The sequence below is a fragment of the Malania oleifera genome, chromosome 12 (assembly GCF_029873635.1).
Source record: "Malania oleifera isolate guangnan ecotype guangnan chromosome 12, ASM2987363v1, whole genome shotgun sequence".
Lineage (NCBI taxonomy): Eukaryota > Viridiplantae > Streptophyta > Magnoliopsida > Santalales > Ximeniaceae > Malania > Malania oleifera.
The window spans coordinates 76,109,145-76,253,323 of NC_080428.1; the positions used below are offsets into that span (position 1 = coordinate 76,109,145).

Consider the following 144,179-nt stretch of genomic DNA (forward strand, 5'->3'; position numbering starts at 1 on the left):
GAATGCTTTTTTTACTCACTACATCGTCATGGTGACATCTGACATGAATATATGCAAGTTTGGCAGAGAAGACCCAAGTGAGAGATTTCGGCAAGTTTTATCTTTTTCCTCTCATGGAAAGGATTTCTGCTGCCGAAGTAGGAGTTTTTTTCTTCTGATTTTTTAAAAAAAAAATATATATATATTAAATAATATTTTTTGTGAAAAAATAATTTACGGAAAAGTTCATTACTTGGTCCAATGAGATTTAAACAAAACTCAATAGACCAAGTATCAAAATTTGCCACGTGTCACACCCAAGATAAATATAGACAAATCTCGCTGCTTAATCTAACAAGATTTGTCTTGACACGCGTCTAGATCAATTAAATTTTTTGTATTCTCCTTATTTATTTATTTTTATTATAATAATGATTAATTAAATAATTGGAGGGAAGAATCATTCATTAATTTACATTTCACATAGAATAAATTACAACTTATAATTTAGTTAATAATATTTTTTTATCATAAATTAATATAACAGTCATACATTACAATTGTACACTAATAGCAGGATTATATTTATTTAAATAGGGAAATCCATCTATCATTTTATTGAGTAGAAAATATTTAAATATTAATTAAAAATAATTATTATTGAAATTGTTAACTAATAATCTTAATAATTTGATGAGGTATGAAAAATTAATCGATGGAGAAATTAAGGCTCACGGGTTTTTCATAAAAGTGGAACAAGGAGGGGCTGAGATAGTCCTTGCGCTTTCTGCGAATTTCGAAGGCGGAAGGGCCGGTGTAGGGAGGTGGAGAGTAGTTGAAGGGCCAGGAAAAGGCCAATGCGGATAGCTTATATAGCAGCGCAATTCATGCTTATTATGGTGTATCACTTCCCAAAATCTCTCCTTCTGTGATCGCATTTTCCCTCACTAACCATCTTGCTTTGCTCATTTCTTAGTTTTCCCATCTCAGTTCACCCTCAAAATTTCCCTTCCTCTCTTAATTTTGCTATATCTCAGTTGACACAATCCCTCAATTTGTGTCTTTTTTCTTATTTTCATTTTGTCAAACTTTCCCTTATTGATAAATTCATCAACCTTTCCCTTAAAGTTGAAGTTTGCTTTGCAAAGCCCTTCTTCTCTCTGCTGCTGGTTCGTCGACGAGCAAAGGAAGGAAGAAAGTCCATATGCAAGCAAAGATGGATGAAAGAGCAAATTCCAATTCCGAAGCAAATCTTACTGGATGTCATTCGTTTAACGCCGCACCATTTTTTTCAAATAAATTTCGTTACTTGATCTAACGAGATTTAAATAGTCATTTTGAAATTTAAAAAAAAAAATATATATATATATTATTTAATGTATATATTTTTTAAAAAAGAGGCAAATGGGGAAAAAACTCGCAGAAGTAGTGTGTACTGGGCAACTTGGCAAAATCTAGTTAGAGATCATACATTAATAACAATCATCATCATCATCATCATGGGATTAGCAGAAATCCATTAGATTTTTCAGCACACGATATTGTCCAAGATCCTCGTACCTTGAAAAAGTCTTAAACACCTTTAGTCAGTGTTTGCTGTTTTTTTTTTTGTTTTTGTTCTTGTTGGTTAACAAAAAAAGAAAAAAATGAAAGAAGAAGGCAGCGACTGCTGCCTCATTTTTCACAATGTGAGACTGAGCTAGGAGATTAATTGATTTGTTCATTTTTTGTACTGATCACTACTGCTCTTTATCATCTGCTTTTGTATGTTCACATTCAGAAGATAGGAGACCTCGGGGGCCCATTCTTGGCCGCCCCGCACCGCACGAGCTACGTCCATTGACCCCATAGAGAGAGAGAGAGAGAGAGAGAGAGAAGAGATGCATTGATGCTGATTACAGAGTGACGACGACTACGACCACGATGACGTTGATGGAGAATTAATTCGGCCTAGGTTGGACTCGGCCAAGGCTGCACCGTGTGGCCTTCTGGGGCGGAAGCGGCCTTCTGGGTTTCCAAAAGCCACACGGCACATCTGTTTTCATCCGCCCTACCTCTTGAGTTGTAGCGACATCCTCTTTATTTCGGTTTGCCCCTCCTAATTTAATTTCCTGCCTCCATCTGTATTCTATTGTTTTTTAGCTTTTATTTGGCCGAGAAGCTTTGGTGGATGATAGTGAATTGACACAAATTGCTTAAGAATCTATTTGGATGGGAAAAGAAAGAAAAGGAAAATAATGAGAAAATTTATTTTTCTTCGATATGAAATATTATAAAGAAAAAGAAAGTTTGTTTTAATATGATTTAAAATTAGGAAAAACTAAATATCAATGATGCGTAAAATTAAAATTTTGTTCATAAATTTGGTATATTTTTTATTTTATTTTTCTAACTTTCTTAGATAATCAAATATGAAAATGTGGATTCTTTCATATTTTTGCTTCATTTCCCTAATATTTTTTGAGTTTCAAATGAGGCATAAAGCTGTTTTTGTCTCCTTTCCACTTCTTCTCAAAATTTTCCTCTTTTCTTAACTTTACAAAAAATTACAATAATGTCATCTTATTTTTTAATCTCTAAGCAGAAAAGTTATAAAATGACTTTTTTTTTAATTTAATTTTTTTTCTATAAAAATATTAGAAAACTAACAAATAAAGTGCCATTTTAGAAAAAATTAAAAATAAATTAAAAAATATATTTTTCACAATCAAACAAGTGGAAGTTACTCCATTTTATTTATTTATTTCCCTTTTCTCTTATCCTCTTTATAATTAAACTAAATCTACAGTCTGGACTTAGAAATTTAACAATCTTTGACACTCTTTGTGCCATTATTTCTTCCAATTAGTACTAGTATCATTATAACTATAGTGTAAAACAATGCATTAAAGAGATTGGGAATGGTGGGAAGGAGTATAAAATAAAAGATAAATTATTTTTCTTTGTGTAGCTCCAAGACTGAGCCAAATGAGTCAAGGGTGTCTCATAGAACTTTTTAAGAACCGTGTGATATTAAAACTTGTCAACCTTAATGAACAACTCATGAAACTATATCCTTACTGACCTTGCTCTATACATATTGCTCTCTCTAGGAGGTTGGCTACCTAGATCTTCATTTTCAAGATCTCGAGCTCGATCCACTTTAGGCTTGACATGAACTTCCAATACTCAAATAAATAAGTAAATAATATCATATTAAATAGCTAATGATTGTTGAGAAAGATATCAACAAACAATCATAACAGAATAATTCTTCTCCTTATATGCAAGCAAATATAATGTATCTGCAGTGATCCGAATATTATAATAATTAAATAATAGAGAGAAGGAAAATTTAAAAAAGGGTTAAAACATGGTTTGTCGACGAATGTCTTGGTTTCGTCGACGAACTCCTTGTAGGATTCGTGGACGAGTCTCAATGTTCATCGACAAAGAGATACATTTACCAAGAGGGGGTAAATCAGACCCAAAGGTTCGTTGACGAGCTTTATATATATATATATGTAAAAATCATGTTTCTGGGATAATTCTTTTCCCTCTTTCATTTTCTCTCACTAGATTTTGGTCCCTCCGCCTTCTTTCTAGATTTCTGACTCTGTTTTTTCCCGATTCGACGATCAGAAGCTACCACGATGATCTTGGGGAGATTCTCTACAGCTTAACCGGAACAAAATTTCGATTTGAGAAGTTTGAGAACCATCCCAAAATCAGGATAAGTAGGTTATTTAAGGGTTATTTGTCTTGTAGGTTTTTCTAAACCAGATTTGATTGTAGATGTTATTATACTGGTGTTTGGGATGATTAAATTTGGGTGTTGTGAATTCAGGGTTTTGGGGCTTATATTGCAGGTAGGTTAGGGAACCTTCTGTGTGTGTTCAGAAACCCAAGTAAATGATAAATAATTTATAAATTTAGGAGATGTGAGTATGAAAATTATTCTAAAAATTCATTTGATTAATAGGGAAATATGTATGTGTATAATTTCAGGATTGTGAAATTATGAACACCGTGGGCGTAAGTTAGAAATCAGTAAACGAGCCTAAATTGTTAGGTAAGGGAAATATGTTATGCTAAGACTTTTAGAAATTTTATCAGTAATATATATATATATATATATATATATATATATGTGTGTGTGTGTGTGTGTGTGTGTGTGTGTGTGTGTGTGTGTGTGTGTGTGTTTCGGGGTAAATTCTACAGAGTATAAATTATCTTCATTATCAGAAAATACAGATTTCAGTGCAGATGTTTTTATTTATTTAGTTGTGTGACATGAGTTAATATCATAACATTTTAGAATTTATACAGTTTTTCAGAATATCATGATTTACAGTATTTTGCATAGAAATATGCTTTATTAGATTTTACAAAATTATGAATTACAGTGCATATACAGACAGATATTTTACAGTGTTTACAGAATACCACGATTTTCAAAATTTCAAAACCATAACACTTAGATATTTCAGATTTTATAGATAAGATATTTCAGCTTATTCAGTTAGATATTACAGATCAGATATTACAGTTATTTCAGTCAGATATTACAGTATTTTCAAATTAGTTTTACAGTGTTATGGTTATTTTGGAATCATGATGAAACAGTAAGATAATTATATATATTAGTATTATATAGTATTGAACCTTGATGAATTATTTTAGTCAGATTCAGTCAGTAGAGCACGGTACTGTTGCTATTTCATATTAGAATACAACCACATATCTTAGATAATATGTGGATTTTCGTCAACCGTGCCTTTGGAGGGATTGCAGACTCCCAGAAATTTGGGTTAAGGTGGCCGGTTTGACAAGGGAGAGATCAGTTACCGAGCCTTTGGAGGGATTGCAGTATGGTCGGCCTGATGATTGATAGAGTTTTAGTTGACTTATCTTGGTGGGCCAATCAGAGTTAAGTCCCGCCTACAGGCCGCACAACCTTATGATGAGGGGTTAAATCATGACATACAGTTTTTCAAGGTAGCTTTTACAAATATATATATATATACACAAAAATTTACAAGATAATAACAGATATATTATAATACTAGAAGTATGATTAAATAGAAAGCACAGACATTACAGATATATTTTTAAACCACATAGGTGTGAGTTATACCGTGTATTATTTTACAGGCTATCTCAGTTTTAGTTATTTATTAGTAAATTATTAACTCAATTGTCACACTCTGATAATAGCATATTTCTTCTTACTGATAGTTGTCTCATTCCAGTAAATTAACATTTTTTAGGTGATCCAGTTAGACGAACAGATCAGGCTTGAAGATAGGGAGGTCGATTGCACTACCCTGTTTGTAGGATAAGTGTTTTCAAGGAGAAGTATTTTTGGGTAGACTCTAAGAATTTTGATAGATGAGACTAGAAAGATATGTATTTATGTACATATAATTTAGAGAAATACTGAATTCTAGTATTGTGTATATGATTGTATAGTATTATGTTTTCTGCTACATAAGTTTTCCCAATAGTCGTTATAGGGGTATCAGAGTAAATGATTATCAGTATATTTATATTTTATTTTAAAAAAATGGTATGAAATTTTAGATCGTTATATTTTGGTATTAGAGCCTAGATTGTTAGGTTCTGTAGACTCTATAATATAGCGAAAAATAATACCAGAATATAGGAATGAAATTTTGGAAAAGGATAGAACAGAATATCAGTGAGTTAATGTTAGGAAACTAGGGTGAAAATTTAGGGTTTTGTTTTGCAGTCTGAAAGCAGGAACTTCATGGTGGTTTCAATGTTTTTCCTAGGGTGACGATTTCAGGAAAATCATAGTAAACTATTGTCGGTTTCTATTTCCATATGGTAGGACTAGACTTTAAATTAGTAATAGGTAGTAAGAGGGCATTTTAGTTTGACTAAAGTTAGAATAATATTTTGAAGTTTGGATTCTCAAAATAATTTGTTATTATTACAGGATGGACCCTGGAGGTAATAGTGTTCACGCTAGCAGCAACGATGGAGCAAGGCCCTTTAATATGGGCAGCGAAGACTCAGATGTTGTTTTACGCAGCATAGCTCAGCAAGTCATGGTTGAGATTGCATGAAGCTCCCGGGAGTAGGGAGGTCCATCTGCAGCCCAGGATTGTACGACAGAGAAGTTTACTAAGATGAACCCTTCAGCGTTTTCAGGAGTAGCTGATCCTGCAGTTGCTGAGAATTAGATGCAGGAGATAAAGCAAGTACTGACGGTGCTTCACTGCACCAACGAGTAGAGGGTTCTCAATGCCACGTATAAGTTGACAAGAAAGGCCGAGAGATGGTGGGCGGCCATGAAGTTATTGGAAGAGCAGAGACCCATACTAGAGCCTATGACCTAGAGCCAGTTCAGAGAGATATTCTTTGATAGATATTTTCTTGCTACTATTAGAGAGGCTAAAGTGGAGGAGTTTTTAAGTTTGACTCAAGGACCGTTGAAAGTTTAGCAATATGCGGCAAAATTCATCGAGCTGTCACGATTTGCTCCATACATAGTGCCAGATGAAGCTAGGAAGGTCAGGGTTTGAGGCGAGATATATACAATCAGGTAGAGGTTCTAAAGATGCAGGACTTCTTTGAATTGGTAGACAGAGCCATAGTATCAGAGGAGAGTGAATAGATAGATGTGGGAGTACCGAGCTAGAGGAAGAGGTCGGCACCTCTGGGATTTCAAGCCGGTTCTAGCCAAAGCCCATGGAGAGGAGACTAGTTCAGAGGAGGCCAGAGATAGATTACAAAACACCGAGGGTTTCAGGGTGAGCAGGTTTACCCCATTTGTCCCAAATGTGGCCGGAGGCATCTAGGTGAATGTAGGATAGGTGAGAACGTCTATTATCATTGTGGGAGACCTGGTCATAGGGTTTGATCATTTCAGGGACCGTCGGCCCAGGAACCAGTTCGTAGATCGTCCTGCGGTGGTTACCAAGCACCTCGTGGAGGCTAGCAGAGAAATACAGCACCAGCGAGGGTCTATGCATTGACGCCGGGAGACACTGAGGTTGTTGGAGACGTCCTGATAGGTATTCTTACTGCTTTACCATATAAAATTGTTATTTTGTTTGACACAGGTGCCACTCATTCTTTCGTGTCATCGGGATATGCAAAGTTATCTGGGGTTGAGGCACAATTGTTAGATGTTGAATTGTTAGTAGTCACGCCGACTAGATTAGTAATGAGGTGTAGGAGAGTGCTTAAAAATTTTCCAGTAGGCATTCATAAGAAAGTTCTATCAGCCGATATTGTGGTATTAGATATGCAGAAGTTCGATGTGATATTGGGTATAGACTTGCTAACTGCTAACCATGCCAGCATAGATTGTCATCACAAAGAAGTGATTTTCAGACTCCCAGGTGAGCAAGAATTCAGCTTATGGGATCACAGGTGCACGCCTCACCATAGTTAGTATCGGCAATTCAGGCGAGGAGCTTGCTTTAGGGTGGTTGCTAGAGATATATTGCATATAGAAAGGAGATTTCAAAATAAGAGTTGAAATAGACTAACATTCCAGTAGTCAAAGAATTTTTAGATGTATTTCCAAAAGAATTACCTGGCTTACCACTAGACCGAGAGATTGAATTTACCGTGGATCTACTACCAGGGTCGGCACCGATATCTAAAGCACCGTACAGAATGGCTCCAGTCGAACTGGAAGAATTGAAAGATCAATTGCAGGAATTGATGGATAAAAGGTTTATTAGGCCTAGTGTGTCACCTTGGGGAGCACCAATTTTGTTCATGAAAAAGAAAGATGGGACTATGGGGATGTGCATTGATTATAAAGAGATAAACAAACTGAGAGTTAAGAATAAATATCCTCTTCCCAGAATTGATGATTTATTTGATCAACTCCAAGGGACCCCAGTATACTCTATGATTGATCTTCGATCAGGTTACCACCAAGTGAGAGTTAAAGTAGAATACATCTCGAAGACAACTTTCCGAACTAGATATGAGCACTATGAGTTCCTAGTAATGTCGTTCAGATTGACTAATGCACTAGTAGTATTTATGGATTTAGTGAATCGAGTGTTCCATCAGTATTTGGATCAGTTTGTTATAGTATTTATTGATAATATACTGGTCTACTCGAAGAGTTTTGAGGAGCACAAGAATTATCTAAGGTTGGTCTTGTGAGGTACTGAGAGAAAAGAAATTGTAATGACCCAGGAATTTAAATAATTAGAAAATATGATAAATGAAATGGACTAATGGATAATGAAGGAAAAAGGAAAGAAATTAGAAGAAAATAACAGGCCTCGTCGACGAATGTCCTGTATTCGTCAACGAGTGTCCTTCTAAGCTCGTCGATGAAGTTTGCTTCTCGTCAACGAAGAAATCTCGAGAGAGAATTTTGGAAGCCCTGAATTTCGTCCACGAAGGTATCTTCTCGTCGACGAATCGACATGTCTCGTTGACGAAGCCCTACCTATAAATTGAAATTCTTTCATTTTTCAGCGTGAAAACTCAGCAAATTCCTCTTCTCTCTAGAAAATGATCTCCCAGCCTTCTCTCTTCGATTTTGGGCCAATTTTGACCCAGTTTGACGATCCGGAACCACCACGAGGTTCTTGGAATCATTCTCTTCAAGGTTGTAGGAGCTGATCGTTGGGTTGTGAGGTTTGGGAAACATCCCAAAATCAGGGTAAGTTAGTTATTTTGAGATTTTCTTAAGGAATATTGTTATTTGGAACTTAGGAAATAGTAAATAAGTATTTTTCTTAAGATTTAATGTTAATTGAAATTTATTTTCATTAAGTTAAGATTTTTGGATTCAGGGTCCAAGTGAACTCTGTGGGTATCGGTTCAGGGATCCTGCTAGCGTAGTTTGAAGTCAGGTAATGGGAAAATTTATATATTAAATAAGGTTTTTCATGAATTAAAATGAATCATGTGTTATTTATGTATATATGTTTATATGTGGGTCTAAAATGCCAGCCATGAAATTTATATTTTCTGAACTTATGATTGTTTATATAGTAATGTATATGTGAAAATAAATAAATGAAAGTGAAAAAGTATTTTTCTAAGGAAGTAAGTAAGGAACGAAATATATTTTCAGTATATCAATGTTAATTATGGGTTTACTTATTTTGTAAGAAATGTATATGAAATTTTATTGCTAAAACTGTGTGGCATGAGATTTTGTGCGAATATATGTTAGATATACGAGATGCAGGTTAAGTAAGCAAAGCTTATGAATAAAATATGATATGGACAATGTTGCTTGTGTATGTTAAATGCAATCATGTAAATGTAAGAAAGCTAAAAGACAGTCATGTTAGTAGATTCTAGTGCATTTCTATGTGGACTAACTGTAGCAAATTCTAGCGCATTTCTATGTGAAAACTAACGGATGATGGCTAAAGACCAGTTGTAATATAAAGTAATGAAATGAAATGTTATGCAATGAAATGACAATGCAATGAAATGAAATGTGAAACGTGAATGATACAAATGGGAAAGAGTCACTTAAAGTGAAATGAAATGCAAAGTCAAGTAATGAACATGAATGAATGTGTATGAATGTATAATGGCAAAAAGGAATGATGTATTATGATATTAGAAGTATGTATGTATGTAGAAAATGTTGTGATTGGGCAAGGCGAACTCTTCACCTGAAGGCTTACTGAGAAAGGCGAGTGCACTAGTAGCTTCAAATGTGGCAGTAGCTGCATAACGTACTAGGGCAGAGGGAACCTATTTGTATGGGCGGGTAGATTTCCTTATCCTTAGGGCCTTTGCCGGTGAACTATTGTTGAATGAGTGAGTACGAGAATAATCTAATACTTGAGGGCTTACTGAGTAAGGTAAGTGTCTTGGTATGCTTTAGTTGTGACCTTAGGATTACCTATGTATCAGAGCAAAGGGGTGCTACTTGTGTGGGTGGATAATCACCCCTATCCTTAAGTAATCTCGTGGATTAAATTTCTGCATGTGTTTGATTAGGTTCATAAAATGATTTCAAAGTTATGTTAATGATTTGCAAATTTAATTAAAATGATGTCTATTTACCTCATGTTGGCCACACGCTATTTTAATATGTATGTTTCTTCCCTTACTGAGATGTGTCTCACCCGAATATGAATGTTTCTTTTTAAGGACATCCTCGAGGTCAGGCTTAGGAGCTCAAGGGTATTTTTAGCATTTTTAGGACTATATAAGAAATAGGGTATATATTGATACTATTTTGGATATGTAAATATTTATGTTTTATGTTTTATGTCATTATGTTTTAAGTCAGTTATGAAAGGAATGATTGTGAAAATACTGAAATGTTTTAGAGATGAATATAATATATGGAAATGCAAGTGATGGATGATTTTTATGGATTTATAAATAGTAAATAGAAAACTCTGGTATAATACGATTTTATGGTATTATGTTATATAGAGATTATATTTATGTTTTCTGCTGCGTATGTATGTAAGGATTTATGGAATGTCAAGATTTTATTAGGTATAACGCGTCGGACCTGAGTTCAGGGGTTCGGGGCGTTACATTTTGGTATCAGAGCAATGATTTTGAGGATTTTGAGGATGTAAGAAATGATTCATGTCAAAGTATAGGAAATAGTTAGGATAAGAATACTAGATGAATAGGTTAGATATTGAGAAATAGGTTTGGTGTAAGGAAGTATAGGATGGTGTTTTGTGATTTAGAGGCAAAATTACTTCGATGATTTCCTGTGATTTTTCTAAAGCTGTCAACGGCCTCAGAAAAGTCACGGTAAACCTTAGATGTTTTTGTTTCTGAATTGTGAGACTAGTCCTTATATAGAGATATTGGATTTAATTTAATGATTATGTTATTTAGAGTTTTAATATAAAATTCTTATCTCTTCTCTATCCTATTTTTCAGGATGGATTCTGGAGATGAGAATATAGAGGCTAAAGGAAAGGAGGATTCAGTGACCTTTAGTGAAAAGGAAATAGATACCTTTAAGGTATTGCGGGGTATTGTTCCTTAAGTTAAAACAAAAATGAAGAAGAATCCAAAGGAATAGAATTGTCTACCTGCAAGACAAGGCTGCAGTATAAAAGAGTTTATGAGGATGAACCCTTCAACCTTTACAGGAGGACCTGATCCAGTGGCAGCAGAGAACTGGGTACAGGATATAGAAAAGATCATGGTTGTACTTGATTGTACGGACGAGCAGAAGGTCCGCTATGCCGCTTTTAAGATGACAGGAGAGGCGAAGCGCTAGTGGCATTCAATGAAGCTGCTAGAGGATCATAGGGTCGTAAAGATAGCTCTTACCTGGGAGAGATTCAAGGAGTTGTTCTTTGACAGGTATTTTTCTTCATCTATCAAAGAGGAAAAGATAGAGGAGTTCACTAATCTGACCCAGGGAGACATGACAGTTGCGGAATATGCGGCTAAATTTGTGGATTTGTCGTCTTTCGCTCCATTTCTGGTCCCAAATGAAGTAAGAAATGCCATGAAATTTGAGAAAGGCCTGAGGCGCAAGATCTACCAGCTGGTGCTCGGGTTTCAGGTCCAAAGTTTTTCAGAAATAGTTGACAAGGCCTCAGTATTAGAGAAGAGTATCCAGGGTAGCACTGAACCAGAAGAAGAACCCTGCACCATTTGGTTTTTAGTCTAAGGCCAGTCAAGGATCAGCGAAGAAAGGGAAAGAAGCAATGAGCTCTGTATGCCCGAAATATGATAAGAGCCATAGGGGCGAATGCTGGTATGGCACTCCGAATTGTTATAAGTGTGGTAAGCCAAAGCACCACAGGAAAGATTGTCAAGAACCCTTGCCTATGGTAGCTGCTCAGAATCAGGACAAGGGAAAGCACTAGATGCCACTTGGAAGAGGTGGTCTGCCTCGACTGTACACACTCCGAGCTGAGGAGGATGCCATCAAAGAAGCAGGTATGAGATAATTTAGTCTAATGAATGATGATTAAATGACTTATGTGATTATATGCATGTTAAGTTCTTATGATGGTATTTAGTAAATGAGTTTAGGTCATGTAAAAGGATGATTAGATAGTAAAATTTCGAGGATGAAATTTCTCAAGGAGGGGAGAATGTAATGACCCAGGAATTTAAATAATTAGAAAATATGATAAATGAAATGGATTATTAGATAATGAAGGAAAAAGGAAAGAAATTAAAAGAAAATAACAGGCCTCATCAACGAATGTCCTGTATTCGTCGACGAGTTTCCTTCTAAGCTCGTCAACGAAGTTTGCTTCTTGTCGACGAAGAAATCCCGAAAGAGAATTTTGGAAACCTTGAATTTCGTTAACGAAGGTATCTTCTTGTCGACGAAGTTTCTATAGCACCTCATCGACGAATCGACATGTCTCGTCGATGAAGCCCTGCCTAAAAATTGAAATTCTTTCATTTTTCAGCGTGAAAATTCGGCAAATTCTTCTTCTCTCTCTAGAAAACGATCTCCCAGCCATCTTTCTTTGATTTTGGGCCAATTTTGACCCGATTTGACGATCCGAAATCACCACGAGGTTCGTGGGATCATTCTCTTCGAGGTTGTAGGAGCTGATCGTTGGGTTATGAGGTTTGGAAAACATCCCAAAATCAGGGTAAGTTAGTTATTTTGGGATTTTCTTAAGGAATATTATTATTTGGAGCCTAGGAAGTAGTAAATAAGTATTTTTCTTAAGATTTAAGTTATTTGGAATTTATTTTAATTAAGTTAGAATTTTTGGATTCAGGGTCCAAGTGAACGCTGTGGGTATCGGTTCGGGGATCCTGCTAGCATAGTTTGAAGTCAGGTAAGGGGAAAATTTATATATTAAATCAAGTTTTTCATGAATTAAAATGAATTATGTGCTATTTATGTATATATGTTTATATGTGGGTTTAAAATGCCAACCATGAAATTTATGTTTTCTGAGTTTAGGATTGTTTATATAGTTATGTATATGTGAAAATAAATAAATGAAAGTGAAAAAGTATTTTTCTAAGGAAGTAAGTAAGGAATGAAATGTATTTTCAGTATATCAATGTTAATCATGGGTTGACTTATTTTGTAAGAAATGTATAAAATTGTGTGGCATAAGATTCTGTGCGGATATATGTTAGATATACGAGATGCAGTTTAAGTAAGTAAAGCTTATGAATAAAATATGATATGGACAATGTTACTTGTGTATGTTAAATGCAACATTGTAAATGTAAGACAACTGAAAGACAGTCATGTTAGCAGATTTTAGCGCATTTTTATGTGAAAACTAACTAATGATGGCTTAAGATCAGCTGTAATATGAAGTAATAAAATGAAATATTATGCAATGAAATTACAATGGAATGACAATGTAATGAAATAAAATGTGAAACGTGGATGATACAAATGGAAAAGAGTCACTTAAAGTGAAACAAAATGTAAAGTCAAGTTATGAACATGAATGAATGTGTATGAATGTATAATGACAGAAAAGAATGATATATTATGATATTAGAAATATGTATGTATGTAGAACATGTTGTGATTGGGCAAGGCGAACTTTTCACCTGAGGGCTTGTTGAGAAAGGCGAGTGCACTAGTAGCTTCAGATGTGGCAGTAGCTGCATAATGTACTAGGGCAAAGGGAACCTATTTGTATGGACGGGTAGATTTCCCTATCCTTAGGGCCTTTACTGGTAAACTATTGTTGAATGCGTGAGTACGAGAATAATCTAACACTTGAGGGCATACCGAGTAAGGTAAGTGTCCTGGTATGCTTTAGTTGTGACCTTAGGGTTGCCTATGTATCAGAGCAGAGGGGTGCTACTTGTATAGGTGGGTAATCACCTCTATCCTTAAATAATCTCGTGGGTTAAATTTCTGTATATGTTTGATTAAGTTCAGAAAATGATTTTAGAGTTAAGTTAATGATTTGCAAATGTAATTAAAATGATGTCTATTTACCTTATGTTGGTCACACGTTGTTTTAATATGTATGTTTCTTCCCTTACTGAGATGTGTCTCACCCAAATATGAATGTTTCTTTTTCAGGACATCCTCGAGGTTGGGCTTAGGAGCTTGAGGGTATTTTAGCATTTTTGAGGACTATATAAGAGACAAGGTATATATTGATACTATTTTGGAAATGTAAATATTTATGTTTTATATTTTATGTCGTTATGTTTTAAGTCAGGTATGAAAGGAATGATTGTGAAAATACTGGAATGTTTTGGATATATATATATATATATATATATATATATATATATATATATATATATATATATATATATATATATATATATATATAGATGGAAATGCAGGTGATGGATGGTTTTTATGGATTCATAAATAGAAAATAGAAACCTCTGGTATAATACGGTTTTATGGTATTATGTTATATGGAGATTATATTTATGTTTTCCGCTGCGAATGTATGTAAAGATTTATGGAATGTCAAGATTTTATTAGGTATAACGCGCTAGACCCGGGTTTAAGGGTTCGGGGCGTTATAGAAATTGTATGTTAAATTCAAGAAATGTGAATTCTGGCTGAGGTAGGTCACTTTCCTCAGACATGTGATCTCCAGGGATGGCCTATCAGTTGATCCAAGTAAGATAGAAGCAGTGGTGAATTGGGTGAGACAGCAAAATGTTCAGGAGGCTAGGAGCTTTCTAGGTCTAGCAAGGTACTACCGACGCTTTGTAGATGCTTTTTCCAGATTATCAGGTCCACTGACACAACTCACAAGGAAGAATGTGAGCTTTGAATGGACTAATGATTGTGAGCAAAGCTTCCAAGAGTTAAAGCGGTGGCTGATCACTACACCGGTACTGTCTATTCCATAAGGAAAGGATGGATTTGTGATATATAGTGATGTATCCCAGAAGGGACTTGGGTGCGTGTTGATGCAACATAGGAAAGTTATTGCCTACACTTCTTGGTAGCTTAAAGAATATGGAAAGAACTATCCAGTGCATGATTTAGAGTTAACTGTTGTAGTGTACGCTCTAAAGATCTAGAGGCATTACTTTATGGTGGGAAATGTGAGATCTTCACTGACCATAAAAGTTTAAAATATTTCTTCACTAAAAAAGAATTGAATATGAGGTAAATAAGATGGTTAGAACTTATTAAATATTATGATTGTACGATCAGCTACCATCTAGGGAAAGCAAACGTGATAGCTGATGCGCTGAGCCGAAAGTCAGTGAGAACTACTTTGTCAGCAAAGGAGATTCAGTATCCAATTCGGATGGATTTGGAGAGGCTAGGCATGGAGTTAATAGAGGATGGTCACCAGGAATTTATTGTCAACCTGGTGATACAACCTACCTTGCAAGAAAGAATTAAAGCTGCCCAGAGGAATGACGCAGAATTGGTTGAGCTAATAGAGAAAGTGCAAGACAGATGGGGGAGGAGTTCAATATATCAGATGATGGAGCCCTATGATTCAATACCAAACTGTGTGTGCCTGCAAATTCTGAGATTAGGAGGGTTATCTTAGAGAAGGCACACAGATCCCTATGCACAGTTTATCCTAACAATTCTAAAATGTATCGGGATCTTCAAGAATCCTTCTGGTGGAGTGGCATGAAGAGAGAGATAGCGGAATTCGTAGAGCAATGTTAGACGTGCGAGCGGCTAAAGGCTGAGCACTAGAGGCCAGTAGGACAGTTGCAGCCACTCCACATCCCCGAGTGGAAGTAAGACCATATGTCTATGGACTTCGCTACAGGGTTACTGTAGGCACTACACAGACAGAACACCGTTTGGGTGATTGTGGACCGAATGACCAAGACTGTCCACTTCCTACCTATTAAAGTTAGCTATACTATATATAAACTGGCAAAGATATACATCTAGGAGATAATATGACCCCATGGAGTGCCAGTATCCATAGTTTCAGACCGTGAACCACGTTTCATATCACAGTTTTGGAGGAGCTTACATGAGATTTTAGGGGACTCAGTTATCATTCAGTACAACTTTTCATCCTCAAACCGATGGGCAAAAAGAGAGGACGATTCAGATTCTTGAGGATATGCTATGAGCGTGTGTGCTAGATTTTGGGGGTAGTTAGACCCAATATATACCGCTAGTTGAGTTCGCATATAATAATAGCTATCAGGCCAGCATTGGGATGACACCTTACGAGGCATTGTATGGTAGGAGGTGTCGTTCTCCACTATACTGGGATGAAATGGGTAAGAGGCGAGTTTTGGGACTAGAATTAGTGCAGCAGGCGTATTGTTGGCCTTTTGAGTCTGATCCCTAGTTTTGATAATGACAAATTGCAAGTTTCTTATGTGTGTGTTTTAGTGCGTGAACAAGTATTATTTAGGTCACACATAAGATCAAGAGAACATGGAAGCCAAGGCAGGTCTTAAAGCACAAATCTGGTGTATTCCATGGAGTCAAAGAGTAAAGAAGGAAGAAGAAGACATAATGTTTCAGTTGTATATGCATTTATTTTTCTATATGGTCTGTAATATATTGCATCTACATGCATGATATGAATGTATGCTCAGATAGAACCGTAGATAGAGCTTAGAGCTGACTTCGATTCGGTCCACCGACACTAAATTTTTAGGGTATATGCTCAAAGGACTTAGACTAACCTGAAGACCCTCATTTCTGCATAAAAATGTGTCATGTTGTCTTAAAATTAATCATCATATGATTAGGGACATTGCATAAGAGGAAAATGACCAAAATTCCCAAAATTGGCATGTTCGGTCGACCGAACCCTAGTACTCAGGGCCCTTCGGTCGACTGAACCTCCCTGGGGTCAACAGTTTGACCCTTTGGTCAACCGACCAAAAATGTAAAGTAACGCCCTAGTCCACCGAACAAACACGTGGGAAGTCTCAACGTCCTGATTGATCGAACCACCAAGTTCAAAAGGACTTGGTCGACTGAAGTTCATAAATTTCGGTCAACCGAACTCAATTTGGTCGACTGAACCTTGAAGGGTTTAGAATTGCCTTTGGATGGTCGACCGAACCTATAGTTCGACCGAATTTAGTGAGATGGTCGATCGGACCTTAATAATGGTCGACTAATCCTTTCGGGTTGGAAATATTTTGAAGCTCTAAACGTCATTAAAATTTAATTAATTTTTTCCAAAATACCGAGCGTGTCCCTCAATGGTCAGATTTCTTGAAAATCTATAAATATCCCATCGATAACTCAAATTAGCAACTTTGATTAGCCAATCTTTTCTTTCTAATTTTATCTTAATCAAAGTTCCCCCAAAATATATTTTTACTGCAAAATCTCTTTAATGTTATATTTTATACTCTCCATTCTTTTCCATTAATTATTTTGAAAATCTCTTTGACGAGAATATTTATTTGGGCATTTATATTCAAGTGTTTTACTCTCTCTTGCTTGCATATTTAAAAAACTTTTTGAGAGTTAAGCTTTGAGATTTCCTCACATATTTCCATGGTAAATATGTTGTTGGAGAAATACATTCTTAGTTTGATTTGCACATTGAATATCAAATGTTTGTATTTTTGTTCTGTGTAAAATCATTTTTAGAAAAGCACTCATTGCTCTACTAAGCATTATTTCATATCTTTAGAGAGTGCATTTATTTGAACTTAAACGTGTACATCTTAGCTTGTATTTTTAGAAGATTTACTTTGTACAAAATTTGTTTTTATTGTACTGGTTGGGTTCATCCCGTTAATTGAACGGGGAGTCTCAGCCTCGTAAGTGAGACCGGTTTGGTTCAACCCGAAAATTGAATAGGGGAGTCTCAGCCCCGTAAGTGAGACTAGTTTGGCTCAACCTATTAATCGAGCTGGAGTTTTCCTTGCCCCATAAGAAGAGGATGTAAACGGTTTCTGTTCTGTCCGTTTAAGTGAGCAGGTATAGTGTAATCCTTGAGGGATATACTCAAGGCGGGGACGTAGGCTAGTTTAGCCAAATCTTGATAACAAATATTGGGTGTCACTCTCTCTCTCTCCCTCTATTTCATTTAATTACTGCACTTTAATTTCCGTATGTGTATGCTTTCTTGCCCACTACTATAATTATTCGCATGCACACATTTAATTTAAATGAGATATGTTGCACACGTGTATGTCTGCACTGATAACTTAATCATTTTACACATATGTTTGCATTATAAATAGGATACGAAGTGTGGTGAATCGGTGTATATGTTTAAATTAGCCGAAATGTTTTAAAACCCAATTCAACACCCCCTCTTGGGATCACACCAAATTCAACACGTATGATAAAGTCTGACTAATTAAAGACAAGATCGGTACTGTTCAGAGTCGGTAGAAAAGCTACGTAGATACTCGCTGTTGGAAGTTAGAGTTTGATGTGGGAGATTAGGTGTTTTTGAAAGTGGCACCACTGAAAGGAATTATGAGGTTTGGGAGGAAGGGTAAGCTGAGCCCTAAGTTTATTGGTCCATTCAAGATACTCGAGAGAGTGGGTTTAGTTGCCTATAGGCTAGCGTTACCACCAGCACTATCCAAGATACACGACGTATTTCATGTTTCCATGTTGAGAAAATATGTTTCAGATCTCTCCTATATAATCAGTTAAGAGGAGATAAAGCTCAAAGATGCACTAGCATATGAGGAAACACCAATACAACTTCTAGACATAAAATAACAAGAGTTATGTACTAAAAGAATTCCATTAGTAAAAATCTGGTGGAGGAATCACGTAGTGGAAAAGGCCTCGTGGGAGTAAGAGGAGGAGATATGATAGAAACACCCACAACTGTTTGGTGGGGATAAGTAGTAGTTAGGGGTAAAAATTTAGAGAAAATCAGTATTACTTATTTCAATGCAGAGTAATTAAAGTATGAATGTATATTAGATTATAGGATATATAGTGTTTTTGGTTTTGGGATAATCTTCCTTTTATGTATATATTTTTAATCTCCCAAAGCCCTAGTTGTAATTACGGTATTCCTTTGCCATAAGTGAGGGTAATTAATAAAATAAGTAGTAAGTTTTTCTCAAGGGATGGTGTATAGTACAGATAGTAAATTTCGAGGACGAAATTTTATAAGGAGGAGAGAATGTAGCGACCCGAAAATTATAATAATTAAATAATAGAGAGAAGGAAAATTTTATAAAGGGTTAAAACAGGGTTTGTCGACGAATGCCCTGATTTCGTCGATGAACTCCTTGTAGGATTCGTGGACAAATCTCAGTGTTTGTCGACGAAGAGATACCGAGAGGGGGTAAATCAGACTGATAGGTTCGTCGATGAGCTTTTCACCTTTGTCAACGAACTCCTTTCTTCGGTTCGTCGACGAGTACACGTGGCTCATCGACAAAGCCATGTGGCAGTAGTCTATATGTATATATATATATATATGCAAAAATCACGTTTCAACGAGAATTCTTTTCTCTCTTTCATTTTCTCTCACTAGATTTTGGTCCCTCTACCTTCTCTCTAGATTTATGACTTCGTTTCTCTCTAGTTCGACGATTAGAAACTACCACGATGATCCTGAGGAGATTCTCTATAACTTAACTAGAGTAGAATTTCGATTTGAGAAGTTTGGAAACCATCCCATAATCAAGGTAAGTAGGTTATTTAAGGGTTATTTGGCTTGTAGGTTTTTCTAAACTAGATTTGGTTGTAGATTTTATTATACTGGTATTTGGGATGATTAAATTTGGGTGTTGTGAATTTAGGGTTTTGGGGCTTATACTGCAGGCAGGTTGGGGAACCTACTGGGTGTGCTCAGGAATCCAGGTAAATGATAAATAATGTGAGTATGGAAATTATTCTGAAAATTTAGTTGATTAATAGAAAAATATGTATGTGTATAATTTTAGGATTGTGAAATTATGAACGTCATGGGTGTAAGTTAGAAATCAGTAAACAAGCCTAATTTGTCAAGTAAGGGAAATATGAAATGCTAGGAATTTTAGAAATTTTATAAGTTATATATACATATGGGTGTGTGTGTGTGCGTGCGCGCGCGTGTGTGTTTCGGGGTAAATTCTACAGAGTATAAATTATCTTCATTATTAGAAAATACAGATTTCAGTGTAAAAGTTTTTATTTATTTAGTTGTGTAGCATGAGTTAATATCAGAACAGTTCAGAATTTATACAATTTTTCAGAATATCATGATTTATAGTATTTTGCATAGAAATATGTTTTATTAGATGTAAGAACCCGAACCGTGATAATGGGTTTATATTTATAAAGAGAGGGTCATTTCGGTAAAAGAGCAGAATCGTCGACGAAGCCGGATTTCGTTGACGAAGCCTGTGTTCTTCTCATCGACAAAATTCAGAAATTCGTCGACGAGGAGAAGCTGAGGGGTCCCAGAAAAATTGGCGATCTCAGATTCGTTGACGAGGCCACCGATTCGTCAATGAAGCTAGTGAAAGATTCGTCGACGAAGGCAGCATTTCGTCGACGAATTCCCCCAGGTCAAGGGGCTATAAAAGGAAATTCTCTTTTCTTCTTCATTAAGTTTCTCAAATATATATATATCTCTCTCTCTAAACCTCTCCCTACTCTCTCTCTCTCTAGATTTCTTCGCCGATCGTCTATGGAATCGAAAATCTGAAGTTATCACGAGGATCGTGGAAGGATTCTCTACAATTTCTATGGATCGGAATCTCGTTTTAGAGATTTTTGGGTTTTGGTAAAAAATCGAGGTAAGGTTCGGTTTTCAATTCTGATCGGTAGTTTTGTAGGTATCAGTCTTATGAATATATTCTGTATTGTGATTTGTAGGTTTTAGAACTCGGTTCGCTGTTTAGGGACCTTGGAGTTTGGGATTTGTTATCTAGGGAAAAGGTAAGGGGGAACTATGTTTATATTGGTTATTTTTGAAATGGGACTCAGTGAAATTGTGGTTCACGGTCCTATGTGTTTTGGCTACTCATTTGGGGGAATCTAACGGGGAAAACTATGGGTTTTTCGTTATTACAGTTTTGGGAAAAAGGGGGCAACGAGCTGCATCCCTAGTTTTGATGAAAACCTATGTATATGTTGAGTTATACTTTGTTATTGGGATGGTCGTGCCTTAACTTTGTTTAAACTGTATTTGTTTGGAAAACCATAATTTAGATTACCAAATGGGTATGGTTTGTTTGGTTATATGAGCATGCATGTGTGTATGATATGTTGAAATGCTAGTAGGAACTGGGTTCCGAATTGTTCCAGGTACTGAGAGTATCCGGCTCTATATCCAAGGGCGTGTGTTTATCGCCTGCCACATAGGCAAGAGTGTTCGGCTCTATATGAGCCTATACCGACAGATCAAGCCGAAGGGTGTGGATCCACCAGTTAGCGCCAGTACGATGCCATGGGAGTCGGGGACTAGCCATGTGCCAGTGGCGCTGTGCTTCATGGGTTGACCGGGCCAACACCAGATTGTCGCGGACCGGCTTCGGGCTGAAGGGTGTGATGACACCGGGTTCCTGATCATGTGTGTGTGTGTGCGTGTATGCATTGTGTGCATTAGTATTGAATTGCATTCAACTGCATGTATGTTGTATCATGATAACACTCAAATGTCTCATCCCTGCTGTACGTACATTTTTACAGGTCCTTCAGGTAACCGAAACTAGCGTCCTGGTGTAGGGAGCGTAGTAGCTGGTGTACCGCGTTTAGCTCTAGGTAAGTGCTAGGACTGTAATTTTGGTGGGTTGCCATTTTGGGATGTGTTAGACACCAGTTTGTACGTTTTGATAGAACATTGTATCTACTCTTGTATAGACTCTGGTATGGTACTGCATATGTATGTATGGTTTTTATGCTGCATATATGAGTGTGTTTGGATGTGTTTAGGGTGCCAGGGAACCCTATGGGGTCGGACCCTCATCCTTTGTACTGTATCTGTGATGATTTGTATGATACAAGGACAGGTTAGATTACATTCTCACCCCTGGGTCCCATTTCGGGGTTCGAGGCATGACAGCTTAGTATCAGAGTTATCCAAGTTACTAGATCTTATAGACTTGGTTAGGCTTAGTTATGAGTACATACCAAAGTATAGGATGTGGATATGGGTAGAGCTGGTTGAGGGTTGTTCGGTTGCTAGACCAGGATTTGTTGACGGTATTCCGTGTTTTTCCTAAGATGACGATTCCAGTAAAAGTAGGGCAGATCATTGATGACTTTCGTGTCAGTGTGATAGAACAAATCTAGACCTGGCAGGGAGTAGTTAACACGATTAGTGTAGATCATTGTGTTAACTGTATGTGTTGTAGGGATACTGATAGATTCCTATTGTGTTGTAGAATGGAGCACAAGGATAATAACCTAAGAAATGGCTCCGAGAAGACTGCGAGTGATGAGTCTCCTTCTGAGCCTTGAGGTTTGACGAGGCAAGTATTACGGGAGATCGGGCAGAGTGTGAGGAGACACGAGCATTCTCCTACTGCTGCAGGGTGCACCATTGAGAGGTTCACCTGTATGCATCCTCTGACGTTCTCTGGAGGACCTGACTCGACGACAGCAAAGGATTCGGTGGAGAAGACTGAGAGGATCTTAGAGGTCCTGCACTGTACGGATAGGCAGCGAGTTCTTTATGCCACCTTCCAACTGTCTGGGGAGGTGGGTTAATGGTGGACTGCGATGAGTCTGCTGGAGAAGCAGAGAGTCAGTCCTGAGGAGATGACGTGGAGCTGTTTCAAGTAGGTGTTCTTTGACAGATACTTCCCGACTTCAGTATGTGATGCGAAGGCAAATGGGTTTTCTGCGCTGACTCGAGGGAGTTTGACGGTGTAGGGGTATGCGGCTCGATACATAGAGTTGTCTCACTTTGCACCATGTATGATCTCGAGCGAGTATGAGAAGACTTGGAGGTTCGAGAAGGGTTTAAGGAAGGATATCCGTAGACTAGTGGGTATGCTTCAGATCTGTGAGTTCTCGGTGTTGGTGGATAAAGCCACGGTGATTGAGACTGGTATCCGAGAGGATGAGGCGGATCAGGAATCGAGGAAGAGGACAGTACCTTCTGGTTCTCAAACAGGATCTCGTTAGGGATCATGGAAGAAGAGGAGTAAGGGCTCGGGTTACTGTCAGAATACCGAGCGCCAAGATTCTCAGATGAGCCAGACTTGTGGTCGTTGTACCAGGTGCCACAGACGACACGAGGATGAGTGCTGGTCATTTAAGGGTAACTATTACAACTGTGGCCAGTTAGGTCACATGGCTTGTGATTGTCGAGCATCGAGGCGGGATGTGCCTGCATCTAGTGTGAATCGAGGGAGCAATCAGATACATCAGGGGACCATTCAGGCAGATACAGCTCCGACTAGAGTATACTCTCTTACTCCAGCGGACGTTGAGCATGCAGGTAACGTGGTGACATGTACCTTATTATTGCTTTCGAACAAAGCTTCTGTTTTGTTTGATTCCGATGCAACACATTCCTTTGTGTCTGTGAATTTTGTAGAACCATGTGGGGTTGAGACCCAAGACATGAATGAGATGTTATCTGTTACTACGCTATCTGGGAGTGTATCTTTCTGTAGGAAGTGTTGGTAAACTGTCCAGTGGAAATTTAGGGAAAGCCACTACAGGTGAATCTTGTGGTATATGACATGTTGGGGTTCGATGTCATTCTGGGGATGGATTGGTTGTTCTCCAATTATGCTGTGATCGACTGTCGTAGGAAGGTGGTAGTTTTCAGACCTCCTGGGGAGCAGTAATATGAATTCGTGGGATCATGTGTGCGACCAGCGCCACAGATTCTGTCGGCACTACAAGCGAGGAGGCTACTCTTTGACGAGGTGCAGTGTGAGAGAGGGACATTTTGGTAAAAGAGCAAATTCGTCGACAAAGCCGGATTTCGTCGACAAAGCCTGTGTTCTTCTCGTCAACGAAATTCAGAGATTCATCGACGAGGAGAAGCCGAGGGGTCTCGGAAAAACTGGCGATCTCAGATTCGTCGACGAGGCCACCGATTCGTCGACGAAGCTAGTAAAAGATTCGTCGATGAAGGCAACATTTCGTCAACGAATTCCCCCGGGTCAAGGGTCTATAAAAGGAAATTCTCTTTTCTTCTTCATTAAGTTTCTCAAATATCTCTCTCTCTCTCTCTCTCTCTCTCTCTCTCTCTCTCTAAGCCTCTCCCTACTCTCTCTCTCTCTCTCTCTCTCTCTAGATTTCTTCGCCGATCATCGATGGAATTAGAAATCTGAAGTTACCATGAGGATCATGGAAGGATTCTCTACAATTTCTACGGATCAGAATCTTGTTTCGAAGATTTTTGGGTTTTGGCGAAAAATCGAGGTAAGGCTCGATTTTCAATTCTGATCCGGTAGTTTTGTAGGTATCAGTCTTATGAGTATATTCTGTACTGTGATTTGTAGGTTTTAGAACTCGGTTTGCTGTTTAAGGACCTTGGAGTTCGGGATTTGTTATCCGGGGAAAAGGTAAGGGGAACTATGTTTATATTGGTTATTTTTGAAATCAAACTCGGTGAAACTGTGGTTCACGGTCCTGTGTGTGTTTTGGCTACTCATTTGGGGGAATCTAATGGGGAAAACTATGGGTTTTTCATTATTACAGTTTTGGGAAAAAGGGAGCGACAGGCTATATCCCTGGTTTTGATGAAAACCTATGTATATGTTGATTTATACTTTGTTATTGGGATGACCGTGCCTTGACTTTGTTTAAAATGTATTTGTTTGGAAAACCATGATTTAGATTACCAAATGGGTGTAGTTTGTTTGGTTATATGAGCATGCATGTGTGTGTGTGATATGTTGAAATGCTAGTAGGAACTGGGTTCCGAATTGTTCCAGGTACTGAGAGTGTCCGGCTCTATATCTGAGGACGTGTGTTTATCGCCTGTCACGTAGGCAAGAGTGTCCGGCTCTATATCCGAGGGCGTGAGCCTATACCAGCAGATCAAGTCGAAGGGTGTGGATCCACCAATTAGCGTCGGTACGATGCCATAGGAGTCGGGGACTAGCCATGTGCTGGTGGCGCCGTGTTTTGCGGATTGGCCGGTTCAACACCGGATTGTCGCGAACCGGCTTCGGGCCGAAGGGTGTGACGACACCGGGTTGCTCATCATGTGTGTGTGCGTGTATGCATTGTATGAATTAGTACTGGATTGCATTCAACTACGTGTATGTTGTATCATGATAACACTCAAATGCTACATATGATATAACATGTGTTCTTCCTTACTGAGAGGTGTCTCACCCCTGCTGTACATACATTTTTACAGGTCCTTCAAGTAACCGAAACTAGCGTCCTGGTGTAGGGAGCGTAGTGGCCGGTGTACTACGTTTAGCCCTCTGTAAGTGTTAGGACTGTAATTTTGGTGGGTTGCCATTTTGGGATGTGTTAGACACCCGTTTGTACGTTTTGATAGAGCATTGTTTTTGCTCTTATATAGACTCTGGTATGGTACTGCATATGTATGTATGGTTTTTTCGCTGCGTATATGATTGTGTTTGGATGTGTTTAGGGTGCTTGGGAACCCCACGGGATCGGACACTCATCCTTTGTACTGTATCTGTGATGATTTGCATGATGCAGGGACAAGTTAGATTACATTCTCACCCCTGGGTCCCATTTCAGGGTTTGGGGCGTGACATTAGATTTTATAGAATTATGAATTACAGTGCATATACAGACAGAAATTTTATGGACAGATATTTTACAGTGTTTACAAAATACCATGATTTCCAAAATTTCAAAATGATAACACTCAAATATTTCAGTTATTCAGTCCAAATATTACAGATCATATATTACAGTTATTTCAGTCAGATATTACAGTATTTTCAGATTAGTTTTACAGTGTTATGGTTATTTTTGAATCATGATGAAATAGTAAGATAATTATATATATTAGTATTATATAGTATCTGACCCTGATGAATTATTTCAGTTATATTCATTCAGCAGAGCACGGTACCATTGCTATTTTAGATCAAAGTGCAACCACATATCTCAGATAGTGTGTGGATTTCCATCAACCGTGCCTTTGGAGGGATTGCAGGCTCCCCATAAATTTAGGTTGAGGTGGCCAGTTTGATGAGGGAGAGATCAGTTACCGAACCTTTGGAGAGATTGTAGTATGGCTGGCCTGATGATTGATAGAGTTTCAGTTGACTTATCCTAGTGGGCCAACCGGAGTTAAGTCCCGCCTACGGGCTGTACAAGCCTATCATGAGGGGTTAAATCATTACATACAGTTATCCATGATAGTTTTCACAAATATATATATATATATATATATATATATATATATATATATATATACACACAGATTTACAGGATAACAGCAAATATATTATAATACTAGAAGTATGATTAAATAGAAAGCACAGACATTAGAGATATATTTTTAAACCACATAGGTGTGAATTATACTGTGTATTATTTTACAGGCTATCTCAGTTTGAGTTATTTATCAATAAATTATTTATGTAAACTCAGCTGCCACACACTGGTAATAGCATATTTCTTCTTACTGAGAGTTGTCTCATCTTAGTAAATTAACATTTTTCAGGTGACCTAACTAGACAAGTAGATTAGGCTCGAAGATCGGGAGGTCGGTTGCACTGCCCTGTTTGTAGGGTAAGTGTTTTCAGGGAGAAGTATTTTTGGGTAGACTCCAGGAGTTTTGATAGATGAGATTGGAAAGATATGTATTTATGTACGTATAATTTGGAGAAGTACTAAATTCTAGTATTGTGTATATGGTTGTACAGTATTATGTTTTCCGCTATATAGGTTTTCCCAATAGTCATTACAGGGGTATCAGAGTAGATGATTATTAGTCTATTTATATTTTATTTTTAAAAAATGGTATGGAATTTTGGGTCGTTACAATATCTCTATATAGGTACTGAAAATAATAAGAAAAATAATCAATCGCACTAAGCTACAAGAAAACAAGCAATTTTTTATGTGGAAATCTTCTCCGGTGTGTGGAAGAAAAATCACGAGACTTAGTCCAGTTGAAACCTCCACTATCAACCAAATAATGGGTACACCAAGTCTTCTCTAATCACAATTAGAGGCTACAAATATATCTCATTAAGATATCATCAATCCTGGTAAATACAAAGAGAATTGGAGAGAATATACCAAAATTGCGGTTACTGTTCACAGGCAAAAATCCCAACTCCCAGGCTCAAAATTCGATCTTCACTGTTCAAATTGTAGCTCCTTGAATCATGAACCTCTCCTCCAAATTTCAACTCGATTGGACCACAGAAGAAGCGAGATTATGATTAAATAGAAAGCACAGACATTATAGATATATTTTTAAGCCACATAGGTGTGAGTTATACTGTGTATTATTTTACAAGCTATCTCAGTTTCAGTTATTTATCAATAAATTATTTATATAAACTCAGTTGCCACACACTGGTAATAGCATATTTTTTTCTTACTGAAAGTTGTCACATCCTAATAAATTAACATTTTTCAAGTGATCCAACTAGACGAGTAGATTAGGCTCGAAAATAGGGAGGTTGGTTGCACTGCCCCATTTGTAGGGTAAGTGTTTTCAGGGAGAAGTATTCTTGGGTAGACTTCAGGAGTTTTGATAGATGAGAGTGGAAAGATATGTATTTATATACGTATAATTTGGAGAAATACTAAATTATGGTATTGTGTATATGGTTGTACAGTATTATGTTTTCCACTGCATAGGTTTTCCCAGTAGTCGTTACAGGGGTATCAAAGTAAATGATTATCAGTGTATTTATATTTTATTTAAAAAAATGGTATGAAATTTTGGGTCGTTACAGTATCTCTACTTTTATAGGTTCTGAAAATAATAAGAAAAACAATCAATCACACCAAACCACAAGAACACAAGCAATTTTTTATGTGGAAAACTTCCCTAATGTGAGGAAGGACCTAGTCCAATTGAAACCTCCACTATAAAGCAAATAATGGATACATCAAGTCTTCTCTAATCGCAATTAGAGGCTACAAATATATCTCATTAAGATATCATCAATCTTGGTAAATACAAAAAAAATCAGAGAGAATATACCAAAATCGTGGTTAATGTTTAAGGGCAAAAATCCCAAATCTTGAGCTCAAAATCCGATCTCCACCGTTTAAATTGTAGATCCTTGAGTCGTGAACCTCTCCTCCAAATTTAAGCTCGATCAGACCACAAACAAACTAGGATCGGAGTCTTGATGAAATCTGGGCAGCATGAGAAAAATCACGTTTTTCTTCCTTTCTTTTGAGAAGTGACGGCTCCTCCTTTTTCCCCTCTTTTTTTATAATGTCCTTTAGGTTATCACACTAAAGGGCTGGGCTTTGGGCTTTTAATAAAGCCCCCCTTGGGCTTTCCTCCACATGGAAGGAAATAACCCAACAAATCTCCCCCTTTCTGACTATGTGGAGGGAATTGCCATCTCTCCCTTGGTAGTGTCTTTGTCAACAAATCAGAACCATTATCATCAGTGTGAACCTTCTCAAGTTCTAGTAACTTATCATTTAACGCATCTTTGATCCAATGGTATCGTATATCAATGTGCTTTGATCTTGCATGAAAACTAGAATTCTTAGCAAGATGAATAGCACTCTCGCTATCACAAAACAACACATGCAATTGCTACTTGAAACCAAGTTCTCTCAAGAACTTCTTTGCCCATAGCAACTCTTTAGTCACTTCCGTTGCTGCAATTAACTCTGCCTCTATAATAGAAAGAGCTATACACTTCTGAAGTCTCGATTGTCAAGCTATAGCCCCACCTGCAAAAGTTATCAAATAGCTCAAAGTAGACTTATGAGTATCCACATCCCCAGTCATATCTGCATCTATGTAGCAAACTAACAATGGTTGTTCATTTCCCAAACCAAGTCTCAAACTAGAAGTGCCTCGAAGATACCTCATAATCCACCTCAATGCATTCTAGTGCTCTTTTCCTGGATTTGACAAGAATCGACTAACTACACCAACTGCATAGGTTATATCTGATTTTTTGCAAACCATTGCATACATCAAACTTCCTACTGCTAAGGCATAAGAAACTCTTTCCATGTCTTCCTTTTCTTTATCTGTAGAAGGACATTCCTTTGTACTTGGTCTGAAGTGGGTAGCAAAAGGAGAGCTAACCACTTTAGATTTGTCCATATTAAACCTCTGAAGCACTTTCTCAATGTACTTCTCCTTTGACAAATATAACTTATTGGTACTCCTATCACGACTGATTCTTATGCCAAGAATTTTCTTTACTAATCTCAAATCCTTCATAGCAAATGACTTATTCAATTGCTTCTTTGACTGGTCAATCCTTGAAGCATTCCTACCAACAATCAGCATGTCATCCACATAAAGTAGTAAGAAAATAAAATCATCATCAGAGAATTTCTGAACAAATACGCAGTGATCTAAAGTTGTCTTCTTGTAGTCTTGCTCCCTCATAACAGACTCAAACTTCTTATACCACTGTCTCAGTGCTTGTTTCAAACTATATAGGCTTTTCTTCAGCTTGCACACATAATCCCTTTCCCTTTCACTCTAAAACCCTATGGCTACTTCATATAAATCTCTTCCTCCATATCACCATGAAGGAAGACAGTTTTCACATCCATTTGCTCAACTTCCAAGTCAAGATTTGCTGCTAAGCCGAGTACTGTACATATCGATGACATCTTTACAATTGGAGAGAAGATCTCATCAAAGTCAATACATTTTCTCTGACCAAACCCTTTTACAACCAATTTAGCTTTGTACCGTAGCCGTGAAGAGAACTCATTTGGCGGCTTCTTGTAAATCCACTTGTTCTCCAAAGCTCATTTTCTTTTAGGTAGCTTCACTAACTCAAAGGTATGATTATCATGCAATGATTGCATCTCATCTTGCATGGCCTCAACCCACTTTGTCTTGTGTTCATCTTCCATGGCTTTTGCAAAACATTGGAGTTCTCCCCTATCTTCCAGGATGGAATCTCTGGTGGAATCTCTGGTACTGTCAACTGCTCATCAATCTTAACATCTCCTAAACATGTAAAGGAACTTCCACATCACTTCTACCCTGGTGGTCATCCTGAACATCATTCTCAACTTGAGATAGAAAAATCTTCAAAGGAACTTGATCCACATCAGTCAAACTGTCACCTTGTTGAGACATAGATTTCTCTGCCTTTTCAATATCCTGAATCGTTTGATCTTCTACAAACACAACATCTCTGCTTCGCATAATTTTCTTCTCAACTAGATCATAAAGCTTGTATCCAAACTCATCTTGATTGTAGCCAAGGAATATAAACTTTCGCGTTTTCTCATCAAGTTTGAACCTTTCATCTTTTGGAATATGCACAAATGCTTTGCACCCAAAAACATGCAGATGATTATAGGAAGCATCCTTACTTGTCCAAACTTGGTCTGGCACATCAAACTATAGAGGAACACAGAGTGTAAGATTTAACACATGAACAACAGTTCTCAATGTATCCCCTTAAAAGGATTTTGGCAACCGAGCTTGTGAAAGCAAACATCACACTCTCTCAACTAGTGTTCTATTCGTTCTTTCTGCTATGCCATTCAATTGAGGAGTTTTCGAAGAGTCTTTTGATGTCAAATGCCCTGTTGTCTGTAATACTCATCAAAAGGACCAGAATACTCTCCATCGTTATCAATCCGGATGCACCTCAGTTTCTTCCCAATCTGTCTCTCAACTAGGGCTTGAAATTGCTTGAACTCAGCCAACACTTGGTCTTTTGACTTCAAGGTATATACCCACAACTTCCTTGAATGATCATTTGTGAAAATCACAAAGTATTTGGAGCCACCAAGTGTTCTCGTCTTCATAGGGCCCCACACATCTGAATGTACCAAATCAAGTATCTCTGACTTTCTCGAATGAGGGGAATTTTTGAAGGAAACTCTACTCTGATTCCATGACAAACAATGAGGACACCTTTTCAGAAGTGTACTTTTTAGTCCACATAGCAGACTTTTCTTCCCTAGTAGAGCTAATCCTTTCTCACTTATGTGAGTTAGTCTCTTGTGCCACAGCTTTGTTGTACCATTATCTTCCATCACATTAACAATTTCGTTAGAGATCTTTGCTTGCAGAACGTACAATGCAGAGTGCTTCATGCGTTGAGCCACAACCATAGCACCCCTGGTGAGCTTCCACTAGTCATCACTGAAAGTGTTGCAGTACCCTTTTTCATCAAGTTTACTTGCAAAAATCAAATTCAAACGAATGTCAGGAATATGTTTCACATCTCTAAGAATGAAACTCGTGACATTATTTGTCTTCAGATACACATCTCCAATTCCAATGACTTTAACCAAGCCATCATTGCCCATCTTTACAGTTCCAAAGTCACCGAATCTATAGGATGTAAAGAGATCCTTCCAAGATGTAGCATGAATGGAGGCACCACTGTCAATCACCCAAATGGTCTCATGGTATGCAACATTTATCATCTTATCATCATAAACAATGAGGAAGTTTGCAAGAGTGGTGGTAGCAACTCTATTATCGCCATCTTTTTCATCTCCATTTTTCATTCCCTTCCCTTCCTCATTCTTGTTTTCTTTCTTTAATTGCCTGTAATATTTCTTGATGTGTCTTTTTCTCCCGCAATGATAACACTCAATATTTGCAAACTTGTTGTACTTACTTCTGCTATTGTCTCTATTCTTCGGACCTCTACTCTTACTTCTCCTCCTATTTCTGTAACCAAGATCTTTAACTGCGAAGAGGATTCCTATGTTTTTCTTCTCATCTATTCATTTAGCAAACTCTTGGTCATATCCATTGAGATTACACCTTCTGGAGCAGAGTTAAACAATGAAGTTCTGAGCGTTTCCCACAAGTCCGATAATGAACCAAGCAACTATAACCCTTGTATCTCATCATCAAACTTAATACCCATTCCAGCCAACTGATTTAAAATTCCTTGGAATGTATTTAGGTGATCAAATAAAGGAGTTCCATCTTGGTACCTCAAAGTCATCATTTGTTTAATCAGAAACAACTTATTATTTTCAATATTTCTAACATCTAACTGTTCAAGCTTACTCCATAGAGAGCATGCATTTGTCTCTCCATTAATATGGTTCAAAACATTATCATCTACCCATTTCCTGATATACCCACACACCTGTCGCTGTAACAAAGTCCATTCCATATCAGACTTTTTTTTTTCTAGTTTTTCAGCACTAAACACTGGTAGGTAATAATCTTTCACATAAAGAAGATCCTCCATTTTTCCTTTTCATATGCGATAATTTGAACCATTGAGATTAATCATTCTACTAGTATTTGCTTTCATAACTCAAACTGCCAACCTGACAATTTGTCAACCAGACTCTGATACCACTTTGTTGGGAGAGATATCAACAAACAACCACAGCGAGATAATTATTCTCCCTATATGCAAGCAAATATAGTGTATCTCTACTTTTATAGGTGCTAAAAATAATTAAAAAAATAATCAATCACACCAAACCATAAGAACACAAGAAATTTTTTATGTGGAAAACTTCCCTAATGTGAGGAAGAAAAATCACGGGACCTAATCCAATTGAAACCTCAACTATCAAACAAATAATGGGTACATCAAGTCTTCTCTAATCGCAATTAGAGGTTATAAATATATCTCATTAAGATATCATCAATCTTGGTAAATACAAAGAGAATTGGAGAGAATATACCAAAATCGCGATTACTGGTCATGGGAAAAAATCCCAACTCCCGAGCTCAAAATCCGATCTCCACTGTTCAGATTGTAACTCCTTGAGTCATGAACCTCTCCTCCAAATTTCAGCTCAATCAGACTATAGACGAAACGGGATCGGAGTCTTTACGAAATCTAGGTAGCATAAGAAAAATTACATTTTTCTCTCTTTCTTTTGAAAGTGATGGTTCCTCCCTTCTCCCCTCTCTTTTTATAACTTCCTTTAGGTTATTATACTAAAGAGTTGGGCTTGGACTTTTAATAAAGCTCACTTGGGCTTTCCTCCATATGAAAGAAAATAACTCATTAATGATAGCATTATTACAACAAAAACAAAAAAAAAACAAAAAAACAAAAAAAAAAAAACAAATTAGAGAAAACAAGTTTATTGTCAACAATCATAATTCATTATGTTCCAACAAACATATTATCCTTTTAGAAGCCCAAAAGCCAATATATATATATATATATATATATATATATATATATATATATATATATATATATAACCCAAATGTCAACAAAAGTTTATGGAGGCCTCTTGACTTGCAAAATATAATCCAATATAATAAAAAAAAATTAAGCAATAAGTTTCATTAGCCTCCAACTTCATTCAATTTTTATGTACCGATCCAACTTTTGATATGTTGAAGAACAAAGTGAGGTTAAATGAAATGTGAAATTATATAACAAATATGTAGGATTATAAAGACTAAATTTTATTTTTGTTCTTTTTTTACATATCAAATAAATCAAATGTATAGGTTCAAGTGTTTAACTTAAGCCTTAACTAGGCTTCTTTAGATAGACCGTGACTAGGTACTTTTACATCATAAATAATATTGGTCTCCTAATCCTTTGTTTTAATCAGATATGTTTAGACATTAAGCCTCGCGTACAAGCGTGGTGCATTTAGACTAATATGCATAAGCTTAATTAGAAGTAGTAAGTATAATCCATATCTATTATCCTATCATTAAATAAATGGATTAGGGATATAAATGAGTGATTCAAATATATGTAAAAATTAAATGAATGAAAATAAATGTACCAATCAAACCATTTAATTTTCTTAAATGGTCAATTGTATGTGCATGTAATTATTGTACTAACTATGCCTCTCAATTGAAAGCAAGCTATAACTGCCTAATTAATTTTATAATTTAGATATCTATATGCGTAATCATTTAATTATGCACTATTTAATTTGAATATATATAAGCACATAATTATGTTTGTCTTTAATTTATTTGGCTCAGTTATTCGAACTAACTAATATTTATGTACATAATTCGATTCAGTTCGTATATGTACACAATTATTCATATATGTAATTACGTTATTGGCTGCACCTTTTATTTGAAATTAAACTAAGTATATAGTTTAATATGTTATTAATGTTGGGTTATTCCTTCCATGTGAAGGAAAGCCCAAAGTCTAGCCCTTTAGTGTGATGACCTAAAGGAAGTTATAAAAAGATAGAGGAGAATGGAGGACCTGTCACATCTCAAAAGAAATAGAAAAAAATGTGATTTTTCTCATACTGCCCAGATTCATCAAGACTCTGATCCCGCTTCGTCTGTGGTTCAACTCAAGGAGTTACAATCTGAACGGTGGAAATCGGATTTTGAGCTCAAGAGTTGGGATTTTTGCCGTGAACAGTAACCGCAATTTTGGTATATTCTCTTCAATTCTCTTTATATTTACCAAGATTGTTGATATCTTGATGAGATATATTTGTAACCTCTAATTGCGATTAGAGAAGACTTGGTGTACCCCTTATTTGATTGATAATGGAGGTTTCAACTGGATTAGATCTCGTGGTTTTTCTTCCTCATACCGGGGAAGTTTTCCACGTAAAAAATTGCTTATGTTCTTGTGGTTTGGTGTGATTGGTTATTTTTCTTATTATTTTCAGCACGTATAAAAGTAGAGATACACTATATTTTCTTGCATATAGGGAGAAGAATTATTCTACTATGGTTGTTTGTTGATATCTCTCCCAACAAAGTGGTATCAGAGTTAGGTTGACAGATTGTCAGGTTGGCAATTTGAGTTATGAAAGCAAATACTAGTAGAATGATTAATCTCAATGGTTCAAATTATCACATTTGGAAATGAAAAATGAAGGATCTTCTTTATGTGAAAGATTATTACCTACCGGTGTTTAGTGCTAAAAAACCAAAAAAAAAAAAAAAAGTCTGCTGTGGAATGGACTTTGTTATATCGACAGGTGTGTGTGTATACCAGATAGTAGGTAGATGATAATGTTTTGAACCATATTAGTGGAGAGACAAATGCACATTCTCCTTGGAGTAAGTTTGAACAACTATATGCTAGAAAGACTGAAAATAATAAGTTGTTTCTAATTAAACAAATGATAACTTTGAGGTACCAAGATGAGACTCCTTTATCTAATCACCTGAATACATTCCAAGGAATTATTAATCTTTTTTATTTTTTATTTTTATTTTTTATTTTTTATTTTTGATAAAAGAGGGCGACACCTCCTAACTTTATTAGAAAATCCCTCACTTATGGCGGAAGAATACCATGGTTCCAAACTTGAGAATTTGGGACAACAAAAGCAAACTCCAAGACCCTAAAATTAACTTAACCAACATAAACCAAACCAAAAAACCAAAGACTAGCAACCAAACAAAAAAACTAAGAACTAAACCACTAAAAGTGGAAAACAAACAAAACTCTAGAAGATAACACAAAACATCATGAGCACAAAGAAGGAAAACCCAACAAATCCAATCAAATCATTCCCCTGACTTGCTGAGGAAGATCATCCTGACAACTATATGATCGAGAAATACCAGATTCACCCTGTTTGGTAAAGAAATCTACACTTTTATTCGCCTCCCTGTAAACACGTTCCACTTTGAACTGTATGCATTTCAATGTTAGCATAAGCTTTTCCCATAATTCCCATAAGTTCCAAACCGAGCACTTCCCAGAATTTATCCACTGAACCAACAAAGCAGAGTCACAAGCAATCTCCACTTGATCAAATCTGAGATCTTTGCATAGATTAATCCCTAAAATAATTGCCTTCAATTCAGCCATGTTATTTGTTCCATAACCCAATAATGAGGAAAAAGTTGCTTTAAATAGACATTTTTCATCTCTTATCATGCCTCCACCACCACAATTATTGGAGTCGAGGGAGACGCATAGAACTTCATTGTCCAAATCCGCTCCAGAAGGTGTAATTAAAATGGATATGGCCAAGAGTGTTTTGCTAAACGAAGAGATGAGAAAAAAAAAGCGCAAGGATCCTCTTCACAGTCAAAGATCTTGGTTATAGAAAAGAGGAGGAGAAGTAAGAGTAAAGGTCCGAAGAACAGAGATAATAGCATAAGCAAGTCCAACAAGTTTGCAAATGTTGAGTATCATCATTGCAGGAAAAAAGGACACATCAAGAAATACTATAGGCAATTGAAGAAAGAAAACAAGAATGAGAAAAGGAAGGGAACGAAGAATGGAGGTTACAAAGATGGTGATGATAGAGTTGTTACCACCACTCCTGCAGAATTCCTCATTGTTTATGATAATGAGATGATACATGTTGCATACCATGAGACCAACTGGGTGATTGACAATGGTGCCTCCATTCATGCTACATCTCGGAAGGATCTCTTTACATCCTATAGATCTGGTGACTTTGGAACTGTAAAGATGGGCAATGATAGTTTGGTTAAAGTCATTGGAATTGGGGATGTGCATTTGAAGACTAATAATGGCACGAGTTTAGTTCTTAGAGATGTGAAGCATATTCCTGACATTCGTTTGAATTTAATTTCTGCAGGTAAACTTGTGAAGCACTTTTAATGATGGCCAGTGGAAGCTCACCAGGGGTGCTATGGTTGTGGCTCGAGGTATGAAACACTCTGCATTGTACATTATGCAAGCAAAGACCTCCAACGACATTGTTAATGCGATGGAGGATAATGGTACAACAAAGTTGTGGAACAAGAGACTGGCTCACATGAGTGAGAAAGGATTAACTCTATTGGAGAAGAAAAGTCTGTTATGTGGACTAAAAAGTACACTTCTGAAAAGGTGTCCTTATTGTTTGTCAGGGAAGTAAAGCAGAGTTTCCTTCAAAAATTCCCCTCATTCGAGAAAGTCAGAGATACTGGATTTGGTACATTCGGATGTGTGTGGCCCTACGAAGACGAGAACAGTTGGTGGCTCCAGATACTTTGTGACCTTCATAGATGATCATTCAAGGAAGTTGTAGGTATATACCTTGAAGTCAAAAGACCAAGTGTTGGCTGAGTTCAAGCAATTTCAAGCCCTAGTTGAGAGACAGACTGGAAAGAAAATGAGATGCATCCGGACTGATAACGATGGAGAGTATTCTGGTCCATTTGATGAGTATTGCAAACAGCAGGGTATTCGACATCAAAAGACTCCTCCTAAAACTCCTCAATTGAATGGCAGAGCAGAAAGGACGAACATAACACTCGTTGAGAGAGTGAGATGTTTGCTTTCATAAGCCAGATTCCCAAAATCTTTTTCGAGGGAGGCATTGAGCACTATTGTTCATGTGTTAAATCTTACATCCTATCTTCCTCTACGGTTTGATGTGTCTGGCCGAGTTTGGACAGGTAAGGATGTTTCTTATAATCATCTGCGTGTTTTTGGGTGCAAAGCATTTACGCATATTCCAAAAGATGAAAGGTCCAAACTTTATGAGAAAACGCGACAGTGTATATTCCATGGCTACGGTCAAGATTAGTTTGGATACAAGCTTTATGATCCAATTGAGAAGAAAATTGTGAGAAGTAGAGATATCGTCTTTTTAGAAGATCAGACGATTCAGGATATTGAGCAGGTAGAGAAATCTATGTCTCAGCAGGGTGACAGTTTGACTGATGTGGATCCAGTTCCTTTGAAGAATTTTCCATCTCAAGTTGAGAATGATGTTCAGGATGACCACCAGGGTAGAGGTGATGTGGATGTTCCCTTACAGGTTCTGGGAGATGTTGAGATTAATGAGCAATTGACAGTGCCAGACATTCCACCAGAGATTTCATCCAGGAGGTCAGCTAGAGACCGACATCCGTCCACTCGGTATTCAGCAGAATAGTATGTGTTATTGATTGACGAGGGAGAGCCCCAGTGTTTTGCAAAAGCCATGGAAGATGAACACAAGGCAGAGAGGATTGAGGTCATGTAAGATGAGATGCAGTCATTGCATGATAACCACACCTTTGAATAAGTGAAGCTACCTAAAGGAAAAAGACCTTTGGAGGACAAGTGGATTTACAAAAAGAAACCAAATAAGTTCTCTTCACGGCCACGGTACAAACTTAGACTGGTTGTAAAAGGGTTCGATCAGAGAAAAGGTATTGACTTTGATGAGATCTTCTCTCCAATTGTAAAGATATCATCGATCCGTACAGTACTCGGTTTAACAGCTAGTCTTAACCTAGAAGTTGAGCAGATGGATGTGAAAACTGTCTTCCTTCATGGTGATTTGGAGGAAGAGATTTATATGAAACAGCCAGAGAGTTTCAAAGTGAAAGGGAAAGAGGATTATGAGTGCAAGTTGAAGAAAAGCCTATAGGGTTTGAAACAAGCACCAAGACAGTGGTATAAGAAGTTTGAGTCTGTTATGGGGGAGTAATGCTACAAGAAGACAACTTCATATCACTGCATATTTGTTCAGAAATTCTCTGATGATGATTTTATTTTCTTATTACTTTATATAGATAACATGCTGATTATTGGCAGGAATGCTTCAAGGATTGATCAGTTGAAGAAGCAATTGAGTAAGTCATTTGCTATGAAGGTTTTGGGGCCAGCAAAGAAAATTCTTGGCATAAGAATTAGTCGTGATAGGAGTGCCAAGAAGTTATATTTGTCACAGGAGGAGTACATTGAGAAAGTGCTTCAGAGGTTCAATATGGACAAAGCTAAAGTGATTAGTTCTCCTCTTACTACCCACTTCAAACTAAGTACAAAGGAATGTCCTTTTACAGATAAGGAAAATGAAGACATGGAAAGAGTTCCTTACGCCTTAGTAGTAGGAAGCTTGATGTATGCAATGGTTTGCACAATACCAGATATAGCCTATGCAGTTGGTATAGTTAGCCGATTCTTTTCAAATCCGGGAAGAGAGCACTGGAATGTAGTGAAATAGATCATGAGGTATCTTCGAGGCACTCCTAGTTTGAGACTTGGTTTGGAAAATGGACAACCATTGTTAGTTGGCTACATATATGCAGATATGGCTGGGGATGTGGATACTCGTAAGTCTACTTTGGGTTATTTGATAACTTTTGCAGGTGAGGCTATAGCTTGGAAATCGAGACTTAAGAAGTGTATTGCTCTTTCTACGACAGAGGCAGAGTTCATTGCAGCAACGAAAGAGACTTAAGAGTTGCTATGGGTAAAGAAGTTCTTGAGAGAACTCGGTTTCAAGCAGCAAAGGTATGTGTTGTTTTGTGATAGCCAAGATTAAAGCATATTGATGTATGATGTCATCGGATTAGAAATGCATTGAACGATAAGTTACTTTAACTTGAGAAGGTTCACACTGATGATAATGGTTCTAATATGTTGACAAAGACACTACCAAAGGAGAAGTTTGAAATTTGTTGTTTGATGGCTGGGATGACGATTCTCTCCCCATAACCGGAAAGGGGGAGATTTGTTGGGTTCTTTCCTTCCATGTGGAGGAAAGCCCAAAGCCTATCCCTTTAGTGTGATAACCTAAAGGAAGTTATAAAAAGAGAGGGGAGAAGGGAGGAGCCTTCACTTCTCAAAAGAAAGAGAGAAAAACATTATTTTTCTCATATTGCCCAGATTTCATCAAGACTCCGATCCCGCTTTGTTTGTGGTCCAATCGAGCTAAAATTTGAAGGAGAGGTTCACGACTCAAGGAGCTACAATCTGAATGGTGGAGATCGGATTTTGAGCTCGAGAGTTGGGATTTTTGCTCGTGAACAGTAACTGCTATTTTGGTATATTCTCTCCAATTCTCTTTGTATTTGTCAAGATTGTTGATATCTTGATGAGATATATTTGTAGTCTCTATTGCGATTAGAGAAGACTTGGTGTACCCATTATTTGATTGATAGTGGAGGTTTCAATTGGATTAGGTCCCGTGATTTTTCTTTCTCACACTGGAGAAGTTTTCCACGTAAAAAATTGCTTGTGTTCTTGTGGTTTGGTGTGATTGATTATTTTTCTTATTATTTTCAGTACGTATAAAAGTAGAAATACACTATATTTGCTTGCATATAGGGAGAAGAATTATTCCACTGTGATTGTTTGTTGATATCTCTCCCAACAATTAATACTATAATTAGGACATTTACGTTTATGTGTGCGACTATATAATGACAAAATTAAGGACAATTTGAATTTAGTAAGTAATTATAGATGCATATAATGGGGCTTGACTAAAATGTTAGGATTTGAATCATGATGGTTACACTTTTTCTTTGAGAAAACACCTTACTAGTTGCTACTTACCTTGAGAAGAATAGAGGGATAGGAGTACTATTCTAGTGAAATAGTCTAGTGTTCGAAGAAGCTTATCGATCGTTTTAGAAAAAATTATTATTATTATTATCATTATTATTGTTATTATTATTATTAACTGCAGGTTTAGACACATGTCTCGTTCGAAACGTAATAGAGGAATAGGTCAATTCATGTTAAAATGGACCAAATGATAGATTAGATATTTTTTTTTTTTGTAAATAAGCTATAGAAAAAATAAACAAGTCATTGATGACCCGACCAATCTTAATTCATACCCACCCGTTTAGCATGTTTAAGCTCAATAGATTTATCCCGAGGTGTAGAAGAAAGAAGGCCTCACTCCTTTCAATAGTTTTGAGAAAATATTTTCAATTTTTTTTTAAAAAAAATTTGTACTTTTTAGCACAATCCACTTGTCATTGTTAGATTGCGCTGCGACTGGATCAAAGCTGCGTTTTTGTACATTTGAAGAAGAGTTGGGTTTCATAAATAAGGAACGCGTGATTAACATTCGGCGGGCGTTTGACCATTTGAGCGTGGGACGAGGGGCCACTGGGCAAGCAGCCATTTAACATTGAATGGGTTGACTCAACTCTCTACAGTACTCATTACTGTAATAAAATTCATGGTCTTTTGAATTGCAATACGGTCTGGTCCGATCTGGTTTTACCGAAACCCCATTTTGGTCCGGTTCGACTCCAACCTGACTCAACATAATTACAGTAAATAATAATAATAATAATAATAGCTTTTGAAATCTAAAAATTCTTAATTTAGGTTTTAAGTGAAACTGTAACACAAGAAAGATACATTTCCCATGTCAACTAAGACTATAATGAACATTCTAAAATAAATATAATTTACTGCAGTGCAATAGCATAAATATTGAATATTCGAGCTCCACCACTAATCAACTACGTCTCTTTCAAAACACATTTTTAGGAATGTACCTCTGCCTTCATTCTTTATGCCATGCTTTTTATTAAATTTGTGACACCTAGGCTGAGGAAAAACAGTTAGTTCATTGCCCAACTCCTAAATAAGAGGTCCGGGTGCCATCCCCAACATCGAGGGGCAAAATTTTGGATGGACTTGGAAATTAAGTTCCAAAACCTAACATAACAACGATTTACTACTCCCTGCGTGTATAGTACATAGAAAAGATGAAGAATTAAGAGAAACGGAATAGAACTTATTGATTGTGGCATATTTTTCGTTTCAATTTTTAGTTTATTCCTATCTTACCGAGAGGCCAACATCATCATCACATTCGTGGGGTTCATGATTAGGGTGTTCATGGGCCAGTGCTGCATTACACATCTCCTTAACTCACTCTGAAGCAGACCCAAAAATTGAAAAATGAGAAGACAACTTGATGGGTTTGGCCCCTCGCTGATAGTGATAGGGAGACGATGGGCTTCACACCCAGAAGCTTCTCTCGTGATGCACACAATAATCCTTGGGCGGACGGGCAAGGGCTGGTTTTGATCACCCTGAATGGAAAATACAAGGCACTGCTCCTAAAATAATTTATGTAGTCGTCCGGGAGGGGGCATTTAAGTGAGCCTGCCTTCTAACCATCCATCAATGTCCAGTTGCTTCAGAAAGAGGGCAGCTTGAAAGTCCGGAGAAATGAGGGTAGGGCCTTAAAATTTACGGGTCAAGTGACTTGGGGTGGGGTGCCCTAAATTCTGGAGGCCCAAGTTGTCACAATAAGATTAAACCCCTGCCGCAGTTTTCTCCCTACATTTTCAATTGCTTGTGGCCCGGGACTACGACAACTCAGAGAATCATGTGCCCATCGACCCTTCAATCAGTTTCAGCAGTTGGGCCGCAACAGAAGTGCCTCGGAAGTTACCAATTTAATGAGTTATGAAATAAATAGCCACAAGAAAAAAAAATCTCAGAGGTGATGATCATGTGGATTAGCTTTGTTCTTCTAAGAGAATTAAATGATGACTCTTTGGAAGAGGAAGTATTATTGATCCTGTTCTTTGGAACATGAAACATGGGAGTTGTTAAATTGACCAATGATAAACACTCAACAATTTCAACAGTGAAGAATCATAAGCAGATTGCAGATATGGTTTCACTAGGGACCTCAAATTTCTCTGAATTTGCCCCCTGGGATTGGGTGAATGTTCCCATCACAAAAATTTGATAAGTCATTACAAAACAGAGGGAACGGAGAGAGTGCAGCAGCCATATGTTTTGCTAAAGAGAGAAGAGTAATGGAAAAACTCCTGTCGATGGTAATGCTGGGGGCAGGTACGTACCTAGACGGAGGATCTCATCCCCACAGCTATAGAGGTGTCGCAAACTCTGCCAACTCAAAACAGATTACAAGGTCAGGTATGTCTGACAAAATAAGTAAAAGGCACCAAAACAATTCAAATAGAGTCATTATAACATAAGATGTAGAAAGAAAATAAATAGCATCATTTTGATAAATTCATGACCATGTGAAGATTCAAAATAGCTCTTACCCTTCTGCAATCAATGACAAGTAAATAAGTAATTCCGTCAACATCGGAGCAAAAAGAACAGATGGTCTAATAATTTTAAAGCCTCAACAAGGGTGTTTTCTCTCAAGTGGCCACTTAGGGCCCCCACTTGGAGGCAACCCAAACCCCATGACCTTAAGAGAAGGTGGGTAAGAAATAAGTGGATCCAAAGAGGGTGTACTTCTCGCTCTGGGGTTGACACTCTCATTACCGTTTCCCTATCCAACATTCCTATTCACTTCCTTACCCTTTTTAGATTGCCTACTAAAATTGCAAAGGCTTTACAAAGGCCAATGTGTGACCTTATCGGGCTGGTCATGGGGAGAGCAAGAAGAGCATTTAGTTACTTGGAATGTCATCAGTAAGTCTAAATCTGAAGGGGGACTGGGGCCTAGCAATGTGGTATCCCTAGAACATCTCCCTAATAGGTACATGGTTGGGGAGGTTCCCACTAGAAGTAAACTCTCTGGTACAAGCTAGTCGAAAGCAAATATGGGCTCCATCAAAATGGGTGGAAATAAGAGGAAGTCATAGTAGGGTGCATTTTAGGAAGGATGTGTGGGTGGGTGAGGTCCCTTTGGAGTTGAAGGTGCCCCGTTTAAGACTTATTCTCTCCATAATGTACCTATCAACTCTTTCATTTCTCCTGAAGGAGGCCCTCTTTCATGGAATTTCCATTTTTTTCAAGAATCTCAACTAATGAGAGGTCAACAAGCTTACCACACTGCTTTCTTTGTTGGACCACTTTGTCTCTACCAGCAGGATGGATAAGAGAGAATTGGAATTTCGATAAATTCAAAAAAATATTCAGTAGATTTCAATGGAATTTCAAAAATTTTGATAAATTCAGCACTGGAGCTCTAATTTTTATGGAAGACAAATAGAAAATAAAAATGAGTTTTTGATCCCTAAACTAAACATACCTCATCACTTCACCCTTGTTTTAAAGCACTATAAACTAAACCAGAGTTAATCACCCGAAGGACTTGGGTTCTAGTCTCGTTGCCCGCCTTTATTATGTGTTTAAAAAATCATTGTATTTCCTGTAATGGGTGTTATTTATCATGTATATATCTCTTCATGTGTTATTGGGCTGCACGTGAGTGGAGCGTTAAACTTTTAGGTAAAGTGGTAATGGAACAATTATATAATTAAAATTTCATCCCACCTTGTTTTACCATTTTTCCCTCTCAATTCGCAATTAACCTTTACCCAATGACAACACTTACCTTAACTATGGCCTTATTATTATTATTATTATTATAAAAATTTGTCATGTTATGCATTTTTTAAAATTTATTTTGATTCCAAATTATACATAATAATCTATTTTAACATTTCCCAGAGTTTTATTGTAAATTTTCACCATTTACCATAAATTTTCGTCATTTCTTAAATCAAAATCAAAATTTCTATAAGTTGAGACCATCAAAATCGAATTTTAAGTCCTTCAAGACACCTCTGTAGATCACGTTATCCATGGCTAAAATCCATTCCCAATCTCAAAAACAGACACCATCATCAAATTGCTTTTCCCCCACAATTGAATTTCCAACACATCCTCCATGAGGACTACTCTAATTCCCAGGTTCGCCCCTTAGTGATCAGAAAACAACACAACCAACTGTAAGCTGGCATGAATATTTTGAAACATGGTACAAAACACTAAATCTGGTGAGTTGAAGTTCTAGTTCAAATTTTCAATATGTAACAGTACAAGTAGAGCATTATTTTCGTTAGTCATTGTTAATCTACTTCAGCAATGAAAATCTCTAAACATCCTCTCTTAAATAGACAAGGACCATTAGGCAATCTTCACCTATATATCTACACAAGGATATCTCCTATGTGACACTTTTAAAGCATGTACCACACCTGTCGCCATTCCAGACTGGAGCATTTAATGCTTAAGTTATGGTTTTCCCTACATCTTGCACCAATTAACAATCTCCATGAACTAGTACAAGTAGATGTTAAAATATCAATCCCGAATATCTTTGTAAATAAAATACAAATTAGGAAAGTGGGTAATTAAGGGGGATTTGATATTATTCAAGAGGAAATTGTTTCCTTGTTTAGAATAGGTAATCGTATTATATATTGGATTGTGCAGAAGAACAATATAATGAAGAAAAATATATTTCAATCATTTCCTCTTTCATGGTATCAGAGCTAGGGTTTCTTAAACCCAGCTAAACGATGGCTAACAGCAGAGGCTCTACCTCCTCTACAAACATCACCGGTGACTCAGAGGTTACGTCCGGTGGGGGTACGAATGGACTCGATAACATAGTCTTTCCACTCTCATTGGAAAAACTAAACGGAAAAAATTTCCGTGAATGGGCTCAGTCCATGAAACTGGTGATTGAGGGAAAAGGGAAGCTTGGATATCTTACCGGTGAGCAGAGGAAGCCAAACCCTTCCGACGCTGTAGCCTTGCAAAGATGGAGGTCCGAAAACTCCAGTCACGGCTTGTCTCATCAACTTGATGCAACCATCAATTGGAAAAATTTACTTGTTCTTGTCGACGGCGAAGGAAGTCTAGGAAGCCGTACGTGAGACGTACTCCGATGTCGAAAGCTACTCACAAATCTTCAACATCAAGACCCGATTGTGGTAGATGAGGCAAGGCGAAAGAGGTGTTACCGAGTATTTCATGGAGATGAGTCATCTCTGGCAGGAGCTCGATCTGAGCAACGATGAGGAGTGGGAGTGCTCCAGCGACAGCACTTGATACCGAAGGAGGCTCGAAAACGAGAGGGTCTTCGAGTTTCTTGCCGGCCTGAATCGAGAGCTCAATGACATGAGGGGACGGATCCTTGGCTGGCGACCTCTCCCTTCAACCCGAGAAGTCTTTGCAGAGGTCAGGAGGGAAGAGAACAGGAGGCGGGTGATGCTGCGGCCTCAAAATGAATCTGCTGGGCTGGACCCGGCTGTACCTGTATCCGCCCAAAAATTAGATGGGCTACACACTGGGTCGGATGCCTCAGCTCTTATATTAAAAGGCCCAGGGGGACCTAGTCAACGACCGCAAAGAGGAAAAATATCGTGCGAACATTGCCGAAAAACAGGTCATTCAAAAAATACCTGCTGGGAGATTCATGGAAAACCGGCAGATTGGAAACCGAGACAATACCAAAAAAATCGTGGGTACCAGGCCAGCACTGACGGATCAACTGAAAGATCACAAGGAGAGAACAACAATACCCTGTCCAGCAGTGCATTCAGTCCTGAACAACTGGATCAGTTATATAAGATGATTTCATCAATGCAAACATCGGGTCAATCTTCCTCCGGTTCCCTGGCTCACCGAGGTAATCATCTGTCAGCTTTAAAAACCACATCTTGTTACAAATGTCCTTGGATAATTGATTCGGGTGCATCCGATCATATGACTGGGTCTTATCAATATTTTTCATCCTACTCACCATATGCCGAGAATTTGAGGGTAAAAATTGCAGATAGCTCTTTCTCACCAGTTGTTAGAAAAGGAAGTATTCGCATATCTGCTTCCTTAACTTTACAATCGGTCTTAAATGTCCCCAAGTTATCGTGCAATCTATTATCTATCAGTCAATTAACAAAAGATTTGAATTGTTCCGCTAAATTTGTTTCCTCTCATTGTGTTTTTCAGGACCTATCATCAAGGAAGACGATTGGCACTGCTAAAGCGTATGAGGGACTCTACTACTTTGAGGAGGCAAGTTTGAGTGAACTATGTAATACTGCAATTTGTGATTCTGCATCTACTTCTAGAAATAGTGAACTTTTGTTATGGCATTCACGGATGGGTCATCCCAATTTCCACTATTTAAAACGTTTGTTTCCTTCTCTTTGTTCAAATAAAATGGCTTCTGAGTTTCAATGTGAAGTATATGAGCTTGCTAAATATCGTCATACTTCTTTTCCATCATCCATATACAAACCATCTCGCCCATTTGCTATGTTTCACAGTGATGTATGGGGTCCCTCACGTTCCCTAAATCGCACCAATACAAAATGGTTTGTGACCTTTATCGATGACCATACTCGTCTTTGTTGGGTCTACTTACTGAAAGACAAAACTGAAGTCCGCTCCATTTTCATCAATTTTCATACCATGATTCATACACAGTTCCATTCAAATCCTCCGTACTGATAATGGTACAGAATATTTTAATACCATCCTGGGAACTTATCTTCAAGATAATGGGATTGTTCATCAAAGTTCTTGTGTGGATAGCCCTCAACAAAATGGGGTTGCTGAACGAAAAAATAGACATATACTTGAAGTAGCCCAGGCATTAATGTTTACTACCCACACGAAACATTATTTTTGGGGCGATGTCATCTTAACAGCCACACATCTCATTAATTGAATGCCAAGTCGAGCACTCTCATTTGTCACCCCTCTTCAGAAATTTCAGGAACACTTTCCTACCTCTCGACTCCCTTCCAGTCTCCCACTGAAAATTTTTAGTTGTACTGCCTTTGTTCATGTCCATGCACACCATCGCGATAAATTGGATCCTCGTGCCATTAAATGTGTCTTCCTTGGTTATTCACCTACCCAAAAAGGCTACAAATGCTATGATCCGATCTCAAAACGACTGTTCGTTAGTCTTGATGTCACTTTCTTTGAAACCACTCCTTACTTCCCAAAGCCCTCTCTTCAGGGGGAGAAATGGAGTGAAGATTGGTTCTTTGATCCTTTCACTACTGAATCTACGGTTACTCCAGTTACTCCATTCCCTGACCCATCTATTGAGTCTTCCATTAAGTCCTCCATTACATTACTTTCCGACTTGCCAAACACAACTGAACACTTACCCTCGGGGGGAGATGCAGGAGAGCAAAACAACACAGACATACTGGTTTACTCAAGAAAGCCGAAAACAAAGGAGAGGGAGAATCTCATACCTGAGGCACCAAGAGCGTTGGAACCGGTGATGGCTCCGAATAATCATGAGCCCTCGCCTTATCCTGATCTGGTAATTGAGTCTTCCTCTGATAATTCTGCACCTGATGATATCAATTTACCTATTGCAATCAGAAAACAAACCAGGTCATGTACTCAATACTCTTGGTTGAAATACATGTCTTATAAAAGCTTGTCTACAGGATATCGTATGTTTGTCTCTAATCTTGACAGGATGAAAATGCCAAAAAACATTTAGGAAGCTCTAGAAATACCAGAATGGAGAGAGGCAATCATGGAAGAACTGCGAGCCCTAGAAAAAAATGGAATTTGGTAGTTGACAGATCTACCCAAAGGGAAGAAGCCAGTGGGTTGTAAATGGGTCTTCACAGTGAAATGTAAATCTGATGGAACAGTTGAAAGATATAAAGCCAGACTTGTTGCAAAAGGCTTTACACAGACCTACGACATTGACTATACTGAGACATTTGCACCAGTGGCAAACTTAAATACAGTTCGGGTTCTCTCGTCTCTGGCAGCCAATTTAGATTTGCCACTACAACAACTTGATATTAAAAATGCTTTCTTAAATGGAGAATTAGAAGAGGAAGTTTACATGACTATAATACCAGGATTCAGTAGAACAGGTAAAGAAAACAGAGTGTGTAAATTAAAGAAATCGTTATATGGCCTCAAACAATCTCCTAGAGCGTGGTTCGACAGATTCACAAAGGTACTAAAGAATCAAGAGTATCGACAAGGGCAATCAGACCATACACTATTCTTCCAACAGTCTGAAGGAGGTAAGAGAACAATCCTAATAGTGTATGTCGATATAATTCTTACTGGTGATGATACTGTAGAGATAGAGAGATTGAAGAAGGTTTTGGCTACTGAATTTGAAGTTAAAGACTTGGGACAGATGCGGTATTTTTTGGGCATGGAAGTGGCAAGAACGAAAAAGGGAATTAGTGTTTTTCAGCGAAAGTATGTTACCGACCTCCTAGTTGAAACTGGCATGCTAGGGTGCAAACCCAGCAAAACCCCGATAGAAATAGTAAAGAGGGTTGACGATTGTGGAAAACCAGTAGAAAAGGAGAGGTATCAAAGATTGGTTGGCAAGCTGATCTACCTATCACATACTAGACCAAACATTGCATTTGTAGTCAGTGTAGTAAGTCAACACATGCATTCACCAAAGGAAGTTCACTTAGATGTTGTATACAAGATCCTTAGATATCTCAAGGGATCCCCGTGAAAAGGACTCTTCTTTAAGAAATGTGAAAGCAAGGAAGTAGAGATCTTTACAGATGCAGATTGGGGAGGATCCGTGGAATATAGAAGGTCCACCACAGGATATTGTACATTCGTCTGGGGAAATCTCGTAACTTGGAGAAGCAAAAAACAGAATGTGGTGGCTCGTAGTAGTGCTGAAGCTAAATTCAGGGCAGTCGCTCAAGGGATTTGTGAAGGATTATGGTTACGAAAACTATTGGAGGAATTACGGGTACCGGTGAACCTTCCTATCAAACTCTACAGTGACAATAAGGCAGCTATTAGCATCTCTCTTAATCCAGTCCAACATGACAGGACTAAACATGTGGAGGTAGACAGACACTTCATCAAAGAAAAAATTTACGAAGGAATTATATGTATGACTTATGTGCCAACCAAGGAACAAACTGCAGATATCCTCACTAAAGGGTTGGGACGACAGAGCTTTGATGATCTTATTAGCAAGTTGGAGATGATTAATATTTATGATCCAACTTGAGGGGGAGTGTTAAAATATCAATCCCGAATATCTTTGTAAATAAAATACAAATTAGGAAAGTGGGTAATTATGGGGGATTTGATATTATTCAATAGGAAATTGTTTCCTTGTTTAGAATAGGTAATCGTATTATATATTGGATTGTACAGAAGAACAATATAATGAAGAAAAATATATTTCAATCATTTCTTCTTTCAGTAGAGCATTATTTTCGTTAGTCATTGTTAATCTACTTCAGCAATGAAAGTCTCTAAACATCCTCTCTTAAATAGATAACAACCATTAGGCAATCTTCACCTATATATCTACAAAAGAATATCTCCAATGTGACACTTTTGAAGCATGTACCACACCTGTTGCCATTCCAGACTAGAGCATCTAATGCTTAAGTTATGGTTTTCCCTACATCTTGCACCAATTTACAGTCTCCATGAATTAGTTCTCTTGGGTGTACTCCCAATGCCATTTCCAATAAAAGCCTGGTTAATCAACTATAAATACAAAACTACCAACCCATCCATCTGTCATGGAAGAGCCTATACCCTATCTCACCAAAAGGCATTTGAAGACATCATCCCCACTTTCCCAAAGGACTTCTCTTGGTAAATTTTGAGCCTCCAATTAACTGAGCTAGGAATAGGAAAGATTGAAAGAAATCTACTCTCAAGCCAAAGTGTAAAAGTAGTGGAGTAAACACTGCTACCATATTGAACGTTGTGTAACAGGTAACAAATACCAAGTTTGTGAATCCTTCTATTGCAAAAGAATACTCGTCAAAATTTAAATATTAACCTGTTTTAACTCAAAAGGGTTTGAGTACTAATGTCGTAAATGATTTACAATCAATTTTTAAATCAATTTGCACAAAAACATATACAAAAATGTTGATTTATGTTGCCTTTTTCACTGAAAAGGGAAACACAAAAGGCTTGTGTTTGTCAGTCACTATTTTATGGATCACAAATGTAATCTATATCAAGAAATCATAAAGATAGTGGAATATAAACAATGCAATAAATTTGCATTTCATAATTCATAGCATGATCAAATAAAGGTGCAGGCATTTAATCAAAGGATAAGCATGTTGGAACAGTTCAGATCAAATGACTATAAAATTAAATCTATACTTACACACATCATGGGTAGTGTAAACACACCTCTATTTTTCATCAGGGAATAATTAGAATTAACGCTTTTAATATGATTCTTTCAATAATGGCAAGTAAAGACGTTAGTTCAAGAAACTAGAATTAGATTAGCAACTTAGAATATAGGGACACTTATGGGTAAAAGCATGGAAATTGTGGATACAGTGATTAGAAGAAGAATTAATATAATTTGCCTCCAAGAAACTAAGTGGGTGGGGGAGAAAGGTAGAGAAATCGATAAATCAGGATTTAAACTTTGGTACACTGAAAAAGAAAAACATAAGAATGGAGTAGGCATTATTATAGACAAAAACTTAAAAGATAGCGTTGTGGATGTAACTAGAGTAAGGAATAGAATTATAAAAATCAAGATGGTATTAGGACAAGATGTTAGATTACCACTTTATATAAAAGCTTAAGCTGTTAGGTTGTGGTGGGCCAACAATGTATATCAAGCTCTAACACTCCCCCGCATGTGCAGCCCGACAGCACATGGAGAGATAAACACATGATAATTAGCACCCATAATAAGGAATACAATATTTTTTTTTAAATTGCGAGTAACAAGACTAGAACCCAGGACCTCCTGGTAACCAACTCTAATACCATGTAAGCAGAATTTTATATACATAATTCTTCAATTCAATTTACGTATGTACATCCCAATCTTTTATAATTCAATCAACTAATCTAAATAAGGAAATAATCTCCCTACAGAATAAAATACAATAAAATAAAATCTCCTCTGCTTATCCACCTTCCTAATTTATTCATTATTCACAAAGATACTTGGGATTTTAACAATTGTAAGCAGAATTCAACATGAATAATTCTTCAATTCAATTTGCGTATGTACATCTCAATCTTTTATAATACAATCAACTAATCTAAATAAGGAAATAATCTTCCTACAGAATAAAATACAATAAAATAAAATCTCCTACGTTTATCCACCTTCCTAATTTATTCATTATTCACAAAGATACTTGGAATTTTAACACTCCCCCTCGAGTTGGATCATAGATATTAATCATCTCCAACTTGCTAATGAGATCATCAAAGTTCTGTCGTCCCAACCCTTTAGTGAAGATATCTGCAATTTGTTCCTTGGTAGGTACAAAGTCATACAGATAGTTCCTTCTTCAACTTTTTCTTTGATAAAGTGTTTGTCTACTTCCACATGTTTAGTCCTGTCATGTTGAACTGGATTGAGAAAGATATTGATGGCTGCCTTGTTGTCACAATAGAGTTTGATAGGAAATTCCACCGAGACCTATAGTTCTTCCAAGAGTTTCTGTAACCACGGTCCTTCACATATTCTTTAAGCAACTACCCTGAACTCAGCTTTAGCACTACTACGAGCCACTACATTCTGTTTTTTGCTTCTCCAAGTTACTAGATTTCCCTAGACGAATGTGCAATAACCTGTGGTGGACCTTCTATCTTCCACTGATCCTGCCCAATCTGCATCTGTAAAGATCTCTACTTTCTTGTTTTCACATTTCTTGAAGAAGAGTCCTTTGTCCAGGAAGCCCTTGAGATATCGAAGGATCTTGTACACAGCATCTAAGTGGGCTTCTTTTGGTGAATGCATATGTTGACTTACTACACTGACTGCAAATGCAATATCTAGTCTAGTATGTGATAGGTAGATTAGCTTATCAACCAATTTCTGATATCTCTCCTTTTCAACTGGTATCCCACAGCCTTCAACCCTCTTTATTGCTTCAATCGAGGTTTCACTGGGTTTGCATCCAAGCATGCCGGTTTCAATTAGGAGATCAGTAACATACTTTCGCTGAGAAACACGAATCCCCTTTTTTGTTCTAGCAACTTCCATGCCCAAGAAGTACCACATTTGTCCCAAGTCTTTAACTTCAAATTTAGTAGCTAGAACCCTCTTCAATCTTTCCATCTCTATCGCATCATCCCTAGTTAGGATTATATCATCAACATATACTATCAGAATTGTTTTCTTGCCCTTTTCAGAATGTTGGAAGAACAGGGTGTGATCTGATTGTCTTTGTCGATATCCTTCGTTCTTTATTACTTTTGCAAATCTGTCAAACCATGCTCTAGGAAATTGTTTAAGTCCATACAGGGACTTCTTGAGTTTACACACTCTGTTTTCTTCACCTTTCCTGCTGAATCCTGACAGTATAGTCATGCAAACTTCTTCTTCTAACTCACCATTTAGAAATGCATTCTTAATGTCAAGTTGTTGTAGTGGTCAATCTAAATTGGCTGCTAAGGATAGGAGGACCCGAACTGTATTCAAGTTTGCCACTGGTACAAATTTCTCCGTATAGTCAATGCCATAAGTCTATGTAAAACCTTTTGCAACAACCCTGGCTTTATATCGTTCAACTGTCCCATCAGATCTATGTTTCACTGTGAAGACCCATTTACAACCAACTGGCTTCTTCCCTTTCGGCAAACTCATTAATTCCCAAGTTCCATTTTTTTCTAAAGCCCACATTTCCTCCATGATCGCCTCCCTCCATTTAGGTATTTCCAGGGCTTCCTGAATGTTCTTTGGAATTCTCGTCCTGTCAAGGTTAGACACAAAAGCACGATATCTTGTAGACAAACTTTGTTAAGACATGTATTTAGACCAGGGATATTGAGTAATGACCTGGTTTGTTTTCTGATTGTAATAGGTAAATTGATGTCTTCAAGTACAGGATTATCAGACGGCAGCTCTATTACCGGATCAGGATTGGGTGTGGACTCCTAGTTATTTAGAGCCATCACCGGTTCCAACACTCTTGGTGCCTTAGGTATGAGATTCTCCCCGTTTTTTGTGTTCAGCTTTCTTGAGTAAACGAGTATATCTGCGTTGTATTGTTTTCCTGTATCTCCCCCTGAGATTAAGCGCTCTTTAGTGTTCGGCAGGTCAGGAAGTGAAGCAATGGAAGACTCAATAGATGGGTCAGGGAATAAAGCAATGGGAGGCTCAATAGATGGTACGTGTTCAAATGGTACATATTCAGTAGTAAAGAAGTCAACGAATCGATCTTCACTCCATTTTTCCCCCTAAAGAGAGTTCTTGGGGAAATAGGGAGTGGTTTCAAAGAATGTGACATCCAGACTAACAAACGTCCTTTTTGAGACAGGATCACACCATTTGTATCCTTTCTGGGTAGGGGAGTAACCGATGAAAACACATTTAACAGCACGAGGATCCAATTTATCCCGATGGTGAGCATGAACATAAATAAATGCAATGCAACCAAAGATTTTTAGCGGAAGACTGGAGGGAAGGCGGGATGTAAGAAAAAATTCCTAGAATTTCTGGAGAGTGGCAAAGGAAAGTACTTGACTCGGCATTTGATTAATGAGATGGGTAGCTGTTAAGATGGCATCTCCCTAAAAATAGTTTTTCATGTTTGTAGTGAACATCAAAGCCCGAGCTACTTCAAGTATATGTCTATTTTTTCGTTCGGCAACCCCATTTTGTTGAGTGGTGTCTACACAAGAACTCTGATGAATAATCTCATGTCCTTGAAGATAAGTTCCTAGAATTTCATTAAAATATTCCGTACCATTATCAGTACGTAAAATTTGAATTTGAGTCTGGAATTGTGTTTGAACCATGGAATGAAAATTGACAAAAATGGAGCGGACTTCTATTTTATCTTTCAACAAGTAAACCCAACAAAGATGAGTATGGTCATCAATAAAAATAACAAACCATTTTGTATGGGTGTGATTGGGAGGTAGTGAGGGTCCCCACAAATCACTGTGAATCATAGAAAATGGGCGGGATGGTTTCTATATGGATGATGGGAAAAAGGCACGCCGGTGTTTTGCAAGCCCACACACTTCACATTGAAACTCAGAAGACTTTTTATTTGAACATATAGATGGAAACAAGCGTTTTAAATATTGAAAATTTGGGTGACCCAACCTAGAATGCCATAACTAAAGTTCACTCTCTAGAGATAGATACAAAATCACAAATTGTAGTATTATATTGTTTACTCAAGCTTGCCTCCTCAAAGTAGTTGAGTCCTTCATACGCCTTAGTTGTGCCAATCGTCTTCCTAGATGACACGTCTTGAAAAACACAATGAGATGAAACAAATTTAGCAGAGCAATTAGAGTCTTTCATTAATTGGCTGATAGATAACAAATTGCAAGATAACTTGGGAACATGGAGGACAGATTTTAAGTTACAAAGTCAGATATGCGAATACTTCCTTTACCGACGACTGGTGAAAGAGAACCATCTGCAATTTCAACTCTTAGATTTCCAGTATATGGTGAATAGGATGAAAACAATTGATAAGAACCAGTCATATGATCAGATGCACCCGAGTCAATTATCCATGGTGATTTGTAACAACATATAGTATTTAAGGCTGACAAATAATTACCTCGATGGGCCAAAGAACCAATGGAAGACTGACCCGATGTTTAAATTGAGGAAATCATTTTATACAGTTGATCCAACTACTCAAGGTTGAACGCACTACTAGAAATATTATTGGTTTTTTGTTAGATATGCGAGTACTTCCTTTACCGGCGACTGGTGAGAGAACCATCTGCAATTTTGACTCTCAGATTTCCAGCATATGGTGAATAGGATGAAAAAAAATTGATAAGAACCAGTCATATGATCAGATGCACCCGAGTCAATTATCCATGGTGATTTATAATAGGATATAGTATTTAAGGCTAACAAATAATTACCTCGGTGAGCTAGAGAACCAGTGGGAGACTAACCCGATGTTTGAATTGAGGAAATCATTTTATACAACTGATCCAACTACTCAGGGCTGAACGCAATACTTGACATATTATTGGTTTTTTCAACTTGTGGTTTTTCAGTTGAACAATCAGCAGTAGCCTGATACCCACGATTTTTTTGATATTGTCTCGGCTTCCAAACTGCAGGTTTTCCATGAATCTCTCAGCATGTCTTTTGAATGTCCTGACTTTCGACAATTTTCACACCAATTTTTTCCTTTTTGTGGCCTTTGTCTAGAACCAAAGCCCGAGCCCGCAAGACTTTTTGACATTAGGGCCGAAACTTCAGGCCCCATGTCTTTTCGGGTTAGGGCTGAGATTTCAGGTTCACAGTGCATTTTCAACATCACCTTGCGGCGACTCTCCTCACGCCGCACCTCTGCGAAGACCTTCTGAGTCGAAGGTAGGGGACGCCGGCCAAGGATCCTCCCTCGTACATCATCCAAGTCGCGATTGAGACCTGCCAAAAACTTGAACACCCTCTCATTCTCGAGGCGTCGCTTGTACCATATGCTGTCGCCGGAGCACTCCCACTCTTCATCGACGCTGAGGTCAAGCTCCTGCCAGAGGGTGGTCATTTCCATGAAGTGCTCGGTAACCTCCCTTTCTCCTTGTCGTAGCTGCCACGGTAGGGTCTTAAACTCAAAGATTTGGGAGTAGCTTTCGGCATCAAAGTATGTCTCGTGAGCTGCATCCCAGATATCCTTCGGCGTTGGAAGGAACAAGTATATCTTGCCAATTGAGGTCTTCATCAAATTTATGAGCCACGCTGTCACCATGGAATTCTTGGCTTTCCATTTTTGCAGAGCTGCGATGTCGGTTGTGGCGGGCTTCTTCTGTTCGCCGATAAGGTATCCTAACCTCCCTTTTCCTTCAATCACTAGTTTAATGGACTGAGCCCATTCACGGAAATTTTTTCCGTACGATTTCTCCACCGAGAGTGGAAAGGCCATGTTGTCTCGCCCTTGCGAACTCACGGTTGAGATGAAGTCAAAGATGCCATCGAGAGTTTCAAAGGAACTCGACCCTCTACTGTTGACAGCGTCGTCTGCCATAGTTAGCTAAGGTTTAGAAACCCTAGCTCTGATACCATGTTAGATTACCACTTTACCTAAAATTTTAAGTTGTTAGGTTGTGGGCCAACAATGTATATCAAGTTTTAACACGAGATAATAAATATCATTAGTGTTTATACTCCTCAATTTGGCTTAGCAGAAAATCTTAAGAGACAATTTTAGGAAGATATGGACAGTATTATACAAGACATACCAAGGACTGAGAAAATATTTATAGGAGGAGAACTAAATGGACACATTGGAAGAGATAATAAAAATTATGAGATGATATTTAAAGGATATGGATATGGAGACAAAAATGAGTCTGGGGAGATGATCTTAGACTTTGCTATGTCATATGATTTTAGTATAATGAATACTTGTTTTAAGAAGAGAAAAGAACACTTAATAACCTTTAAAAGTGGACAGAATAGAAGTCAAATAGATTTTTTAACTAAGTGGGTAGATCGTTTGTCATGCAAGGATTGTAAAGTTATTCCAGGTGAAAGTCTAACCACACAACACAGAGTCTTAGTGTTAAATATACGTATTAAAAAATGAAAGAAAAAAGATAAAATAAACCAATGTAGGAGAACTTGATGGTGGAACCTAAAAGGAGAAAATATAATAAAATTTAAAGATAAAATGATCAAAGATGGGGATTGGACCATAGAGGATGAGATCGATACAAATACTCTTTGGAATAAATTAGCTAGTTTTATTAAAAAGATGGCAATAGAGATTTTAGGTGAATCAAGGGGAAGATTCTCGAATAGCAAAGAGAGTTGGTGGTGGGATAAAAATGTACAAAAAATTATAAAGACAAAAAGAATTTGGTATAAAACGTGGCAAAAATGAAGAAACAGAGATAACTTTGAAAAATATAAGGAGACAAGAAAAGATGCAAAAAGGGCCGTTGGTGAAGCTAAATATAGATATTTTAATAGTTTGTATGATAGATTAGGTGCAAAAGAAGGGGAAAGAGATATATTTAAACTTGCTAAAGCTAGAGAAAGGAAGAGCAAGGACTTACGAAATGTAAAATGTATAAAAAGTGAGGATGATATTGTCTTGATTAAGGACGAAGATATTAAAGAAAGATGGCGAAGTTACTTTAGCAAGTTGTTTAACGAAAACCAAATAGAAGGCTTAAACTTAGAATTGTCAAATGAAGAAAAAGACTAAAAATATACAATTTATTAGCAAAATTAGAGTTAACAAATTTAAGTTTGCACTAAAAAAAATGAAAAAATAGGAAAGTTATGGGACCAGATAACAATCCAATTGAAGTTTGGAAATGCTTAGGTGATAACAAAATTATATGGTTAATTAATTTATTGAATACAATTGTAAAAACTAAGAAAATGTCAGATGAATGGAGGAAAAACACTTTAATACCTATGTACAAAAATAAAGGAGATATTCAAAATTGTAATAACTATCGTGGAATTAAACTTATGAGTCATACAATGAAACTATGGGAAAGGGTAGTTGAACAAAGATTAAGGTTACAAACGAAGATCTCAGAAAATCAATTTGATTTTATGCCCGGGAGATTTACCACAAAAGCTATTTATCTTTTAAGAAGATTAATGGAAAAGTTTAGGGAAACGAAGAGCTTGCATATGAAATTTATTGACCTTGAGAAAGCATATGATAGGATACCTAAGGAAGTTCTATGGTGGATTTTAGAAAAAAAAGGTGTATGTTGTAGGTATACAGATGTCATTAAGGATATGTACAATGGAGTAATGACTAGTGTAAGGACTATAGATGGAGAAACTAGAGAATTTTCAATTACCATAGGTGTACATCAAGGATCTACTTCGAGTCCTTATCTTTTTGCTTTAGTGATGGACCAATTGACTAAGAGTATTCAAAAGAAGGTTCCATGGTGTATGTTGTTTGCAGATGATATTGTATTAATTGACGAAATTAGGGACGGAGTAGAGGCTAGGTTAGAATTATGGAGAGAAGCTTGGAATCTAGAGGCTTTAGGATAAGTAGAAATAAAACAGAATATATGAAATGTAATTTTAGTAATGATAGGAAGAATATTGGAGACAAAGTTAAACTTGATGATGAAGCAATAAATAGCACTTGTAGATTTCGATACCTTGGATCTTTTATGCGAGCTGAAGGAGAAATTGAAGATGATGTAATGCATAGAGTTAAAGCAAGTTGGGTAAAATGGAGGACTAAGACTTGGTTTTGTTGTTGTTGTTTGTTGTAGAAAAAAAAAAAATCCAAACTAAGGATTTACCCTTCCATTCTTGTTTATTTGATAGCAAACATGATGAATATGGTTTAGATTTCCATATTTTAGAAGCTTGAAATTTAAAATAAAAATAAAAAACAGCGAAGCAAAACAGTTTTAAACCATCCACAACAAGGCTGGGAGCATAATAGTCACAGACCACAGTGGCCTCAACCATAACAGCCATCACAGTACCATAGATAGCAGATGATATGGATTTGAATTTGAACATTTTCGAGATATTGCCCTGTAAATTTTCAGGAGGTACTGATAGGATTATGTAATGCTGTAAGGTAACTGTCAATTTGACAGGTTTCTTCATCATTTGCAAGTCCTATATAGATTCTGTGAAAACTAAAATGAAGGTGGTGAGATGAGAGATTGATGCAATACCTTCCATATTTAGAATCCTCGCAGAAACTTGCAGGTTGGGAAATTTGGTAGGAATCAACCAACGAAAACTATTTTGGTTTCTTTTGAGGGCATTTTGTTGTCAGGTCTTCAGCAAGATTGGATAGAGGCTCTAACGTTATTGTTTTTGTTTTCTCTGGTATTGTTTGCTTTTAGGGGGACATCTTATCCTCCACCATCTATAATTCTTTATATTATATTGACGAATTTTTTTGTATTTAAAATAATAAAATAAAATAAACAGGGAAGGCAATTTCGAAGAGGTGTAACACAGTGTGATTAACCCAATACTTTCTCAATATTTAAAATGTTTTTGGAACTTGCAGACTGCAAGATTTAGCATTTGACAGGATTCTTGGCCATCAGAGACTCAAAACATGCATTACTCTTCAGTAATCCATGATGAGTGCACCAAATCCTGCGAACTACAAAACTATTAAGGAATCCTATTAGTGAGAAAATTTCATGAGACAGTCACGCCACGTGACTGCCACCATTATTTCTATATTGTTTGTGGATCCGATACAAATTCCACAAAAACTGAAATCATAATGGTGGTGCCAGAGCGACTGACCCAATGCCTTCTCAATATTTAGAATCTTTGCAAGTATGCAAATTGCAATATTTGGCTGGGATCCTTCATGATTAACATAAAGCTTTGTATAACATAGAACCATAAGCCTGGGCATCTATTGTATTTCTAAAGCTCTCCTGTACACAAACCTTCCCTATTTTCATAGGCGCAAAGATACATGAATGGGAAAGCTATCAACAATTATAAAAGCATGCATACTAAGAAGAACATTTGGAGCTTTGGTACTCTCAACATCTCTGATTATGACAACCTTACATGCAGCTATACTAGTTCTCATGTATAAAGCAAGGTTTTAAATAAGTATGAACCATTGCTATAAAGTAGCAATGGCGTAAGGCAGTTGTCAAATCTATGTTGGAGGACTGAACTTTTTCCAAGCCTGCACAACCTTGCCTACATTATTTGCATGTCACATTATCATTCCTAATTTTGCATCCTTTATAGTTCAACCTATTGTCATTTGATTAGATAACAGTTTTACATTGGCTATAAATGCTAGTGGTAGAAGAAAAATATTTCTTTTCACTTCTCATATTACTTCATAGATAATAATACAAGAATAATAAAAATAAGCCTAAAGTCCCGCTAGGTGAGGTCAGCTACATAAATCCTTTTCCGCCAATTCACCCAATCCAGAGCATTTTCCTCTATTAGGTTAAGGGCTATTAAATCTTTCCTCACTACCTCCTTCCAAGTTAATTTAGGCCTACCCCTACCCCTTCTCATGCCAGAAACCATAACTAATTCACTCCTCACCAGTGCTCTACTAGGCCTGCATTTTAAATGTCCACACCATCTTAGTCGCCCCTCTCTTGTTTTCAATTGGTGCAATACCTAAATTATTACGTGTATGTTCATTTCTTACTTTATCTTTTAAAGTTAAACCACATATCCACCTTAACATACCCATCTCAAAACCTTTAATTTTCTTTGCATGTTACTTCTTAGTTTCCCAGCATTCTGAACCATAAAGCATAGCTAGTCTTATAGCTGACTTATAAAACTTTCCTTTTAATTTTAAGGGTATTCTATGATCACACAACACTAACACACTCCTCCATTTTACCCGACCTGTCTTAATTTTATGTACTACATCTTCAATTTCCCCTTCACCTTGCATAATAGATCCAAGATATCTAAATTTATCAGTACTATTAATCTCTTGATTATCAAATTCAATCTTCTCTGTTGCTACTCCTTACATTACTTAAATTACATTTCATATATTTTGTCTTATTGTTACTTATCCTTCACCCTTTAGACTCTAATGTGGCTCTCCAAAGTTCTTAGATTCCACTCCGCTCCTACAATTATCAATCAACACGATATCATCTACAAACAACATACACCAAGGAATCCCATTTTGGATATTCCTAGTAATTTCATCAATTACTAAAATAAAAATATAAGGACTTAAAGTAGAACCTTGATGTACACTTATTGTGATTGGAAACTCTCTAGAATCTCCTCCTATAGTCCTAACGCTAATCACTGCTCCATCATACATATCCTTAATGACCTTTGTATATCTACTGCAAATTCCCTTCTTTTCTAATACCCACCAAAGCACTTCCCAAGGAACTTTATCATAGGATTTCTCTAGGTCAATAAAAATCATATGCAAATCGTACTTCTTTTCCCTAAACTTTTCCATTAAACTTCTTAAAATAAAAAATAGCTTCTATTGTTGATCTCTTAGGCATAAAACCAAATTAATTTTCTAAAATCTTCATTTCTAATATTATTCTATGTTTAATAACCCTTTCCCATAATTTCGTCATCGTATGACTCATACTTAATTCCACGATAGTTATTTTAGTTTTGAATATCACCTTTATTTTTATACAAAGGTACTAACTTACTTTTCCTCGATTTTCTAACATTTTCTTGGTTTTTATAATATTATTGAATAGATTGGCTAACCAAATAATTCCTTTAATCCCCTAAGCATTTCCAAACTTCAATTGATATTTTATCTGGTCCTATAGATTTCCCACTTTTCATCTTTTTTAATGTCATCTTAACTTCAAGGACTCTAATTTTACGAATAAATCTCTTATTTTTAATCATCTCTTCATTTGTCACTTCCAAGTTCAATCTTTCATTTTAGTTTTCATTAAACAACTTATCAAAGTATCTCCGCCACCTCTCTTTCATGTCTTTTTCTCTAAATAAGATATTATCATTCTCGTCCTTTATACATTTTACATCACCTAAATCTTTGCATTTTCTTTCTCTAGCTCTAACAAATCTATAAATGTTTTTTATCCTTCTTTTGTATCTAGTTTAGTATATAAAGTATCATAAGCTCTATGTTTAGCTTCATTGATAGTCTTTTTAGAATTTTTTCTCACTTTTCTATATTTTTCAAGTTTTTCTATATTTCTAAAATTTTGCCATATTTTATACCAAATTCTTTGTCTTAACGACTTCTTGGACTTCTTCATCCCACCACCAACTTTCTTTATTACCCAAGTATGGGCTCACCTAAAACTTCTTTTGCTATCCTTACAATAGAATTTGCCATTTTATTCCAAACAGTATTTGCATTAACTTTATCCCCTATAGTCCAATCACACTCTTTGTTGATTTTATATTTGAATTTTACTATATTATCCCCCTTCAAGTTCCACCATCCAGTCCTCTTGTATTGATTTATGCTACTCATTCTCTTCCATTTTTTAATATGAATATCTAATACTAAGACTTTATGTTGTGTAGCCAAACTTTCACTTAGAATAACTTCACAATCCTTACAAGATAGACAGTCACCATTCTTAGTTAAGAGGAAATCTCTTTAGCTTTTATTGTACCCACTCTTAAAAGTTATTAAGTGTTTTTCTCTTATTATAAAGCAACTATTCAATACAACCAAATCGTAAGTCATGGCAAAATCTAAGATTGTATCACCGGCCTCATTTTTATCTCTATATCCATGGCCTCCATGAATCATCTAATATCCTATATTATCCTTGCCAATGTGACCATTCAAATCAGCTCCTATGAATGTCTTTTCAGACCTTGGTATCCCTTGTAAAATATTATCCATATCTTTCAAAAATTGTTTTTTAAGATTTTGTGCTAAGCCTATTTGGGGAGCATACGCACTAACAACATTCGTGATCTCCAGACCTAAAGCTATCCTGATTTTAATGATTTTATCCCTATTCTTTTAATATCTACTACATTATCTTTTAGATCTCTATCTACAATAATATCCACCCCATTTTTATGTTTCTTTTTTACCAGTGTACCAAAGTTTAAATCCTGATTTTTCAATTTCTCAAGCTTTCTCTCCTACCCATTCGTCTCTTTAAGGCATATTAAGTTAATTTTCCTTCTAAACATTATTTCTACTATTTCAATACTTTTTCCTGTACGAGTCCCTATATTCCAAGTTGCTAATCTTATCTTAGTTTTTATGCTAACTTATGAACCCTCTCCCTTTTATATTGATCCGGTCTAGTCCCTTAATCTAGGTGAATTTGGTAAGAACCCATGATAGTAAGATCTGACATAGTTTTACTTTAACTGTCAGCTACCTAACACAACCCTACTTCTTTATCTAGGCTTGGAACCGGTAGTGTGTACAAAGAATTTGTGTTACACCGGCGAAGTACACTTTTGCTCTTTTTTTTTTTAGCAAATTTATTTCAAATAGACAATTTTCTAAGTCACATCCTACAACTAGCAAAAACTACACACACAACACAATGCATTGAAAAAAATTAAAACATACAATTTTGGGTGTGAATCCGAGATAGACTAACAATTTTGGGTGTGAATCCGAGCTAGACTAAAATCCAAGCAATAGTAGATTTTTGAAAAAAAAAAAAATGTTATATTCCAAGACTTGCAAATAAAACACAAAAAAAAAAAAAAACAAACAAACAAACAAACAAACAAAAAACAAAGAACAAAAAGGCAATACATTAAGCCAACAAAACCTAAACACAAAATCACCACAGCTAACAGACTATTGAAAAAATGTGTAATAATAAAAATAAGAAAAGAAATAACAAGATAGGAAAAGGTCTCACCTATGGCTGAAATTAAAAAGGTAAAGACAACTACCTGAAAAATACCCTATGACACATGAAAATTGATGCTAGTAATGAGAATCAATTGAAGAATATTTAAGCAACGAGAGATTGCAAGAATTCTTCAATCTAAGATAATGAATCAAATCCAAAAACCTTTGTGCAAAATCTTCAAACTCTCCAGTGGCCTAAAACCCCTTCTTTCTTGGCCCCAATGCAAGGTTTAGAATCTTTGAATCTTTCAAAAATGCAAGAGATGCAAAAGAAATAATAGAGACTTCAATATTTCGCAGAAAAGATTTTGCATTGGTTCTTTTGCTAGGTAATATCAATCTTTCTTTGCTGATCAGGCTGCATCTTTATCCACAGAAATAGCATCCGGTGACAGCAAGATCGAATTATCTGAAGAAAACAAAACCACTCGGTTTGAAGCTCAAACTAAACTGAAATCAAAGCCATTTATGAAAACTAAGCATCCAATGTTGGCGGTGGCAGATAACAAGACTTCGTAATTCTAATCACCGGGAGAGAAAAGCCCACAGAAGATTGTTGGATTAGAAGGAAGCTACTCACCAGCCACCACAGCACTGGTGCTGGTGACTCGCAGTGCAGCCATAGAGAGGACCAAGAAGAAGAATAAGTATAGAACGTAAAAATTTATGATGGCCTGCGATGGCGATGTCGTCTCGTGAAGGTGGTAGACAGCTGAATGAAAGTGGAAGCCACCAGTTGAGCGAAGAACCAAATACTTCGACCCTTCAAGAAACAACTCAGAGAAGAGCTTTGATTGAACAAGAACAAGAGAGTGATCAACATGGGAATCTATAAATCTGCAGAGGCAAAAGAACCAGCACAAAAGATTGATCCAAATCCATTCCAAATATACATGAAAATCCAACTCCACGTTAGGATAAGCGAATCCAAAGCCTAGATATTGTTGTCCAAGGAAATGAATGTGAAAATCAGACGGTTGAAAGAAAGTATCGATCAGACCGTAAGGGTTCCTTTGAACTGGCTGGTGGTTCTTGCAAGGGGTGGGGAGTTACAGGACCACCAAACTCTGCGGGATTGTGGGCTCTCCGATGGTTCGGTGATCATGTTGGGGGTCCGAGCCCCCTTGTCCTGGTCTTCAAGCAGCGGTGGCAGCGGGTGGTTGAAAGAAGCTGCAGGTGGCGGTGGTAACAAGACAGATTCCGGTGAATCAGTGTGAGAAAGTTGTTAGACAGGTGATACGCCTTCATAGGTGTTAACGAATCATGGATTAATCATAAATGTGATAAGTAATAATAATAATAATTATATTATTACTATTGTTAAGATAACAGAGGGGTCTGGCTGTAAAAAACAAGTTCCGTCATTTTATTTGCTGGAGTATTAAAAATCTAATAAATCAATACCAAATTTTTCATTAAATTGAGACTGATATATGATCTATTTGAAGCTACCAAGTATGAGAATGGTGCATAATTATTTTTGTATTGGAGGAGTACCATTGATCTACCTCATGGTTGAAATGGATAAATGTTTGGATTTCTGTGGTTATTTTGTTCATGGTTATATTATTTAACTTAAGGTATAAAATTACAGTATTATAATCATAAAACTTAAAATTACTAACAAGTTGAACAGGGTGAAAACTAGAAAAGATATTAATGTTAACATTTAGAAATATAGAAAAGAACTACTGAATTACTAAAATTTATGTAATAAAATATATTACAAAAAATTGTTAATACCAATTTATTGATTAACGTGTCCCTTGTGAATAAAGAAAGGACTTGATTTAGTGGGGAGGGTTCTCTTACCCAAGTGCTTTCTTCATCCTTCCAAAGCCCTTCCAGGAAATAATGTCCATAGTTTTCCTTTTATCTCCAAAAATTATTTTGAATAAAGAGTTCTTGGAGTGCGCTGTGTTTCGATGGAAACAATCCCTATTAAAGAGTAAAGACCAACTGAACCCAATGGGAGTAATTATTGACTTCACATTATTTACTATTTTCCATTATCTTTTAGTGGCTTCATATACATGGACCCTTACCTTAGAGCCCTTAGGGCTTACTAAAATACATTGCTAAAAATATATGCCAGGATATACTTTTAAGATGGCTTATTGCTATCTTGAAGTACTTTATTTTTAAGGGAATAAACACCTCCATGTCAAAAAGTAGCCAATTTTCTTTTCTTCTAACAATTTTCGACTTTACCTAAAACCTAAAGCTATTAGATAGTGGGCCAACAATGTATGATTGCATAAAACGCTTTTTCAAACTCCACCGCACATTCAACCTAACAGCATGTGGAGATACACACATTATAGATAAAACCTACATAATAATTTTTTAAACACCACATAGCAAACGCAAGCAACAAGATTAGAACCCAATACCTCCTGGTAACCAGCTCCGATATCATGTTAGATAACCACTTTACCTAAAAATTTAGGACATGTTATCAAAAATTTTAATATCCAGAAATAGTTCTTTTGGATTAAATCATTCATTTTATACACTTTTAAATAAAAATTAAAATAAAATGATCATATGAATTTAAATATAACTGAAATAAAAATATACATAAATTTCAAAAAATAATAATAAAGTTAATTACAAAATATTCTTACTATTTTTCAATTTTCATGTCCAATAAATTTTTTATTGTAAAGTAAAATTTGAAAGTATAACAATCAGAAGAAGAATTAATATAATTTGCCTTCAAGAAACTAAGTGAGTGGGGGAGGAGCCTAGAGAAATTGATAAATCAGGATTAAAACTTTGGTACACTGGAAAAGAAAAACATAAGAATAGAGTAGGCATTATTATAGACAAAAACTTAAAAGATAGCATTGTGGATGTAACTAGAGTAGGGGATAGATTTATAAAAATCAAGATGGTATTAGGACAAGAGATAATAAATATCATTAGTACTTATGCTCCTCAAGACGGCATAGCAGAAAATCTTAAGAGACAATTTTGGGAAGATATGGATAGTATTGTACAAGGCATACCAAGGACTGAGAAAATATTTATAGGACGAGATCTGAATGGACACATTGGAAAAGATAATAAAAATTATGAGAAGATACATAGAGGATATGGATATGGAGACAAAAATGAGTCCGAGGAGATGATCTTAGACTTCGCTATGTCATATGATTTTAGCATAATGACTACTAGCTTTAAGAAGAAAGAATAACACTTAATAACCTTTAAAAGTGGACAACTAGAAGTCAAATAGATTTTTTTTTTACTAGGAGGGTAGATCGTTTATTATGCAAAGATTGTAAAGTTATTCTAGGTGAAAACCTAACCACACAACATAGAATCTTAGTGTTAGATATATGTTCTAAAAATTGGATAAGAAGGATAAATTAAACCAGCGTAAGAAAACTAGATGGTGGAACCTAAAAGAAGAAATATAATAAAATTTAAAGATAAAATGATCAAAGATGGGGATTGGACCATAGAGGATGGGATAGATACAAATACTCTTTGGAATATACTAGCTAGCTCTATTAAAAAGATAGCAAAAGATATTTTAGGTGAATAAGGGGAAGATTCTTGAATAGCAAAGAGAGTTGGTGGTGGGATAAAGATGTACAAAAAATTATAAAGACAAAGAATTTGGTATAAAATGTGGCAAAAATGTAGAAATAAAGATAACTTTGAAAAATATGAAGCAAGAAAAGATGTAAAAAAGGCTGTTAGTGAAACTAAATATAGATCATTTAATAGTTTGTATGATAGATTAAGTACAAAAGAAGGGGAAAGAGATATATTTAAACTTGCTAAAGCTAGAGAAAGGAAGAGTAAGGACTTAGGAAATGTAAAATGTATAAAAAGTGAGGATGATATTGTCTTGGCTAAGGACGAAGACATTAAAGAAAGATGGCGAAGTTAATTTAGTAAGTTGTTTAATGAAAACCAAATAGAAGGCTTAAACTTAGAATTGTCAAATGAGGAAAAGACTAAAAATATGAGATTTATTCACAAAATTAGAGTTAACGAAATTAAGTTTGCACTAAAAAAGATGAAAAATGGGAAAGCTATGGGACCAGATAACATCCCAATTGAAGTTTGGAAATGCTTAGGTGATAACGGAATTATATGGTTAACGAATTTATTTAATACAATTGTAAAAACTAAGAAAATGCCAGATGAATGGAGGAAAAGCACTTTAATACCCATATACAAAAATAAAGGAGATATTCAAAATTGTAATAACTATACTGGAATTAAACTTATAAGTCATGCGATGAAACTATGGGAAATGGTAGTTAAACAAAGATTAAGATTAGAAACGACGGTCTCAGAAAATCAATTTGGCTTTATTCCTGAGAGATCTACCACAGAACCTATTTATCTTTTAAGAAGATTAATGGAAAAGTTTAGCGAAAAGAAGAGAGACTTGCATATGACATTTATTGACCTTGAGAAAGCATATGATAGGATACCTAGGGAAGTTCAATGGTGGGTTTTAGAAAAAAGTGGTGTATGTAGTAGGTATACCGATGTCATTAAGGATATGTACGATGGAGTAATGACTAGTGTAAGGACTATAGATGGAGAAACTAGAGAATTTCCAATTACCATAGCTGTACATCAAGGATCGACTTTGAGTCCTTATCTTTTTGCTTTAGTGATAAACCAATTGACTAAGAGTATTCAAAAAGAGGTTCCATGGTGTATGTTGTTTGCAGATGATATTGTATTAATTGACGAAACTAGAGACGGAGTAGAGGCTGAGTTAGAATTATGGAGAGAAGCTTTAAAATCTAGAGGCTTTAGGATAAGTAGAAATAAGACAGAATATATGAAATGTAATTTTAGTAATGATAGGAGGAATATTAAAGACAAAGTTAAATTTGATGATGAAGAAATAAATAGCACTTGCAGATTTCGATACCTTGGATCTATTATGCATGCTGCAGGAGAAATTGAAGATGATGTAATGCATAGAGTTAAAGCAGGTTGGGTAAAATGGAGAAGTGCTTCAAGTGTACTCTGCGATCGTAGAATACCCTTAAAATTGAATGGGAAGTTTTATAGGACAGCTATAAGATCAGCTATGCTATATGGATTGGAATGTTGGACGACGAAGAAACATAATATACAAAAAGTAAAAGTTGCCGAGATGAGAATGCTTAGATGGATGAGTGGTATAACATTGAAAGATAAATTAAGGAATGAACAAATTCGTGGTAAGTTAGGTGTAGCTCCTAAGAAGATAAGATAAGAGAGGGACGACTCAGATGGTATGGACACTTGCAACGTAGGCCACATAGTGCACTTGTGATGAAGTGTGACTTAGTTGCTGTGTTGGGGGGGGGGAATAGAAGGGGTAGAGGTAGACCTAAAATAACTTGAGAGGAAATAGTGAGTAAGGATTTAATATCCTTGAATCTATCAATGATCGCATAAGTTGGCGGAAAAGGATTCATATAGCCAACCCCACCTAATGGGACTAAGGCTTGGTTTTGTTGTTGTGTTGTTGTATACCAAACGGCCCCTTAAGCTATTAGATTGTGTGTCAACAACGCATATTAAGCTTTTTAACAAGTATCAATAATCTTTTTTTTGTACAACAAACATACAACTTTTCTGAACAAAAATCAAAGTCACCCATATAACTTTACAAGCTGCTAGAATAAAGGAATAAATTGCAACCTTAAAATCTAAAAACAATTTACATCAGCCAAGAATTCACAATTCACATGAATCCTCTTCTAACATTCCCCTCAATTCAGGGCAATGAATGATTTATTCACTCCCTCCAAATCCAAGTTATTCTAGGTCCACTCCCCCCCTAGCTGTCACCAAAAGCAACTAATCCTTGCTCACTTAGGCGTTATTTGGTACATGCCCAAACCATTTTAGCTGCCCTTGCATTATCTATCTTCTATGTTACACCTAACTTGTCACGAATGTGCTCATTCCTTATTTTGTTTTTTAGGATTATACTACTCATTTCTACAGTCTCAGGCTTTTCTTGGGATAAACAAAGAATTGTACTAGAGAAAGGAAAAAAATGGTACAGCAACAAAAGGAAAATGAAAACTTGAAGAACAAGGTGTCTTCCTGCTACAAAAGGAAAACAGCAAGAGAAAATGGAAAATAATTATGAGGCAACTCTAAAGAAGCAAACCAATCCAATCTCGTAAGCCTTCCAAAGATACATGCTAAAAAATCCATTCGCAGAAACACCAGAGTTATGCAAGAAACATTCTGGCCACACCTTTAAATATTCTGGTATTTCTCTTCAACCAAATACACCAAATAATAGCAAATAACCTTTAATTTTTCATACGTTGTTTCTTATTTATCTATATATATAGCTGGATAACCACCTTATAGAACTTTCCTTTTAATTCTAAAGGTATTCTACAATCATACAAGCACCCAAAGCACTAATCTATTTCAACAAACCTGCTTTAACTATATGTAATATGTCTTCTTTGATTTCTCCTTTTTAACTAACTTAATGGACTCTAGGTACCAAAATCTATTAATATCTTGAATCATCAAGTTCAATACTTCTCTCTGTTTTTCTAACTAGAATGACCAAAATTTCATCTTTTGTATTCTGTCTTACTTCAACTCTTATCTTAAAACATCTACATTCTAAAGCTTCTCTCCATTTTTTCGTAGAAAAATAAATTCATTAAGATAGAAAAAAGTACAAAGAGAATGAAAATTTCTCAAAGAGAAAAGAAAAAGAAAAAAAAAACAAAAGAAAGAACAAAATAAAAGGAGGCTAATACAAAAAGGAAAAACAAGATTAAGCTATTGAAGCCAACCAATCCCACTACAAATCAAAGAAAGTCGTAATACCAAAACATTTTGTTGAGAACACCCCCAATAACCTTGCATTATATTTTTTTCCATAAGAAAAAATTCCATTCATAAGAAAAGAGATAAAAGTACAAGTTGTAGAGGACCAAACCACAATTAATGAAAAGAAATTATGAAATCGCTATCATCTAATCCCTCTGAAGATCAAACAATGAAATTCCACCCCACCCCCACACCCAAAAAAATACACAAAGAATGTTCCCAAAAAAGAAGCGAGAAAAATAACTCTATCCCGTAACAAGTACAAAAAAGTAGCCCTTGCACTGGGTATCTCGCATTTCACATGCCCTTCAAAGTCCTCACATTCTTTTGCCAACCTTAACAAAACTTTCATTTACTAGTTTTACTTTACTTTGGACATGAGACGGGTACATTATGCTAACCCTAACTCACATTAGAGATTTTTTTGAACATATATAAACTTGAGTGCCATTGCAATGTGCCAGCATGGTGGGGCAAGCGATTCTTGCAAGCCATTTTTTTAATTATGCAACAAATGTTCATTTCTTTTTCTTGTCCTCTTGGTGATTCTGTACTAATATGCCTTAATCATATTATCTCAATCTTTTGGCATTGGGGTGACCCAACATCCGTGGCCCCTTTCAGCAGCACAAAGACTAGAAATTTCCATAAATCCCTGTGTACACTGATGCAGTTCAAGAAAATATTGCAACATTGAACGATTGGTGAAATCATCCTCTGCAAATCCCCGTGGCTCATTTGCAAACTACCGTCATCAATATGAAGGAAAATTGGAGACTACCTCGCCCTTGAAGAACGAGTTGAGGAGGCTAAAGACAGCGAAGAGGACAAGGGCTAAGATGGCATTGAACTTGAGCTTAAAGAGGGGAAAGTCTGAGATGGACTCCATAAGGCTAGTCCGCATGGTCCATTTTCTTGATCTTCAAGGACTTTTTGCAAGCTTATAGGTTGCAAAGCGGCCGATGTACATGAGTCTGGAACGGCATTGCATTACCATTGCTGTTGGTACAGCAATCAAGAAGATTTGGCTGTAGTTACCGCAATCTACTATACGCAAGGTTGCTTGCATTTGGAGGAGAACATGCAAAAAGTGGCATAACGATTTTGTGCGAGAAGGATGGTATTTAACACGAAAATGGAGTCATGTACATGAGAGTGAGCAGGAGAGAGAAAATTCATATGCATGGAGAGGGATGGTATGTTTGTGGGAGAGAGAATATAAATTGTGTTTAGTGCTAGTTGACAAAGTGAAAGAGAGAATTAAGTGAAAAAGAGGAGAGAGGAAATGGGCATTAACCAACATTCGCAACGAACAGAGAACGTTATCTTGCGTGAGTGTGTGTGTGTGTGAGAGAGAGAGAGAGAGAGAGAGAAGGAGGGGCAGAGAATTAATTGAGAAAGTGCAGGGGGCTACGAGTATAAAGGAGAGAAAAGGCATTTAATGTAAAGAAAGGTAAAATAGGAGAAAAGGAATGTGTGAATGGATCGGGATGGCATTTCTCCACATCCATGCATGTATATGTACACAAACAACACAATATACACACACACACGCACACAATTTTTTTTTCAAGCACAACCCTCTCTTGTTGTTATTTCCATTATTACTATTATTATTGGCTTGACCCTTTTTATAGGGTTTGATGTGTACACCAAGTTGAACATTTTAGCATCCTTCCACTATTTGCCTTCTCATCGGCTCATCGCTACCATAAGTGTAGTACTAAAATAGGAGAAAAGGAATGTGTGAATGGATGGGAATGGCATTTCTCCACATCCATGCATGTATATGTACACAAACAACACAATATACACACACACACACACACACAATTTTTTTTTCAAGCACAACCCTCTCTTGTTGTTATTTCCATTATTACTATTATTATTGGCTTGACCCTTTTTATAGGGTTTGATGTGTACACCAAGTTGAACATTTTAGCATTCATCGACTATTTGCCTTCTCATCGGCTCATCGCTACCATAAGTGTAGTACTAAAATAGGGGAGAAGGAATGTGTGAATGGATGGGGATGGCATTTCTCCACATCCATGCATGTATATGTACACAAACAACACAATATACACACACACACACACAACTTTTTTTTCAAGCACAACCCTCTCTTGTTGTTATTTCCATTATTACTATTATTATTGGCTTGACCCTTTTTATAGGATTTGATGTGTACACCAAGTTGAACATTTTAGCATCCTTCCACTATTTGCCTTCTCATCGGCTCATCGCTACCATAAGTGTAGTACTAATACATTCTCATTCATTTAAAAAATAAAAATAAAAATAACTACACAATGATGTTTTATTCAAGTTCACTATATATGCCCTCTTATGAATTGATCGGACGCTTTTGTGTTGCCAAATTGTATGCTCATAAGTAATTTTGTAACATCTCCTTTATATCAATGACGTGCTTGAGTGCTATGTGTCTTGCCATTTGAAGTGACACCAACATGCCATTTGCTTTCAAAGTCACGTGCCTTAGCTTGGTCCCTTGCAAAGAGGATTGACCACCCTAAGTCCCAAATAGAAGGCAAACCACCTTGTGTTTGTGCCACAACATGTCGTGGTACAATATAAGCCAACCATCCTAGGTCTCATACAAGAACTAGCCAAGGAATTGCACCACAACATGATTTCTTGCAAGATGAGCTAACCACCTTGGATTCGTGCCACAAACATGTTCTTCTTCAACATAGACAAACGACCCTAGGTCTTGTACAAGAGCTCACCATCCCAAGTTGGGGTATTAGATGCCATACCTAGGCATTTCTTTTTGTTATTTTGCAGCATATTCAGATATTAAGATTGGAAAAATCATGTGCATTTCTTATGACAAATCAAATCATGCATGAAACTAATGTTCATTCCTCATCTATTTTATGTCTTTTTGCCTTTCATGTTTTTCCCTTTTTTTTTTTCTTTTTTTTTTTTTTTTTTTTGGTTTTTACAATGCATTGTTCAAGTTTTGCCCCTTATTTGTTGATCTTTTTTTTTTCCCCGCGCAAAACAGATTTTCTATAGCACAGCTTGTGAAGCAGGCCATTGTTAATCATTGCCAAAGGGCATGTACAGGAATGTCTCCTCTCAAAGAATACCCCTACTTTACAAAGCGTGTGGTTCGCGAGAAAGGTAGATTGTAGAACTTCTGTTGATCTACAACTGCCATGTGAAGCTATTAAGAAGGCAATAGGATGTCCATAACATATGCCAATGATGGGTAGTTGTGCTAAAGACGGAGTATAGATATCGTTTCTATATCACTTGGAATAAGGGGATGATAGAGGAGAATGTGGGCTTAAGACTTCTCAAGACTTTGCTTCTTGCGCTGTCTATTGGGCAGGCAAACGCTATCCTTGTCAGAAGCAAAGAGGCTATTGAGTGTCGAAATTCATTGCGTTACAGTAGCCTCATTTCTGATATATGATCAATGCTGACACATGGTTTGAGCTTTTTGTGAATCATGGTGTCTAAGTACTAATTCTCTCCCAACCTCCCATGGAGAAGTTTCCATTTGTTTGTAAGATTTAAAGGTGCATGGGAGACTTCCTATTATGGTTGAGTTTATGCTGAGGTGACCCCAATTGTGAAGAAATCATAGAGCTTGAAGAGATTTCAAAGCCTGTGTAGGGTGGTCAGCCACCATATGAAATCTACGGTGGTCAATGCATACTGCAAGAGACCATGCCATTGTGCAACATCAAGGTGCTGATGCCCTGTACACGACCTAAGGTGGTCAACCGGCAGCATACACATGCTTGACACCCACTTTTGTCTAGGGTCAATTTGATCAAAATTAGGAAATCTCTCAATTAATGGCGCAATTATTGAACAAAGAATGAGTTGAGATATATTGATTGAGGGCTCCCTATCTCTCTATAAACACTAGCACATTTCAGGTATGAGCTAAGGTAAGGCTTCAATTTTGCATTTTTAGGGCTAAGACCACCTTTTTATTGAAATAGAAGTATATCCTTGCCTAGTTAGGGTCTTCTTATGGGTGATATTTAAGTCCAAACACCCTTTTAGGACAAGGAGGAAAGCTCCTTGCACTTTAAGGATATTCATGGAAAAAGGCTATCAAGGCAAAACCCTAACTCCCAAAGCTTTATCTCCCAAAAACGCAAGTTCAACCTTTGAGGGGAGAAACACATACAAGAAACAAAGGGAGAGAAGGAAGAGGAGAAAATCATGTTCGGTATATAGGAAAAAAGAAGGCTAGGAGTTTTCTTAATATCAGTTTTCTTGGCATTCTTACACTCAAAGAATATGACCAAGGTATGATCTTTAAGTTCACTATATTTTTTTAGGAGCATGAGTCTGTGAACTATCTTTGGATTTGTTTAAACTTCATTATAAGATGGTCAAGTTCTATAAGTGATTTTTAATATGACTTTTTCACAATTACTTGTCCTCTTATTTCTGTCATTATGCTGTATGTTTGTGTTTTGAGGAACTCACTTGAACAAAGAACATAGAAAAAGGGGGAGGGGGTGAGAGAGAGAGAGAGAGAGGAGTGGAAACACAAGCATTGCAGCTCCCTGCTGCTCTCCAATGACCAAGCTCTCCGAAAGTGGTGATATAGATGCTTGGTGCCGGTGCATGGTCAGCGAGTGGTCATGCATGGCCATGGAAGAGGGCTGATAGACCTACGAGTAAGGGGGGTTGGGAGGCCAGTATCCAGGCCCTTTCCAGCAACCAATTGCAGCAGAGGCATTGATGGCAGCAATCGAAGCTTGCAATGGTTAGGTTCCCATCAGGCATCAAGGAGTCGTTGCAAGATGAAGATGACAATGGACTAAATGACGTTTTTAAACAGAACCAATTTGCCTGGTTCTTTTCCTTACTTATTTTTTTATTTTTATTTTATTACTTAAAAAAAAGGTAAAAATTGGCAAAAAGGAAAAAATAAAACAAAATCTTTGTTGGATTTCTAGGGAATAAATTAGGAAATTCTATTTTTTTAAATCTGGAATTACTATTTCAGTTTCTAGTAGTTTCAGTTTCCTGTTTTCTAGCCTAGAGATCTGCTGGTTTGATATGCTGATTTTGTGGTGATTTGATTGGCTGATTTTGTGTCCTTCCTAATTTGGTGGTCTTCCTCTACTATTTATCTAGCAATCGTGTCTCTTGAAATTTAATAAGAATGGTTATACTTCAAAAAAATATTTCATGGTATCAAAGCCTCGTGCTCTTTTCTTCTGATGATGTCATATAAGTCGACGATGACCGGCGCCCAAAGAAATCCTACCAGCTCTTCCGGTACTTCCGAAACCATTCCACCCAATCCTCCCAAGTCTGTATCTGCTGATTACTATTCCCAGAATTCAGCCCTTTATCTCACAATTACAAAACTCAATGGGAGTAAAAAACCATGGTGCGAGCATTGCAAAAAACCATGGCATATGAAGGAGACGTGTTGGAAGCTTCATGGTAAACCAGCAAATTGGAAGCCAAAATCCAAACGTGACAGTCACGCCTACCAAGCCACTGCTGAAGAGACTCAAGAGCCTTCTACCAACTCAGATGCAATCCCTTTTACCAAGAAGCAATTAGAGCACCTGTACAAATTGTTTCAATCTCCAAAACTGTCCTTAACTCCATCTTGTTCTTCGGTACAGAAGGGTAACTCTCTTGCTACTGCGTTTTTAGGTGTTATTCCTAATTCTGTTCATTTTTGGATAATTGATTATGGCGTAACTGATCATATGATTGGTTGCTCCAAACTGTTCTCATCTTATAGTCCGTGTGCAGGCAATAAAAAGGTCAAAATTGCATATGGTTCGCTCTTGGTAATTTCCGGGATAGGAACTATCAAACTCACTTCATTGTTAACAATCCATTATGTGCTCCACGTTCCAAATTTGTCTTGCAATTTGTTGTCCATCAGTAAAATTACCTCTGATCATCAATGTCAAGCTAATTTCTATTCTTCATATTGTGAGTTTCAAGAATTGACCACAGGGAGGATGATTGGCAGTGCTAAGGAAAAAGAGGGACTCTATTATTTTGAGGATGGACCAAACTCGAGTAGTCAATGTCAGTATTTGCTTAAATTCTGTTTTTGTTTTCAAAGAGAATAATATCATGTTATGGCATCATAGGTTAGGCCATCCTAATTTTCAATATTTAAAATACTTGTTCCCAATTTATTTCGGAATAAAAGCCCATCTTCTTTTCAATGTGAAGCTTGTCAGTTTGCTAAACATCATCGTGCATCCTTTTCCAACCAACCCTGTAAATCAACTACACCATTTACTGTGATTCATAGTGATATTTGGGACCCATGTAGAACATCTACGTATTCTGGAAAAAATGGTTTGTGACCTTTATTGATGATCACACGAGATTAAGTTGGGTTTATTTGGTAAAGGAAAAATCTAAAGTGGAAACAATTTTCAAAAATTTTTACACCATGGTACAAACACAATTTCAAAAAAATATTCAAATATTGCGGAGTGATAATGGTCCACAATATTTCAAAAACATTTTGGGCCAATTTTTAGCTCGGGCATTGTTTTTTACCAATCAGGTACCTAAATATCTTTGGGGTCAAGCCGTTCTTACTACTACATATCTCATAAATAGAACGCCTAATAAGGTTTTAAGCTTTGAAACACCTTTTGATGTTTTCCATAAGTTTAATCCAACAAATCGGCTGTCTTCTTCTTTACCATTAAAGATATTTGGTTGTACCGCTTTTGTTCATATTCATAGTCATAATTGAGGAAAACTTGAACCCCAAGCCACAAAATGTATATTTTTTGGCTATGCTCCCACTCAAAAGGGGTATAAACGTTTTGAACCCATTTCCAAAAAAATATTTGTTACCATGGATGTTACATTCTTGAATTACATCCCTATTTTAAGCCTCATCTTCAGGGGGGAATCAAAACAAAGATTCAACTGTGTTTCATGATTTTTTTCCAAACCGAAGACTCGCAAAATGATCCTTCTCCAACTTTGATTATTCAACCTGAAAACCCAAGCTTTATTATACCAAGAAAAAGTGAGTCGAGTTTTTTAGATACTGAAAAGGCAAGTCTTCCTATAGTGCCATCTCATGGTGTTAATGATGAGATAATCATTAACAGAGAAAAATAAAATAAAAAACACCACAGCGTTGGTACAATTTGACATTGTCTACTCGCAACAGAGGACAACTCGAAAGAAAGGGTCTTCCAATCCTTACACTGTCCATAATCCATAAACCCTCCAGGTAATGTCCTCACCGAGCCTTTACCTCATGTTCAGTCCATTTCATCTTCGAGTTCTGAGTCCTCTAGCTTTGAACCCAAGTCTGGTTCCAATCCTGAGTTCTATGATTCTGAACTTCCCATTGTTGTCCAGAAGGGTGTGAGGTCTTGCAACCAACATCCATTGTCCAATTATGTGTCATATGAAAATCTCTCACCTTTTTTTCATGCTTTGACCTCACAATTGTCTTGTATAGAGATTCCTAATACTGTGCAGGATGCTCTAAAAGTTCCTGAGTGGAAGGGAGGTTGTCTTCGAGGAGATGAAAGCTCTTGAAAAAAATGGCATGTGGGAGTTAGTTGATCCATGAAGAGGAAAGACAATTGTAGGGTGCAAATGGGTGTTTACGTGGGAGTCAGTTGAAGAAAAGGGATTGTTGTCTCCCAACAGAAGTATGTCCTTGAACTCCTTAAGGAGAGTGGGATAAGCAGTTGTAGACCAGCAGACACTCAAATAGATCCCAATCAGAAACTTGGAGATGACAAGGAAGGTGATCCAATGAATACAACTCGGTATCAAAAGTTGGTGGGAAAGTTAATTTACTTATCACATACACGGCCCAATATTTGCTTTTATTGTGAGTTTGGTAAGCCAATTTATGCATTCACTCTACAAGAAACATCTTGAAGCAGTATATCGAGTTCTCAGATACCTGAAAAGTACACTAGGCAAGGGTTTACTCTTCCAGAAGACCACATAGCAAAACATAGAGGCATACATTGATGCAGACTGGGCAGGCTCAGTTATTGACAGAAGATCCACGTCAGGATACTGTACTTATGTCTGGGGAAATATGGTCACATGGCGAAGCGAGAAAACAAAATGTGGTTGTAAGGAGCAATGCCAAGGCAAAATATAGGGCTATGGCTAATGAAGTTTGTGAGATGCTATGGCTGAAGAGAATTCTTGAAGAGCTGCGGATGTCGGTGAACATGCTAATGAAGTTGTATTGTGACAACAAAGCTGCCATAAGTATTGCTTAAAATCCAGTACAACATGATTGCACGAAGCATGTAGAGATTGACAAACACTTCATAAAAGAGAAGATTGATAGTGGAGCTATTTGCATGCCTTTTGTTCCTACTACTCAACCAATAGCCGATATCTTCACCAAAGGACTTTTCAAACCCTGTTTTGAGCTCTTTGTATGCCAGTTGGGCATGATAGATATCTACACTCCAACTTGAGGGGGGTGTCAGATTTCTAGGGAATAAATTACGAAATTTTATTTTTTAAAATCTGAAATTACTATTTCAATTTCTAGTAGTTTCAGTTTCCTGTTTTCTAGCCTAAAGATCTGCTGGTTTGATTTGCTGATTTAGTGGTGATTTGATTTGCTGATTTTGTGGTGATTTGATTTGCTGATTTTGTGGCCGACCTAATTTGGTGGCCTTCCTCTACTATTTATCTTGTAATCGTGTCTCTTGAAATTTAAATAAAAATAGTTTTACTTCATCTAAAAAATCCTTCAATCTCCAAAAAAAAAAGGCAAAATAAAATTCTTTTTTGGAACCATTATTATAAGAGTTATTTCCATTCTTAAAATTTTCAAAAAAATAATAATAAACATATTTAAAAAATTAAAAAAAAAGTGAGTACTTTTGATTATCATCATCATCATCATTATGATTTGTTTATTATTATCTTTTTTTTTAAAAAATCCACAAAAAATGAAAAAATATTATAAAATCATAATGTTATTTCAATCTTTATTTCATCATTAATATTATTAATATTAATCTTATTGTTGTTGTTGTTGTTGTTGTTGTTATTATTACTATTATCATTATTACCAGCATTGTCACTATCATATTGTCTTTCAATAATTATATAAAAAATTTAAAAATACATATATTCTCAACGTGTAGGAAAAATTTTAGAATTTGTTTTTGAAATAGGGTTTTAGGGTTTCCTTTTGTGTGCTCTCGTGGATTAGGGTTTTCAAGTTTGTCAAAAAAAGAGAAAAAAATGAAAAGAAACAGGTGTTTCCATCGTAGATAAAATTTGAATTTCAGTTTTTTACTTGTTTTTTAAAAGATTTGAAATCTTATGATTTAATAAAATCATCTATTGGTTTTATTTGGTAGTTTTTCCCTAGCGTTGCACATTTGATATTGAATTTCCTTATTTTAAGAAAAAGAAAGAACTGCACTTACCTTCCTTGACCATAGTTTCTTTAGGATACTATGGACTAAATTACCATTCTTGTGTTTGCTAGATGGATAGATTTTGTTTCTTATCCTAATCCCTTGGGTTGACCCTATGGTTTGTTTGATTATTTTATTGCTTCAATTTGGTGATTCTATGTTGCTTAGTAGGTACCATTTGTGCGACGTGTGTAAGGGACGCTACTAACCTCCCTTCGTATAATCGTACTCTTGAACCCGGCTCTAGTTATGTAGACCTTGACTATTGGGTCATTAGCCCTAGGTGCAATTAGAAGACTAATCAATTGGTAGTAATGAGTTAGGTATTCTAACCACACCTAGGATAAATTAACAGAGTCGTTGCTAACCTATTTTATCCTAGGTGCAGTTAGAACACCTAATTCAAATTAGTGATTTATTGGTCTTCTAGCTACACCTATGGTCGGAACCAATAGTCAAGGTCTCCATAACCAAAGTCGGGTTTGGGAAATGGTCATGCAAGGGGATATACTAGCACCCCTACACACTCATCACAGACAATACCCTACAGAGCCACATATAATCACAAATTGAGTCAACTGATTTTAATTTGCCACTGTTACCCTTCCATTCAAGTATTGGGTCACCTTGCATTCCTCACAATGGTCCGATATGGAGAACTCAAGTATTTCCTCACTTGAAGAAACCTAGAGGGAGCTAGTGCTTCCCTTTAGGGCATCCATCTTCTAATTAATTAATTTAATTTTCTCAAGGTTAATTTCACAATACATGCACAAGCAAAAATTCATGGAAGCAATAAAAATAATCAAACAAGCCAAAAGCACAACCTTAGGGATTAGAATAAGAAATAAAACTCTATCAAACAAAAAAGAGGTAATCTAATCCATTACACCCAAAAGAAATCATGGTCAAGGAAGGTAAGTGCAATACTTTCTTAATATAAGAAGATTTAAAACCACGTGTACAATGCTAAGGAAAAACTACCAAATAAAATATTAAAAAATGATTTTCTAAAGCCATAAGATTTCAAATCTTCTAAAAACAAGTAAATAAACAAAGTCAAAAATTCAAATTTTATATGCAAAACCTTTATTTTTCAATTTTTCCTTTTTTGTGTTTTCTAAAAACTTGGGGCTTGTTTGCTATCGCTGCTGTTTTTTGTTTTTTGTTTCTGTTTCTACAATCAGCAGAGTGAAGAAACAGATTATAAAAACACGTTTGTTTATAATGTCAGTTTTCTATTTCTATGATCGGTTTCAGCTATTTGCAAAAAAAACCTGAAGATTTTCAGTTGCTCGACAACCTGTTGCCAAAATTTTTAATATCCAGAAATAGTACTTTTTGATTAAATAATCAATTTAATGCACTTTTAAATTAAAATAAACAAAATGATCATATGAATTTAAATATATTTATAAAAATAAAGTAAAAAACAAACATAAATTTAAAAAAAATAATAACAAAGTCAATTACAAAATATTTTTACTATTTTTCAATTGTCATGTTGATGCAGGGGCGGCATCAAGGTTCTGCAGCCATGGGAGAATTTAGAAGAAATTAGAAGAGAGGAAGGGGAAGCGAGGAGAGAAGAGACACCGCAGGGGGGTGTGGGTGGCTCACATTCAATTCTAATTCAAATTCATCAACAACTGCTTATGACATGGCCTTCACACGCTAATTATAAGAAAGCATATACACAAAAATTACACACATACCCCTAAAACTACATGAATTACAAACAAACCCTTACTTTACACAAATATTACAAACAAGCGGCCTAAATACACATAATACTATACTAATTAAACTAAATACATAATAAACTATTAATTAAACCCAACAATTATAAATCTGATTCTTCTTAAGTAGTCTCCAACATGGATCTTCCCAAGGTCTTGCTGCTTGTCCTACACCAACTCTCCCCCAATTAGAAAAAATTCAGCTTGAATTTTGAAACATTGGAGGATCAAAAGGGAGAAGAAAACTTGGACTCCTCGGAAGCTAGCGCTTGAATGAGACAAAAACCACGCTCCATTGGCAGCACTATGGACTTGATTTGAGAATTAGTATCAATGAACTCACTAAACTCACCGGCAATGACAAATTCTATAATAGGATTGTTTGAAGGACTTTGGATATCTTCACACACATTCATTGCCATGCTTGTGGTTTTTGTCCTGGTTGGTTGGTAAAGCAGGCTTCAAAGTGATTTTCTTTCCATTGTAGTGGAAGACATATGTGTTCTCGTGTCCTTGAGTCACACCCAAATCATCTAACCAAGAAGAACCAAGGAGTACATGGCAAATCTTCATAGGTATGATATCACACCAAACATTAGCCAAATATTCACCCATTATGGTAGAGTTATCAACCCAAGATATCACAAAAGGCTCTGGGTGAAGTTCCAAATTGAACATCTTCCATTCGAGTGACTCCGTTTATGGAAACCACATTCATTGACCATTTTCCATCAATAATGATTTTGCAAACCTTTTCTCCACATTTGAGAAAGGTATTGAAAAGCTTGAAATTGTGACCAAAGTTCGGCAAATGGCATTCCTTTTTCCAATAATTTGTCACCATGTTGCTGAATTTATGCATATACTGATATACATGCTGCAGCTATTTATCACAACCCTTTAACACAATTTCCCACAAGCCTCACCCTCAATTTCCCAAAAACTATCTTTAATTCACCTTGATATTGATTGTCCTGCTGAAATGAAACAATGTCATGAAGAAAACTAACAAATTACAACAACAAAACCTGCTTTTTTATGCTGGCAGCAACAATTCTTGCTTCTTGTAGCAAATTACGGTGCCCACTTGCACAATTTCAAATTGGGAACCAAAATATCATGCTGCAAATTAAAATATCTGGAGAAAAACACCAATTTTGCATAGCTCTGATTCTGGCAGCAGGAGAGGAGTCTGGCAGAATCTCACTCGCAGTCACTGGTGCATGAGTTGCCAGCTGCAACTTCCTGCAGTAATTTTTGGGGCAAAGGGAGATCAAGGAATGGTGAGTACAATAGTGTTAGTGGTGTGATGAGAAAAGCACAGGAGGATAGGGTTTTTGAAGAGCTGACGGTAGGAGATTTTTGGGCGGCACGTAGGTGTTCCTCCGGTGGTCGGATGGCGATGAAAACTTGAGGGTGAGGGTTTCGGGGGAGGGGGGGAGGTTCTGTTTTCAACTGGATGGGTGGTGTTGCAGGGAGGGATCTGGAAGGTGGTTTTTTTGAAATATGGGGACACAGATGGAATTTCAGAAAATGTTCAGAAACTGCAGAACTGCTTTTCAGTTTTCTTTTTCTTTTTATTCTTACTGAAATCTCAGAACAGAGAGGATGAGATGAAAAACTAACAGAAAGGGAGCATGAATAGTGGAGAGAATGGAAGATGAAAGAACTAAAAGAATTTCAGAATGCCCGTCAGAGAAAGGAGAAGACAGGAAGAAGAAAGAAAGAAGAAGGGAGAAAGAAAGAGAAGAGGATAAAAACTGCAAGAGCAGTGGGGGGTTAAGGATAGAGCAGAGAATAGAGGGACGGGCCGGCTAGACAGCAAAGAGAACAGCGAAAGAGAAGGAATGGAGAAGGCTTCTGAGATAAGGGAAGAAGGGAATAAGAGGGAAGAGGAAGACTGGAGGGGGACGAAGAAGAAGAGTGAGGGAAGATGGGGGACTGATATGGAAGAATGAGATCGTGGTTGGGCTCTGATATCAAATGATGCAGGGGCAGCATCAACGTTCTGCAGCCATGGGAGAATTTAGAAGAAATTAGAAGAGAGGAAGGGGCAGGGAGGAGAGAGGAGATACCAGGGGAGGGACTCACGTCCAATTCAAATTCACCAACTGCTTACAACGTGGCCTTCACACGCTATTTATAAGAAAGCCTGTACACATAAAATTACAGGCATGCCCTTATAACTGCATGAATTACAAACAAACCCCTACTTTACACAAATATTACAAACAAACCCCCAAAATACACATAATACTATACTATATAAACTAAATACATAACAAACTACTAATTAAACCCAACAATTATCAATCCAATTCTTCTTAAGTAGTCTACAACATGGATCTTCTCAAGGTCTTGCTTTTTGTCCTACATCACATGTTTAATAAAATTATTATTGTAAAGTAAAATTTGAAAGTACAACAATTAAGTAAAATAATTTTAATAATATTAATTTTTAATGATGTATTATTTGATGTGTCTTATTTTACAATTTTATTACTTAATATATTTTTATAATATTATTTGATTTAAAGACAAAAATGAGTTTTAATTAAGTTTTAAATTCATTTTAATTTTATAAATATTAACCAAATAGGTTGCTGGTTTTTGATTTTTAATTTCTGTTTCTGGTTTTTTATTTTCGTTTTTGGTTTCCATTTTTACAATTTTTGACACTAATACCAAATGGCCCCTTGGAAACTCTAATCTTAAAGAACACACAAAAGGAAACCATAAAACCATAGAAATCAACTTAAAAACAAATACTAAAATTTTCCTACATTTTAAAAAATATTTTTAAATACTTTATAAGTATTAAAAGGCAATATGATGGTGACAATTGTAATCATAATAGTGATAAGTGTTCCAAAAAAGATCATACCTTGGCGATCTCAAGGGTAAGAATGCCAAGAAATCCAACAATAACAAGAACTCCTAGCCTTCTACTTTCCTAATTCCTGATATTCCAAAAACCCTTTTGCACTAAGGTTTTATTCTCTCCCTTCTCTCCCTTTGTTTCTTGAATGTGTACCTTCCCCCAAAGGTTGAATGTGTGTTTTTGAGAGCCCAAAGCCTCTTTTTTATAAAGCTTGGGAGCTAGAGTTCTGCCCTAATAGCCCTTGTTCAAAAAATACCCTTAAAGTGCAAGGAGCACCCCTCCTTGTCCCAAAATGGTGTTTGAACCTAAATCTCCCCCTATTCCCATAAGAAGACCCTAATCGGGATAGGGATATCCTTCTATTTCAATAAAGGCTGCTCTAAGCCCTAAAAATGCAAAAATGAAGCCCTAACTTAGATCGAACTTGAAATGTGTTAGTAAGGATTTAGAGAGAGAGAGAGAGAGAGAGAGAGAGAGAGAGAGAGAGAGAGAGAGAGCCCTCAATTAATTGCTCTCAACTCATTTTTTGTCTAATAATTGCCCAATTAATTGAGAGATTTCCCGATTTTGATCAAATCAACCCTGAACAAATTTAGGTGTTAACACACATCAAAACTAAAAAACGGTTTGAGTTTGATTGAGCTTAAAGGGGAGCCTTAGTGTAACAGTAAGAATTGTATGATCATCGGTTTCTTACCTACTATAATTTCTTGGAGACTTTGGCTCAGGCTTTGTAAAGCCCGCATGGAAAATAAGTACGAGTCGGGGAATGAAGTTCGGTTATTAGTGAGGTTTTGGCTTGCTAAAATTGCGGAAGGCATGAAGGGTTCTCTGCCTTCTATTGATAAGATTTTATTGGAAGAGTTCCAAGTGAAAATGATAACTCCGAAGGTTAGATCTCCTTGAAAAGTAGTCTGAGAAAAGCCTCCTGCAGGTTGGTTGAAGCTAAATATTGACGGCTCTTGCAGAGGAAATCCGGGTTCTTGTGGTGGTGGTGGAGGTATCATCTGCGACTATTCAAGTAATATTAAGGCCACTTTCTCTGAAAAATTTGAGTCTGGTACTAATAATGGAGCGGAGTTGCAAGCTCTTATTAGTGGTGTTCGGCTACGTAAAGAGTTGGGATATCAGAATATTTGCATTGAAAGCAACTCAAAATTGGTGGTGGGATGGACCACATCTGGGATTTGCTCTTCCTGGTACTTATGGGACTTTCGGGAATTGTTAGAGGAGGAGCTACAGGGTCTTCAAATCTCTATAAAGCACCAATTTAGAGAAGGTAATCAAGTGGCGGATTACTTGACTCGTCAAGGCGAGGGAGGCAACACGAGGAGATATTTTGTAGGTGATATGCTGCCGAGTAAAATGAGAGGTCTAATTCGTATAGATAAGATGAGTATTCCAAACTTTTGTTTTTAATTGGCATCATTTGGTTCTCTTATGTTTTCCTCAAGCTTTTTGTTTTGCAGGTATTTGTCATCAGTTTGCAGGTATTCTGGTTTTGTTTCTGTTTGTCTCATTTTGATTAATATGGTCTTGTTTAGATTGTTTTAGTTTGGTTTTTGGGTCCTGTTTTGTTAGGTTTGTTTTGGTCTTGTTGCTTGGGATGGTTTTGCTAGTTTATTTATAAATCCTTTGTGGCTTGTTTGTAACTACGGTTTCCCTCTATCACAAGTGAGGGCTATCAATAAATTTGGGTTTTTTGAAAAAAAAAAAACAAAAAAAAAAATCTTCCATTCATCCATTCACTTTCTCCAATTTTGTTTTTATCTACATTAAGTTTTTTCTCTTCCTTAGTTATGACTCCCCCACATCCTTTCAGACACACATGCAAGACAATGCTCTCTCCTTTATCACCATGGGTTAGTGCCCATTTCCTTCCCCCACCCCCACCCCCACCCCCTCCTTTATCACCAAGGATTAATGCACATTTCCTCCCTCTTGTACTTTGAAAACCTTGTGTCGATGGGTATCCCTAATTGTAGTGACCTCCACGCCCATGAAGAAATTTGATTGCATTGAGATCATCCTCAAGATTCCATCCAAGTCCACTCCCTCTTCATGTTTAAGTCTAGTCGTGCAAATGATCTCGTCCTCTGTCATCTTCAACCTCCTCAACCTGCACTCTTTGAGGTTTATATATGTTCAAAAAAGAACAAGGGAAACCCAAATATGAGTTAGGATTAGCATGATATAATACATTCTCTTGCCCAAAGCAAAGTAAAATTGATAAACAAAAACTTTTATGCTAGGTTGGCCCCTCACACATATAGGGCACAGGCTATGGTTTAAGTTGATAAAACACACAAAAAAAAAAAAGGTAGGGGCTGCAGCCCAAGGACATTACCAAAAGTATATTGCTACTTAAAATCATGTCCTTACTATATGGCAAGCTTGTACAAACCTGACCTTGAAGTGGGGACATTTGTAGACATTAAAATTTTGTCAAAGCCTAAATTTAAATTTGATTAGTCAATATAAAAATAAATGTATTTGAGTAAATAGTTTGACAGCCCCATTAAAAAAAATTGGGTCTCATTAAGAAAAATGGGGGGTTAACATAAACATACAAGCTTAACTTTCAAAGTACGGCCGGCCTATTCACTCATGAACTCATTCTTGTACATGGACACATGTCAAGATAGGAGGACTCCTAGAATTTCATATAACCTAACTCCTGCCCTATAAAATATCTTATTGGCTCCTAATCCTAAAAAGAGGCATGCATTCAAGTAATGGAGAAAACTCTTGCCTACACCTACAAACTTTTGGTTAACTCGCCCAAAATCAAAGTTGCCACCAATTGATTATCGAAGAATATCAAGTCTCAAACCATTCTCTGTCAATACATTCATCATTCTTATGTTTATCCTTCATGATAAGCTCGAGCCCACAACGATCAAATGCAAACCTAATCCTCGATGGAGAGGAAATTTATCCTTTATTCTCTTAGTTTCTAAAACATGACATTTACCCTTACAAATTTCTAACCCACAAAGTGAGACATCTCGACCACTCATTTTTTTTCTCCCTTATAAATTTCTAACCCACAAAGTGAGACATCTAGCCCAACATTTGAAGGCCCAATCACTTCAAGTTCAAGGGAACCAAGCTTAAAACTACAATAATGATCAATCTCATCGTCAAATAAATGCCAAATCTAAAGGTATCGCAGATCTCATAACACTCAAGGACTGGAGGCAAAACCGTAATCCATAAAGCAAACTACTACTCTTCCAATCGCTCATACTTAGAATCATTGCTTGAAATCCTTATGGAAGAAATCCCATCCACATAGTTGAACACCCCTTCACTAACTGATGTCATGCACATCATAATGATTGGCAGCACCACCTTGGAGGAGGACATTGCAAATATGGAAAGGAAGGTCATACTTCCAATTTTTACATTGTTGAAAACCCTTCACTAACTGATGTCATGCACATCATGATGATTGGCAGTACCACCTTGGAAAAGATTGCGAAAATGAAAAGAAATACCATACTTCCAATTTTTCCTTCTCTCAATTTCCAAGGCATGATAATGCAGTTACAATTTTTCAGCCCAACACCCCCCACTCCCAACGCCCCTCCATGTACATTTTATTTTTTGCTCCTCACTGTTAATTTTGGTCTGAATCCCATTTCCATCAGGTTTGCTTTCATTATATAGAAGAGATTTACATTGTTGTTGCCTAATTTTCAGCACCTACATGCTGCCAGATTTTCAGCATTATTTACAGCCTAATCAGCATTATTTACAGTCTAATTGCCTGATTTTCAGCACTTAAATGCCCCCAGATTTTCAGCAATACTTGCAGCCTAATCAGCATTATTTACAGCCTAATTGCCTGAATTATCTCCCATTAACATGCCCCCTCAAATTGATGCTGGTAAATCAAGAAGCATCAATTTTTCAACCAAGAACTGATGCCGCTGCCGAGAAAGAGCTTTAGTGAATATGTCTGCAGTTTGACATTCGGTGGAAATGTGAGGAAGAGTAATCACTTGTTTGTTAAAGGATTCACGAATGGATTGGCAATCGACTTCGATATGTTTCGTACGCTCATAGAAGACAGGATTAGCGGCGATCTGAATAGCACTGGTATTATCAGCATGAAGAGGAGTGAAATGAAGTTGGGAAAAACCAAGTTCACCCAATAACCCACGAAGCCATGTGATCGCAGAGCATGCAGAAAACATAGCACGATACTCAGACGCAGTGGAGGACTTGGAAACTCTGTCTTGCTTCTTACTCTTCCAAGAAATGAGTGCATTGCCTAAGAACATGCACCAGCCAATAATAGAGCAACGAGTATCCGCACATCCGACCCAGTCAGCATCACTATACCCCACCAATTGTAAGGAAGATTCCTTTGGAAAGAACAACCCGCGTGTAGAGGTGCCCTTTAGATATCAGATAATGTGGCGGACAGCGGCTAAAAGGTGTCGGGGAGCCTACATAAATTGGCTGACTTGCTGCACAGCAAAATAAATATCAGGACAAGTAATCGTTAAGTAGTTCAAACTCCCAAAAAACTGCCGATACAAGGATGGATCTAATAAAAACTCACCTTCCTCTTGATGAAGCTTAAGATTTACCTCCAAGGGAGTAAGAACAGAATTACCCGATTGGAGACCAGAGAATGAAATAACTTCCTGCGTGTATTTGTGCTCGTGTAACAACATACCAGTCGGAGTAAGCTGCACCTCAAGGCCAAGAAAGTCTTTCAAGAGACAAAGATCTTTCATGTGAAAAGAGGCCTTGAGATGCTATCGTAATTGCTTAATTAACTCAGTATCAGAGCCAGTAATTACAATGTCATCAACATATACCAGAAGCAATAAAATTCCTCCAGAAGTCTTGCGAAGAAAAAGAGAGGAATCAAACTAACTCCAAGTAAAATGAAAAGCAAGCAAGGTAGAGCGAAATTTATCAAACCATGCATGCAGAGCATGTTTCATTCCATACAAGAATCGGCGTAGCCGACAAACCTCTAAGGAAGGTGTAGCAAACATGTCAAGAGGTGGAGACATATAGATTTCTTCCTTTAAATCTCCATGTAGAAAAGCATTCTTCACATCCATCTGCTAGAGAGACCACCCCTGCAACGCAGCAAGTGCCAAGATAATCCGCATAGTAGTCATTTTGGCAACATGTGCAAAGGTCTCTTCATAATCAATATCATAGTCCTACCGGTTCCCAAGAGCCACAAGACGGGCCTTATATCTGTCCAGTGACCCATCAGACCGATACTTGACTGAGTACACCCATTTACAACCAATAGGTTTGACACCAGAGGGACAAGTCACAAGATCCCAAGTGTGATTATCTTGAAGAGCTTGGATTTCTTCTTGCATGGCCTGCTACCAACACACTTGGGTGGCTGCCTAGGCATATGATTGAGGAACAGAAACAGTGTCGAGAGTGGCGGTAAGTGAGGTATAAGGAAAACCATACCTATCCGGTGGATGTGTAACCCGAGTGGAGCGTCGAGGAACCGCAAAATCAGATGACGGATCAGTGTTTGGAAGGGGCATTGAAGAAGAAGGAGGACGTCAATGATACACCACACCTGGTTTAAATCGCTCTATAGAAGAATACACATCATCAAAAGCAGGAAGAAGAGTAATAGGAGTATCAAAAATAACATGAGACTGAAAGAAATATTGATTTTCGAAAAAAAAAAATCACATTTTGGGAGATCCAGAATTTGTTTGCATGAGCATCATAATAAACAAATCCTTTCTGAGTAGGATTGTATCCCATAAAGGCACACATAACAGACTGGGCAGCAATCTTGTGATGCTCAATAGGTGGTAGATGAACAAAAAAAACACACCCAAAAGTATGAAAGGATTGATACTAAGAGATAAGTCAAATAATTGAAAATAGGGAGAATCATAATTTAGAGTGGCAGTAGGCAAACGATTGATCAAATGGGCAGCAGTAGATAAAGCTTCTACCCAGAACTTAGAAGGTACAGAAGAATCAATCAACAAAGTACAAACGACTTCTAAGAGATGACGATTCCTACGCTTAGCGAGTCCATTTTGTTGAGGAGTGTAAGGATAAGAACGGTGGGAAATGATCCCCTTTTCTTGAAGAAAAGTCTAAAAAGAATGAGACATGTACTCCCCCCTTGAGTCAGAGCGTAAAGTTTTGATACAAGTACTGAACTGTGTCTCGACAAACGCAACAAATTTTTGAAAGACAGAAAACACGTCATCTTTAGAGCAGAGAAAATATATCAGAGTGAATCGACTATAATCATCAATAAACATCACAAAATAACGATACTGACCATGAGAAATAACAGGACTCACACCCCAAACATCTGTATGCACAATCTCAAAGCAATTAGAAGCACGATTACCATGCATAGGAAAAGGTAAAGTTTACTTTTACCAAGACAACAAGTAGCACAATCAAAAGATACAAGAGAAGAAGAAAAGGATTCTTTATTGCCTAAAAAACCATGTTTCATAAGATGAACCAAGACAACAGAATTAGGATGACCCAATTTCTTATGCCAACCTTTATTATTATTGGCAGTAGCTGTACAAGCAAGAGAAACAACATTAGGAATAGAAAACTGTAAAGGAAATAAACGTCCCACTTTAGGCCCCTTCGCGATCACCGTCCCCAACACCTGATTCTACACAAGACAACCACCACGAGAAAAATGAACATCAGAGTTATTATCTACCAATTGTCCAATAGAAATCAAATTGGTAGACAATCCAGGAGAGACAAAAACATCGCGAAATGAAGAGCCCAATTTACCAACAGCAGTAATTGGAAGAGTACTGCCATAATCAATCTGAATATTTTGCGTGCCTTTATACTTACGAACACCATAGAGACCCGTCATATTACTAGTCATATGATTAGAAGCGCCCGAATCAACAATCCAAGAAATTGAGTTAGTAGTCGTACCTTGCAAGCCTAAGGCCATAAAAGCAGACACAATCATCTGTTGGACCATTGCTGGTGTGAGAACAGATGAGTCAAAGCTTACAATGGGTGGCGCAGAAGAAGAAGAAGAGGACTGAACAACAGCCTGAAAAGCTTGGGATTGGCGATTTTGAGGTCGCACCTAATAGTCTTTGATGATATGGCCTTCTTTCTTGCAGTAGTTACAAACTTTCTTAGAACAGTCATGAGCAATATGACCAAACTCCTTGCAACTGAAACAATACAACTTGTTCCTCCCTCTCCCTTGTGCTGCATATGCTACATTCACAACCTCAGAAAATACCTTCTCGGAAGTCATACTCATCTAAGTGGATAACCGTTGTTCATCACACAATAAATCTCCCAAACAAATATCCAAAGAAGGAACCAGATTACAGTTCAATAAACTGGCTCGAATAGGCTCAAATTCAAGTAGAAGTTTCATCAAAAACTGATTGTGTTAACTCTTAGCATGAATCGCTTCAAGGGCCGCGAGTGTCGTAGGGGGAACCTTAGCATGAACAATAGCTAAATACTCGCTCCAAATATTAATAAAACCAAAATAACATTGTTCAATAGGTAAATTACCTAGACTGTAATTACTAATTCCCAATTCCAATTGGAACTTCCGAGCACTGTGATCTTGGTGGTATATACGGTGAAGATAATCCCACATAGCCTGAGTCATAATAAAACAGCGAAGATTGGTCACAAGGTGAGACTCAATTGTCCCCAAAAGCCAAGAGATCCCCTTAGCATCCTTGACCTCTCATTGTGCAAATTCCTTTTCATTTGTGGGAACTTGAGCAGAACTATCAATATGATTTGATAATTCGTTCCCTTTCAAGAACATTTTAAATTGGAATTCCCAAGTAGAGAAATTATTTCCAGTAAATCAAACAATAGTCTTTTCAATAGATAAGATGAAAGGCACTTAAAAAAAAAATAAACCCAAGCAGTCAACCAAATAAATGGCAAGCCTAACTCAAATAGGTCCAAATCCAAATAATAAGAGGACCACAGACACAACCAAATTACAAATGCCCAGCAGAAATTTATTAAAAAAAAAAAAAACCAGATCAAACACAGAAGCCTAACTCGAAATACCTGCCCTGTGTGAAAAACAACACAGCAGAGAAAGAAACACAGCACCTTCGTCAATCACACTAGGAGTCGTCGAAGCTGCTGACCACCACAGAAACTGCCTACAGCCACAAAGATGCGCAGCCACCACGAGGAAAAAACACTGAGATGAGTAGCCCGCAATGAAGGACAGCGTGCGCAACTAAAAAAAAATTCTGACAGCCCCAAACAAAACTCAAAACCACCAAAGTGGACACCACAGGGAAGGCCAATGCCCACGAAAAGCAAGAAAGAACTTGCTGAAACCAAACAGCGATGAGAATCACACCCAGTGATTAAGACCGAAACGACGGAATCAGAATAGGGGCTCTGATACCATGTTAATTTTGGCCTGAATACCCTTTCCATCAGGTTTGCTTTCATTATATCAAAGAGATTTACATAGTTGTTGCCTGATTTTCAGCACTTAAATGCTGCCATATTTTATTTACAGCCTAATTGCCTGATTTTCAGCACTTAAATGCTGAAAGATTTTCAGCATTACTTACAGCCTAATCAGCATTATTTACAGCCTAATTGCCTGAATTATCTCCATTAACACTCACGGGCTTCTTTCTTTTTTCTTTGCTGCTGCTTCTTCTAGCCTGCCGTGCAGTCAAAACCCTCCCCCCTCTGGATTTTTTTTTCTTTTCCCTTTGCTGTCTCTTTTGGAATTTCTACCACTATTTCCTAAAATTTCTGCTACGATGCTCTCAATCATCTTCTTCTTTTTCTTTCTTTCTATTTTATCTTCATATAGACTCCTCTGCTGCTCTCAGTCAGAGCTACTCTGAGCCCCTTTATTTTGTTCCCTTTTTTCCCTGTTTTATTTGGAAACTCTGCTGTTTTGTTTACTGGAAGCATTCTTTCTCTTGGCATTTCTGCTCGTGTTATCTCGAATTTTTCACTCAGAACTGCTCTGCTGCAGCTTTTTCTTTTCTCTTTTTTTTATGCGTTTCTTGCTGCTTATTTCTGCTTCTATTATGTGGATTTTATGGCATGAATGTTGCAGATTATTAAGAATTAGTAGTATGGAATACGTTTATGTTCAATTATTGAACATTTTGGTATTTCATAATTCAAATATTAGTGCTAATGTATTTTTACCAATCAAGAGTCCAATATACAGGGCATTTCTACAAACCATGGTTTTAAAACTCGGACTGGTGACCAACCCAGTAAAGGCACCGGATCGATTAAACCGGTTGGATTGGTCGGTTGAACTGGTGGTCAAACCAGTAATGCCAACATATATAATAATAATAATAATAATAATAATATTGTTATTGTGTAATGAACCCACTTGAAATGGAATGAACTCAACACAATTTGTAATGAACTCAAGTGAGTGATAATTCCTTGATTGAATGAATTACTCGCAAGAAAACGAAATTACAGAGATGAACTGAATTTAATACTTCAATGCATACAAAGGAAAATGGAAATAAGAAAGAACAGGTTGGCTGGTTCGAGAGAGCCACTCTCCAGAAACAGAAAACAAATTGATTCCCAATTTTCTACTCCCCTGTATTCCCGCTGACCCCCAGCTTTATACATAACAAACTCTAACTACTATTCTGGAATACCCCATGCGCTCCACTGCAGTTGGCAGCTCGGCCCAGCACCCGGCCCAGCTGCCACATGATCCATGCCTCGGCCCATGACGACTCGGCCTGCGAAGAGCTGACCTGCGAGTGGCCGACCCGCCCAAGCTCCCCACTCAGTTCGGCCTCTTCTGCCAACCTCAACTCCGAACCCCCGGTCCGAGCTCCCCTGCGCCCACTTCTGACAACCTCCGCTTTGAACTCTCAATCCGAGCTCCCCTACACCCAGCCGTTTCGTCCGAGCCCCTCAAGCCCTCTGTTCGAGCTCCCCTCTAGCAAACCGCTTCGTCCGAGCCCTTCAACCTGCGCGGCATCTTTAATCTGACGATCAGCTCGGACCCCTTCTGTTCGAGCTCCCCTGTAGCAAACCACCTCATCCGAGCCCTTCGATCTGCTCGGATCCCCTTCTGGTCGGTATCTCTGTCCTTATTCATGACATATTGTTATCGTCACCATCATTATCATCATCAAAAATAATATTAGAAATTTGTGGTTAGACTCATAATTACCTATTATAGCTAATTACAATAAAAAAGAATTTACTAAAAATTAAGAAAAAAATTATAATTTTTTGTTTTATAAAATATTCTTGAAATTTGTTTAAATAATAAAATATAACATTAAAGAATCAAGAAAATATTCAAGATTCTCGCATTAATAAAAAATCTATTTTAAGTTGTGCCTTTGTGATAATGGAACTATGGGTAAATGTAAGGGTTAAAGGATTTTACATATATATAAATCGCAAGTTGGCAGTTAGCTCACTGGCAGCATGCCAATCTAACTTCCCTGGGGACCTTGGTTCAACTCCCACCTCCTCCAAAATTCTCTTCCTTTTTACTCTATTAATGAAAGGTGGGTCGACCCAACCAATTCAACAAGTCAGGTCAGGTTGGTCTTGGTCACCCAGATTGGTCTAGGTTGATCCCAGTTCATTCATAACCGATTTAAAGAGTTCACCCAGAATAAAAAAAAGTGACCCGTTCCGGTCCAACTAGGTTGGACTGGTGGCCTGTCCGAGATTTAAAACTATGCTCTGATCAGTTAATAAATGTGCACCTCATTTTTGTGAGGCACTCTCTAGTTGGACCGGTGGCCTGTCCGGGATTTAAAACTATGCTCTGATCAGTTAATAAATGTGCACCTCATTTTTGTGAGGCACTCTCACATAGCCATGCACCTTCACCTCCCACCTTGCGCCCAAGTACCCTTTGCGCCTCAATGCACCTTGAGTGTTCTTGCCTCGGACCCCTAGAAACTCAAAACTAAGTCCTATGATTCCTTGCATCGCACACTTGAGGCTCAAAACTAGACCTTGCATTCACCATTAAGGATTATAGAAAGGGAGATCGATGAAAGAAAACCACTACTCCAGCCTCCCCACATAGATCAAAACGGCCCAAACCCTTCCTATCTAAGACCCTATCCAAAACAAAAGCTAACTAGCCCTATCATATGACTTTTGAAAGGCCATCTAGAACATTAAATTGTGCTTCTTACTCCTCAAACATCATCTACAACCTAACTAGCCATGAGGACAACATCCAAAATATATCTACCCCTTTAACCAAATCCTTCCAACCAATGAATAGAATTGAGCATCCATATTTTCCTCATCCCTCTTCATGAACCTTTATCAGTAACTTATTTCTTCAATAAAGGAACTCACTTCATGATAGCTAAGTGGCTTTATTCTAGGACCATATAGTCCAATTGATTCAAGTGCCACTACAAAATTGTACAAGCATACAACATTAAATGGCATTCCAGCATCGTACACCCACCTAGCTACATCTCTACATGTCCTCCCCTTTAGTTCTTTCTTACATGCCTTATTAATGGATTGATGTAGGAGAAGAAGCAAGACCGCGGGAAGATCCTTGTTGGAGAATAACTAAGAAGAATTAGGTCAACAGATTGTTGGGTTAAGTTAGCAATTAATTGTGTGTTTCCTTTAATTAGTATAGGATTATGTGTATTTGGGGCTTGTTTATAATATTTGTATACATTAGGGGTCTCCTTGTAATGTGATGTAGTTTTAGCGGTATAAGTGTAATTTCATGTGAAAAGGCTTACTTATAAATGGTGTGAAAGCCATGTTGAAGGAAGTTGTTGATGAATTGAAATGAATTGAACATGTGATTCCACCTCATATCTCCTCCCTTCCTTCTTCCCCTTTCCACCCTTTTTATCTCTTATGGCTGTAGATCCTTGATGCTACCCCTACATCAAGATGTTTGCTTCATCTTCCCTGGACAAGATTAAAATATAAATACATAGGTCCCTTTGGTTTCTTCAGGGTGAGGTGAGATGACTTGTCGGTATATTAGTAGGAACTTCAACTTCCAACATTTTATTACCGCATGGGTCAATTTCTTAAACTTTATCCTCTTCTTCTTCACCATAAATCTATATCATCAAAATCAGACATGGGCGAAAACCATTTTCCTCCACTTCTTTCTTCATAACATATTCCCTAATCTGTTCACAAAAATGATCTGGACACTTATGGATTTTTTTTACATTTAGAAACTCCCCTCAACAATATGTTATTTTGCCTGGAACACTCCACACTTAATTATTTTTCCAAATAACATTGTTATATTATTCTTATCATCCAAATATGCATCTTCCACACAGTCTCCTCCTTTGCAGAGCCTTCAAAATCCATTTAAACCTAAATACAAGGAACACTTGAAAAATAATAGTAGGCAGCACAGCAGGAAGCAACAGCTGTAAATTCAAGAAATAAACAGGAATAAACGCAGGAAAGTATATTTCCAACAAAACATCAAAAAAGAAAAAGTGACCCAAAAAAAAAAAAAACAGCCTGTGCAGTTTATCCGAGAGGTCTAAAAGTACACACAGCTTTGAACTCAATCAGTCACTCACGAACAAGGCAGGAAGAGGAAGAAGTCCAACTCCAGCTATTCGACAAATTGACCTGGTTGAGATGAAGGTTTAAAGAAGAAAACGAGGAAGGGGGCGCGGTGTAGAAACTAAACATTCTAGAGGCACACCTCTTTCCTCACTGCAAATCATGAAGGTCACCTCACCTCAGCCTCTTTAAGGCATGGAAGCTATCACCCTTTGTGCCTTGTACAGGCGCACCTTTGACTACTATGCTTACAAGTCACCTTTAAGTTTACACTATTTTACATATTTATACTTAATTTTTAGAAGCTTCCTTTCTTAAGCCATTACTGATAACATATTTTTCTTTTTCTTTTAAATTTTCCTTTTCAAAACATAATATAATAAAGCAAACATTAATATACTACACCTAGGATTGGAAATGAACCAAGTCATTTGTTTATTTATATTGATGAGCAACGTTAAGTTTACTTTTAGAGCTCATTAATAAACAATGAATATTAGAGCAAGATTAGATTTTTCTAATTTATGCTCATTTAAGGCTCATTGAATAAATGAGTTGAACAAAACAGAATTTAGCTCGACTCATTTAATTAATGGGTCAACGTCGTGCTCGATTTTGAAGCTCATTTATTGAATGCACCCAACCTAAACATGCTAAAGTTTGATTCAACTGCAACCCTAGCTATTCTCTAAAAATATATAGCACTGCAATCCGCTCCCAGCCCATTCGAATGAAACCTTTTGTCTCTAACTCATCTCCCCCATCAATAAAACACCACCTTAAAATCATTCCTCAAGCTAAATTTTCCAAAATATTACCAAAATCTTCCAAATGATTAATTTCCTTTATCTCCTTCAAAATAGCAGACTTTTTAATCCATATAATCAAAGACTTCATTATTCCAACTTTTCAAGGCTGTTTAGAGATTTTAACCTCTTCATAAATTCAAAACCCTCCCCACCTCTCTCACAAGCAAGTACCCCAGATTCCTCTACAAAGAGCAAGAAAGTTGAGAAGGTTATATATTTTTCTAAACTAAACAAGATGGGACCCCACTTGACATTAGAAGAATCCAAAATGGGGGTAAAATGATTTGAAACTGGACCTAACTCTCCTTAAGAATCTAAGAAAGACATCCACCCAATCACTATAACACAAAAAACCTGTCTAAATGGCTACCACAGAGTGATCACCTCCAACTGACCAAGAACACGTAGCATAGACCAAGGGAGATAGAAGATCAGATTCCCCCCTGAATCTACCAAAACATTATAGGCTAGAACTAATTCACAAGCTCCAAATTTCTCATTCAAGAATCTAGCATCATTAAAATCACAACATAAACACAACTAGGGGTACAAAAACAAAAAAAACAAACAAACAAAAAAAAAACCTCTTCCCAAAACAAAGATCTATAACCATAACAAGGGAATCTGGTTAGCTAATGGAACCTCATTGTTGATATGTCCAGTAAAATCATCCATACAAAAAAAAAAAAAAAATCTATTGCGATTAAAAATCCCTGCAATTCTATCACTGATCACTACCCCACCGTACAAATCCTTAAAGACATACACAAACCTTTTACCCACCTTTTCTATCCTAGAACCCACCATAAAACTTCCCCACATACCCAATCACAAGATTCAACTTGGTCAATCCATGTGCAAGTCTTTTTTACTAAATTTTTATTTTAATGTTTTTGATCTTGCGGCTCAATTTTGGCAAATGGTCAACCAATTTCCCCCTCAAAATTGTTTGCTTTGTGTCTACTTTGATTGGCCAGTGACCCGTGGACATTCCCTGTTGACCAAGATAGGATATAGATTGTTGGAAAAAAGCTGCCCCAAACTTATCTTATGCAATATCATTAGGGATGTCTTGGCAACTTATGGGTACTTCTCTATGGAATTATTAGGGTTTCATGTGTGTGACAAAACCTTTAAGTTCTTCACTGTTAAGTACGAGTCTAATTGGAGTTTTGGAACATACAAGTGTAATGTAATTTGATCTCCATTGCACTCCTCCCCTTCATAGTGAATTTCTACCCATACTTGTGGAGGGAAGCTTTATAGCCAAACCACATAAATTTGTGCATGCAATCTCCCTCTTACTTTCTTTACTTCTCTACTTTGTTATATAACTGGTCACTTTGTATGGATCCTTTGGTATTACAATGTAACAAAATTCTTAATTGAAATAGCTTCTTAAGTTCATTCCCAAACAAAAAACCAAACTAAGTTTCTGAACACTCACTTTTAACCTTTTAATCTTTGCAACCCAAAGTTACATTATATGATTTAGAAGTTTAACTCTATGATGGTTATTACAATTTTAAATAAACCATTTTATTATTTTATACATTTTAAACTTATCCATGCAACTATATTGCCTAAGTAGATATTTGCGCTGCTCAAAACATGATAATTTCCTTACAAGAGTCCATATTTGATATTTCACACAAATTAAGTACAAAGAACTACCTATGTCCTTTCATTCTCCTCAAACATTCCCATGCTCCTCATCGTGGCTTTACCGTGGAAATTTGAGAAATTTAGGCCATCTTTCATAAAAGATTCTACCCATTCTGTATTCATAGCAGTTGAAGGCGCGCCCACACGTAGGCGCAACACACAAAGGAGTGATGAATCAGTGCCTCAAAGAGGTTGACCCGAGGTAACATTCATGATGCGCAGTGTGATGTGCAGTGCCTCATAATCGTTTAGAATTTACCACATGCCCCACCCTTTTTAAAGCATCTTTGACTTAAAACCCTAGGCAGAGTCTTCAACTCTTCGAACCTACATGAAAGACTTCATTGAACCTTCATCTTGACCAGGTCGTCTTCCTTAAAGCGAGTAAATAACTCTTCATCATTTCTTCTTCTTCGAACCTTCATCTTGACAAAGTCGATCTATTGAACAGTGGAGCACTCTTCTCCTTCTTTTTTCTTCTTCTTCTTCTTCTTCTTCATCTTCTTCTTTGAACATTCTTCTCAACCAGTTAAGCTGTCGAACAATTAGAGAGTTGGAGAGCTACTATTGTTCTTCTTCTGGGGAGATCGACTAAGTGGCTAAGTGAGTTCAATGCCATGTTTACATTCCAGACTGCCTACTCTTGAGAGGCTATTTTTTTCTTTTCTTTTGTCGTTTGGTTGGAAATCCTCCAACATTATTTTCTTCTTATTTCTAGAATTTACAGTTGGTGCTGCCTGCTGAACCACCTACTTATTGTTATACATTCCTTGCATTTAGGGCTTAAATGGATTCTAGAGGCTCAGCAAAAGAAGGATCCAGCACGGAAGTATGCACATTTGGATGATAAGAATAACTAAAACAATATTATTTGCAATTTTTGTGGAAAAGTAACGAAAGGGAGTATTATTCCAAGCAAAACAATATACCGTTGGAGGAATTTTAAATGTAATAGAATGTGCTAAGTGTCCAGTTCATGTTTTTATTAGGAGAAAAACAACAAAAAGCCTTAAGTCCCACTAGCTGGATCGGCTGCATGAATCCTTTTCCGCTAATTCACATGATCAAAGGCATTTTCCTCAGCTAGCTTATGAGCTATTAAATCCTTTCTCACCATCTCATTCCAAGTTATTTTAGGTCTACCCCTGCCCCTCTACTACCAATAAACTAGCTCACTCCACCTCAATATGCACTACTTGACCTACATTTCAAATGCTCAAACCATCTGAGGAAGGGTATATGTTGAAAAAGGGTAGAGGAAGAAAATAATTTACTGCACATCTCTGATTTTGATGATATGGATCATTGTGGTGAAGATGAAAGAGGATGAAGTTCAAGAAATTGACTCTCGTGGTAAAGAGTGTTTAGTGCTTGAAGTTGAAGTTCCCACCAATCTAGTAGCAATCACCTCACCCCATTTTTAAGAAACCAGTGCCTATGGATTTGTGTTTCCTGATCCAAAGAAAGTGGTCCAAAGTAGGAAAGAGAGGAAGATGATGCAAATACCCAATAATGAGGCATTAAAGAAAGAACTAAGATAGATGGCACGTAGAGATGTTGCTAGGTGTATGTATGATTTTGGAATGCCATTTAATGATATGTACATTTGGAGTGTTTTTCAATGTTTATCACGTATATTGATGCCTCTATTTTTGTCCAAAATGCAAATAAAATGCATAAATTAATTGACAAGATGATTGATGAAAATGGTGAATCAAATGTGATTAAACTAGAGACAAATAATGCCCCAAGTTATGTCACAATAGGTAAGAAATTATCCCAAAAACTTTACTGTGTAAGGTATATTGTTTATTTTAATATTTTTGACGGCTTCACTCTTGATTCTCTAACAGCAAGATTTGTTGGAAGCAAAGAGGATGCATTTATATTGGACATTGTGTGTTGCACATTGCCTTGATTCAATATTGAAAGATAATGGGAAGGTGCCTACAATTCATGCAACTCTGTAAAGGATAGTATTCGTGAATGATTGTTATATTTATAGCCGTGCTGCTGCAGTGAACAATGACAAGACAAATCCCAAGAGGAAAGGAGTTACTTAAGCTTGCGAGGACAAGATTTGCAGCAGCCTTCTTCACACCTCGTTCAATACACCTTTAGAATAACACTTGAGTCTTGAGAAAGATGTTTAATTCTCAAGATTGGAATTGGGCAAAGGAGGCAGCATCCAAAAAGCAGCTAGTATTTTTTCAATGCCTACCTTTTGGACTACTACTGTTATGCCCTTAAATTAATAGGGCCACTTGTTTATGTAGTCTGATTGCTTGATCAAGAAAAGAAGCTTGCAATGGTTATATTATGTAGCTACGGTAGGGCTAAGGAAGCCATAGCTAGGGCTTCCAATGAGAGAGAGGATAAATTCAAGGAGGCATTTGAAATTATCGATGCAAGGTGGGGATGCCGACTTCGTCAACCTTTGCATGCAGCTGCACACTTCTTGAACTCAGAATTTTATTACTCAAACCCCAACTTTGAACAAGATTAAGAAATCATGACAAGTTTGTTCAAATGAATTGCAAGGTCTGTGTCATCCATTGAATTGTAAGATAAAATTTTGAGTGAGTTAGAAACTTGTGCAACTCCTCTCAAGGCCTCTTTGGAATTGATATTGCTGTGAGACAAAGGAAGACAAAAGAACCAGATATTGTGGCTATTAACTACTTCAGTTTTAGTTAGAATTTATGTGCATTTTTACTCCTCCTTTCTCTTTAAAATAATTATACCTACTTAGTAGCCATTCATTGGAAATTTATTTAATTATGGTGGAGCTCATTTGGATCGTCAGCTCCAAACTTGTAAAAATTTGTTGTGAGAATTATTAACCTCACATGTAGTGCTACTGAATGTGAAAGAAGTTGGAGCAAATTTCAACATGTGAGTTAGTCAAATATCACGGTTTAAACTTTAAAAAATATAGAATATTTGGTTCATCACTACTTTTTAGAATCATTCCATTTACTATGCTATTTTCTACTTCTTGAAGCTACATAGCAGAAGGAGGAAAAGGATAGCACAACTATGTTTGAATGATTTTGGGTCATGAAATGTAGTCAAACTTTAAGGCATCGATACAACAAAAGTGATACCATTGATCTTGTTGCTGCCAAAATTTGTTCGAGAGAATTTGAATCAATCACAACTTTGATCACCTGCAAGGAATGAGAGAAAAACGGCTTGGGGGACCAGGGGTGTACTCCGAAGGATCACTCCGATGCCTAAGGGAATCTCAAAGGATTGTATGTTTGCAACAATAAAAGTATGGATGAGAATGAGATAAGATGAGATGCCTTACCTCCCTTAAGGGGTCCTTTTTATAGGCATTCAGGATACCTCCCTATTGATTTCCCTACTAATGGATCGCAGAGGTTACATTTTGGATAGGTTACTAGGGAATAAAATTGATGTGCTAACCCCCTACTTTAATTAACAAATGTTACCTTCTTTCCATTAATTCTTGATGTCTTTCATTTTTTGGTCATACATTAGTTAATGTCGAGTTTAATGTCAGGGTCTCTTTTAGGTTATATAAACTACTCAAGTCTTAGAGCTACCTTTTTGACTCAAGAGTATATTGCATTTATTATAAGTCCTTTTATTATCACAAGATTGGGATTAAGTCATCAAATGGGGATCTTTGGGCTAGATGAGCAATGCTCATTAGATGGACTAATACTCTACCTAGCAGTACCTGTTTCTTGTTGCCTTATGAGCAATGCTTATCAAATGAGCATGTATTTCGCCAATCAATGCCCGTCTTTTGCTGCCTCATAAGTGGTGCTCATTAGATGGGCATTTTTGGGTCTCATGAGCGGTGCTCATCAAATGGGTCAATTTATTACCAAGCAGTGTCTATCTTTTGTTTGCCTCAAGAGTATACTCATCAAATGGCACTTTTGGGCCTCATGAATGGTGCTCATTAGATGGGCCAATTTTTTGTCCAACAGTGTTATGTCTTGTTGCCTCATCAGCAGTGCTCATCAAATGGGTGTTTTTGGACCTCATACGGTGCTCATCAGATGGACCAATTATTTGTCGAACAATGTCCATTTTCTAGATAAATTTTCCCAGCATGAATCACATATCACATATTCAAAAAGCCTCGTGGTCCGTGTCACCTCTTTTTCTCCTATAAATAGTCACTCTCTCCTTCTCTTATTCTCCATACTTGGAAGGGAAGTCTTTACTAAAAATATATTTCCTTACTCCTCCCTGGATGATTTTATCAACGTCTCTAGTACGTTTTCTCTTCAAATCCGATTTGTTTCTTTTTAAGATGATAACCTCCTCCAAGTTGATATATTTCAGAGCTCGTGTCATTAGCTCTCCCATATTGGTTAAGGGTTTCTTCCCTATGGAATTTAGGAAGTCACAAGGTTGCAGAGCCGTTGTCAAGGCAGCTACTGTTACTCCGTTGTCCAAGTTTCTAATCTCTAGAGTTACATTAATAAAAGAGCGCATGAACTCTTTCAATGTCGCTTCCTCTCTTTGAACAAGGCTCATAAGGTGGGCCGAAGTCTTCGCCATTTTACAACTGCTGCCAATGCCTCACAAACTGCACTCCATCTCATAGAAAGACCCAACCAAGCCGAACTTCAATGTCTGGTACCATGCTCTAGCATTCCCCTTCAGAATTGCAACAAATGCTCGGCACATAATTACTTCAAATGTACCTTGCAATTGCATCAATATTCTAAAGGTGTCAAGGTGGTCTAGGGGATCTAGCAACCCATTATATCCTTCTATGTTGGCATTTTGAACTTACAGGACAGAGGGATCTTCATTATTTCCTTGGTAGAGGGGGGATCAAAAGATCTAACTAAGGTTTCCCCTAAGGGTCGGCTGCCAACTTTTTTTACCAGCTTTTTCAGTTAATCAATTCTCTTGAGCTTTTCTTCAAATTCTTAGGATCGTTGCTCATTAATGCCCACACTGTTGGCTCCTTCTACTTCCTTTGTCAGATTTGAAATTTTCAAGGCTGCTTCATGTGGTACCACCACCTTACCCATAGGTATCGTTTTTGCTTGAACAACCCCTAGGCCATGTTCTACAAGATCTTTTATCTGTTAAGATCATGCTAAACATGTCTTCCACCCTCCTTTGGAATGCTAGAAATTTGTTTAAAAGCACAATTTGCGGCAAATTGTCTAGTGGTGAGGAGTGAACCAACTCAATTGGTCCCCAACAATGGGTTCAGACATGGAATTGCGTGATACAACCATAATTAAGTTTTAGAAAAAAAAAAAAAAACTTCCAAGTTTCCCACAGACAACGTCAGCTGTTGCAGCCAAAATTTGTCCGCGAGAATTTGGATCAATCACAACTTTGATCACCTGCCAAGAATAAGAGAAAAACTCCTTGGAGGACCCAGGGTGTACACTGGGAATCACTCTGGTGCCTAAATTAGGGAATCAAGATGGATTGTATGTTTGCAATAGTAAAAGTATGGATGAGATGTCTTACCTTCCTTAAGGGGTCCTTTTTATAGGCATTTGGGATACCTCCCTATTGATTTCCCTACTAATGGATCGCAGGGGTTACATTTTGGATAGGTTACTAGGAAGTAAACATTGATGTGCTAACAACCTACTTTAATTAACGGATGTTACCTTCTTTTCATTAATCCCTTGATGTCTTTTCAATTTTTAGTCTTATATAAGTTAACGTCGAGTTTAATGCCATGGTCTCTTTCAGGTTATATTGAATCCCTTCCTTAAAAAGGATTTTGATTATATAAGTAAGTGGCTGATTGGTAGAATGGATGGAAATTCTAATGAAGCCGATGAATGTGCATGTGAAGATGATTCTTTGACACGGAGTGCTATTGCTAGAGTTGTTGGAGTAAATGATACCCTCATTGCACCAAATCAAGAATAACAATGAATGGCTCATCCCTCTCTCCTAGAGGAAGTTCTTCATCTAGCATTGTCAAGGCTACAACATTGGAATTATAGATGAGGACGAGATCTTAGAGACTAGCATAGAGGAGACAAAGAAGGAAGAAGATATTGGAGAAGAAAACTATGATGAATAAGAAGATGATGATAATTCTTAGTTGATGATGAGGCAATTGAGTTATAGACTCTGGAATCTTTTATAGTACTCTTGCCTTTGATATTGACCCATATTTTTTATGCTTTTGGACCTTTGGTTTGGTCATTTTCATTATAGTTTGAAGTTTGAACTCTTGCATGCTTGTGTTGAACCATGCTTGCCTTGCTTGGTATTTGGTAGTCAAAATTTCTACTTATTTATGGTTTGATTTTGAATGTTTATGTATTTTTTAAATTCAAGAATCGCTGCTAATATGTTCATAGGCCAATTATCCATTATATAGGGCATTGTACGCAATTTTAATAAATGTGCACTTCACCTTTGTGAGGTGCGCATCTTCACCTCACATCTAGGCTCCAAGAACCATTTGCACCTCAGTGCGCTTTGTGCCTTTGACTACTATGCTTGCATTAAAGTTCAAAAGTAGTTCTGCCCACACTATATAGTCATAAGTATCACATGGTTGAACCACAAGAACAAATTATAAAAATCAGTAACATGCTATTAAAATAAGGCTTGTTGTTGTCGTTGTTGTTGTTGGAAATATATTGTTCAATCACTTAAAAGCCTAATGGGAACTCATAGAGGTCCAATCCGTCCAATCAGCAAGATAATACTAAACCTACTTAGCATCTCAATTACATTTGCATGATTCTTATTCCTAGTTAATCAATTATTAACTATATCAATAAGCCAAACCACAAATAATAAGCAATGGTTCTCCTCTCAGATCACTAGTTCTTTTTATAAATTCTCGTTCAATTTAATATATAACAATTATATTGAAAATTTCAAAGAAAATCAATTATTTTCTCTTTCTATTACACCACCCATTTCTATGGATATTTTCTTGTCAAGCTTGAGGAGGATACATTTTGTTTCTTCAATTATCTTAAAGAAAAATATCTCTAATATCTTATGTGTGAATTCTGATCTTTGGATAATTACAAAAGAAGGAGACAGGGTAGTAATTCAAGAAGATAAATGCAAATATACAGCAAAATATGAACAGTTAAGACAATCTTATACGGAGGAAAAAAACCGCACTTTCTAACCCACCTGCTGAAAGACAACCCCATTTTTTTGTGCTCAAAGACAGCAACGAAGCGAACAAGGGCCAAGGCTGAGGCAGTAACAATGTGCAATGGCATCAAAGAAATAAATTTGATCTCCATTGCACTCTTCCCTTTCATAGTGAATTTCTACCCATAGTGAGGCTTGTGGATGGAAGCATTATAGCCGAGCCACATAACCTTGTACATGCAATCTCTCTCTTACTTTCTTTACTTCTCTACTTTGTTATGGATCATTTGGTATGTAATAAACTTCTTAATTGATGTATAGCTTTGAAAGTTCATTCCCAAACAAAAAACCAAACCAAGTTCCTGAACACTCATTTTTAACCATCTAACCTTTGCAGAATTATCCTTCCCCAAAATTACATTGTATGGTTTAGAAGTTTAACTCTACAATGGTTACTACAATTTTAAAAAACCCATTTTATTATTTTATACATTATAAAATTATCCATGCAACTATATTGTCCAACCAGATATTGTGCTGCTCAAAACATGATAATTTCCTTACAAGAGTTCATATTTGATATTTCACACAAATTAAGCACAAAGAACTATTTATGTCCTTTCTCCTCAAACATTCTCACGTTCCTCATCAAGGCTTTACCTTCCCATTTTATTATTTTATACATTTTAAAATTATCCATGCAACTATATTGCCCAACTAGATATTGTGCTGCTCAAAACATGATAATTTCCTTACAAGAGTCCATATTCAATTTCACATAAATTAAGCACAAAGAACTACCTATGTCCTTTCTCCTCAAACATTCTCACATTCCTCATCGTGGCTTTGCCTTGGAAATTTGAGAAATTTGGGGCCATCTTTCATAAAAGATTCTACCCATTCTGTATTCATAGCAGTTGAGGGGATGCCTAAGGCACACCTAAGCACAACGCACAAAAGAGTGACACAATCAGTGCCTCAAAGAGGTTGAGGCGAGGTTACTTTCAATGATGCGGTGTGGTGAGAGGTCGAGAGACACACGCCTCATGAATGTTTAGAATTTACCCCACCCCTTTTAAAGCCTCTTTTACTTAGAACCTTAGGCAGGGTCTTCAACTCTTCGAACCTATGTGAAAGACTTCTTTGAACCTTCATCTTGACCAGGTTGTCTTCCTCACAACAGGTAAATAAGTCTTCATCAGTTCTTCTCCTTTGAATCTTCATCTTGACAAAGTCAAACTGTCGAACAATTAGAGAGTTGGAGAGCTACCATTGTTCTTCTTCTTGGGAGATCAACTAAGTGACTAAGTGAGTCCAATACCATGTTTACATTCTAGGCTACCTAATCTCGGGAGGCTATTTTTTTCTTTTATTTTGTTGTTTAGCTAGAAGTCCTCCGACATTTTTTCTTCTTATTTCTAGAATTTACAGTAGTTGCTGCCTGCTAAGCCGCCTACTTATTGTCATACATTCCTTGCATTTAGGGCTTAAATTCTAGAGGCTCTGCAAAGAAGGATCCAACACAGAAGTATGCACATTTGGATGATAAGAATAATATAAACAATGTTATTTGCAATTTTTGTGCAAAAGTAACGAAGGGAGGAGTATTCCAAGCAAAACAACATATCGTTGGAGGATTTTTAAATGTAATAGAATGTGCTAAGTGTCTAGTTCATGTTCATTAGGAGAACAAGGAGTATACAACAACAAGAACAACAACAACCTTAAGTCCTACTAGCTAGATCCACTACATGAATCCATTTCTACAAATTCACACAATCAAGGGCATTTTCATCGGCTAGCTTATGAGCTATTAAATCCTTCCTCACTATCTCATTCCAAGTTAAAATCTACCCCTACCCTTTTACTACCAGTTACAATAACTAGCTCGCTCACTCCTCACTAATGCACTACTTGACCTATATTTCAAATGCTCAAACCATCTAAGGGAGGGCATATGTTAAAGAAAAAAAGTAGAGGAAGAAAATAATTTATTGCACATCTCTGATTTCGAAGATATAGATCGTTATGATGAAGATGAAAGAAGATGAAGTTCAAGAAATTGACTTTGGTGATAAGGAGTGTTTAGTGCTAGAAGTTCAAGTTCCCAACAAATCTACTAGCAATCACCTCACCCCACATCTAAGAAACCAAAACAAAAGGTGTCTATGAATTTGTATTTTACTTCCAATCCAAAGAAAGTGGTTCAAAGTAGGAAAGAGAGAAAGATGATGCAAACGCCCAATAGCAAGGCATTAACATGAAATAAGAACTAAGATAGATGGCACATAGAGATGTTGCTAGGAGTATGTATGATGCTGGAATGCCATTTAAAGATATGTACATTTGAAGTGTTTGTCAATGTATATCGATGCCTCTATTTTTGTCCAAAATGCAAATAAAATATATAAATTAATTGGCAAGATGGTTGAGTAAAATGGTGAATCAAATGTGATTCAAGTAGTGACAAATAATGCCTCGAATTATGTCACAGTTTATCCCTAAAACTTAATTGTATTAGGCATATTGTTTATTTCAATATTTTGATGGCTTCACTCTTGATCCTTTCACAGCAAGATTTGTTGGAAGCAAAGAGGACGCATTTATATTGGACATTGTGTGTTGCACATTGCCTCAATTTGACATCAGAAGATATTGGGAAGGTGCCTAATATTCATGCAACTCTATAAAGGATAGTATTCTTGAATGATTATTAAATTTAGAACCGTGCTGCTGCAGTGTACAATGATGAGGCAAAACCCAGGAGGAAAAATGTTATTTAGGCCTGCGATGACAAGATTTGCAGCAGCCTTCTTCACACCTCGTTCAATACACCTTTAGAATAACTTACTTCTCAAGATTGGAATTGAGCAAAGGAGGCAGCCGCCAAAAAGCAGCTAGTATTTTTTCAATGCCTACCTTTTGGACTACTAAAGTTATGCCCTTAAATAAAGGAAGCCACTTGTTCGTGTAGTCTGATTGCTTGATCAGGAAAAGAAGCTTGCTGTGGTTATATTATGAAGCTATGGTAGGGCTAAGGAAGCCATAGCTAGGGCTTCCAATGAGAGAGAGGATAAATTCAAGAAGGCATTTGAAATTATCAACACAAGGTGGGGATGCCATCAACCTTTGCGTGCTGCTGCAAACTTCTTGAACTCAGAATTTCATTACTCAAACCCCAACTTCGAACAAGATGAAGAAATCATGACAAGTTTTAGGAGTGGCAAAACAGGTTTACGAGCCGGGTCTGGGTGGGTCGTAAACGGGTTGATGTTAAACGGATCCCAATCATGTAAACCCTAACCTGCCCATTTAAAAAATAATTATATATTTTAATTTTATTTATTTATTTTTTAAAATAAAAGTACTCCTTATTTTATTTCTTAAATCTTAAAAAAAAAAACGTAAAATGTAAAAAAAAAAATGCAAATGGACGCACGAAGTCTAAAGAGCCGAGAGAGGGAAATTGAGGCCTGAGAGTGAGCCGAAAATCGAGAGGGAGACTGAGGCCTAAGGGTGAGATCGTGAGAGGGAGAGTCGAAGACTGAGGGAGATTGAGAGTGAGACGGAGAGGGACGACATGCGGTGACACTGAAGCCTGAGGGTGAGATTGTGAAAGGGAGAGTCGGAGACTGAGGGTGAGATCGTGAGAGCCGCGAGGGACTGAGGGAGACTGAGAATGAGAGGGAGGGGGGCCGCGTGTGGCAACGGCATGCTACAGTGCTGGGCTACCGAAAAAGGAATTGAGACAACTGAGGAAAAGATCGAAGATGAAATCTTGGCCTAGGGTGCAGGCAGCGTGTAGTGCTGAGCAGAGGGCAATGGGTGTGGGTAATAGATTAGGGTTCCTTGGTTAAATGGGTATATATAGGTAAATAAACGGGTCAACCCGGGTCACTCACCCAAACCCGGGTTGACCCGTTGATAAACGGGTGGGTCACTGGTTGATCCGTTTATAAATGGGTTGGCTATCATAAACTCAGACCCGTTTTAACCAGACGGGTCACGGTTGACCCGTCGAGTCTAGACCCGTTTTGCCAAGTTTATTCAAATGCATTGCAAGATTTGTGTCATCCATTGAATTATAAGATAAATTTATGAATGAGTTGGCAGCTTATGCTATTGCTCTCAAGGCCTCTTTGGAATTGATATTGCTATGGGACAAAGGAAGACAAAAGAACCAGATATCGTGGCTATTAACTACTTTGGTTAATTAGAATTTACATGCATTTTTACTCCCTCTTTCTCTTTAAAATAATTATACCTACTTAGCTAGTTTTCATTCATTGGAAATTTATTTAATTATGGGGGAGCTCATTCGAATCGTCAGCTCCAAACTTGCAAAAGTTTGTTGTGAGAATTATTACCCTCACATGTAGTGCTACTGGATGTGAAAGAAGTTGGAGCAAATTTCAACATGTGAATCACTCAAATATCATGGCTTAAACTTTAAAGAATATAGTATATTTGGTTCATAGCTACTTCTTAGAATCATTCTACTTTACTATGTTATTTTTCTACTTCTTCAAGCTACATAGCAGAAGGAGGAATAGGATAGCACGACAATGTTTGAATGATTTGGGGTACGTGAAATATAGTTGAACTTTAAGGCGTCCATACAACAAGAGTAATACCATTGATCCCATCCTTCTAAAGGATATTGATTATATCAGCATATTAGCAAGTGGCTGATTGGTAGAATGGAAAGAGATTCTAATGAAGCTGATGAATGTGTGTGTGAAGATAATTCTTTGACACGGAGTGCTATTGCTAGAGTTGTTGGAGTAAATGAGACCCTCATTGCACTAAATCAAGAATAAGTGTGAATGCCTCATCCCTGTCTCCAAAGGGAAGTTCTTCATCTAGCAATATCAAGGCTACAACATTGGAACTTATAGATGAGGATGAGATCTTAGAGACTAGTGTAGAGAAGACAAAGAAGGAAGAAGATATTAGAGAAGATAACTATGATGAATAAGAAAATGATGATAATTCTTAGTTGATGATGAGGAAATTGGGTTTTAACTTTGGAATTTTTATAGTCTCTTGTCTCTGATATTGACCCATATTTTTAGGCTTTTGGACCTTTGATTTGATCATTTTCATTATAGTTTGAAGTTTAAACTCTTGCAGGCTTGTGTTCAACTATGCTTGCCTTGCTTGGTATTTGGTAGTCATAATTTCTACTTATTTATGGTTTGGTTTTGAATATTTAGGTATTTTTAAATTCAATAAGCACTGCTAATATGTTCATAGATCAATTATCCATTATATAGGGCATTGCATGCAATTTTAATAAATGTGCACTTCACCTTCGTGAGGTGCGCATCTTCACCTCACACTTAGGCTCCAGGAACCATTTGCGCCTTGGGGCGCTTTGTGCCTTTTGACTTCTATGGTTGCATTTAAGTTCAAAATTAGTTGTGCCCCCCACTATATGTCAAGTATCAAACAGTTGAACCACAAGAACAAATTATAAAACATTGGTAACATACTATCCAATCACTTAAGAGCCTATTGGGAACTCATAGAGGTCCAATCCGTCCAATCAGCAAGATAATATCAAACCTACTTAGCAGCTCCTAGAAACAATTACATTTGCATAATTTGTATTCCTAATTAACCAATTATTAATTATATCAATAAGCTAAACCACAACCAAATAAGCAGTGGTTCTCCTCCGCGATCACTAGTTCTTTTTATAAATTCTCGTTCAATTTGATACATAACAATTATACTGAAATTTCAAAGAAAATCAATTATTTTCTCTTTCTGATATAACACTAACTTCAATGGATATTTTATTGTCAAGCTTGAGGAGGATACATCTTGTTTCTTCAATTATCTAAGAGAAAAATATCTCAAATATCTTGTGTGTGAATTCTGATCTTTGGATAATTACAAAAGTAGGAGACAGGGTAGTAATTCAAGAAGATAAATACAAAGATACTGCAAATATGAGCAGTTAAGACAAACTTAGAAGGGGGAAAAAAAAAACAGCACTTTCTAACCCACCTGCTGAAAGACAACCCCATTTGTTTGTGCTCAAAGACAGCAACGAAGTGAACAAGGCTGAGGCAGTAACACTGTGCAACGGCATCAAAGACTGCGCTCCACCCAACTCGATGGGAAGCCTAAGCAGCAATATAATAATTCTTCTTAAACTCATCACACTTCAGTAATCAATATCTACAAGAAGTCTTTCACTACCCCAATATAAAGTAATGGTGACACATTAAATGATTAAAAAAAAAACTACAAAAGCAAGGAAAGTGTCCAAAATAGAGAAGCGTCGTTATTTTTCTCGGGAAATAACAAGAGAAAATAACACAAAATGCTTAAGACGGTCAATTTTATGAACACTGAAAACATTTTCTTCCACTTCATCTCATTGTTCCAATATCCCAACTAACCTAAAGACAGCAATGCTTGTGTTGGTCTCAACACACAAAAACCTCCTAAGGGAAAGAAAAGAACACATACGAAATCGAAATGTGCAGTTAGGAAAGAAAGAATGCCACAGAGAAATACAGAAAAGCCAGAAAATCCCAGATGGGGGTATTCATGAAATAACTCGTATTGGACAGAAAAGAGTAATGATTAACAGTTGGTACGAACCATAAGCATGAAGGGAATAAGAATTACCTTGAGAAAGCAAGCTTCTGGTGAGAGGAACGAGAAGCAGAGATGGGCTTCGCAGAAGAAGATGGGCCCAGCTTAGTACCTCCCGAAGCCAAGGATGATGGTCGACAGAAAACACTGAGAACAGTTGAAGGTAGCCGCAGGGTTCGCCTGGCACAGCGAGCCGCCATGATCAGGCTCTTCACCATTTCTGACACCTAAACCCTGAAGAAGAAAGGGCTAGTAATGGGTTGGGCCTGGAATATGGCGGACCAAGGCTTTACTTGCATTACAAGCCCATGGATAGGACCGCCTTAGGCTTCCTATGATTTTATTTTATTTTACTTCGTAAAAAAATATAAAATAAAATCTGCCACCACTGGCCTTTGCAGATTTTAGCCCAAAACCTTTTGGAAAATTCATATCTTTTATTTCTCTCTCATCCCTTATTCTCTCTTTCTATCTCAAACTTCTTGTGAATTTCTCTTTCTTGAACCCTCTCTTGGAATTTTACAAAAGTCCGGAGTGGATCCAAATAGCCCAGGATGGTTTGGATCTATTTGCAAAAATCAATATTTTATGAGTCTTTTTTTTTTCTATGCTTACTTGAATTTTTTGGAATTTTAACTATTTTTTTCAGCCATCAATCATTAAACGGGGCCATTTAAATTATAAAAATAAAATATTTAAATGACAAATATATGTGTATTTGTGTATGTGTGTATTTAAATACTAGGAAAACATATATATTTACTATTCCTCTCTTAGCATTTTTCCAATAGCTCAAATTTAAAATGGATTCAAATGATTCAAGATGATTCAAAAAAAAAAAAATTTGGGAAAATCAGTATTTTTTAAGGATTTTTTTTTTCAATTTTTTCAAAGGTTTACTAAGGTTTTTTTTTTAAATCAATAAATAGACCTTATAAATTTTTAGAAATATATGTTTTTAAAAACCAAAAAAATTAAAATATTAGGGGAAGATATGAGGTGCATGCACCTACCTATGACACACATGCGGCATATGCAAAGCCCACACTCATGGTCTTAAATTTTCACAAAATTATCAAAATTTTCGTTGAAATTTCCAATTTCCGTCACCCTCCAAATCAAAATGGTCGTCGATTTCTATTTTACATAAACTCCATCGAAATCTCAACGAATCATCCAAAATTAGTTGAAATTTTGAAATTTTAGTGAAACTTGTCGAAATTTTAACTATATGATAAAATTTTGTTAGAATTCAAATGAGAAATTTAGGAATGAAATGAAATCTCTACCTTAATTTATTTTATTTATTTTATCGAAACAAAATATTATTACAAGTGTTTTTGAAATTATATGAAAAAAATAAACTAATAGTAACATTTTTATTTAATCATTCATATCTAAATTATCATTATTTGTATAATAAATAATATTAAAATGATTTATGAATTTCATTTGTATTAACTGAATATGTTTAATGTACATTATCTTACAAATATGTTTAATACACATACCATTTTATAACTTTTCCACTTCTTACAAAACATAGATATATTTAACTTGTAATATATTAGTCCTAAAACTTATGTTATTATGTTTGTTAATCATTTCTAAAATTTTACAAAGAATTTCATGTTTTACTATTAATTTTCATTATTTTTTTTTCAAATCAAAATCAAAATTGACATCAAAATCGAAATTTTCATACGGGGGCGCATGAAGTCTTGGTCATTGAACGCGTGTGCATACCTCCCCTTGCCTCCATGACAAATCCACAACTTTGCACCAATTCCAGCGCCATTATTCTCTCTCTCTCTCTCTCTCTCTCTCTGTGTTGCATGCAAAGGCAAAATAGGTTATACCCCCAGGGGTGTGGTTCAGGTGATAATGCGGGCTGCGAGAGTGCCTTTCATGAGATTAGGTGTTCAAATCTTCCTAAGTTCGTTTTCGCCCCTGGACTCCTGAATTTACCCTCCTTTTGGAGTTGTGGGGTCAACTTCAACGGGCGCAAGATTAGCCACGTGGACTGTAAAACGGTCACGTGGATACCCGGTGCGTAATCCAAAAAAAAAAAGGCAAAATAGGTTATTATTATAATTAGTATTATTGTTTGTTGATTACTATTGTTCTTGGTCCCCATTAAAAAATATACCAGAATAAAATAAAAAGCGTTAGTTTTTAGTATCATATTCATTATTTTTGTTATAAAAAAAATTGTTTTAATATTGCTATTTTTGATTAAAAATTCCAAGAAAAAGAGTCTAGTTAATTATGTTTATTATCATTTTTTTTTATAAAAGGGTAAAAAGAACTTTTGTTAGTATGAGAAATACACTGGGAAATTATAGAAAATAGAAACAACAAAATCAAAATATCAGCAAATAAATCAGACTAACAAGGGCAATCTAACTCTAGTCTATAAGGTACTACTAATCCTTGTATATATAACTTAATTTCATGCACAATGAAAGCAGTAATCACTTCATAATTACCAAGTTTCTGATCATAAAGGAGAAAATTCCTTGATTTCCAGATTCAATATACTTATGAAGACTAAAGTAGTTTTCTTAGATCATCATATATTCCTCTTAGAAGGTTACATAGACAATGTATTTCAAGATTTTGGAAAGTAAAAGTCGTTATTTGCATTCTTTGCAAAAGTGCAATTAAAGAAAGGATAGTCCCTATTTTCAATTAGATCATCAAAATAGATGTAACCAAATTTTGTAACTTTAGTTACAGAAATTAGCATTTATAGTGTTGGTAACATGTTAAAAGCTACCAAGTACCAACCAAGCTAAGAAGGCATTTTTTGGGACAACCTTCTTAAACCAAATGGTTTTGTGATAAGAGATAGTGCTATTTTTATTTTTATTTTTGGCTGTAATATATTTCCAAGCTAGCACAAAAGAGAAATTCCTTGTGGGGTATAAATCACAAATAAACTTTGTCATTTTACTTGGATTAAACGAGGTTGTAACTTTTGCTTTTGAAGATTTTGCATTTGAAGTCAATCTTTTAGGCAAATTTCGCCTATCAAGATTCCAAAAATTTTAGAAGAAAACCTAACACATTATGAAAGTTGAGACTAAAAGTATCCTCTAGAGAAGATACATGTACCAATTATTAAAGAAGAAAAAGTAATTTAGCCCATTCCCTACTGACTACTAAGATCATGATGTAACTTAGACCTGGTAAAATGGATAAAAATTTGTTAAATTGAACCGCATCCGACCCATTTTAACCGACTTATAATTATCTGTTTGCTAAACGAGTCGAATATGGTTTTTCATTTTAATATCCGCCCCCTCAACCGGTCGGGTCGGGTCGGGTTTGTCCGGCGGATATCCGCCAACCTGCTTACAAAATTAACCCAGGAAAGCCCAATAGGCTACAGCCCAAACCCCTTAACCCAGTAAGCCCACTACCCAAATGCCCACATGGCCCACTACCCACACGCCCCGCTCAGCGCCTCACTACTTCAGCCCTTCCCACTCCCAAGTCACTCATCTGAATCTTTTGATTCTTTTTTCATTCTCTACGTTCTCACTTTCCAGTTCCCGTTCACTTTCGTTTAGGGTTTCATACTTCAATTTTTCGATGCCGTCGTCGATTGCCGCCCATCGCTCGCTCGCTCGCTCGCAGAGCCTTGTGAGTTTGACAACCCTCACCTTGCGGTGTTGCCGTTCTTTCGCCAGTTCGCTACTTGCCCATCGTTCTCTCGCTCGAGACGCTCGTCGTCTGATTCTTCTCTCATTCTTTGCATTCTCACTTCTCATTCACTTTCGTTTAGGGTTTCGCTTTCGTCGTCGTTGACTGTCGCCCATCACTTGCTTGTTGCTTCAGCTTCACGAACCACGGAATCAGGTTCAATTCTCTCTCTTTTGGGGAAATTTGTCTTATGAGTTCTGACTTCTAAGTCATTTGTTGGTTTTTGATTTTTTGATTTTTCTTTTTCTGATTTTTAATTTTAATTTTTGATTTCGTTTCTTTAATTTTTGACAATAATACCAATCAGCCCATAAAATTTTGTCTTAAGTTGTATTTGAGGTAGTTGATTTCGAGCTTTGTACTTAGATGGTATTCAATATAATTTCACACTAAAAATATAATTCTACAACTTATTTGAAGAAAAGCAAATATGTGGGGAGAAAATTCAATCGTTGTTAAGAGTATGAGTTTTGAACTTATGATTTTAATTGTTGTGAATTTGAAAAAAAAAAAAAAAGTCAGTGCAATTTGAGATATGTAATTTGAGCATTGCTTGGCTACTTTGTTGGTAGAGCAAGAGATAATGAGATAGTTTTTAAGAATTGAGGTTACCTTTCATTCAATCAATGTCTATTTTAAGGATATAAAATCATGATATAAGAAATTGATAGTTTAAAAAAAGTAAAAGATGTTATCATAGTAATGTAAATAAGAATGCATCATAACATTGAATAGAGAATGATAATATCCTATTTTTAATATGGAAAATTGGGAATGTCTATTTTGAGAGATTCCTCGGATTTGAAAATAATTGTGTTTAAAGAAATTCACATGTTTTAAGAACAGTTGTAATGTTTAGATTTTAGAGAGACTCACACAAGTCGCACGGTTCGAGTTTCTATTTTGAGTTGGATTGAGGCTAATTTATTATGTTTTAATGCTTATAGTTTTACTTACATGAATCATGAGTTGTTAATTAGTATAAACGATTGAATGATTGATATAATTATTAAAAAAGTTAATACACAAACTAATCGCAAGTTGTCGTATACAACTTAAATTATTATGACACAATATAAATTATTAATAAAATTATATTTGAGAATGGCAGATTATTCGTCCATCCGCCATGAATTATCCAACCCGAAACCACCTAATCCGACACTTAAATGAGTCGAATATGAATTATAATTTCTTCACCTGATAATCCGCCTTATCCACCACGAATTATCCGACTCGATCCGCTTTGCCAGGTCTAATGTAACCATAGGCTTCTAAAATCTAATATTTTCCTCTAGGACCATGTATTATTATTATTATTATACTTCAAAACAATAACTCTTCCAAAAAAAAATTGAAAATCAAAAATTAAAAAAGGCAAAGTTCCAAATAAAAAAAAAAACAAAAGTAAAAAACATGAAAAGGAAAGGGAAAAAAAATGGTGAAAATTCTTTAAAATTCAAAAAAAAAAAAAAAAAGGTGAAACTTCTCGAAAAATAACCAAAAAAAAAAAACCAAATCTGAAAGATCTTGAGGAATAGTCCATTTTTAACTTTTGTCGTATTATTCTCGATATTTTATCACTCCTCAACTGTTGGCTTTGGTGCAATCCCAAGAGGGAGGGTGAATTGGAGATTTAAAAATTCTTGTTAGATCCAACTAATCCAACAACAGTATTACACAACCTAGGGGCAATTTAGATACGTATGAAGTTGCAGAGATGATATATCAATCAATTTTCAGTACATGCAGGGCCGGCTCTTCACAATATAAGGCCTTAGGCGAGATTTAATCAGGGACTTTTAATATTTTGTTTAATATTTTTTTTTTCTTTCTTCTTTTTTCATATCTGGATTCATATTTTTTCGTTGACATAATTAAATTTCAAAATTAACACTAACTATAAATTGACAAATTATGTAAACAAATAAAAATAAATTTAATAAATCTATAGAAATAATAGATTGAAACAATATAACCTGATTATTATTATTATTATTATTACAAATCAAACGACGAGCAAGGCTTAGAGATATCGGATTCTTGCTGAATACAACGCTCTAACTTTAAAACTTCTAAAATCTAAGAAAAAATAGAAAAAAAAAATTCAGAGTGAAAAAAAAAAATAATGCACAAACATTGAAATCAAAATTAGAGTTGATGAAAATTACAAAAAATCGGAGGTCCGAAGATGATGAACACAAGAGTTAGAGCAAAAATCATAGAGAGATCGAGAGATGAGAGTGAGAGAATGTGAGAGATGGAAAAAAAATTTTAGGAAGGGTAAGAGAGAGAGATGAGAGTAATAGATAGTTAGAAATATAATAAAGTTGTTAGTTGGGAAGTCAATGAGACTTGAAAAAAAAAAAATTAAATGCATTTATTTTATATTTTAAAATATAATTTTATTTATTTGTTAGTTGGAAAGTCAATGTATGGGAAGAGAACATAATAAATAATGTTAACATTATTTAATTAAAAAAAAATTGGGGCCCCAAAAATATATTATTATATTAAAATAAATTCTCAACTACCTAAAGGAAGAGCCGGCCCTGAGCACATGCAACACACTTCAAGTATCTCTCAACCCAATACAATAACATGCCAGCCAGATATACAGTATATTCAGTAAGGAAATTAAATCAAACACAAAGCAGAATATAATGCAGGAAAAGTAAAAGTGATACAGAATATGTTATTAGGGTTCAACAAACGTGCCTACGTCCCCGCCTTGGCTCGCAAGTCCAAGGATTCCGCTAATACTCACTTAACGTGTAAGGACCCGACATGAGAAATGTGAATTAAACAAATAAGAAAAAAGGAAAGGAATTTAAAAAGGTGAAAACAGCAGGATTCGTCGATGAGGCTCTTTCTCTCGTCGACGAAGTCTCTTCTATGGCTCTTCGGCAAGGTTCAAAGGATCATCGACGAGTGGGTGGATACCGAGAGATTTTTGGAATTTTGGAATCTCATGCTCGTCGATGAGGCCAACTCTATCTTCGACGAACGCTCTTCTTTTGCTTGTCGACGAGCGCTCCACTTCGTCGACGAGTCTGGTCAGGTCAACTAAATTATAAATATCTATTCATTGCTTCATGGTTAAGAAAACTCTCTCTGTCTCTCTTCGATCCTTCGCTGTTCGTTACCCAAATCCACGATCCAACGTTACTATGTGGATCAGGGGGAAAACCTCTACGATTATAGCAGATCGGATCTTCGATTTGAGGATTTCTAGGTTTTATCCTAAAATCAAGGTAAGGGTTTAAGTTCATTTTTGGTTCGGTAGATCTGTAGTAAATAGGATTGTATTGAAGTATTGTTCTTTGGTTTTTAGGTTTTGAGAACTCAGTTCGATATTTTGGAGTTGTATAGTTTGTATTTCAGTATTCGGGGAAAGGTAAGGGGATTTGTTTACATTAGTAATTTTAGAAAACTAAATCACTAAAAAGCTAGCTTATGTTTATATGCACGTATTGACTGCTTATTTGCAAAATTTCACCGGGTAAAAATATCGATTTTACAATTTTACAATTTTAGTAAAAATAAGGGTTTTGACATATGATCTCCAAACTTTCCAAAACTACTTTATTTGTATTAAACCTAATGTAGGAGATGCCTGGAAAACTTGTTTTTTGTTTAAATGATGTTTTCGAACTATATACTATGTATGGTCTGTTTTTACCCAAAATGAGTGTGACATATGTTATGAAAGGGAATATGTGTAACTGATAAATACGTATATGAACTATGGGAACTGAAGTTCCATTTTTCTATCTGAAAAGGAAAACAGGTTTCGGTTATATACCGAGTTCTATATATGTGAAAGGATTCAACCGAAAGTGTGTGTGCCAGTTTATACCATAGTTTGAATGAAAAGAAAGAATGTATGAAAGAATGCATGAATGTGATTGTGAAAATACTAGAACTATAGAGGTGATTTATGAATTTGAAACAAGTTATTATGTTTTACTGTAAATCATATATAAAATATTGGGACCGCAGTTTGTTACTATGAGAGCCTTATGAAGCTCAACATATTATGAAAGCCTTAAAATGCTTAATGTTATTATGTAAGCACGGTACCATTGCTAGAAATGGGATATAGTGCAACCACATATCTGATTCTTAGCATGGGTATCTATGTAGTTGTCTTGGTATGAAGTAACACTGGTTGATCACGGACCAAGGTGGTGATAGCCAAGACAGACTGGAGTAAATTACGATGTTTGGCAATGCCTGCACGAACAAGGCTCGATCAATGCTTTATTATCACACAACATGCGCCACGATGTAGTGTTGGCATAGTTATTATGATGTTTCAAAACTGGACGGTGTTCTAAATATACGTATGCATGATTTAAAAACAAAAATGGGCAAAGTCACAAGTTTAAGTACGGGGAGGAGGGATTATACAGTGTATGGGCCTGTACCCTACCCTAATATCGGGGAACTCTTGCTTGTTATGATGCTGAATTAGCTATTGCAGGATTATATCTATATATCTCCTATATTACAGTGTTGAGAATATGCTTTATATGTAACTGCTTTCAACTAAAATTAGCACATGTTGTCAGACACTGATGTAATATCTTCCACCATATTGAGAAGTGTCTCACCCCAACTTACAACCTTTGTTTCAAGTCCTTTAGGAAACAGGTCTTAGGCTTTTAGAGGGACGTCGAAGCTTAGTACTATTTTTAGCTTACGTAAGTGTTTTGCATATGTACTGGACTTCGTTCAGGTGGTCTTTTTGGGAATGTAATATAGGTTATGTTTTAAGTACGATCGTATGTATGTAAGGATATAGTTTAAAACTCTAGTATGTTTATTAGAATCCATATGAATGTCTATGTTTTTCGCAATGTATGAAAGCACAAATCTATGTGAATACACCCATGTGTCCCTATTTAGGGTGGGTAGTTTATGTATGTTATCAGATATGTGCAGATCGTGTATGAATAGTAGCACTCCAGGCCCACCTATTGGTTCCGGGCATTACAGATGGTATCAGAGTCATAGCCAGCTAGAAGTGTGATAAGGTTCACACTTCCTGGTTATGGAAATGCTCGGAACTTAGGTTGTTACGTTCTGTAGACTGGACTTTACTAGAGTATAGGATGAGAATAAGATTTTCGAGTTTTGCTTTGTAGACTTGGAGATAGAAATCTATTGACCGACTTCTGTGTTTTTCATAAAGTCACGTGGTAGAATTACTCACCTCACCTCACTTCAATCACATAGCAAACCTAGTCACTTCGGCAAAGGAAGAAACCATATAACTAACCGCAACCCATGATCAGGAAGAAACTATATAACCAACCACAACCCATGATCAGGAAGAAACTATATAACCAACCACAACCCATGATCAGGGCAATTCTACCTTTAGACAATCTCTATACATAAAACAATTATAACTATTGCCTGACGCATAACTACCGCCAGAGAATGTGAGAGAGCTAAAATTGATCGAGTGCTAGCAGTTGCATCTCTTTAATGACTCAATTTTGCAGTTCGGATAATTTTTCATTTTTTTCTTCCCCACTCTACATTAGAGTTCAATCTTTCTTCTTTTTTGTTCAATATTTATGTTAACGGGAAAAATTATTCACTAATAATTGAAGCAAGAAGCAACTCAATCATAACTATAAATTGAAGATAATGAAAGATACTGAGTCAAATTCAAGATTAGCGGCCAAGACAAAGAGAATTTGGAAGTTAGAAGCAAGCCAATGATTCTTTTAAATAATTAAAATGATTAAATTGAAACATCTTGAAATTGAAATTGGCATTTTTGTACAACATGATGGAACATTAAATTCAATAATTGATCTATATGATCATCTCGAATCTTTTGTATACCAACACTGTTTTCATATTGCTAGGATGCAAGCATGGAGTGTTCCCATGCACGTCTTAATTATGAACCAATTATTATATCTTCATTGAGGCTGTGATGAGCTCCACAGTATCGCCAGGGAAACAGACAAAAGTCATGAAAAAAGAGTTGTGCATCATATATATACCCACACACTATACACAGCTCAGAGGATTTATTCTTTAAAAAAAAAATGAAAAAAATACTAGCTAGCCTTTTAATTGACTTAATTTGAAATATGAGTTTCAAAACTTATATTTAGGTTTACGTAAATTTGATACAAACATAATGCAATTTATACTAAGCTTTGTGCAATGCGCATAAATACAAATTCAGAATTCAAATTTCATACCATAAAAAATATAAGATAAGGTTTCAGAAATTACCATATACGTATTGTTATTTAATTGGTCTATTGAATAACACAAGCTACCTTGATTACATAATAGGAGGTAATTAACCCATCTTCCATTTCCAAATCTCGACATCACCTTCAAATTAATGTCAGAAATGAAGAATTATTTCCGATATCAACATTACAAACTCTAATTATTAGCATGTCTCTAAGGAATATACATCATATAGTAAAATACTTATACACCGTAAATTTATGCAATAAATATAAATCTTTCTCCATTTCCATATATGGTTCCAAACAGTCCAAATACACATTAGAAGAACAGCCAAATAATTTTGTAAAAAGTTTACAACACAATCTTAATTGACTCAATCATAAAAACTCAAAGACAGGCACTTATATGATCTGAAAGCATCAATTTAGAGGTGATTTACCAAAGCAAATATTAAAAATTAAAATGTATACTTTGCATTGTAAGTACCATAACTAAGTAATTGTAGTTATTGAATTTTGGAACTGATATCAAATCGCAATAAAAAATAAACACAAAATTTAATTTCATTGAGTTTGGTTATGTATGATTTGCACAATTTTTTAATCTTGCCCACTAACAAAATTAGAGTTCAATCTTTATATATATATTTGCCAACATTAAAAATTATTCATCGACTATATATTAGAGGTTAAGACAAAGTGAGGTGTGAAGCAAGAAGCAACTCAATGTAATCATTAATAAAAATAATTTAAAATATTAAATCATCTTGAAGATTGGATTGTGATCTAGTCAGGAGACTTGAGACATAAGAAGCTAGCAACTCAATAATATTTATTAAACAATTAAAGATAATTAAAGATGTTGAAACATCTTGTGACTAGACATTTATATATGAACCACATGCTTAATTGGAACATTAAATTCAATAATATATAATAGATATAAACGATCTTCTCCCTCCTTTCCTTCTTTGCCAATTATTGATTTTGCATAGGATATGTACATGCATGCATGGGTGTTCCCATGCACGTCTCAATCATTAATCAATTACTACGTCTTCTTCTTCATTGAGGCTGTGATGAGCTCCACCCAGCGTGGTGATGGGCATGGACAAGTCATGGGGAAGACTGATTGAGTTCCTAAAGAAAACATTCCATGGCATGGGAAGAGGCGGCGCCACATATCACACCAGCAGCCTGAGCTGTCCTCTGCTTGCTTGCTTCATTTTTCAAATGGCCTTTGGACAGGGGCTTTTGATTAATATCTTTGCTCTTTCTTGACCATTGGGGTCGAGTCGCCGACAGCAGCTGCAGCGGGTCGCTAGCTAGTAGTACTGGCTGGCAAGACCCACCACGCCACACCTCACATGAGGTCATCCACAATTCAATGAGTCTTGACACACCACCCACCACTGCCCGTCGCTCCTGTCAATGGTCACCGCCCTCTTTTGCAATTTGTATACATCCTTCACCTGCACTGCACTATCTTCTCTAACTAAGTCTACATTAATTTATTTACTCCTTTTTTTCACATACATTTGCTTCCTCCTATAACTATAGTTCAGTCTAATTATTATAGAACGGAAGTTGATCCATTCTTTTATCTTATATCAACTGCTCTTTCCTGACTATTCTCTTTTAAGGTTTGAATTCATGATCTTTAATATAAAAGTTGCAAAAAACAGTTCCAATGACCATCCATGAAAAAAATGATAGGAAAATATAAGAGAAAAAGTTGTAAGAAATAGTTTTTACGAGAAATTATTAAGGAGGTTAAGTTTACCACATCATTCGTAATTTAATCTAATAAAATAATGACAACTCAAATACTAGATCAATATGTAAATCATACTAATTTTTCTTTGAAAATAAATATAAAAAAAATCATGAGTTACTCTCATTTGATTGGGTTAGTTTAAGAATGACTTGATAGACCTAGTTTACCTAATAATTTTTACATTTTTGCATACAAAATTTATAATTAATCCATTATAAGATGTGACAGTCTCATACCACTTTAATGGATCCAAATATTAATTAATGTTACATATTACGATTAGTGAATTCTAAATCCTACATATACGAATTATTTCTTATAAATCTTTTTTTATGAGAATTAATTAGGGATACAAATAATACCCTAACTTCTAAAACAATTCTACTATTTTTTTTTATTTGTTACTTAATCGTGATTGTGAACTTCTTATAAATATAAAATATTATTGTCTTCTTGTTTAGCATAGGAGTATTTGAATCAATGGCCAGGCTATGAAATGTTCTTATATTAAAAGCTTCCGATTGTAATATTACGAAGAGGTGAGAGGAATCAATTGTGTTGAAACAAGGAGAGCAGTTCGTTGCTCCATTACATGTTTTGTAGTCAAAATGTATATAGTAAAATAATCCATTTATTCAGAGCATTGCATCATTTACATGTTTCGAAGCTGAAATTTCAAAGTCATATTGAAAGAGTTAATTACCATACTGCAGGCACCTAGATAGTAGCTATCAAAGCAATAAATAATATGGGCAGGGACAAAATTGAAGAGAGGGAGCTAGGTTTACAAATTACAAGAGCGCACAAGGTCACCATCCAACCACCATATAATTATATTACATCCCAATAAATTAAAGGACATTCATTTATTTTTATTTAGGATGGCATTACCATTTGCCCTATGGGTTGATGACCCAATGTGCAGGGAAGGTTGGCACAGTACACTGACTGCAAACCAATATATATATATATTCTAAAGGCTATTTTATTGTATAGTGAATTTATGGCGGGGAGTGTTATGTCAGTGGTCCTTAATTTATGTGGGCATGCATTTTGTTCATTGGGATTTAGGTAGGGTAGGATCACAGTATCCCAAGTCCCAACTGTGATGCTGTGAACTACCATTGCCAGTTCAGAGCCTGGGAGGGTTGAAGATGAAAGATATAATGAAGAGTTTCAATTGAAGGAGGGAGATGGATGCAACCAATGTAAGATTTTAATACTGCTATTTTCTGAAAACAAGATCGTTATATTATCATGATTTTCACTTATATATATGTTATTTTTTATGCGGAAAAGTAAAGAAAATCATAAATTTACATATTAAGATCGTTCATGGTGTATGTCAATTGAGAAAAACATGCCAAGAAATCGTTTCTCTCGCTTTATCCCGATCTCTTTCTATATTTCACCAGATTTTGTGGGAATAGGGTTGATGATTAAAGAGTAAAGGTAGAAAAAAGACAATTTCCTATGTCTCTCATTTTCATTCCATTACCTTACAGAATTTCTTATCATTCAGCCACTCCCCATAACATTAGCTATATAGGAAACCTTTCAACTTCCCGCTAATAAATCTCACAATATTTTCAAAGCTAATCTCTTTAGTTAACCCATAAATGTGTCCATTCATTACCCTTATCATATGGGACATGTCATTCATGTGGGACATACTCTTACAACCAATTCGTGTGCATTTGGATAGTGTTGGGTCTTGAATATATATATATATATATATATATATATATATATATATATATATATATAGTCCCTGGAGGGTGGTTTACATAGTAAACTTAAGGGTCTCCTAATTAAATGATTAGGATTTGAGTTTTCAAGACTACAACTTTCCCTTTAAGATTATATCTTAATATTAAAGTAGAGAACGGTAAAGAAGCAAATCCAATATTCCAATGAATTAATCGACTGTCTAAAAAGTTTCGAATACCATTTCGAGTTTGAATTATTGGTTCCTTGCTATCATTAGTTTATTCAGTTTCACAATTTTACTCATGAATGTCATCTCACAAAGTTAAAGTTTAAATTATTTTTTTTAAACGATGGCGTCCGAGACCCTTTGGACACTCGACTAATCCATCGGGATAATGGGTCTGCCTCTCTATTCTTCTCCACTTAAATACTAAGATATTATCTCAAATGAAAAGTCTTAATCCTTAATACTATCATTTAACTAGGAGACCGTTAATATATGTTGGGTGTAGAATAAATACACAATCTAAGCACGGTGTTGATGCTTTCTCAAAATTTGGCACTCATATTTCTACTTTTTGGGGTTATGAATGATGGTAAGTTGAGTTTTATATTTAATATTAAAAAGTCAAATGTATCATTTATTTTAGAGGTAAAGATTCAAATTATATTCAAGTTTAGTTAGAATTTACTTTATTTCATAAATATTTTGTCTTATTTTTAAAAAGAATGATACCATTGATTATTTAAAAAATGCTTTACACTACTCATTCTTTTACATGTATAATTTATATTATAGTCTACATATTTAAAGAATTTTAATAAGTGATAAGGGTGCGGTCACCATCAATATTATCTTCTAATTATGATTGTTGCAAGCATTTTCATACAGAGTAACGAGCGCAAAGACATTTTCATCATCTCATTTGATAGAACTTATTCAAATTTAAGCACATTTATTTAGTGATGAATTGGAGCAATTACTTGATTATATATATTAATCCCATTTTTGGGAATCTTTTTCACCTAATTTAGTGAGTTAATATCATTTATTTATTTTCAAATGCATGCATAATGATGAAGATTTTTTTTCTTTTTTTGATAATCCGATCCAATCATCATCGTGCCCCTTTAGATACTATGGTGCGGTACTAAACTCGAGATGAAAGCTGTCAGCCCATTGACACATCCTTAGTAATTTACTAGGGTAAATTCTCAAAGGATAATGATGAAGAATATTATTAAAGCAGTAATAAGTCATCATTATGGTAGTCAAATGGACAACATTAATAATGATTCAACCCATGCAAAGGCCATAAGACCCCCCATGTTTAATTTGGTGGCCAAACCTAACACGACACTACCTATCTAGCTACTATATATATATATGCCCTTAATCATTTTTAATTTCGTCTTTTCCTGAATTCTATCATTTGTGATATAATAATATATATCACAGTATCTTGCTTTGCTATGTGCATTATAACACATGTTGCAATGATCTCCTACCAACATAGATAAAAAGAGAGACATAAATAGTTAATTAAGGCATACCAATTGAGAGAGAGAGAGAGAGAGAGAGAGAGAGAGAGAGAGAGAGAGAGAGAGAGAGAGAGAGAGAGAGAGAGAGACGTAAATGATTGATTAAGGCTTACCAATTGAGAGAGAGAGAGAGAGAGAGAGGTAAATAATTGATTAAGGCATATCAATTAATTAAGATAATCCAAACATGGTCTTAATCAGTGAAGCTGGGGGAGGTCAGTGTTGATGCAAATGAAAGTTGCAGGATGATGCCATCCCTGGTTTGTAACATCATCATATCCATCCCTCTCATTATCCTTTCAAACTAAAAGCAATGATAATAATAATAATAATAATAATAATAATAATAATAATAATAATAATAATACTTGAGCCACTCTAAAGTCCAAACTATATATATATATACATATATATATATATATATATATATAAAACTTTATATTGCTGTCCAGTAGTCTAATGTTATGCGTGACTGTACTTATATAACATTGCATGCCTATTTGTTCGAGACTTATATAACATAATTTGGGGTTATTATTCATTACTTAAATATCCATTGTTAAGATTAATACAAAGTTTATTAATCTTTTTGTATACAAAAAAAATATACGAGGCCATCCTTTTATAAGGAAAGGAGACAGACTACAAGAGTATTTTAGGGAGATATACAAGATTATTTTGGGGAGATATATGATAGACGACAGAGGGTATTTTGAGCTTGCTTAAACCCATATAAAGCACAGCGGAAACGACATACCTGACCAAGAGAATGAGGATACCCAGGAGGGGGCTGTATATATACCTCCTCAGCCAAATCACCATGCAAGAAGACATTCTTGACATCCATCTGAAATAAAGGTCATCGCCGAGCAGAGGCAAGAGCCAAAAGGGAGCGAACAGAGGTAATACGAGCAACAGGGGCAAATGTCTCCTCATAATCAATGTCATATTCCTGAGTAAAACCCTTTGCCACTAAACGAGTTTTATGTCGTACTTCAAAACCATTGGTGTTTGTTTTCCATTTATACACCCATTTGTTCCCTACTACAGTCTTACTAGGAGGCAGGTCAACCAGGTCCCAAGTATGGGTTTTTTGAAGTACGTCAAGTTCTTCAAACATAGCTTGCTGCCAAACAAGAACAGAACAAGCTTCGCGATAACAGCAATGCTCGTGAAGGGAGTCAAGAGTATAAAAACAGTGATAGTCACTAAGATAGGTAGGAGGTGCCCTTACCCGACTAGAACAATGGACATCCAAATCAGTGGACTCAGGCGGAGTGGAAGCAACGACAGGATCATCAGACGGTCCAGGTGCGGGAGCGGGAGACGCGGAGGGATCACCTGATGAGATGGCATGACCTGCATTAAAAGAGAAAGCGGGAGAGGGGTTGATGGTAGGATCAGTGAAAATGGGGGAGTATGAGGGACAATCGGAAGAAAATGGAGAGATAATAGTAAACATTTTGTGTTCTCAAAACTGAACATGCCGAGAGACGCGAAGACGCTTGTCTATGGGGACATAGCACCGATAACCCTTGTGTTTAATGCTATAACCACGAAAGCAATAGAGACGAAAGCGAGGTTCAAGTTTTGTATGTTCATGAGGTGGAAGTAAAACAAAGCAAGCACAACCAAAAACTTTGAGAAGAGAATAATCAGGTACCTTTCCATAGAGAGCCTCATATGGAGATTTATTGGAAAGAGTAGGGGTTGGAACCCGATTAATAGTGTAAATAACGGTAAGAGCAGCTTCACCCCAAAAGGATTCGAGGAGGGATGCAGAGAAGAGTTGAGAGCGAATAAAGTCAAGAATGTGACGATGCTTACATTCGGCACGACCATTCTGTTGGGAGGTGGATGGACAAGATCGATGGGATAAGATGCTGGCCTCTCGAAGCTCTTCAATGAAAGAGGTAGAAGTATATTCCAGGGCATTATTGGACCGAAAGACTTTAATGGTGCGAGCAAACTAAGTTTTAATCATCTGCTTAAAGTCACAAAAAACATTAAGTAACCCAGTGTGATCATGTAAAAGATAAATCCATGTATATCGAGAGTAATCATCGATAAAAATGACAAAGTAATGAGACCCGCCCTTAGTAAGGACAGGAGTAGGTCCCTAAATATCAGAACGAACCAAATCAAATGGTGTAGAGGAAAACGAAGTACTTTCATTAAAAGGTAAAGCTTTCTGTTTCCCAAGTTGACAAGGCATACAATCAAAATGTTCAAATTTAACATTTCCTAAGCAACCACTAGAAGCTAAAGACTGAACACGAGACAATGAGGCATGACTGAGACGAGAATGCCAAACACTGGAAGACATTGTAGTAGAAAGAGACAAAGGAGAACACAAACGAGGCAAATGCAGAGATGTGAGCTCGAAAAGGCGACCAACTTTACGCCCAGTCCCAACAAGCTGGCTCGTCTTCGGATCCTGCATATCACAACCTTTGTGAGAAAAGGTTAAGATCAAACCACATTCAACAAGTTGACCAACAGAAAGGAGATTAAGAGACAAGTTAGGCACAACATATGTGTTAGGCATGGAAAAAGTAGGAGTAGAAATATGACCACGATGACTAACAAACATATGTGAACCAATAGCAGTATAAATTAAGGGAATAGGATTTAAAGACTGCTTATGTGTCACTAAAGAGGAATCAGAGGTCATATGATTGCAACAGGAAAAATCAATAAACCAAGGTGTCAGGGTACTTGTGGAGACTGATAAGGTAGCACAAGTGCGAGATAGAACTTGGGTGATAATTGCCTCAAGGTCAGCTGCAGAAAGAGACGACAAAGGAGGCGCAAAAGATGGAGCAGAAATTAAGGAGCTGGTGGAGACAGCAATAAAAAGCTTGGATGAGTAAGAGACCTTAGCCTTGAGAGCATCCCTAGCATCCTTGGCCTTCTTCTTAGGACAATCGGAAATACGGTGACCGTATTCCTTACAATAGTGGCACTGGCCATGGAAATGATGCAGTTCAAAAGATGCAACAGCTGCAGCAAGAGTAGCCGGAGTAGAGGAACTAGATGGAGCAGTAGCTAAAACCATATTTGTAGAATGAGCCCGACGAGTTTGTTGGCATGTCTCCTAAAAAATGATTTTCGCAAGAGCAACCTCAAGTATAGGAAGAGGATATCGATGTAACAAAGAAGCTCGAGTATTCTCAAATTTATCTCGGATATGCATCATAAAGTATATAAACTGACGATAATCCTGATATGCAGCAAAAAGTTTGATCAACTGCTCATTAGAAAAAGCAGGGTTAGCTTGAGAAATCTGATCCCAAATGTGACGACCTGCTTATTTTTCACATTTTTTTTATAATAATAATATCAATAGCACATTTCCCATACTCCAGTTCAGCAGGTCACAATCCACCTGGACCCATGGGTATTAGGGATATATCAGAACATACAGCAAAAGCCCTAACAGCAGAAAACATACAATAATGTACATCTCAATACCATATATTACAATATACCAGATAGACCTGCCAAAGCGGATCGGGTCGGATAATCCATGACGAATAAGGCGAATTATCGGATGAAAAAATCATAATCCATATTCGACTAGTTTAAGTGGCGGATTAAGCGGTTTCAGGTCAGATAATTCATGGCGGATGGGTGGATAATCCGCCATTCTCAAATATAATTTTATTAATAATTTATTTTGTGTCATAATATATTAAGTTGTATACAATAACTTGCGATTAGTTTGTGTATTAACTTTTTTAGAATGAATACAGTTTTTAAAACATAACACATGAATCAAGACAAAAGAAGATTTCATTAAGAGGAAGTTCCAAGACAAAATGTTTTATTCACAAAATATATTCGATGATTCGGTGAAAGTTCAAATAAATACAGTAGCTCAAACAAAGAATGAAGCATATAGAATTCCCATAACATACCTACCTACCTACCTACATACATACATACATATATATATATATAAACTGTAATAGTCAAGAAGAGCATAAAGGCAGTTCAATTATCACAAACAAGGCAAAATGAAGAATCAATAAGGCTAAACTTTCAATGTTTTTTGTCTACATGACATGAGCACTCTGCAAGAGAGAACTGTTGAAAAATAAAATTTCCCAAGATATTCTTCCAAGTTCTAATTTGGTGTTGACTCGTTATAGTGGGTAGCAAAAATTGTTTGAAAAAGGTATTATTGACCCAACAAGCCAGTAACTCAGTAAGGCAGTAACAGAGAACCTAAAAAATAAAAAAATCTCAACTCACCTCTGCAACTCACCTCTGGAGTCAGGTGGTCTGTCCGTCTGTGGAGCTGGGGATGACTGACAGTCATTGTGGTCCGTGGAGCCTAGAGGAGACCTGGAGACGACGACTCGAGCTACCGACAGGTTTGGCAAGTAGCAGTGCACCAGAGGAGAGGAGACTCAGGAGAGGACAGGTCGGGGCCGTCCGGGACGTTGCAACGCATCTGATCCAAAGGAGAGGAGAGAAGAGTTTGGAGTCAGGATTGAGGAAAGGAGAGGATTCAGAATGAGATTTGAGAGAGTGAGAGTTGAGAGGTCGGAGATGAGGAGACTCGGGAGAGGCTGGGAGGCTGAGAGCTTGATACTCGAGAGCCGCGACGCGGGTTAGAGACTAAGAGCCCTTGGGGTTTCTTTGTGTTGACTGAGACTCTTGAGACTCAGAGACTGAGAATTGCTGAAGCCTAAAGCCTAAAGGCATGTGCGTTATGTGGTGTGTCGTGTGCGTGAGTGAGCCGTGTGGACAATGTTGGGGCACTGGGCTTTCTATAGTTGGGTAGTGGGCTATGGGCACTTCTTGGGTTTGGTTAATTAGTAATGGGTTTTTAAGCGGTTTGGCAGATACCTGCCGGATAAAACCGACCCGACCCGCTAAGGAGGCGGATATGAAAATTGGAAACCATATTCGACTCATTTAGAAAGCGGTTGATTATGAGTCGATTAAAACGGGTCAGATGCGGATCGGATTAACGGATTTTTATCCATTTTACTAGGTCTAATACCAGAGTTGCTACAGTCCACAGTATTTCCATATATACCTCCCAAAATAAATCTAACTATCCCTACAAAAAGAAACTTATGCTTCAAAAATGGCAGATATCCAGCACTAGGTCAGCGGGGCTTTTCCCGCTCTCCTATCAGGGGCTCCTGAAAAGTTTATAAGATTCAGGAGTGAGACACCTCTCCGTACAGCGGCTTTAACACAAATAGCATGATCACGAAGACCATGGACACATAGCAATGGCACCGTGCAAGTGCTAGCCTAGACCAAACCAACCAAGTTTTAATATCATATACATATACTAAAATCATGATACATGGATATCTCATATCATTAATTTTCACATTAATCATATCATTTTGCATATATACGTATATCATGAAAATCATCGGCCCGTACGTCGGTATTACACATTTTATCATAGCTCTGCCCATACGCCGGCAAATCATAGCACAGCTTCTACGCTAGCAAATCACAGTCACATAGCACGGACTGTATGCCAGCAAATCATAGCACAACCCGTACGCTGGCAAATCACATCCACATAGCATGGCCCGTACGCTGGCAAATCACACACAAAGCTCGGCCCGTATGCAGGCAAATCATATAAAATCTTGGCCCGTACGCCGATTTTCCATCATAAAAATCCATATCATCCACATTCCCAGAAAACAGTATTTCACAACATTTTTACCCATGCCATACAAATGGATTTTCACATATTCAACATATGATCATTTTCACAGTATTTTGCAAATATAAATTATACATATAAATATATTTATTTTCCTGAAACCAGATGATATATATACACAAACATGCATTTTCTCAAAACGAAGTTAGTTTAGTTTATCTCCTTACCTGATTCCTAGAAAGCCCATAATAAAACTGCCCCGCACCCGCAGGGTTCCTAACTCAACACCCTGAAAATGAAAACCCTCAGTATTAAAGTTCAGTATTTTCGTATGTGCAACATTTTCTATAACTATCACTAAGTCAAATTCGGCTTAAAAGCCTTACCTCAACTTAGGGATGATTCCCTACGTTCCCAATTCAACACCCCTGGAAACAACATTGCCCAACATTAAAGTTCAGTATTTCTAAGAGTATAACACTTTTTACAACTATCATAAATCCAAATATTGAGTAAAAAGCCTTACCCTGGATTTGGGATGGTTCCCACCTTACTTTCACCGATGATCCGCTCTGGTAGATTTGGAGAGAACTTCCCCAGGAGCGTCATGGTGACTTTGGATTGTCGATCCGATGAAGATCTGGCCCGAAATCAACAAAAGAAAGAGGGAGAACCGAAGGGTAGAGAGAGAGGGAAGAGGTAGCTTTGTTTGTAAGTTAAAATCCGGATTTTTCTTTTTATAGACAGGGGATTTCGTAGACGAGACACGTCACCTCATCGACGAGTCCTTCATTAAATTCGTTGACAAAACCCTGTATTCGTGATGAAATTCAGGCTGCCCCAGAACCTCTCTCGGTATTTTCTCATTGATGAAGCCCTGTGTTCGTCGACGAATTTTCTTATGCACTCGTCGATGAGGCCCTGTATTCGTCGACGAGTCCTGGCAATTTCCTTAAAATTATGGTTATCCCCAAAAATGCAATGTCGTCTACGACCTCCTTCTATTTCTGTTTCTATTTCTCTCCCTTTTATTATTAAAATCATATTATTCTTCGGGTCACTACACCAAAGGCCACTAACTTGAGCATAAAACTCGACAATAGATTGTCCAGGTTCCTGACGTATTTGGGAAAGCCTAGTTTCCAACTGAAACTTGAGAGCAACATCACTGCCACAGTTGTATCGTTTGGCCAAAAAATCCCAAGCAAGTTTGGCATTACAAAATTTTGGAAGTAGACTATGAATAGTAGGAACAGATGTATTAATAAACCAGGAAAGGATCTTACACTGTATACTTTCCCATTCATCAAGGGTCTCATCAAACTCTTCTGTTGATTGCGTGTCAGTTTTCATGGGTTTTTGTTTTGTTTCAGTGACTAAACGTCATAATCTCCGACCAATAAAAAAAACAGACATTTGTTGGGCCCAAGCATTGTAGTTGGAGCCATTCAAAACAATCTCCATAGGGCAGGCAACATCAGTGAAAGACACCATAAAGAAAATAGCAATTTAACGGAATCGGAGAGATGAAAAGTGGTGCTTTGCCAGAGAAAGAACACGACCAAAGAAGGTTATCTATATTCTGCACATGGTGGCAAAAGAAAGATACATGGACAAGAGACAAAAAATTGAAGCACGATAAAAAAAAACAAAATAATAATAATAATAATAATAATAATAATAATAATAATAATAATAATAATAATAATAATAATAATAATAATCAAGTCTCAGAGGAGAAGAATAATTTTTCTCTGCTATATCTTGCTTGATTCGATCCACTTTCGAAGCAACCAAAAATTAAAGCATAGAGCTGAATCAATATTCACTAATGCAATTCCAATAATACTGCTGCCAATTACCATGTACATCCCACGTCACAGAACCAGCCAAATTCGTGGGTGTCTAGAGTATCACAGAGAGCCAGAATTATCTAATCCCGAAATCGCTTTCAAAACCCAGAAGTTATGGCAGACAAGGAACCCAACATCGCCCAATTTGATTTGAAATCGGATACGAAACCACAATTGGGGTCTCCAGAACACTGGTAGCTTTCTCTCTGTCGCTCTTTTTATTTATTTATTTATTTATTTTTTATTTTTTTTGTCTCAATGCGCGCATGTTTAGTAGTAGTGATAGAGGAAAATTGTGAGGAATTTTTCTGGCTTTCACACGAAAAATCCCGCCGTGTTCGTCACCAGAGATCCTGGAGGCCATGGAATAGGGTTGTGTCGGTAAAGACTCGAGAGCAGGGTCGTGCCAGTGGTTACGGAGCAGGCCCGTGTAGGGAGAGATGGCGGTAACTACTGCTGCTGTCTCTCTTATGCGTCGAACTAGTGAAGACTCGAGAGGTTCAGAGATGAGATCACGAGAGAGACTGTGTGACGAGAGTGGGACTTAGCGACCAAAGACAGGAGTCTCGCTGGAGACGATGACAACCACCAGAGGGAGACGGGACTAGAGGGATTTTGACCGGCGGCGGTTTGGCAAGATGACGACGACGTCGTCCGGAATGACTACCAACGATGACGACGACGTCGTTCGGAACGGAGGCCGAGCGAAGGAAGGACGTTCAGAAACCAGGGGCGGTGGCAAGGCGGTTTAGGAAAAAAAATAAATTAGGTTTAACTTGGCTCTAATACCATGTTAAGACTAATACAAACTTTATTAATCTTTTTGTACACAAAAAATTGTACAAGGCCATCCTTTTATATGGGAAGGAGGCAGACTATATGAATATTTTAGGAAGATATACAAGGGTGTTTTTGGGAGATATATGAGAGAGATATGCTAACATCCATTAAAATAAGAAAATATAAAATTAAAAAAAGGGAAAAAAACTTAATACATGGGAAAAAATTAACAAAAAAATTAAATATATTAAAAAATTAAAAAATATAAAATAAAAAATGAAGTAAAGTGGGTCAGTATCTTCATCTTTAAACCTACAAGCACAAAAGGAAAAAATGGAAGTTAGACATGTGGAAATTTATATAAGTAACATGTGAATGAAATCAAAGTTTAATGCAAGCATAAATTGACCAAGTCAATTTAATTTTGATTGGTTAGCTAAAGTTTGATTAATTAAATCAGAATTGATCCCCAAGCTTATATATTGTGGGCTTCTGAAGGGTAGGGGAAGGATAGACAAATAGACAGGAAAAGAGAGGAATTGCTCATTAATTGGAAAAATTCAGAAAGAATTGTGAGAAGAAAAGTTAAGAGTTTAATAGATTGAGGTTCGAAGAAGAGAATTTGGTGCTTGCGATTGAATTTCGAAAATAAAGAACAGAAATAAAATATTGGAGCACGAGCAAACGAGGAACAAGATAGCAGATTTTGCAACAAAAGGTTGGTTTTCTAAATTTGTGTTAGTCAATTTAACTCTATTTAAATTTTATGCACGTTTAAAATTAAATTTTGTAATTTGAGTTTAAAATTAAATAAATCCTTGAATAGAAGTCAATTTTAAATAAACTTAAGAATTCTTGTAGAATCATCTAAGTAGGATGGGGTATTTGACTCGGACTCGAAAGCTTAGATCCAAGTCTGGGTCCAAAAATTTAGGCACAAATAATCCAAGTTCCGACCTAAAAACCATAGGTCAATTTGACCCAGGTCTAACATAATCGACTCGAATACCCAACCTGGGTCCAATGAACTAGGTTTGACCCAGATACTTGGGCCCAAGTCAATGTTGACTTGGGTCTGCTGAGCTCAATCCAACCCCCGACCCAAACCTACACTTAACCCTCAGCCCCAACCACAAGCCCAAATGGGTCTGGCTCACCGACACTACCTTGAACCTAACCAAAACTAAACCCAATTTTAATCTTGGCCCAAACCCAACTTGTAACGACCCAACCCTTTATACGAACCAGCACCGTTAACCCAAATACAAAAATACTTGTACCTGTTCAAGATACGTAGACAACCCGCCGTAAACAGGAACATATGGGTGTAAATCATACATAATTTCAATGTAAATGTCGCCAAAAAACTTAAACATTCATTGGGATTTCTGCTAAACTTATACCAGAGTTTACTATTACATCCTCAAGTACATAAATCCAGACATAGACTATAACCTGTTATTACAACCCTCCAAAAAGGAACTTCATCTAAGTTTAATACATGATTTGAACGCTTACATAAGCTAAACCAAAAACAATCCCCTAGTCCCTTTAGCTACTAGGACTGACGTACTAATGGACCTGAAAACAAAGGTTGTATAATAGGATGAGACACTTCTCAGTAAGGAAGAAGATGTTACAACAATGTGTGACTGCATATATGTATATTTTCATAAAAATTCATACAATAATCTAGTGTTGTCAGACTCTTCGGCCTAAGCCGGCCACACGACATGGCGCCCCCGGTAACCTAGCGTAGCCTAAGCCCCACAGCGTTCAACTGGTGCAAACATGGTGCAAACTCACACCCTTCGATGACTAATCGGAATCATAGGTGGTATTTCATACCCTCGGCCTCAAGTTGGATATATGAGCCTACGGTAGTTAACCGACTCAATCGCCTACATTATTATTCCGAAACGCTTCATATCTCTCAGCCTTCGGTAGTTACCCGACACACTTCAATTGTCCTAGGCCTTTAGTTTTATCTCGACTCGACATTTTCACAAAACCTAGAACATTTTGGAACTCCCGTTCCTATATCTCATTTCAATTACTCACAGCCTATGGTAGTTAACCGACACGTTATTCACAAAACACATGATTCAACATATCAGCTCATTCTACACTTATTTGGGTAACAAACAATCTCATATCAGATATTTCGAAAATACAATTTAAAATTATTAAAGGTACAGTCATCTCTATATTACGGTTTAAACAAATATGTAGTTTTCCAACAGAAATGGAGATGATACCCAAAACCCCCAATTTTTTTTCCCAAATATTGTAACCCGAAAATCTCGTCATTTCACCCAATAGATTTTTCCAAATAAGTAACCAAAATATCCGTAAAATCGTAAAGCATAGTTTTATCGATTTAGATTACAAAAATAATTGATATAAACAAAAACCCTTTACCTTTCCTCGAAATCAATACACGAACTAAATGACTCCAAAACAGCGAACTGAGTTCCCAAAACCTAAAAGTCGAAGAACAATTATTCAATATAATCCTACCTACTACAAATCTACCGAACCAAAAATGAAATCGGACCCTTACTTCGATTCTGGATCAAAACCTAAAAATCCTCAAAACGAAGATCCAATCTACTATAAACATAGAAATTCTCCTCCTGATCCACGTCGTAACGTTGGAACATTGATCAGGGTAACAGATGGCCCGAGACCTTAGAGAGAGATAGTTGGTTCGAGTTCTAGAGAGAGAGAGAGAGAAAGAGAGAGGATTTTGGTTTCTTAGCAATGAAGCAATAAGAAATGATATTTATAGACCCCTTGACGCGGTCAGCCTTGTCAACGAGACGACATCCTCATCGACGAGCATAAGAAGGGAGTTCGTCAATGACGGAGTGGGCTCGTCGACGAGCTTGAGTTTTCAGAATTCCCAAAATATCTCGGTATTCACTCATCAACGAACCTCTGAATTTCGTTGCCGAGCTATAGAAGGGACTTCGTCAATGAGAGAAGGAGCCTCGTCGGTGAGCTGTACTATTTTTCTCCTTTTAGTTTTCCTTCTCTTTTCTTATTTATTTAATCTGAATTTTCGAGTCGAGTTCTTACAAGCTGGCCATTGGGTGATTCCAAACCTACGTAGGTTCGGTCGGCTGGCCTTAAAGGCCGGTCTGCCAGTTCATTGGGTCGGTCGACTATGCTCTTTTGTTATAAGATGGTCGTTCGGCTGACCTTTTGAAACTTGCCAAAAACCAAAGGCCAGTTGGGTAAGGACTTTAGGTATAAACAGGCCGGTCGGCTAAGGTGATTGGTCGCTGAAGCAATTAAAGTTTGAGAAGGCCGGTCGACCGAGGCCTTTACAAAAATGAATTTTAGCCCTATTTTTCAAGATAATTTCAAAAATCTTGTATGATTTTAACTTTTATGAAAAGGATTTTTGATTAAATATTTGATCCCCTAAGGTCTTTCTATGGTTTTTGTTTGATTCCCTACGGTAAGTCTATGGTCATCCTGAGCTTTCAATCACATCATGCATGAAATGCATTATTATTGACTAAAATACAATACATTTTTAAAATAAACGTCTCCTCTTCTTTTGCTTTTCAATTCTTCATGGAATGCGCTAAGAGCATGATCTTCAAGTGCCTTCTTGGCTTCCATTTCCCTTTACCTTATGTGTGTGCTGAAGTGTAAACCTGCTTATGCACTAAATACACACATAGGAGACTTGTGCTTTGTCAGCATCAAAACAGGGATCAGACCAAAAAGTCAACAAGGTTTATCTAATAAGATCCCCTCCTTTGGAGGTCTTATTACGCATTTCTAAATCACACTTTATTTCACATTTTCTTTTAAATTTTAGTATTTATTTACTTTTTAAAGAGTTAATTAAGACTATTATATTCAATTTAGGGATAATTTATAGTTAACTAGGCACCGTTTGTAAAACAAGTGTATAGGGGATACTAGTACCTTCCCCTCGCATAACTGAACTCGATTCTGATCCCGACTCTAGTAAATGCATATCGAGACTACTAGTTCCTTGGACTTAAGATTAGTCTAGAGACCAATTAACGAGTAGTAATTAGGTGAACTAACCGCACCTAGGTAAATAATAGATTAGTGACAACTCCATCGAACCTGTATTATTATCACCCCTCGTCATTCCGAACTCTCCTCCGGGATGTTGCAGCACACACAACACACCTAACGCACTCCTTCATTCTACTAATATGTTTTAATTTTATGTACTTTTTTTTAAATCCTTCTTTTTGCATAATAAATCTAAGATATCTAAATCTATTAGTGCAATTACCTTATATTTTTGAAATTACATTTCATATATTCTGTCTTATTCCTATTTACCCTAGACCCTTTATACTCTAATATGGCACTCCCAAGTTTTACCTTAGATTCCACTCCGCTCCTACTATTATCAATCAACACGATATCATTTGCAAATAACATACACTAATAGATTTTATTTTGAATATTTCTCATAAGTTTGTCAATTAATGTAGGAGGGGAATTTAGAGATTTTCCAGACCCACCTAATTAATAAATGAATCATAAACAGGTACTCAGCAAGAAACTAATAACACCTATTTATTATTGATCTCTTTAATATCTAAAAAAAATGTGATTTGAAATTTTAAAAAACAACACCTATAACCTATTTAACTCTTTCTTCCTCCTAAATATTTCAAAAATGTGGTTGTATAACTTATATCTTATCTTCTTTCTTTTAATAAATACATGATATATCATACATGCATGCATCAAATATCATAATTTATATATATAGAATTTAATAATTTTTTAATACAAAATTAAATGATTGACTCGGTAGTGCTTGAATTGAACATAGTTAAACCATTTATTAATTGAGTTGGATTTGAGTTAATTCGTTTATAAACTGGTCATCATATCCTAAATCAATATCCAGTTTTTAAATGGGTACGTAGGTACGTAATGAGTCACCCATCGGGTGATAAGTTTTGTCACCCTCACAACTAAATTCTTAATTCCGTGTCTTTTTATAATGACTCATGAAAAACTAAAAAAAAAAATTAAATTTAAATAATTCTTTTAAAAGTATAAAAAGTAAAAAAGAAAACAAATATTTTCTACAACTAACCTAGCTTTAGGTCGTTTGCTTTACTATATATATTTTATATTTTTTTTTAAAAAAAGAGGGCGGCACCTCCATTTATTTATTAATATACCCTCACTTTTGGCGGAAGAATATCGTGGTTACAAGTTAAAACAAACCAACCAAACTAGGACAACAAAACTAAACATAACTAACAAAGGAGATAAAAACAGAAAAAACAATCAAAATCAAAACGAAATACACCAAACGAAACTCTAGAGTTGAATTAACGATAAATGGAAACGAGACCCCACATATCCATCTAAAGAATATCTTTCAGATAACATGGTAGAAGGTGTTGTTCTTCGTAGATTACATTGTTTTCCATTTCTCTTTCTTTAGCAAGTAAATCAACCGCACTGTTGCCTTCCCTATATTGATGCATCACCATGACATTCACTCCTTCTAACTCTACCACGAGCTCCTCCCAAATTTCCCAAAGATACCACAAAGTACATCTATCTTTCTGAAGCTAATCAACTACAATTCGTGAGTCACTTTCAATAATCACATTAACATAATGCAAACGTTTGCACAAACATATTCCTTCCCTGATTGCTTTTAATTCCGTACTATTATTCGTACCATTGCCAAAATAACTTGAAAAACCTGCTTTTACCATGCCATGGCAATCCCGAATAATTCCTCCACCTCCTAAAGTACTCGGATTGCCCTTACAACTCCCATCACAATTAAGTTTTATCCACCCTACTAGAGGTTTAATTCACAAAATAATTTTTTCAGGCCTGTCGCAGACTCTCTGATGCTTAATTTGAAACTCATTCAAAATCTTAATGTTCGACTTCTTCAATTTTTGAAAAGAATTGGTGCTCTCAGTAATAAACCTAACCCAGAATCGAACACTTCTCCACATCTGATCTGCACTTTGATAAAGTCATTTCATTCTCGCTTTACATCTTCAATTCCAGAGGCATCACGTTATCAAACACGGAATAAACCCGATTAAAATAATTTTAATAGACGATTTTTTAGCATAGTGGAACCAATTTTTCATTTTGTTCTTCTAGGGAAGAGATCGTTGGAAAGGAATCCCCAACGCCACACTAGCCCGACGCCAAACCTCTGAAGCCACCTCACCTAAAGAAAGAATATGATCCATGTTTTCCTGGCTTTTCTGAATGCAATAATCACAAGTCGAAGCCATTGATATTCTTTTGTCCTGAATTCTATCATCTACAGCTAAGCATCTAAACCATGCTCTCCATAAACACATTGAGATTCTTCTGGGTAATAAAGAATGTCAAAACCTGTAACAACGCAAAGAAATGGAAACAGTAACAGAAGAAGGCAGTCGACTTCGCGTTCGTTGACGACATTGTACTTTGAGAAAATACCCTAATAAATTTATCAAAGCCTCGTTGACGAGGAAATATTGAGAGAAGAATTTGGGCTACGTTGAATTTCGTCGACGAAGGGTAAGGTTTGTTGACGAAATTACTTAAGGACTCGTCGATGAGATGACATGGCTCGTCGACGAGTCCCGCAGTGTAAATAGCCCTAAACTTATTTTAATTGCGGAAATTCGGCCGCTCTGGCCTCTCCCTTTTCTCTCTTCGATTTTGGCCTCGTCAGTCGCCGGATCAATGATCTGAGGCCACCACGACATTCTTGGCGGAGTTGTCTTCAAGACTGCCGAAGCGGATCGTTGGGAAAATGAAGTTGGAATTCATCCCAAATCTAGGGTAAGGTCTTTGATTCAGTTTGTGGTCTTCTAGCAGTTGTAGGAAATGTTGTGAGTCAAGAAATATTGATATTCTGTTATGGAAAATGTGGTTTTCAGGGCATTGAGTGGAGAACCCTATGGGTGCTAAACCCGTTATAGTAGGGGATTTTTAGCAGGAAACAGGTAAGAGAAATATGCTATGCTAGGGTTTTAAGAATATTAACAGAGTTTTCATAGATATATATATATATATATATATATATATATATATATATATATAGCAGTTATTATGCAGTTTTTACATAACGAATGTTATAATGTTGTGTGACCTGAGTAGATATTTACCTGATATAAAATTTATACAATATTTTAGTATATCATGTTATATAGCATGTACATACAGTTATTCACAGATGATTAACAGATAGATTTATATAGATTTTATTCAGTTTAGTATATCATAGTTTTTACAGAATGTTATGCTTTCCTAAATACTATAACACAGTTTATAAAGACAGATTATACAGTTATAGCATCGAGATGCTACAGTTACTCAGATTATACAGTATTTACAGTACATAATTATAGCGTTATGATTATTTTGGAAACATAATGAAAACAGTAAAGGTATATATATATACTTATATAGTATCAGATCCCTGTGGAGACATTACAGACAGATACAATTTACAGAGCACGGTACCGTTGCTATATACAGATAGAATGCAACCACATATCTTAGATAGTGTGTGGGTACCGTCTAACCGTACTTGGAGAGGATGCAGTTCCCTAGTACTCTAGGTTAAGGGGGCTGATTAGACGAGGTAGCAGTCAGTCTCGCGCTTAGGAGTGGATGTAGTTTGGCCAGGCTGAGGTAGTGTAGAGTATGATGACTTACTTGGAGGGCCGACCAGGTTAAGTTCCGCCTACGGACCGCACAACCCTATCATGAGGGGTCAAATCATGACATACAGAGTCCTAGGGAAAGGACACTGTTTTATATATATATATATATATGTATATGTATGT

At 36.6% G+C, this 144,179-nt stretch overlaps 1 protein-coding gene across 4 annotated transcripts; it reads right to left on the bottom strand.

Annotated features, from left to right (window-relative positions):
* Positions 1–42,000: 42,000 nt before the first annotated feature.
* Positions 42,001–113,505, bottom strand: LOC131143695 (protein NUCLEAR FUSION DEFECTIVE 6, mitochondrial). 4 transcript variants are annotated; one of them, XM_058091941.1, is made up of 4 exons: positions 113,128–113,381; positions 112,498–112,616; positions 92,462–92,514; positions 42,241–42,369 (listed from the first exon to the last, which is right to left on the bottom strand). In XM_058091941.1, the coding sequence occupies exons 1-3, from the start codon at positions 113,310–113,312 to the stop codon at positions 92,471–92,473; spliced, it is 348 nt and encodes a 115-aa protein (XP_057947924.1). In that variant the 5' UTR covers positions 113,313–113,381; the 3' UTR covers positions 42,241–42,369; positions 92,462–92,470. The 4 variants fall into 4 exon arrangements, 3 of the variants coding, with proteins under 3 accessions (XP_057947925.1, XP_057947924.1, XP_057947923.1); XR_009133654.1 differs by having other exon boundaries at positions 42,245–42,369; positions 92,417–92,514; positions 113,128–113,382; XM_058091942.1 differs by lacking the exon at positions 92,462–92,514 and having other exon boundaries at positions 42,001–42,369; positions 113,128–113,505.
* Between the last annotated feature and the right edge of the window lie 30,674 nt (positions 113,506–144,179).

Bases quoted from the DNA above. Each gene is read 5' to 3' on its own strand.
- LOC131143695 (XM_058091940.1), bottom strand. From the start codon at position 113,312: ATGGTGAAGAGCCTGATCATGGCGGCTCGCTGTGCCAGGCGAACCCTG. The intron at 112,617-113,127 runs GTAATTCTTATT...ATTGCTGCTTAG, and splicing joins CAGAAGCTTGCTTTCTCAAG to GCTTCCCATCGAGTTGGGTG.